Raw genomic sequence first — 144,179 nt, 5'->3', positions numbered from 1 at the left:
AAAACTACTAAACATGGATATCCTATGTCCATAGATTGGAAGACTTACTATTAAGATGTCAACGCTATCCAAAACACACTACAGGTAAAATTCAATTGCTATCATAATCCCAGCTACATTTCTGCAGAAATGGAAAAGATGATCCTCAAATTAAAATAGCCCTTTAAACAGGCAAAACAATCTTGAAAGAAGGCAACATTGGAAAGGTCACACTTCTCAATTACAAAACTAACAGAAAGCTACAGAAATCAAAATAGTATATTATTGGCATAAAGATAGTCTTAGGACTTCCACGAACATGGCACCCATGTAGAATTGCCCATTCTGTGCTCCTGTTGTGAGACCAGAAAATCAAGAGGTAAGGCGGCCAACCTTGGAAAACCGGGTGCTAGAACTAGCATCCCAGCATCTTAGGGTTCATGGTTCAGACCTCTCCCTCCAATTTTCACCCACTTTGTTATTTGAGAGCTTGCCGTGGCACTTTAATCTCATTGCTCCTACCTGCGAGCTTTCCCCATCACTCACCAGGACCAGAGAGATGGCATCTGGTCCCTTCACCCTAGATCTGCGACCCACCAGGGTGGTGGTGTAATATTCCGGGATAGACTGTTTCCCAAGAGCAGGTCATAATCCCATGCTCCACAGAGAGCCCCTGAGAGCCAACCCCAAGAGCTCACCCTGGCGCTCCCCTCTCTGCTTGCTCTCTCCTGCCAGGACCAGACTGATGGCATCAGCCACCATGCACCCACTTCACCCTAGTTCCACGCCAATCTAATGCCCATTCTGCAGAGGACAGCACTGCACAGTACCCATACCAGTACATCCTAAAAGCCCTTTAAAATCTTTTAAAAATGCTGCCACTCTGGGGCTCTTCTTTGTTTGCTTCTTTAACTCCCCTGGATTACTGCCATCACACACTTGGTTCATTAACAAAGTTTTAACATAACAGAGCAGAGAAAAACCACCAGGTTTTAGAAGCAGCAGCTTGTGCTAGAAGCAGGTTTTACAAGGTTAGGCTGGACACAGAGAGATGCTCACAGCCCCCACATATAGCTAGCCAATAAACCAAGTCTTTCACACAAGACACCAGCCCACCGAGTAGGCCATTGCTGTACTCTGCTCTCTCAGGCTACCTAGTTAGGTGACAAAACTAGACTCCATTCCCCTACCCTCACTTGACCATCCCTACCATCCCCAAAGAAAAAAACTCCATCCTCTCTGCCCTTATTCACCAGAGGAACTTTCATTCTCTCAAGATAATTAACTCAAATCAAAAGAATACAGCTCTCTGAGTCATACAAGATACTAAAATCATCCACCTAGTACGAGTCTCATCGCTACTCTGGCACCCTACAAGATCACATGGTAGTCAAACAACATACCACCAAACACTGGCCCCAACTGCACAAGAGATCTATGCTCCAAGCAGTCCTGCCGGCCCCCCACCCCAGCCCCCACCCCAGGACAAGGTGTGGGACTCAGTGGCTCTGTGTCTGGGCAGTATTGTTGCTCTGTATTCTTATACTGCCATACTCCCCTCTCTTTACAAAATTGTACACTATTCTTAAAAGTCATCCTGTACCAGCAACCAAAAGAAAACAGGAGGAGCAATATTAATCTCCAAAAGAGATTTCAAGTCAAACAACATAAGAGATAGAAATTGGCACTACATAATAATAAAGGGAATAGTAGCTCAGGAGCCTATAGCTGTAATAAACATATGAACTCAGTGAAAAACCTCACAACATGTCATTCAAATCCTTACAGAATTTAAAAATGATATCGACACATCAACAGTAATAACAGGGGACTTTACTACATCACTCTCAAGGAAAGACAGAACGTCAAGATAAAAACTTAACAAAGACACAAATAAAGCTCAACACATTCATAAAAATGACCTCATGAACATATTCAGAATGCATCACCCAACAAAACAACAACATATGTTCTTCTCTAACACACATGGAACATTCTAAAGAATATGTTGGTGTACCAAAAAACCCCCCCAAAATCCGCTGATGTGAAGGGGGTAGTGCATTTGGAGTTTGTTCCACCAGGTCAGAATGTTAAATCAAACTTTCTATTTGTAGGTTCTGAAAAGATTGTGTAATAGTGTGTGACAAAAACACCCCCCAAAAACCAAAGGCCTGTTTTGTGGCAGATGGGGGACTGGTTTTGCCACCCTGACAATCTCAGAGCAGCCATCTCAGTGCACCACTTTTTGACAAAATACAGCATGCTTCTCCTTCCCCATGCACCTTACTCACCTGATCTCATTCTGTGTGACTTCTTTTTGTTTCTATGAATGAAGAAGGACTTGAAGGAACAGCAATTTGACAACAAAGAAGATGTGAAGAAAAAGCAAGGGAGGTACTATCAGGCATCCAAACAGATGAGTTTGAAAAATGTTTCCAAGAATGGAATAGCAGATTTGACAAATGTATCATGGGTAATGCAGAGAACTTTGAAGGTGAACCTATTTTGTAAAAAATTTAAATACATAGCTTTGAAAACATTTTTAAATTCTGTTTTTGGAGGGGTACCCTCCATAGGCTACAAATCATGCCTCAACAAATTCAAAAAAATTGAGATTCTGCAGTTAATCATCTCAGACCACAAAGCCATAAAATTAGAAATCAACAATAAAATGACAGAAAGACAAACTCATGGAAGTTGAACAATATAATACTAAAAAACATCTGAGTAATAATGTAAATAAAGGAGGTAAATAAAATGTTTTTGAGACAAATGATAATGATAATATAATATATCACAACTTTGGGTCATAGCAAGAGCAATAATCAGAGATCAATTTATAGCTATCAACACACACATACAAAAAGTGGAGAAAGCTAAAATTAAAACCCTAAAACAATATTTCCAAGAACTGAATTAAAGACAACAACACAATCCCTCCAATAAAGGAAAGAAAGAGATCATAAAGGTCAAAGCAGAAATAAATGATATGGAAAACTAAAATCAATAGAAAAAAATCAATAAGACAAGAAGTCGGTTCTTTGAAAATATTAACAAAATAGAGCACTGGCAAACTTAGCAAAGGGGGAAAGAAAGAAAAGATGCAACTACCCAGAATAAGAGATGAAAACGGTGAAATTACAGCAGATCCAAGTGAAATAAGAATAAATAAGACACTATTTAAAAAATTATTTTATTTGACACTCATACAACTCTTTTTTTTCTTTTTTTACATTTTATTAGGCTCTCATACAACTCTTATCACACTCCATACATATACATACATCAATTGTATAAAGCACATCCGCACATTCCCTGCCCCAATCATTCTCAAAGCATTTGCTCTCCACTTAAGCCCTTTGCATCAGGTCCTCTTTTTTTTCCCCTCCCTACCCGCTCCCCCTCCCTCATGTGCCCTTGGTAATTTATACATTGTTATTTTGTCATATCTTGCCCTATCCGGCGTCTCCCTTCCCTCCCTTCTCTGCCGTCCATCTCCCAGGGAGGAGGTCACATGTGGATCCTTGTAATCAGTTCCCCATTTCCAACCCACTCACTCTCCACTCTTTCAGCATCACCCCTCATACCCTTGGTCCTGAAGGTATCATCCACCCTGAATTCCCTGTGCCTCTAGCCACCATATGCACCAGTGCACAACCTCTGCCCTATCCAGTCCTGCAAGGTAGAATTCGGATCATGGTAGTTGGGGCGAGGAAGCATCCAGGATCTGGGTGAGAGCTGTGTTCTTCATCAGTACTACATCACACCCTGACTGACCCATCTCCTCTCCTAAACCCCTCTATAAGGGAATCTCCAGTGGTTGACACTTGAGCCTTGGGTCTCCACTCTGCTCTTCCCCCTTCATTCAATATGGTATACACACACACACACACACACACACACACACATATATCTTTTTCTTTTTGCATGATGCCTTATACCTGGTCCCTTTGGCACCTTGTGATTGCACTGGCTGGTGTGCTTCTTCCATGTGGGCTTTTTTGCTTCTGAGCTAGATGGCCGCTTGTTCACCTTCAAGCCTTTAAGACCCCAGACACTATCTCTTTTGATAGCTGGACACCATCAGCTTTCTTCGCCACATTTGCTTATGCACCCATTTGTCCTCGGCTATCGTATCATGGAGGTATGTGGCCAATGATATGATTTTTTGTTCTTTGATTTTTGATGACTGATCCCTTCGGGATCACGTGATCACACAGGCTGGTGTGCTTCTTCCATGTGGGCTTTGTTGCTTCTCAGCTAGATGGCCGCTTGTTTATCTTCAAGCCTTTAAGACCCCAGATGCTATATCTTTTGATAGCCAGGAACCATCATTTTTCTTCACCACATTTGTTTATGCACCCACTTTGTCTTCAGCAATCGTGTCGGGAAGGTGAGCATCATGGAATGCCAGGTTAATAGAACAAAGTGTTCTTGTGTTGAGGGAGTACTTGAGTAGAGTCCCAATGTCCATCTGTTACATTAATACTAAGCCTATAAATATATGTACATAGAAATATGTCCCCATAGTCATATATAAATATATTTACATATGTACATGCCTGTATTTAGACCTCTATAAATGCCCTTTGCCTCCTAGTTCTTTTCTCTATTTCCTTTTCCTTTCCTCTCATCCCACTATCATGTTCAGCCTTCATTTGGGTTTCAGTAATTGCTCTCAGCTATATTGCCCTTGATCAAGTCCTACCAGGCCTCCTACACCCTCCTCACCATTTATTTTAGATCACTTGTTGTTCCCCTGTCCCTGGGTTTGTTAAGACCTACTTTCTTTCCCTGCCACCCACTCTCTTATGTCCTCCCAGGAACATTGTTCCCATTATTTTGTCCACTAGATTGTTTATCCCACCTATCTTATCTAGATAGACATGAATAAGGCACTATTATTAAAAACTGTACTCAAACAAATTCAACAATCTAGAAGAAATGGACAGATAGAGAAACACATCAACCACTCAAATTAATGCAAATATTGAAAAACTCAACAGACCCACAACAAAAGAAATAATGGAGCAGGTCATTAAAAAACTGCCAACCAAAAGAGCCCAGGACCAGATGTTTTCACAGGGGAATTCTACTAAACATTTAAGGAAAATCTGACACCAATACTACACAGTCTCTTCCAGAACATAGAAAAAGACAACAAACTTCAAAACTCATTTTTTTGAAGCCAGCATAACACTGATTTTCAAACCAGGCAAAGACCCCCAAAAGACTGAAAAGTGTAGACCAATATTCCTCGTGAGCATAGATGCTAGAATCCTCAGCAAAATCCTGGCCAAGAGAATAGAGCAGAATTTTTAAAAAATCATAGGATTTTTTTCATTCCAGATATGCAGGCATGGTTCAATATTCTAAAAACAATCAATGTAATCTACCACATAAACAAGATAAGAAATAGAAAACACTTGATGATATTATAAATGCAGAAAAGGCAGCTGGCAATATTCAACATCGATTTCTGTTAAAAAAAAACTCAACAGAATGGGAATAGAAGGAACATTCCTCAACATAATAAAAGCGATCTATGAGAAACCAACAGCCAACATCATGCTCAATGGTGAAAAGCTAGAAACATTCCCACTGAAAACAGGAACCAGGCAAGGATATCCCTTATCACCATTCTTATTAAACATCAGGCTGGAAATTTTAGCTAGAGACATCAGACAACTTAAAGAAATCAAGGGAATACAAATAGGCAAAGAAGAAGTGAACTCTCCCTCTTCGCAAATGATATGTTCCTATAAGTATAGAAAACCCAAAAGTCTCCATAAAAAGCCTGCTGGAAACTATCATGGAATTCATTAATGTAGCAGGATACAAAGTTAATAAAGCAAAATCAATTGGATTCCTATGTGCCTGTGAAGAGAACTAAGAAAAAGATATTAAGAGAGCAATACCATTTAGAATAACCACACATAAGATAAAACACTCAGGAATAAACTTAACTAAAAAACAAATGACCTATACAGAGAAAACTACAGAACATTATTATAGGACCTATATAAATGGAAGAATACATCGTGCTCATGGATAGGCAGGTTTAATATCATGAAAATGACAATATTATCTAAAACAGTGGTTCTCAACCTTCCTAAGCCGTGACCCTTTAATACAGTTCATCATGTTGTGGTGACCCCTCAACCATAAAATTATTTTCATTGCTACTTCATAACTGTAATTTTGCTACTGTTATGAATTGGGCGACCTCTGTGAAAGGGTTGTTCAACCCCCAAGGGTATTGTGACCCATGGGTTGAGAACCACTGATCTAAAATAATCTGTAGATACAAGACAATTCCAATTCAAATCCCAAATAAATTCTTTGAAGAAATGGAAAAACTAATGACCAATTTCCTGTGGGCAGGCAAAAGACCCAGGAAAAGGAAAGAGCTTCTTAAAAGAAGAACCAAGTAGGAGACCTAGCATTGCTTGACCTAAAAACCTACAACATAGCCACAGTAGTCAAAAGGGCCTGGTACTGGTAAATGAGAGATACATGACTAATGGACCAGAACAGAAAACCCAAACATAAATGCATCAGCCTATAGACATCCAATCTTTGACAAAGGGTATAGAAATATCCAATAGGAGAAAAACAGCCTCTTCAACAAATGCTGTTGGGCAAACTGGATTTCCATATGCAGAAGAATGAAACAAGACCCGTACCTTTCCCCATGCACAAAAACGAATTCAAGATGAATTAAAGACCTAAACGTAAACCCCCAAATCCACAGGATCATCAGTGAAAAGGCTGGAATAAATGTAATGGCCCTATTGCAGCAATACTCCTACAGGTTATCAAGCAAACTGGAGCACATACTCCTACACAGGTTATCAAGCAAACTGGAGCACATACTCCCACACAGGTTATCAAGCAAAATGGAGGAGGCGAATTCAGCAGAGGACAAGATAGATAATTGGGACACGCTGAAGTAATATCACTTATGCACATCAAAAGACTTCATGAGGAGAGTGAAACAAGAGCCCACAGATTCGGAATTTTTTTTTTTTTTTTACCAATGACGCATCGGACAAAGGGCCAATTACCAAAATAAACAGAAATCTACAACAGCTCAATAAGAAAATACAGGAGACCCAAATAAGAAAAGGGAAAATGACATGAACAGACAGTTTACCAAAAATGAGGTACAAATGGCTAACAACCATTAAAAAAGGCTCACAATCACTAGCTGTCAAGGAGATGTAAATTAAAACCACAATGAGATACTACTTTACATCTACAATGCTAGTCCACATTAAAAAAAACCCAAACAAACCAGAAACAAAAAGTTCTGGAGAAGATATGGAGAGATTCGAACTCGTATACACTGCTGGTGGACTTGTACATACATACAGCCACTGTGGAAAATGGGATGTTGATACTTGAAGCAAATGGAAATTGAAATCCCATATGCTCCAGCAATAGCTCTATTAGGCATAGCATATACCCTGAAGAAATAAGAGGCACAACATGAGTGGCGGTGTGCTCTCCCATGTTCATAGGAGCACAGTTTACAATAATAAGAAACCGGAAGCAGCCCAGAGGCCAACAGTGGAAAAATGGATAAAGAAACCATGGTACATATACACAATAGAATACTATGCATCCCTGAAAAACAGTGATGCCAGCATGAAACATCACATGACATGGAAACCATTATGTTGAGTGAAGTCAGTCAATCACAAAAGGACAAGCATTATATGAGTGCACTACTATAAGAAGAAATACCAACTTAACAAATCTTAGAAACCAGTTCCTGAACAAAAGGACAGAAGGCTACCGACCAGCCATGAATCATACATCATCTCCCTTTTGCCCACTTCACAGGAACTGATGTGAAGGAGAAGATCCTACATTGTCTGGGGTCACTCCTTCAAGATGGGGGATTTGGGAGATGATCACCCACTTGAGGCTCTCCAACATTGAAATAAGGCTGGGGAAAATCACTGGGGTCCCCACAGGAATGAAAGGAAACAATTTCTGGAAATTCAGGCCAAGACCAGGAGAGGGGACAACTACATTGTGGAGAAGATGCTGATATTTCTGTTGGTGAGTATGGTGGGTGATCGGAAGAACTAATCACGTAGCAGGAAGGGATGCTAAACAATGAGTGTAGGGAACCTAGGGGGTCAATGGACCCAATTTTAGTTCCCTGGGTAGATACTACGAATTCATTTCTACTCAACCTTTGGTGTATCACACCATGGACTAAGAACCAAGATGATCACAGAAGCTGACATGGCAGCCAGCAGGACACAATGCAGGGGCTACACCACAGGAACTTAACATACAGGCCCCACGGAATGAAATGAACCTCAAAACTGCCTGCACCCTTGGACAAAGGGTGGGGGTATTTGGATAGGAGAGGAAACAGAGAGTGGCGGACCCAGGATTGTGAAGTGGCAGTCATTGGGAAACCCCGGCTCAGTGGATGTCCAATGGAAAGGGACTCAGGGTCATCATATATGTAGTACCTCAATGCCCACCCTGCAATGATATGACAGGTTGGGATCCGTTGAGCAGGGATCTACCCTTGGAAGAATTGACTCAGGAAGGCCCCCACTGGCATCAATCCCCATAATTAGGGTCAGCAGAGCCCAATCAAACGAGAGATCGAACTGTGTAGGACAAAAGCTCGTGGATTGCAGTTCAAGGTGGAACGTATTTGCATAGACTCCTCACACCGGCAGAGTGTGGAGTGCTGGTTATTGGGAAAATTGATGATGACAATAGTTCAATCAGCTTACATCCCAGGGAGGTGATTGACAATGCTGTTCTTCTTTGTTTATATGGGTTTTCACTTTTCTGCACGCAGCTACGTTTTTCTTTCTTTCTTTCTTTCTTTCTTTCTTTCTTTCTTTCTTTCTTCATCTCTCTCTCTTTTTTTGAGTGTGTGTGTTCTGTTTGTTTGTTGGTTGGTTGAATTATGGCTGCTACTGATGCAGTTGCTATTGATGGAGTTGAGGCTATTGATTGCTACTGATGCAATTGCTATTGATGCAGTTATAGAGTTGTGATGTTGACACATTATGACCGCCAAAGTAAACCTGAGACACGCAAACCCCATGGAAAGCATATGTAGCTTGGGCTCCTACTTTAGAGAACAGATAGTTCTGATAACATGGGCCTGTTCAATGCTCCCCTTCATGAAATGATCACTGAAGGTAAGAGTGCTACAGCAAGGTGTAGTGAGGAAATTAAACAGTGCCCAGTTCTCAATTGGAAGAGTGTTTGGGGTCTTAAAGGTTTGTCTTCAAATAAGCAGCCATCTCAGTAAAGAGTCAACTAAGTCCACACGAAAAAAGCACAACTTGTGTGATCCAAAGAGGACAATTAAAAAATTTGGATATGGTGAAGTGAAAAGTATTAGAGCTAAAATTATGAACATCCAATTTGTAGAAGGCTATAGTGGACAGTGGGCACTCCAAACCCATCTGCAGAGGATCTAGTCCAGTGGTTCTCAACCTGTGGGTCATGACCCCTTTGTGGGGTGTCGAATGACCCTTTCACAGGGGTCACCCAATTCCTAACAGTAGCGAAATTACAGTTATGAAGTAGCAACAAAATTAATTTTATGGTTGGGGGTCATCACAACATAAGGAACTGTATTAAAGGGTCGCGGCATTAGGAAGGTTGAGAACCACTGATCTAATCAATCTGAGTCCCTGGCAGATCTACTCTAGCCTCAGGAAAATCTCAAAGAGTCTTCCTATCAGACAGAGACCCTTGTAGTCTTGCATTTGCTGAATTTGACTTGATACATGGCCAGATGCCCTCCCTATAGATCCGACCTGAGTTGGCTCTTTGTGAAAGTATCTCTGACTTCTTCCATGAAAAAAATTTCTTCTGACTTTTGGAATGTTGATCGAAGTTTTTTCTTTCTTACTCATTATTTGTATTTTGGTCTTTATATTATTATCATTATTTTATCCCTAACATCTTATTTCGATTTTATTTTTTATTGTTTATGTTGGGTTTCCCAGTTTGTAATGCACAGGAGGAGTGGATGCTTAGTGATACTGATACAAAGGTTAATAAGGGTGCAGGGGTAGGGAGTGGGTGATAGGGAGGGAAAGAGGATTTCAGGAATGAAAAATGAAGGCAGAAGGGGGAAGGAAGCCCTAGAGCTGACCGTGATTGCACAACTCATTTAAAGGCAATTTGACAATGGGGAGGGGATGTTCTAAAATTGATATGGTAATGATTCTCCTTGATATGATTGACTTGTATGCTATATACTTTATGCAACAATAAAACAGTTATTTAAAATAAAATAAAATCAGCTAAAACACTGTAAAAGAAAAAATAATAGACATAATTATACCTCAATGGGACATAATTCAGAGTTCAGAAATAAACCACTTCATCTATAGACAGTAGATATTGACATGTATGTCAACCCTGCTCAATGGGGAAAGACTAATCTCTGAAATAAATGTTATTGGGCCAAGTAGAGTTCCACATACGGAAGAGTGGAGTGCTACCTCTACTTCTCATCATATTAAAAAATCAACTCAAATGGACCAACCACTTAAACAGAAGAGCAATATCCAAAACACTTGTAACAGTAAATATGGGTGTACATCTGCAAGACCTTACTTTTGGCAATGGATTTTAGATGTACCCAAACCATGAATCACAAGAAAATAATGGTAAACTGAACTTCATCAAAACGCAAAATTGCTGTGCATCCAAGAACAGTAACAGAAAAATGAAAATGCAACCTACAGAATGGGGGAAATATTTGGAAATCACATTTCTGATAATGTTTTAATATCCAGAATGTATAAAGAAATATTACTCAGGAACAAAAAGACAAACAACCCAATTAAAATGGGCAAAAATTTGATATGTATTTCTCCTAAGAACATATAAAAGTGATTAATTAGCACATTGTGTTAGTGTGGGTAACCTAGGAAATCAAATCCACAGAAACTCACATATGTATAAGAGAGAGTTTTATATAAAGGGTAAATATTCAGAAAGCATCCCAAGCCCATTCACTCCAAGCCCCTAAGTCCAACTTAGCCCATATGTCTGACAAAGTCCTCCTTAACTCACAAAACACACACAATGATGCTGAATGCAGGAGGATCACAGGCTAGTGGGCAGAAAGTCTTTGACTCCAGTAGCAGTGTAAGCATCTCAGCACTGGCAGGGGTCTCCACGTGACTGCTCCAGCACCCGAGCTGCATCAGGGTAGGTCCAACAATACTTGTGTCACGATGACACCTCCTCACAGAAAGTGAGGAGGAATTGAAACACTTGCTGATGAAGATCAAGGATTGCAGTCTTCGGTGTGGATTACTAGGAAGACCAAAATCCTCACAACTGGACCAATAGATATCATCATGATAAGTGGAGAAAAGGTTGACATTGTCAAGGACTTTGTCTTGCTTGAGTCCAAAATCAATGCACGAAATAAAAACAATGTATTGCATTAGGTAAATCTGCTGCCCAAGACCTTTTTAGAGTATTGAAGAGTTAAGGTCATTTTCCAAGCCACAGTATTTTCCATTGCATCATATGCATGTGAAAGTTGGACATTGAATAAGGAAGACTGTAGAAGAATCAATGTATTTGAATCGTGGTGCTGGAGCAGAGTATTGAAAGTACTATGAACTAGAAGGAAAAACTATATGTTTTTGATTCTTCAGGGCCAGAGTGCTCCTTAGCGGCAAAGATGGTGAAACTTCGTCTTACATGCCTTGGGCATACTGTCAGGAGAGACCACTCCCTGGAGAAAGACATCATATTTGATAAAGTGGAGGGGCAGAGAAAAAGAGGATGGTTCTCCATGAGATGAATTTGCCCAGTGGTGGCATCAATGGGCTCAGGCATAGGAACAACTGTGAGGATGGCACACTTGGTTTCATTCTGTTGTGCATAAGATGGTTATGGGTTCAAGCCAAGTCAATAACACTTAATAACAATAACATACATAAAGCTGTGGGCTAGATGCTAGGTAAACATACAGAGCTGGTTCCAGCATTGAAGGAACTTACAATTCATTTAATAACGTAAGTAATAACCTGAATGATATAAATTCTCAAGTAAAACTTTACGAAATCTGGAAAGATGAAATTTCAATAGGTGAAGAATAAGGATATTCTAAGTGGAAGAATAGACATAGAAATATGAAGCCCAAAACTGAACTCTCCTCTGTGGCTCAGTTTTCAGTAAAAAAAATAGGTCTATAAAGGTGAGGTAGTCACATCATCTATTGTCAATTTGAGACTTAAGAGTGGAGGGATGGAGTCTAGCCTGTTAATCAGGTCCCAGCTCGATGACCTCATTTGGAGACACTAAGGAGATAGATAGCTTGCAGGAGGCAGGACACACATTTACTCCCTGTGAGGCTCGCTGGCTGACAAGACACATGGATCTATGCTAGAGATCTGGAGCTGAAGGAACCACGTGGAGACCCCTCCCAGTGCTGAGATGCCTCCACCGCCACTGGGTCTACAAGACTTTCCACCCACTGACATGTGATCTTCCTGTATTCGGTGTCATTGCATGTGTTTTGTGAGTCTGAAGAGGTTATTTATAGATTGTTATCAGACATATGGACTAATAGCAGACTTCTGACTTGATCTAGCCTGCGCTGGGATGTTTTCTCAATATTCAATTGCTCTTGTATATAAAACCCTTTCTTTCTTTTTCTTCTGGTGGTTTTTTAATCATTTTATTGGGGTCACATAAAATTCTCATCACAATCCATACATACATCAATTGTTTAAAGCACATTTGTACATTCATTACTCTCATCATTCTCAAAACATTTGCTCTCTACGTAAGCCCCTGACATCAGCTCATTTCCCCCCCTCCCTGCTCCCCTCTCTCTCATGAACCCTTGATAATTTATAAATTATTATTTAGTCATATCTTACACTGTGAAACATCTCCTTTCACCCACTTTCTGTTGTCCATCCCCCAGGGAGGAGGCTATATGTAGGTCCTTGTAATCGGTTCCCCCTTTCTATCCCACCTTCCCTCCACCCTCTAGGTATCGCCACTCTCACCACTGGTGCTGAAGGGATCATCCGTCCTGGATTCCCTGTGTTTCCAGTTCCTATCTGTACCAGTGTACACCCTCTGGTTTAGCCAGATTTGTAAGGTAGAATTGGGATCATGCTAGTGGGTGGGGAGGAAGCATTTAGGAACTAGAAGAAAGTTGTATATTTCATCGTTGCTACAGTATAAAGCTCTTTCTTATACACATCTGAGTGTCTAAGCATTTGTTTCTCTAGTCTATCCAGAATAACACAAAAAGAACAATAACACTGAGGAGGTACACACTTCTTACAATAATCCACCATCTGAGATCAAAAGGGAAGCAGTTACCCAAGGACTAAGCTCAGATAGGTTAGAAAAGGAGGAGGAACAGAAACAAAATAGCATAGGGAGGAGGTAAGATCAATAATGCAGGGATGACAATCAATGAGATGAATCAAAAAGTGTATAAATTGTTGAAGGGAAAATGGATTTATTTTTCTGTAAACTGCCAGCCAATTCACAACACAAGGAGAGAAAAGAAAAAAAAAGTGTAAACCAAGGCTACATAAAGGGGAAGTAAATTTATTTATATGCAGTGAGACCTGGGAGATAAGAGTAGAAAGAAGACCAGAAAATTGAGTACAGAAGCCCTTGAATGACATGCTAAAATTTATAAGTAAGATAAATTAAGTGTATATATATATATATATATATATTACCCTCATGTAAGAGGGATCCCCACACTTCATATATTTTTTACATTATAAATCTGTTTTATTGTAAATTAGGTGAAGGCTACCAGAGCAGATTATTCAATAACTGATACACATTCTGATTCAAGCTATTAATTGCAATCCTCCTGTGTTGTTTCCTGTGTCCAGTCTTACTTTTTTCCCAATCCCCTCAATTTTGTATTTGGGTAAATGCTGCCCTTTTGATCTTGTAGTTGATTATTCTAACATGGGGCGAGTTCAATTTCAAACTTGAAGGGTAACTAATAGCCAGTCTTGCAGGTTTCTCCAGTCTCTATCCAATCAGTAAGATGGACCTCTAAATAAAAGGAAATATTATAGCTGTACAGTGGAAACATGAAGAAAAACTGAGATAATAATGTGAAAATTTAAAAAAGAAAATCATGGGAGAAACAGAGTCGTCTGCTAAGAAAATGAATATATTTCTAATATAACTCGAGGTATTTTTACATGAAAATTACAAAGAGAATTCTGATTAAAGAATGTACTATGTTTCTTCTTGAGGATAAGCAGGTATTTTTTGGCTCCCAGCAAGTAGGATATAGTCCAAATATCTTTGCAATAAATGAATCTTGATGTATCTAAATTAAAATTACTCAGGAAAGCACCTTAATTTTTATAACACAAATACAACATTTTCTAACAATCAGAGAAATTTCTTGTCACTGATAATTCTTTGATTTTTTATTTCAAAGCTCCCGATAAGGAAGTAATATGGCTAAGGAGAGCTACTGTGGGTTTTTTTTTTTTTTGCTCTTAAAAGTGAGAAACCCAGCTCTCTCCATTAGTCGACTCCTCAGTCTTAATTTTCTATTCCTAGTGATAAACACCTTGGCCAAAAAGCCTCTAAAAGGCAAGCCTGAGAGTCGCTGGAGAACTCCCGTCTGCTACGAGTTGTGTTTGTGAATTGAGGCCGTCCTTAGAGCTCGCTCACGGGTCACACACAGTTTGCTCTGAAGAAACAACTCTCCAAATAGTTAGGGTACTTGGCCTGCTGACAACCATGGTCTTTATTTCAGTTTGCCAAGGATGCCTCTACTTGGGGGAAAGTGTTGAATCTCCATGAGTGAGGCTGATTTTTCTTCCCACGTGATTCAAATGATTACTTGAAAGGCTGGTGGTTCAAGTCTACCTTGAAAAAGAGGCACCTGGCATCTACTTCCGAAACTTCAGTCACAGCAAACCTTGTGGTTACAGTTCTACTCTGAAACACGTGAGGACTCAATGGTGACTAGTTTTGTTTTGTTTTTAAAATCAATTCTCTTGTTGATCAGAACCCAGAGGAATGGGATATTATTTTCAACCTTAAACTATCAAGACTGCTTATGTAATAAAACTGAAGATATCAACTCAATGAAGGAATTCTGGCCCCAGGATTATTTGAAAATCAGAATGGAATGCATAGCACAACCTACCTTGATGCTTGAAGGAAAAATAACTTCATAAAAATGTCAATTTTAATGAAAGTAAGTTAAAAAGGAACAATCATTAACAATTTCCCCAAACTGATACTTACTAGCCTAAAATTTGGTACTAGGCAAGCCACTACCTGATAAAATTGCAATTAAAAGTGATGAAGTTGATTTCTGTGTGTGGTTTTAAATTTATTTAAATGAACTGTACTATACTCTGATATTGGTGAAATAAATATGGTCTATAGAAATATGAAAGCTCCACTTCCTTTTATAACCCAGAGTATGGATTTCTTTAGTTGTGTAAAGGATTTTGGTGGCATAGTTGGTTATGCATTGAGCTGTTATCCACATGGTCAACAGTTTGAAACCACTCCAGGGGAGAAAGATGAGGTTTTGTGGTCCTGTAAAGATTTATAGCCTCAGAAACGGTAGCAAACAGTCTGCCTTGTCCTATGGGACTGCATGGATCATAATTGACTTGATAGCAGTGGGTTGGTTTGGGTTAGCTGTATGATTCCAATTACACAAGGTTGTATAGCATCTGTCCCATGGTAGAGCAGACTGGAACTCTGAAGATGCTGCACGCACATCTGGAGATCAGAATTCTATACTTTGTGTATAAAGGAGCCAGTGTGAACATGGTATGTGTGTGTATGTAAAAGATTGTAAAATCTCACAAGAATGTATAACCCATCTCCAAGACCAAAACATAGAAGGTATGCAAAACTTTTTTCTTATAATTTTTTTTATAAAATTGAAAAAATCAAAAACCCAAAGAAAGCAAAGAGGATGTGGCCTACATGGCTTTTTGAACCCAGATTGAAGCTTTGGTCCACACATTCTGGAAACCCTCATTTTGCTCCTGAGTAAGCTCTGCAGACCACACTCCGTTGGGAACCTTTGGGATACAAGCACGGTTCCCTCTTTGCTTCCCCAGTCCCTGCGCTAGCCTCAACAAACGCCTTATGGAAGCCGTTCACGAAACAGGGTTATGGGAATGTACATATTTTCAGAGAAGTAAACAAATAATTCAAATGTCAGTTAAGACCTTTGTCCAGAACTTATATTTACAAAACAATCCATTCGCTTAAACTGATAGATAAGGCCCAATTCAAGTTCAGAGAAAATTTTCATTCCATGGTATTAACCAAAAATTTAAATAAAAATTAAAACCAATGAATAAAATTTACTTTAAAAAGTTTAGAGTTAGTAAGCAGTAACTCAGAAAGTAAAAAGTTTAAACCTCAAATACTTATTTAAATCTAACTTTTATTCTTTATAGGACTTACAGGAGCCCTGGTGGTACAGTGGGTAACATTTTGGGCTGCTACCCACAAGGTCTGCAGTTTGAACCACTTGCTGCTTTTCAGGAAAAAGTCGAGGCTTCTCCACCCACCACAATTTATAGCTCTGGCGACCCACAGAGGCAATGCTCCTCAGTCCCCTAGGGCCACTATGCGTCAGACTCTACTTAATGACAGAATTTGCTTCCTTTTTAAATATAACTTATATTTTTGGAGGTAGAAATCTTTCTAGCTAACTTAAAACCTAAAGACCAAAAGTAGTTTTAAAGTACAATTTTAAAATTAATACTGCTCTTAATAGTTCCAAAAAATTAATGGAAAGACATGAAAATGATTAATATTAGTCTTATTTTTGGAGAGAGACAAGGAAAAATATTTCCTTTTTTCACATTTTAGTTGTAACAGTGTATTGTCTAGCTATATAAATTAATCAGTGGCTTTGGTATCTAGTCATGAAATCTATTTTTCTTTTTTCCCACCTTAAAACATTCATTTTACATACCATTTGTAATAACTTCATTCAATGTTCCAACTGGAGGACAAGGAATATGTATTGACCTTGGCAGTTCTCGCTCTTCAGTTGGTGGTGCAGTTTCCTTAATTTCATCATTTTCACTATGTTCTTGGAGGATCTGTGGCAAAACAATAAAATCCTTTAGGAAATATATTTCCATACAATTTTATGAATGTACAGATCTCACCATTACTACCAAGATGAGAAATTCTGCACATAAAAGAAAATTCATGCTTTATATTAATTTGGGAATATCATAGGAGCGCATTTAAAAAATCATTTTATTGGGAACTCTTCTCACAATCCATCCATCCATCCATGGTGTCAAGCACATTTGTACATTTGTTGCCCTCATCATTGTCAATCATTTGTTTTCTATTTGAGCCTTTGGTATCAGCTAATTTTATCCCCTTCCCTTCTGGCCCCCCCTCCCTCACAAACCCTTGACAATTTATAAATTATTATTATTATTGTCATGTCTTACACTGTCTGACAGTCTCCCTTCACCCACTGTTCTGTTGTCCGTCCCCCAGGGAAGAGGTTATATGTAGATCCTTATAATCGGTTCCCCCTTCTACTCCACCTTCCCTCCGCCCTCCCAGTATCACTACTCTCAGCACTGGGCCTGAAGGGATCATCTGATCTTGATTCCCTGTGTTTCCAGTTCCTATCTGTACCAGTGTACATCTTGGAGTGCATTTTGATGTACATCTAGTTTATCTTTATAAAGACTTGAGTCTTTTCCATTTTCAATTGCCATTTATGCAAACTTCTTTTTTTAAAAATAATTTTATTGGGGGCTCATACAACTCTTATCACAACCCATACATACATCAATTGTGTAAAGCACATTTGTACATTCATCGCCCTCACCGTTGTCATTATGCAAATTTCTTAAGCAAGTTTAGGGTGGGCAGAATAATTAAAAGTGTCCCTTCTTAGTTTATCTCTCAAAGATAATCCAACAAAACTTCTACAAAATTAAAACTTCGCTAAATTGGAAATGAGGGGAAAATAATTTTTCTTGGACTAATTTCATTTAAAATATTATACAAATGAAAGAAAACTAGAAATTCCAGGATCATGCTTCCATTCATATTTATATGTAAAATGTCTACATAGTTCATGGATATATATCAATCTTCCTGCCCTTTTAATAATAGTCTACAGGAACCCTGATGTGGGCTCTGTGCCAAGGATGGAGACTGCTGTGGCAGTGTGCTACCACAAAGCCCTGGGGAGCAGCCCTACTCTGCCCTCTAAGGCCGCGGTGAGTCAGAGTAGGTTCCACAACAATGGCTATTTTATTTTTTTGGAGTCTAATTAGAGACTTTTGCTTGGGAAGAAAATACATGCTTGCTTTTGGTGATTATGGAATGGATTCCCCTGAGGTAAAACAATGCACCCTCCCAAAAGTGTAAACCTTCAGTTGAGATTACCAAATTTGCCTTCCCGTCCCCATGATGTGTGTGTGTGTGTGTGTGTGTGTGTGTGTGTGTGCGCGCGCACCCGCAGACCAACATTTTGCACGGATCGGTAGTATTTTGAGTGCAGTGAGCAAGAATATCACACTGTCACAGGAACTCATAAAAGGGCTAGAGAGCATGAAGAGATGCAAGACAGGAGAGAGAATCTTTACTAAATAGGGAGCCAGGCAGCACAGCCACCAATGCCTAAAAATTAGTGATGTCACTCTTCCAGACCAAAGTGCTTCAGTCCTGATTACCTGATGGAGTTCTACTGTAGACAACTGATCCGGAACATTGGCCAAGGTCCAAAAGCGCTAAGGTAGCAAGAGAAGGGCAAATTCTGATTGAGGTGCAGGTGAAATAGTATATTTTATTATTTCAGAACTTATATGTTAGCACAGACTAGGATGGCGCTACCACAGGTTAACAACTGTATTAGAATCAATGATGCAAGAAGGGCTTTTGACTGTGAAAGAAAGGTAGAAACATTGATTTTTAAAATAGACAACACTGATAATTTTCATTATAAGTTACTATTGATTAAACCTAGACCAACAGAAAGTATGCTTATGAGACTTTAAATTAGGAAAAAAGAAATATTTGATTTTGGTGAATACTGACTTAATATCTATACTTTAAACCAAGCTAACTGTTATTGGATAGGCTCTGACTCAGGAGGAAACTTTAGGGCAGGATATACAGGCCCCTTGGGTGGCTTTACAGGCGTGGAGAGCCTCAGCATTCACCTGAGAAATAGTTGGTGGGCTTGAACTGCTGACCTTATGTTTAACAATTTAGAACATAGCCGAGTACACCACCAGAGCTCCTGTGCACACACCTATCATAATAGTACTAATGTGAACATTTTGTCTTTCTTTCAAATATGTAACATTTAAATTAACCCAGCTTGTCTTCACCTCTGTTAATTTAGATTATTGAGTTTTTCCTGGACATGGTAAGAAAAAATAAGCCACATTACAAATACCAGGAAAGTCTGCCCTCTTTAGCTACAAAATACTCTAAATTATCTCTTTCCATAAGCTACGGAAGCACCTTGTGTTCATTTCCTAATACCTATTAAAAGTAGCCATCTTACAACGACTGCGTCTCGTTTTAAACTAGACAGATACGAGAAACTTAATAGGTAAACTTTAGAAATAAAATGTAATATAATTTTGATTTTATGGCATCTATTGTAAGACCGCTTTAAGTGTTTTGTTTCTTTTTACCTGAGGTTTGTCTATGTTCTCCTCCAGCTTTTCGTTACTTGATTCTGAGGCGATCATGCTAACAGTGGAAAGAAAAGACAATTTGAAAGAAAAAAACAGGATTATACGTCCATCCATGTAAAGTCCCTCAGTGATGCAAGTGGTTTGTGATTGGCTGCTAACCTGAAGGTTGGTGGTTCAAACCCACGCAGTGGTTTGCAAAAGAAAGGCCTGATCGCCTGTTTTGTAAAGATTATAGCCCCCAAATCCTATAGCACCATTGGACTCTGAAACACATAGGTTTGCTAAGAGTTGGAACCAACTTAATGGTGACAGTATTTTTTTCATAAACATATATTTTCATATATATTCATCTTAATGTAGATATGATTAGGTGAATCTAAGGTCAAAATAATTTTTATCATACTCAAGTCAGAATCATTGATGTCCAGAAAGCTCCAAACTTGAGGTCTACACACTCATTTTAAAATTATGAATCAAAGTCACGTGCACACTTTTATAAAACCACCATGACACAGAAATTTAACACTTCTCAACCACTCATAATGCTGAGTTATCTCTTAGCAGCATGTATCAGAAAATGAAATTCTTTATTTCATTCACTGAGCTGATCTGCTTTAGGTACTATCTCCTGCTAATCTACTCTATTTTCAGACACACTTTTGCATAAGAGACTCTAGGAAATTAAAATTGAAATATGATCACTACATTAATACTTACATCTATAAGTTACTGAGGCATGGTATCTTTTTATACATTTTAAAAGGCCTATGTGTTCCACATTTAAACAATTCTATGAAGTTTTGTTTTCAATGAGAATGAACTAGAACCAGATCAAAAGAAGGATTAGATCTGAAATGTTTTCTTTCAAGATATCTCCTTTCCACTCTTTCTCTACTTGAGTGTAGGGTGAATGCCTTTGCCTGAAAAGTCTCTTTTTCTCAACTCTTGAACTACGTCCAAGAAAAAATTAAAGCAGGTTTCAAGTTTTTAGTAATCTGTAACAACACAACCCCGTAAAGTTTCAAGAATCTTTAATTTTAAGCAAGGCAAGTGCTTTTTCATAAAGGAGTTTTTAAATAAAGAGGAAGGGAGAGGGAACATTATTATTTGAGTAACTACCATACACTAGATGTTTTACACATTTTCTCACATTAACCAATCAAACTTTAGTGAGTACAATTCTTTAAAGGCTCACGACTGATTGCATGACGTCAGTGTAACAGCATGAGGAACTCTGGCTGCATGGTTGTGAGACCTTGGGTTGCAGTCTCCAAAGTCTTCAGCTATAAGTCACCACAGCCTCTCCTCGGGAGGAAGATGGGGCTTTCTACTCCAGTGGAGTTAAAGTCTTGTAAACTCACAGGTGCAATTACACCTTGTCCTACAGGGTTGCTATGAGTCTGCATCCATTAAATGGCACTGAGTTTGGTTTGCTTTGCTTTTGAGTGAGTGTAATAAACAGAGGCTAATATTATTAGAAATCTGATGAAAAATCAGACTTAAAGTTCCTGTAACATAAATTCTATTTTGAATAAAAGGATTCTCAAAATTAATGCTTGCTTTACTATGCTATTAAAGCAACATCGATTCACTGTTAGATCAGGAGATAAATGGTACAAGCTCCAAGAACCAGGAGGTGGATGAGTCCTCTAAGTTGTGCCCAGAGAGTTGGAGCAGTTGAGCTGGCATGCACATGAGTACTGAGTCCCAATGGACAGTTAATTTACTCTCTTAGCAACTCCTTGTCTACCCTTCTATGCTCCGAAGCAACAAAGCAAAACAGGGTATGTGTCTGCTCTCATGGACCTTACATTCTTATTTGGTGAGAAGAAGACAATAGGCAATATGCTAAGATTATGACAAGCAGGAAATGGGAGTGTGACAACCATCAGGGTAACACTGGAACTGTGACCTGCATAAGGAGGTAGATACACTAGATGCCGACAAACAGGACATTAAGAATCATTCAAGTAGAGACCAAGAAACCAGGCAGTGTATTGGAGGAAGTCTGCAACCATGTCACGATCAGGCCAGCAGGACTTGGCATCCTGGTTAGTAGACGATGCATCCGAGCTTGGAGCCTAGGCTAGGAGTCTGAATAATAACTGTATAGGTTAGCAGCTATAAGGGACATTTGATGCTGCACCAAGTAATATTTGTGCCTGGCAATTGCCCAATTCCTTTTATATACACCACATATGCTTGGGTATAAGCTGACCTGAATATCTGTCAAGACACCTAATTTTACCACAAAAACTACATTAAAAATGTGCTGAAGAACTCAGTTTATACTTGAGTATATATGGTATGTGCCAATAGTAAAATTCACAGGTATTATGCATAGTGACTAAAAGTAATAAGTTCGGGAGCTGAGATATAGGCATTTTATTCTCTTCATCATAAAGTTGGTCTAGGAAATGATTCATGTATTTAAGCTTAAGTTTCCTTAATTGTAAAAGAAAGATACCAATAATGCTTACTTCATTAATTATTGTGAGGGTTAAATGATATGTTACATGAACCATATGAAGCATCTAACATGAATAATCTCATCCAATTTTCACCACTCCATGGGAGTGTTACAGTCATTTTCCTCACTGTACAAGGTAGAAACTGAGACTCTAGGAAGGTTAAAGTAATTCCCCAGTGTCAGCTAGCAAGTGGTAGAGCTGGAATTTCAGTGAACTACATTGTATTATTGTGCAAATTAATAATTACAACCTTCTTACTACAGTGCTTAGCGTAGATGCCTTCCACTACATCTAGTGATAGCTAATTTGGTTATCATCTGTCTTGACAAGTGACATCTAGTGATTCTAGTGATAGCTAATTTGGTTATCATCTGTCTTGACATGTGACATCTACTGGTAGCTAATTTGGTTATCATTTGTCTTGACCAGTAGATAGATAAAAGGCTTGTTGTTGTATCAGTGCCTTCAAGTTGACTCCGAGTCAGTGAGCCCACAGAACAGAACAAAACCCTGCCTGCTCTTATCCATCCTCAAAGTATTGCTTTGTTTCACTGTTGAGTGTCATGTTCTTTTTGCTGACCCTCTACTCTACCAAGAATAAAGTTCCCCAAGAATAACTGGTTCCCCTGTTAAAGGCCATTAAGACAGCCTTGAAACGGCTGAGAAGTCTCATGACCTATGTGTCAGTGTTTGCTGATTTCTTCTGTGACTTTACGTTTTGAACACACTGTTGAGGACAAGAAAGTATGCAAGGTCTGGAAAAACAGGTGGTTTAATTTTCTCAAGGATGTCTGGCTTGGCAGAAGATAGGGTTGCTATGTGTATCAAATGTGCTTGCTTAACAATGAGATAATTAACCCCGGGTTGTTTCTGCATGGATATAAGGAGTGTGTAGAATAAACTCGGGTGCTTCAGTCCATCAGACTGTTGCCCTCCCCATACTTTCTGTCTCTCTTTTTCCCCTCAATCCTCACTCCCCCTTTCAGGACTGTTTGACTCGTCGGCTCGCTCTGATAAGGTGGCGCCCGAACAGCGACTCTGAACATGGGGGAAAAAGTGAAGGACACCGTGGATTACAAAGATGTACATGAAGAGATTAGTGTGTGGTGAGTAGCTATTGGGTGAAAAATGGGACAAAGAAATAGCAAACACATTTTTGTAAATATGCTTCAAAATATGTTAAAAGCTAGAGGAGCAAATGTAAGCTACCAAAGGTTAGAGAAGTTTTTAGATTTTGTGGTTAAGGTATGTCCTTGGTTTCCTGAGGATGGTACTGTAAATATTGAAACTTGGCAAAAAGTAGGGCAACGGTTAAAAGATCACTAATGGACTTAGTAAGGTTCCCATAGACATGGTTAGTCTGTGGAATTTAGTTAGGGGTAGCCTGGACCCTAGGCATGAGGGACTCCGGGGTGAGAATAATTAGTTTGCATGCTCAAACAAAAGTGAAAGTAAAGTTCCTTCTGTACCTCAGCACCCTCCCCCTCCGCCGCTGAAGCCACTGAAAGGTAACCTTGGGGGCTTTGAAAGCGAGGACGAGGAACCCCTTGGTGCTGGCGATGTGAAGCAGTTAGAGGACGAGTTGGCACATTATCAGGATGAGGACTTAGGAATTTTTGCCGCCTCTGAAGCGCTTCAACCTGAGAATCATAACCTGCTGCAAGAGACTCAGGAGTCCTGGCAGGATGAAGCAAAGGTGGTAGGCTGGGAGGAAGTTTTTGCATCATTAGCAGCAAAAGTGAGGGAGATGCGAGTCAAGTTAATAGAAAAGCACTCTCCGATGGAGACCCAGGAATGGGTGCCCAAACTTATGGGGCCAAGGTATCGCAGAGGCCTCAGAGTGCACGCAGCAAAAAGAATCCTTTTCTAGACTTGCCAGTTGTAGCACCAGTTGAGTAGGGCTCCAGGAAAGATCTATGCTTAGTACTGCTGTACATGCTGCAGCAGAACGATGAGAGGATGTAGGGGAGTTCAGTATGCTGCTCCCTGTGATTGAGCGACAGGATGCTCAGGGTAATCTGGTTAGAGATCATACTCCAATTCCTTTCAAACAGCTAAAGGAATTTAAGGTTGCCTGTGCCAAATATGGCCCAACTGCTCCTTTTACTCAATATTTATGAGATACACTTTCCACCGTGGTGCTTGCCCCTGCAGAATGGAAACAATTGGCTTTTGAAAATGCAAATACTGTCTGCCAGGCAGTGCTGAGACCTTTTAGGAAAAAGGGCAACCTGTCTGATTATGTCAGACTATGCTCGGACATTGGACCTTCCTTTACTCAGGGGCTTGCTATAGCAGCTGCTTTGCAAGGAAAAACAGTACAGAGGGTTAATGATATTATGCAATTTATGGGAGCCCTGCAGCCTGGGCTCCCTTCCCCCTCTGCTATTTCAGCCAATACATATAAGATCAATTTAGATTTAAAAGATTGTTTTTACACTATCCCGTTGGATCTAAGTGGTTGTAAAAGATTTTCCTTTAGTGTTCCTTCCATCAACTTCAAAGAGCCTATGAAGAGGTATCATTGGCTTCTTTTGCCTCATGGCATGGCCCCGACCCGGTATTAATATGGGGAAAAGGGCATGTTAGTGTTTTTCCACAGGATGCTGATGGAGTGAGGAGGCTGCTGGGATGGTTGGTGCAGTTTGCAAACCATGCAGATGGTAATTTGCCTCGGAGTGCTTCTGGGGACATCCCGGAGTGAGCAGTACTAGGCTTACGTTCCTGATCCACCTAGCTTACATCCTGCTGTCTGGGAAGGTCTGGAAATCACAGTGTGGGTTAAGGACTCACGCCCTTCCTGAACAAGGTGAAGAAAATGTAATCTCATCCACTGCACAGTCTTTTTCTCCTTGTGGTCTAGAGACTCAAAAGAATAATAAAACCATATTGTGGACATCGTGTCTCATGGACAAGCCCATCGGTATAACATCACAAAAGAGAGATATATCATCAATTCATCCGGCAACCAGTATAATACTCAAAAAACAACAACAACCAAAACAAACAAACAAAAAAAACCCAATTGCCAAAGTGGAAAATAGAGGCTGCTTTGGGGCATGTGAAGCTTATGGGCCCCTCCTCCAGACTGCAGGGAAACATTACTACCTGCGTACCATCACCTTATGTACTTTTGGCAGGGAATATTACTATAGATTATGATGATTCTAAACTTAACATGTTTTGTAATAATTGTAATTTGTCTAATTGTTTACCTGGACCCCTGAAGGTATTGTCATCACCATTTTTTATTAACCTTCTTTTGTTATGTTGCCAGTGCATATTACTGGGCCTTGGTATTCAGAAAGAGGGTTACAGGTATTAGAAGAGATTGAAAAAGCATTAACCAGACCTAAGCATTTTGTAGGTTTGCTCATAGCAAGTGTTTTAGCGATATTAAGTTTAGTTGCTACTGCTACTACTGCAACAATTGTACTTTCACAAAGCATACAAACTGCCCACTTTGTAAATGAATTATCCAAAAATGTGACTAATGTGTTGGGTACTCAAGAAGATATAGACAGGAAGTTAGAACAAAAAGTAAATGCTCTTTATGACATGGTCATCTATTTAGGAGATGAGATACAGGGGCTTAAGGTCAGGTCTAGTCTACAGTGCCATGCTGTATTTACATGGATCTGTGTTACACCTAAACAGTACAATAGCAGTCAGCAGAGCTGGAGTAAAGTGAAGACTCATCTTCAAGGTATTTGGCACAATGCTAATGAGTGTTTAGATTTATTACAATGCCATCATGAAATATTAGCCATAAAAGATGCTAAGTCTCTTGAGTTTGATGCCGCTAAGGTGGCTGAGGATGGGCTCCAGCACTTTCCAGATGCTTTCCCGTTGTTAGGAAATCTCGGGGGCCTCCCTCACATGCTTATGTCCATGGTCACGGTAGGAGTATGTGTACTGTTGATCGTATGCATACTCCCTATGATACTGCACAAGGTATGGTTGAATTATTGGCCTTAGGGGCAAAGCTTCATAAAGTGCTCCTGCGCACTTTGCCCCCTCCCCAAACAGGGGTGTAAGGTGGAGGCTGGTTAGTCAGAGATGGGTAAGATCAAGTCTGAGTCTCCCAACCTAAGACAGGTAATAGTCGCCTGGAGGACTGTGACTGATGACGGGTAAGGGCGATTTCAGGACTCGACAATCTAAGACAAGAAAGTCATCTGCTGACATTTTGAGTAAAAATGTCTTCAGTAAATAAAAAAAGGGGGATATGTTGAAGGCCATTAAGATAGCCTTGAAACGGCTGAGAAGTCTCAAGACCTACGTGTCAGTGTTTGCTGATTTCTTCTGTGACTTTACGTTTTGAACAGACTGCCAAGGACAAGAAAGTACGCGAGGTCTGGGAAAAACAGGTGGTTTAATTTTCTCAAGGATGTCTGGCTTGGCAGAAGATAGGGTTGCTATGTGTATCAAATGTGCTTGCTTAACAATGAGATAATTAACCCCGGGTTGTTTCTGCATGGATATAAGGAGTGTGTAGAATAAACTCGGGTGCTTCAGTCCATCAGACTGTTGCCCTCCCAATACTTTCTGTCTCTCTTTTTTCCCTTAATCCTCACTCCCCCTTTCAGGACTGTTCGACTCATCGGCTGGCTCCAACATTCCCCCCCATCATACATCAGAAATTGTGAGATGAAGTTTCACCAGCCTTGCTTTTAAGGACCACACTGGTGTCCTTTCAACACAGGGTTGTTGCTTCTTGGTGGAGTTCATGGAACGTCACTATTATTTGCCAATGCCACAATTCCAAGGTGTCAATTTTTCTTTGGTTGTCCTTATTCATTGTCCATCTTTCTAATGCATATAAGGTGACTGAAAATGCCTTAACTGAGGTCAGGCCTACCTTAGTCCTCAAAGCGACATCCTTGCTATTTATCCCTTTAAAGAGGTCTTGTGCGATAGATTTGACCCATGCATCATTGGATTTCTTGACTGCTCCTTCCATGAGTGCTGATCGTGGCATCAATAAAATTATATCCATGACAATTCTCAATCTTTCCCCTCTTTATCACGATGTTATCTATTGGTCCAATTGTGAGGATTTGTGTTTTCTTTATGCTGAAGTGTAATCCAGACTGAAGGCTGTCGTCTTTGATCTTCACTAATAAGTCCTTCAAGCCCTTTTTGCTTTTAATTAGCAAAGTTTAACAGCATGTTAAAGAGTCTTTCCCTAATCTTGAGGCTGTGTTTTTTCTATCACCTGACTTCTCTGATTAGCATACAGATTGAATGAGTGTGCTGAAAGGATACAACCACATTCATACTTTCCTTGAAGTTAAACCATGCAGCATCCCCTCATTCTGTTTGAAGGGCTACTTCGTTGTCTGTGTACAAAGCTTCCACACGAGCACAATGAAGTGTTCCGGGGTTTCCATTCTGCAATGTCATCCTAGTTTGTTAATAGTCTTATGCCTTTGCAAAGTCAATAAAACACAGGTAAATATCCGCCTTTCATTCTGGTTTTGGCCAAGAGCTATCTGACTTCAGCATGCCCTCTTCCTCTTCTTAACCTGGCTTAAATTTCTGGAAATTCCTTCAAGATGCACTTCTGTGACCATTTAAAAATATTTTCAGCAAACAAATCAGAGGGGCCTAAAACGATTCAAAAGTTGCTTATTGTAAATTTATCTCAAAGGTGTCAGTCCCTGGTCATCATGTGTCTACTGTTATATCACTGCTTCTGAAACAGCCCTACATACCATTCACGTCTCACACTCTTTCAGTGAACCCTAGAAATTTTGCTAGATAATTATCAAACTCATTTATAGTTTCAGTCTCTTTCCAGAGAGTTCTTTTAAACTCCTTGCCCTAAAACCAAACCCTACCCTGATGATACTATTTCCTCTATACTTCTTTTCCAAAATAATTGCTGTAGTTGAGTTGATTGATGAAAACCCTATGTATGTCAGAGTAGATGGTTTACCATAGGAATATTCAATAGCAGATTTTTTGATATTATGGTGTTTCTTCTTCTTCTGAGGTGCTTCTCAGTGTACTTGAACCTCCAACCTTTTAGTTAGCAGCTAAACATGCTAACCATTCACAATATTCAATAGTCCTCTTACATAGTATTTTTTTACTAACACTATTTTGACACTCCTCTGCTATTTCTATACCTTCTTATAAAATATTACTCCTTTGAGAATGATATAATTTGACAATATCACCCCCCTCTTCTAGTCATGGCTATCTGTTGACCTCATGTTGGCCTCTTTCAATTATTCACCAAAGATACTAGCACCTGAACTCCAAATGTGTAACGCTTGTGAGGGTCTTCAATATGCATTTGGATAATTCTTCTAATATAATTTCAACTACTTCCATTCCAATAAAGAAAGACCATATTGATATTTCCATAATCTGAAATTGCCTCTAATTCAAGCACCTGAATATTTTGAATATCTCTTCTTCTTCTTCTTCTTTCAGTTTGATTATTTAACTATACTCACTTCATATCCTCCAAACATTCTTTAACCTTACTATTACATGCACTGTATTGGTGACTTTTTCTCCATCCTTGAGTACTTTCTTCTTTATTCCCTTTTGTATTCAACATCTGAATGCTATTGTTCTCAAAAGATTCTTACCAGGATCCTACACTTCCTTGACATCTGTTTTTTGCTTTGTTGCTGCATCTTTCTAGGAAAACTTTGATCTTGCCCCATTTCTATAGCCCAGATATCCATTTCCTTAACTCTGAATACTGCTATAGGGTAACCTGGCACAACTATAAATTCATACTAATATCCTCACATGGGGCTTTATAATGTACTGATCTTGATTTTCTTCTGCTCAATGGAAGGTTCTCAAAAGAACCCTTTCTTAGGGTTCAATAGAGAAGCAAAGCCAGTTGCACTTAAATAATCTCACTATAAAAATTATCACAAGAAAATGGTTCACACAGTTGTAGATGCAGGCAAGTCCAAGTCATGGCAGGTTCAAAATCTGTGTTAAGGAGTTTTCCTCCTGATTCTTAGAGCGAAGGGGACTGATGAACCCAAGGTCAGTAGGAAGAACACAGGCTGGTGGCTGCAGAGGAAGATGAATCCAAGATCAGCAGGTCAGATGAGAGGCCTCTGATGACTCCTAGGTTTGGCAGGCAATATGGCAGGCTGTTGGCTCAAGTCCAAAGAACGGGAAGCTGATGAGCCTTATGTAGGATCCAGAGAAGCAAAAGGAAAGCAATACCTTTCACCGCATTCTCTTATATTGAAAGCCGACTACACCCATGAGAAAATTTCCTTTTAATTGCCTCAAGGCTATGATCTGAAAAAGGTGTGGCATCACATCCTGTTTGGCTGTTCAAAGCATAGTGCATTATGAAGTTGATTACATTGTGTTGGGTCACATGATGGGGAATAACTAGGTCTTAACTAACAAACAACCGAGACTCCTGGACCAGTCAATTTGACACAAAACCATAACAATCACACTGACACATACATTCTCATTTTCCCTAGTGAACAATCCAAACAGTTTTGGCCTTTCAGAAACCACTCATCATCCATAGAATCCCTTCACTCTCAGTAGGTAACCTTACCTCCAACTTCCATCTACAAAGGCATCCTCCTCCACTCTTACATTAAAGGCAATCAAAGTGTTTGTTTTGGATTATACCCCTTCATGTATTCTGTAGAATTTAATACTCTCAATTATATCTATATCAGATATCCCTGCTGTCCAACTTCCTGTCAAATAAAAACTCAAACTTGTTGCCATTGGGTCAATTCCACCCATGGCAACACTACAGAATAGAGTGGAATGCCCTGTGGAAATACAAGATTGGAACTGTTTACGGGAATAGACAGTCTTATCTTTCCCTGTAGAGCAGTTGGTAGAGTCAAATTGCTGACCTTGTGGTTGACAGTCCAAATAAATCCTCCCCAAATGACATACACATAACCTAATTTTACTAATTTTCCCAGAAACCCATGTCCCAATTAGTTACTGTCCTACTTCTCTGTCTTCACCAGTAAACTTCTTGGAGAGTTGGCGATTCTCAGCCTTTCCCCCCTGCTCCTATGTGAGATTCTCTTCTTGTCACTTCACAAAACATTTCTAGCTATGATCACAAGTCACTTCATGTGACCATATTACTCAATGAAACCTTTTTACATTTTATTGTTCTACTAAAAATATTCTCAACTCCTCCCTACTTTTCATATTCTTTCTCTTACTCTTTTGTAAACTCAGCTGTTAAAAGGTGGAGAGCCTGAAGGTTTGTTACCTAAATCTCCATCAGAGTACTGGTTTGGCACTCTTCATTGGTGTCCCATTGCACTTAGGAAAAAGATAAAAGTATTTAACACAGCCTATAGGATTCTGAACAATTGGTCTTGGGCTCTCCTTAGGTTGTTTTTTTAAAAAAAAATATTTTATTGGGAGCTAGCTCTTACATTTATCATAACGTTCCATCAATCACATAAAACAGTATTATACAATTACTACCACCGTCGGTTTCAAAATGTTTTCTTTTTTTTTTTACATAGATGGCATATAATATTTAAAAATACCATTAAACAATGTACTATTTAAGGTTAAGTATAATATGAGGGGATTTTTTTAAAGTGTAGAAAAAAATGAATTAAAATATAATGGCATCTTCCCACTTTCCCCCACTTCTTTTTTAAATCATTTTCTTAGGGACTCATACACCCCCCATCTCGATCCATACATACATCAATTGCGTAAAGCACATTTGTACATTCGTTGCCCTCATCATTCTCAAAACTTTTGCTCTCTACCCAAGCCCCTGGAATCAGGTCCTCATTTTCCCCCTCCCTCCTCAACACCCCTCCCTCATGAACCCCTGATAATTTATAAATTATTATTTTGTCATATCTGGCTCTGTCCCACCTCTCCCTTCCCCCGCTTTTCTGTTGTATGTGCCCCAGGGAGGAGGTCAAATGCAGGTCCTTGAAATAGGTTCCCCCTTTCCAACCCTCCCCCCCTATCCCCTCCCAGTATCGCCACTCACTCCACTGGCCCTGAGGGGAATCATCCGCCCTGCCTTCCCTGTGTTTCCAGTTCTCATCTTTAGGTTGGTTTTAGTCCATTCCCCACTTCCTTTGAAGCTCCTAGCCACTGGCATCCTTTCAGCTCCTGCAGTTGCCAGGTTCCTTTTCCAAGGCCCTCCTCTTTCCCTTCCCCTTGAGGGAAACACTCTCTTCCCCTAACCTTCCCTTGACTGATTAACTATTTTTTATTTCTTAGTTCAAAGATGATCGTCCTCAGAGAAATATTTACTACACTACCTCTGCTACAATGCTCAAATTTATTTGCTATATGTTTGTATAAAACTTTGATAATTTTTTTCCTTAGATGTAATTACATATTCATTAGAGTGATTATTTGTTTAACGCATCTGACTCCTTAAGCTGTTCACTCTTTATTAGTGTACTACACAGGTCCTTAAGGCTGTGTATTTTAAAATAATTTTCACCTGTTATTCATATGAGATTATTCCTCACTCTTGAAGTTCACTGATACTTTTTTTCATTCATTTTCATGCTGCTCTTAATCCCATCCAGTGAAGTTTTCACTTCAGATAGTATATTTTTCAGTTCCAAAAATTGTTTCTTTTTTAATTCTAGTTTCTTTGCTGTGAGCTATCATTCCCCATTCAATCCAAGCATGCTTACTTTTACCTCACAGCATAGTTATGAGAGCTGCCTTAGTCTTTGCTAAGGAGCCCTGGTGGCACAGTGGGTGATACACTGGGCTGCTGAGTGCAAGGTCAGCAGTTCAAATGCATTGATGCTCTACAAAAAAAAGATGAAGCTGTCTCATCCCATAACAATTTACAGTCTTGGAAACTGTAGAAAGAGTTTCTGTCCTATAGGGTTGCTATGAGTCAGAATTGACTTGATAGCAGTTGGTAACTTATAGTTTATTTTCAACATTTGTGTTTTCTTGACTTAATATCTATTGCTTTTCTTTGTTTTGAGACAATTACTTCCTAGTTTTTAATATTCTCTGTATTTTGGAGTATATTTGTTTAATGTGCAATGAACTTGGCTAGGCACTGCGTACAAGCTTTTGCTTTCAATGGGCAGTAATTCCAATCTCAGTTCACCTTCCAAAGACTTCATTATAATGCTGTGAGTCTGTCTCCAAGTCTGTACCACTCAGCGTTGGTCTGCACTTGGGCAGTAACGTACATTGTAATTCATTTCTCAAAGCTTTGTTATACTGCTTCGGGTTAATCTCATCCTTCTTCAGCTCAAAGTGACCCAAGGTGCTTTATTTGGTTCATACCCAGAATTAAGGAACTCCCTTTTCCTGCTGTTTCCTCTCCTAGCTCCCAACATGCTCTAGATCTCAGAGCCTCTTCTTATGGTTCTTCCTAAAACAATACGGGTTTTCTTTTCGAGAGTTAGTTTCCTGCACCACCAGACATTTAAATATGATGTCTCCTCAGTTCAAAGCTGTGAGGAGATAAAACAAACAAGGAAACAAAGATCCCTCATGTGTTTGGATTACAGCCCATTTTCCTACATCAGAACGCTATAAAAGATTTGTTGTTGTTATTATTGTAGTCTTGGCATCCTGCGCTGGCCTTACACTGCCGTGTGACTGGGACCTGCCTTCAAGTCAAAGCCCCAAGAGAAAGGAATTCTCTCCTGTAGTTTTTATCTTCCTTTCACACGCCGGCCCCTTTTGTTTACCTCTTAGAAGCCACGAATATTTGCTTTATGCATTTTATGTGGAGTCCTTGGTGATAAGCAGTGGAGAATACAAGCTTTGATGAGCCTAGTCTCTCTTTTATGGAACTAAAATTCTGTGAGCTCCTGAGAGGAAGAGCCACATCTGTTTTACCCTTGACCTACATACATAGTGCTGCCATATGGGAGCGAGCAGTGAACATTTGCAGAATAAACACTGAGTGAACCCAACATTTAAGATATTCTAGATGGTTAGAGAGAAAGTCAAAAGAAAAGGAAAGGAAAGGAGGGAGGAAAGAAGATCGTTACAGCTTTGTTTCCATTATGCCAGTTATTCAGAGATGACCTCTAAATATGATGCTGTTACTCTAGCTCAATGGCTCTCAACCTTCCTAATGCTGTGACCCTTCAACACAGTTCCTCATGTTGTGGTGACCCCCAAGCATAACATTATTTTTGTTGTTACTTCATAACTGTAATTTTGCTACTGTGACAAATTGTATGGTAAATATCTGATATGCAGGATGTATATTCATTGTTACAAATGGAACATAAAACATAATTAAAGTATAGTGATTAATCACAAAACAATATGTAAGTATATATTGTGAAATATTTATGTTTTCTGATGGTCTTAGGCGATCCCTGTGAAAGGGTCACTTGACCTCCAAAAGGGTCATGACCTATAGGTTGAGAATCGCTGCTCTAGCTCTTAGATGACTGGGCTACCACAATTACTTCTGAATTATACACATTGACTCTTTCTTACATCACGTTTATTTTACAGTGTTCCACAGATCTATTACTGATAAGTTTCTTTTAAAAGATTGGGTCCTAAGCCTGGACTTAGGTCTTAAGTTACGTAAACAAACAAACAAATGGTAATGTTTATAAATTTATAGACTTTTTATAAGATTATACTAAAGAAATAGAATATTTTCAAGTAGTTAATTTCTTTCTGGTCATATAAAACAGAGAGGCACAGAGGAAGACACAAGTCCAAAGGAAGATCCAGATAAGGAGGAACCTAGAACACAGAAGAAAGGTACAGTATTGAAAAAGAAAGGGATACTGTAGGGACAACTAAGGCCATGAGTCCTATCTGGAGCTCTGCTGGTGCAATGGTTATAGTGCTTGACTGTCAACCTAAAGGTCACTGGTTTGAATACACCAGCCACTCCAATGCCAAAAGATAAGGCAGTTTGCTTTACAGCCCCAGAGACCATATGGGGTAGTTTTGCTGTGAATAAACTCAATGACAGTGAGTTTGATTTGGTTTATCCTACTTCTTATCTGTTCATAACTAATTTTTAAACTCATTTTCCTGTACAGCTTCTTCACTCTAAATTTGAACCAAAAATCTATCTATTTCTATACCATTCTAGGTATTGGTTAAACTTTTTCTAAGTTGGCTTGCTAATTGTCTGACTTTAAGACATGGTCATTTAGGAACTTATTCATTTTTTAATCTGCTTCCAGTAGAATAGAAGGGCGGGTCCTAACATCCCCACTCTCCACATACAGCTATAGCCAATAGCTGGGGTTAAAAGGGCTGATGGGTTTTTAGGTTCTAATCCAACAGATCTGTGAGAAAGAGGCACCTGTCACTTACTCCCTGCTACTCTCCAGGACTGAGGCAAGAGCCCAAGAAAGTGCTATAGGAATGCAGGTCACATATATCCCTGCTGTTCTCCATAGCTGAGGTGAGAATCTGTCCACCTCAGATGGGTAACAGCCAGAGTTTGCCTTTCCTTTTTAAAAATTCATTTCTCACATAATTTGAGAGTCAACTCTCGATATGTAATCCAGCCCCATTGCCCACTCTACCAATCGCATTGCTATAATGTCATGGAGACAGTTATCCCAGTCAACACAACAAAGCAAGAACGTCTGCCCCCAAAGTGACCAACATATTGAAAAATAACTTTCTGATGAATTGGACCTTGGAATTCCCAGAAAAAGGGTTCAGAAGAATTGTACTCAGGTACTTTCAATGAATGGAGAAAAGGATAGAGCTACAGAAAAAATAGATACAAATTTAGAAACAGCAAAAAAAAATAACCAAATCACACACCCCCAACCAAAAACTCCAAATATAAATCCAGAAGGTTAATAGTAACATTGAATTAGACAAAAAGAGTAGAATTGAAGCAATGGGAAGCTGAATTAGTGAACTTGAAGATAAATCTCTTCCTTCCAATCTATAAGAAGAATTTTAAAAAGAAATAAAATATGAAGAAAGCCAGAGATTATGTGGGACACTATCAAGGGGAATAAGTTTTGCCTCACTGGCATCACAGAACAGAGAGAAAATGAAAATCCATAAATAGTCCAAGAATTACTGAAAGAAGACTTCCCCAATACCACGAAAGAGGTAAAGATAGCTACTTAAGCAGAAGGAACCTCAAACAGGATAGATATCCACCCCCAAAATTACCACAGCAAATCACAGTCAAACTTTCCAATGTCAAGCACAAAGAAAGAATACCAAGAGTAGCTTGGGGGGGGGGGATGACAGTCTGCTTTACAGCTCCAGAACCCACAGTTACCTAAAAACAGGAACCAATAAAAATAAACATTGGAGTGTCAGCAGAAAAAAGCAAGCATGAAGGCAATGGAAAACATAAGGAAAACCCTGAAAGGAAAAGGTTTCCAAAAAAGAATTTTATATCCAGAAAAATTATCCACGAAAAAATGAGGGAGACAGAAAGATATTTCCAGATAAGGAGAAATGAAAAGAACTTTTAAAAACAAGATCAATCTTATAAAAATTGCTAAGGGTATTTTTTGGGGAGATAGTTAATAACAACAGCACACATTACTCTGATATCACTGTGCATGAGATCACCATCCAGTATCAACCTACTTAAAGCAGTGGGAAAAATAAAACAATTCGGCAGTGAAGACAGTTGCAAAGAAAACAGTGGGGTAAATGGGGATAACAAAGCATTCTAATGGAGAAGATATCAAGTAGTTCACAAGAGAGAATAAACGGTCTTAAACTTTGGGAGAAAATAATGAATAACAGGGAAAATACAAAGAAAAGGGAAAATTTCATCAAAATAAAAAAGAGAAAGATTACAAAAATTCAACATGTAGTAAAATATTAGTAAAGGAAAAAAAGACAAAGATAACCCATAAACAAATGGAACTCCGCACTGAAATTTATGAGAAGCAAAAAACCTAAAATCACTGTCAAAAACACACGACATAACAGCATTAAATTTACACATATAAAAAATGACACTGAATATAAATGAATTAAGTGCAGCAATTAGGAGACAGAGTATCAGATTGGATAAGAAAACAATAACCAGCAATATGCTGATTACAAGAAACACACCTCAGAAAAGCAAAAGTTGGCTAAAAATCAAAAGATGGAAAATTTATTAAACTAATGACAACTGAAAAAAAGGAGTAGTAGTAATATTACTCTCTGATAAAATGGACTTTAAGGCAAAATCCATCGTGAGAGATAAGTAAGGGCAGTATATATTAATTATTAATTAAAGGGACAATTGAACAAGAAGACATAACCATGATAAACACATATGTACCCAATGTGTGCCTTTTAAATATATTAATCAAATTTTCAAGGAGATAAAGAGACACTGCTACATTAATGGTTGCAAAGTTCACTACACATCTCTTATGGAAGGAAAGAAAATCAATAAATCCACAGAGGAAAAATAACAACAACAACACAAGCAACTTGACCTCATAAACATTTACAGAACAGTCTTCCCAACAACAGCATAATATAATTCTTTCCCTGTACTCATGGAACATTCTCTAGAACAGAACATAGGCAAAGCAAAGTCTTAATAAATTTAAAAACATAGAATACATTTGAAAACTTCACATTTTTACAAACTATTTCTCAGACCACAACGCTAATAAATTAGAAATTAATAACAGAAAGATTAAAAAATAGTAATAAATATAGAAACTGAACAACACTTTGCTTAAGAATGCCTTGGTAATTGAAGAAATAAGGAATTAAATTTTAAATTCTTTTAAACAAATGTAAATTCAACATACCTAAATCTTTGGCACACAGCAAAAGCAGAGTTAATTTATTACAAAAAAAGAGAGAGAGACAGAAAGAGAAAAAATAAAAAGAAAACATCTAAACAGAATAGAAAAACAAAATCAACACCTTCACTCAAAATCTTCAGCAACCAGCACAAGAGCAACAAACTAAACCTTTAGCCACCAGATAAAAACAATGATGAGCTAGAAATAAATATATTAGAAAACAGGAAAATAATTGATAATATATAAACAATATATTAAAATTTATATATAAAACATATATATGAACTGCATGAGCATATAATTGAAAGGAAAAGGCATTCAACAAAATACAACACTCATTCCTGATAAAAACATTAATCAAAATAGTAACAGAAGGGAAATACCTCAACAGTATAAAAGGCAGATGCAAAATCAATGCCTAACATCTCACTAAATAGGGGGGAAAAGGAAGCGTTCCCCTTGTGAACAAGAGCTTGACAATCATGTCCATTGTCACCATTCTTTTTCAATATTAAGCTGGAAATTTTAGCTAGAGTTGTTGGAAAACAAAAAATAATGAAAAACATCCAGATCGGTAAAGATAAATCTCTATTTGCAGATGATATGATTTTACCTGGAGAAAACCCCCAAAACTGAAAGAAAATTGTTGTTGGAAGTAACTGAAAGATTTAGTCGCGCTTTTCACGAAGATGGCGCCGAAGGCAAAGAAGGAAGCTCCTGCCCCTCCCAAAACAGAAGGCAAAGCAAAGGCTTTCAAAGCCAAGAAGGCTGTGCTGAAAGGCGTCCACAGCCACAAAAAAAAAGAAGATCCGCACGTCACCCACCTTCCTGCGGCCCAAGACCTTGAGACTAAGAAGGCAGCCCAAATACCCTCGGAAGAGCGCCCCCAGGAGAAATAAGCTGGACCATTATGCCATCATCAAGTTCCCCTTGACTACAGAGTCTGCCATGAAGAAGATCGAAGATAACAACACACTTGTGTTCATTGTGGATGTCAAAGCCAACAAACACCAGATCAAACAGGCTGTGAAGAAGCTCTATGACATTGACGTAGCCAAGGTCAACACCTTGATCAGGCCTGACGGGGAGAAGAAGGCATATGTTCGACTGGCTGCTGACTATGACGCTTTAGATGTTGCCAACAAAATTGCAATCATTTAAAGTGAGCCCAGCTGGCTAATGCTAAATATAAACTTTTTCAATAAAAAAAAAAGATTTAGTCGCTGGTCAGGGTACAGAACCAACATACAAAAGTCAATTTAATTCCTTAATATGAAGGAAGAGGAATCTGAAAAGTATATCAAGAAAACAATATTATTTCCAAAGCTACACAAAAGATAAAATACTAAGGAATAAACCTAACAAGAGGAACAAAAGAAGAAAGAAAAAAAAGAAAAAAAAAGAGGAACAAAAGAATGGTACAAAGAACTCTATTAAACACTACTACAAGACACCAAAAAAGACCTACAAAAATAGAAAAATGTTCCATGTTCATAGATGAAAGACTTATCATTGTGAAAATGGCAGTACTACCTAAATCAATCTATAAATAAAACAATTCTAATCTAGATCCCTATATTAATCTATAAAGACATGGAGAAACTAACCACCAACTTTATAAGGGGTAACACCCCCACTCCCCCCACCCCCCACAAAGCTGGAATTGAGCTTTCCTAATATGCATTCTCCTGCTAGGTGAGCATAGAGTATCAAGCACTCGCTCTGAGTAAGTGCACCCAGTGGGGTGAGCTCTGAGTTAGTGTACCCAGTGGGGTGAGCTCTAAGTTAGTGCAGTCAGTTGGGTGAGCTCTGAGTTGGTACACCCTGTGGGGTGAGCTCTGAGTTAGTGCACCCAGCGGGGTGAGATCTGAGTTAGTGCACCTAGTGGGGTGAGCTATGAGTTAGTGCACCCAGTGGGGTGAGCTATGAATAAGTGCACCCAGTGGGTGAGCTCTGAGTTAGTGCAGCCAGTGGGGTGAGCTATGAGTTAGTGCACCCAGTGGGGTGAGCTACGAATTAGTGCACCCAGTGGGTGAGCTCTGAGTGCACCCAGTAGGGTGAGCTCTGAGTTGGTACACCTTGTGGGGTGAGCTCTGAGTTAGTGCAGTCAGTGGGGTGAGCTCTGAGTTAATGCACCCAGTGGGGTGAGCTATGAATTAGTGCACCCAGTGGATGAGCTCTGAGTTAGTGCACCCAGTGGGGTGAGCTCTGAGTCAGTGTACCCAGTGGGGTAAGCTCTGAGTTGGTACAGCTTGTGGGGTGAGCTCTGAGTTAGTGCAGCCAGTGGGGTGAGCTCTGAGTTAGTGCACCCAGTGGAGTGAGCTCTGAGTTAGTGCACCCAGTGGGGTGAGCTATGAATTAGTGCACCCAGTGGGTGAGCTCTGAGTTAGTGCACCCAGTGGGGTGAGCTCTGAGTTAGTGCAGCCAGTGGGGTGAGCTATGAGTTAGTGCACCCAGTGGGGTGAGCTATGAATTAGTGCACCCAGTGGGGTGAGCTCTGAGTTGGTACACCTTGTGGGGTGAGCTCTGAGTTAGTGCACCCAGTGGGGTGAGCTCTGAGTTAGTGCAGCCAGTGGGGTGAGCTCTGAGTTAGTGCAGCCAGTGGGGTGAGCTCTGAGTTAGTGCACCCAGTGGGATGAGCTATGAATTAGTGCACCCAGTGGGTGAGCTCTGATTTAGTACACCCAGTGGGGTGAGCTCTGATTTAGTACACCCAGTGGGGTGAGCTATGAGTTAGTGCACCCAGTGGGGTGAGCTATGAATTAGTGCACCCAGTGGGTGAGCTCTGAGTTAGTGCACCCAGTGGGGTGAGCTCTGAGTCAGTGTACCCAGTGGGGTAAGCTCTGAGTTGGTACAGCTTGTGGGGTGAGCTCTGAGTTAGTGCAGCCAGTGGGGTGAGCTCTGAGTTGGTACAGCTTGTGGGGTGAGCTCTGAGTTAGTGCACCCAGTGGGGTGAGCTATGAATTAGTGCACCCAGTGGGTGAGCTCTGAGTTAGTGCACCCAGTGGGGTGAGCTCTGAGTTAGTGCAGCCAGTGGGGTGAGCTATGAGTTAGTGCACCCAGTGGGGTGAGCTATGAATTAGTGCACCCAGTGGGGTGAGCTCTGAGTTGGTACACCTTGTGGGGTGAGCTCTGAGTTAGTGCACCCAGTGGGGTGAGCTCTGAGTTAGTGCAGCCAGTGGGGTGAGCTCTGAGTTAGTGCACCCAGTGGGGTGAGCTCTGAGTTAGTGCACCCAGTGGGATGAGCTATGAATTAGTGCACCCAGTGGGTGAGCTCTGATTTAGTACACCCAGTGGGGTGAGCTCTGATTTAGTACACCCAGTGGGGTGAGCTATGAGTTAGTGCACCCAGTGGGGTGAGCTATGAATTAGTGCACCCAGTGGGTGAGCTCTGAGTTAGTGCACCCAGTGGGGTGAGTTCTGAGTTAGTGCAGCCAGTGGGGTGAGCTATGAGTTAGTGCACCCAGTGGGGTGAGCTATGAATTAGTGTACCCAGTGGGTGAGCTCTGAGTGCACCCAGTAGGGTGAGCTCTGAGTTGGTACACCTTGTGGGGTGAGCTCTGAGTTAGGGCACCCAGTGGGGTGAGCTCTGAGTTAGTGCAGCCAGTGGGTGAGCTCTGAGTTAGTGCACCCAGTGGGGTGAGCTCTGAGTTAGTGTACCCAGTGGGGTGAGCTCTGAGTTGGTACAGCTTGTGGGGTGAGCTCTGAGTTAGTGCACCCAGTGGGGTGAGCTCTGAGTTAGTGCAGCCAGTGGGGTGAGCTCTGAGTTAATGCAGCCAGTGGGGTGAGCTCTGAGTTAGTGCACCCAGTGGGGTGAGCTATGAATTAGTGCACCCAGTGGATGAGCTCTGAGTTAGTGGACCCAGTGGGGTGAGCTATGAATTAGTGCACCCAGTGGATGAGCTGTGAGTTAGTGCACCCAGTGGGGTGAGCTCTGAGTTAGTGCAGCCAGTGGGGTGAGCTATGGATTAGTGCACCCAGTGGGTGAGCGCTGAGTTAGTGCAGCCAGTTGGGTGAGCTCTGAGATGGTACACCCTGTGGGGTGAGCTCTGAGTTAGTGCGCCCAGCGGGGTGAGATCTGAGTTAGTGCACCTAGTGGGGTGAGCTATGAGTTAGTGCACCCAGTGGGGTGAGCTATGAATTAGTGCACCCAGTGGGTGAGCTCTGAGTGCACCCAGTAGGGTGAGCTCTGAGTTGGTACACCTTGTGGGGTGAGCTCTGAGTTAGTGCACCCAGTGGGGTGAGCTCTGAGTTAGTGCAGCCAGTGGGGTGAGCTCTGAGTTAATGCACCCAGTGGGGTGAGCTATGAATTAGTGCACCCAGTGGGTGAGCTCTGAGTTAGTGCACCCAGTGGGGTGAGCTCTGAGTCAGTGTACCCAGTGGGGTGAGCTCTGAGTTGGTACACCTTGTGGGGTGAGCTCTGAGTTAGTGTACCCAGTGGGGTGAGCTATGAGTTAGTGTACCCAGTGGGGTGAGCTCTGAGTTGGTACACCTTGTGGGGTGAGCTCTGAGTTAGTGCACCCAGTGGGTGAGCTCTGAGTTAGTGCACCCAGTGGGGTGAGTTCTGAGTTAGTGCAGCCAGTGGGGTGAGCTATGAGTTAGTGCACCCAGTGGGGTGAGCTATGAATTAGTGCACCCAGTGGGTGAGCTCTGAGTGCACCCAGAGCGGTGAGCTCTGAGTTGGTACACCTTGTGGGGTGAGCTCTGAGTTAGCGCACCCAGTGGGGTGAGCTCTGAGTTAGTACAGCCAGTGGGTGAGCTCTGAGTTAGTGCACCCAGTGGGGTGAGCTCTGAGTTAGTGTACCCAGTGGGGTGAGCTCTGAGTTGGTACAGCTTGTGGGGTGAGCTCTGAGTTAGTGCACCCAGTGGGGTGAGCTCTGAGTTAGTGCAGCCAGTGGGGTGAGCTCTGAGTTAATGCAGCCAGTGGGGTGAGCTCTGAGTTAGTGCACCCAGTGGGGTGAGCTATGAATTAGTGCACCCAGTGGATGAGCTCTGAGTTAGTGGACCCAGTGGGGTGAGCTATGAATTAGTGCACCCAGTGGATGAGCTGTGAGTTAGTGCACCCAGTGGGGTGAGCTCTGAGTTAGTGCAGCCAGTGGGGTGAGCTATGGATTAGTGCAGCCAGTGGGTGAGCTCTGAGTTAGTGCACCCAGTGTGGTGAGCTCTGAGTTAGTGTACCCAGTGGGGTGAGCTCTGAGTTAGTGCAGCCAGTGGGGTGAGCTCTGAATTAGTGCACCCAGTGGGGTGAGTTCTGAGTTAGTGCAGCCAGTGGGGTGAGCTATGAATTAGTGCACCCAGTGGGGTGAGCTCTGAGTTGGTACACCTTGTGGGGTGAACTCTGAGTTACTGCAGCCAGTGGGGTGAGCTCTGAGTTAGTGCACCCAGTGGGGTGAGCTCTGAGTTAGTGCACCCAGTGGGGTGAGCTATGAATTAGTGCACCCAGTGGGTGAGCTCTGAGTTAGTGCACCCAGTGGGGTGAGTTCTGAGTTAGTGCAGCCAGTGGGGTGAGCTATGAGTTAGTGCACCCAGTGGGGTGAGCTATGAATTAGTGCACCCAGTGGGTGAGCTCTGAGTGCACCCAGTGCGGTGAGCTCTGAGTTGGTACACCTTGTGGGGTGAGCTCTGAGTTAGCGCACCCAGTGGGGTGAGCTCTGAGTTAGTACAGCCAGTGGGTGAGCTCTGAGTTAGTGCACCCAGTGGGGTGAGCTCTGAGTTAGTGCACCCAGTGGGGTGAGCTCTGAGTTAGTGCACCCAGTGGGGTGAGCTCTGAGTTAGTGTACCAAGTGGGGTGAGCTATGAGTTAGTGCACCCAGTGGGGTGAGCTATGAATTAGTGCACCCAGTGGGGTAAGCTCTGAGTTAGTGCACCCAGTGGGGTGAGCTCTGAGTTAGTGCAGCCAGTGGGGTGAGCTATGAGTTAGTGCACCCAGTGGGGTGAGCTATGAATTAGTGCACCCAGTGGGTGAGCTCTGAGTGCACCCAGAGCGGTGAGCTCTGAGTTGGTACACCTTGTGGGGTGAGCTCTGAGTTAGCGCACCCAGTGGGGTGAGCTCTGAGTTAGTACAGCCAGTGGGTGAGCTCTGAGTTAGTGCACCCAGTGGGGTGAGCTCTGAGTTAGTGTACCCAGTGGGGTGAGCTCTGAGTTGGTACAGCTTGTGGGGTGAGCTCTGAGTTAGTGCACCCAGTGGGGTGAGCTCTGAGTTAGTGCAGCCAGTGGGGTGAGCTCTGAGTTAATGCAGCCAGTGGGGTGAGCTCTGAGTTAGTGCACCCAGTGGGGTGAGCTATGAATTAGTGCACCCAGTGGATGAGCTCTGAGTTAGTGGACCCAGTGGGGTGAGCTATGAATTAGTGCACCCAGTGGATGAGCTGTGAGTTAGTGCACCCAGTGGGGTGAGCTCTGAGTTAGTGCAGCCAGTGGGGTGAGCTATGGATTAGTGCAGCCAGTGGGTGAGCTCTGAGTTAGTGCACCCAGTGTGGTGAGCTCTGAGTTAGTGTACCCAGTGGGGTGAGCTCTGAGTTAGTGCAGCCAGTGGGGTGAGCTCTGAATTAGTGCACCCAGTGGGGTGAGTTCTGAGTTAGTGCAGCCAGTGGGGTGAGCTATGAATTAGTGCACCCAGTGGGGTGAGCTCTGAGTTGGTACACCTTGTGGGGTGAACTCTGAGTTACTGCAGCCAGTGGGGTGAGCTCTGAGTTAGTGCACCCAGTGGGGTGAGCTCTGAGTTAGTGCACCCAGTGGGGTGAGCTATGAATTAGTGCACCCAGTGGGTGAGCTCTGAGTTAGTGCACCCAGTGGGGTGAGTTCTGAGTTAGTGCAGCCAGTGGGGTGAGCTATGAGTTAGTGCACCCAGTGGGGTGAGCTATGAATTAGTGCACCCAGTGGGTGAGCTCTGAGTGCACCCAGTGCGGTGAGCTCTGAGTTGGTACACCTTGTGGGGTGAGCTCTGAGTTAGCGCACCCAGTGGGGTGAGCTCTGAGTTAGTACAGCCAGTGGGTGAGCTCTGAGTTAGTGCACCCAGTGGGGTGAGCTCTGAGTTAGTGCACCCAGTGGGGTGAGCTCTGAGTTAGTGCACCCAGTGGGGTGAGCTCTGAGTTAGTGTACCAAGTGGGGTGAGCTATGAGTTAGTGCACCCAGTGGGGTGAGCTATGAATTAGTGCACCCAGTGGGGTAAGCTCTGAGTTAGTGCACCCAGTGGGGTGAGCTCTGAGTTAGTGCAGCCAGTGGGGTGAGCTATGAGTTAGTGCACCCAGTGGGGTGAGCTCTGAGTGCACCCAGTGGGGTGAGCTCTGAGTTGGTACACCTTGTGGGGTGAGCTCTGAGTTAGTGCACCCAGTGGGGTGAGCTCTGAGTTAGTGCACCCAGTGGGGTGAGCTATGAGTTAGTGCACCCTGTGGGTGAGCTCTGAGTTAGTGCACCCAGTTGGGTGAGCTCTGAGTTGGTACACCTTGAGGGGTGAGCTCTGAGTTAGTGCATCCAGTGGGGTGAGCTCTGAGTTAGTGCACCCAGTGGGGTGAGCTCTGAGTTAGTGCAGCCAGTGGGGTGAACTCTGAGTTGGTACATCCTGTGGGGTGAGCTCTGAGTTAGTGCACCCAGTGGGGTGAGCTATGAATTGTGCACCCAGTGGGGTGAGCTCTGAGTTAGTGCACCCAGTGGGGTGAGCTCTGAGTTAGTGCACCCAGTGGGGTGAGTTCTGAGTTAGTGCAGCCAGTGGGGTGAGCTATGAGTTAGTGCACCCAGTGGGGTGAGCTATGAATTAGTGCACCCAGTGGGTGAGCTCTGAGTGCACCCAGTGGGGTGAGCTCTGAGTTGGTACACCTTGTGGGGTGAGCTCTGAGTTAGTGCACCCAGTGGGGTGAGCTCTGAGTTAGTGTACCCAGTGGGGTGAGCTATGAGTTAGTGCACCCAGTGGGGTGAGCTCTGAATTAGTGCACCCAGTGGGTGAGCTCTGAGTTAGTGCACCCAGTGGGGTGAGTTCTGAGTTAGTGCAGCCAGTGGGGTGAGCTATGAGTTAGTGCACCCAGTGGGGTGAGCTATGAATTAGTGCACCCAGTGGGTGAGCTCTGAGTGCACCCAGTGGGGTGAGCTCTGAGTTGGTACACCTTGTGGGGTGAGCTCTGAGTTAGCGCACCCAGTGGGGTGAGCTCTGAGTTAGTGCAGCCAGTGGGTGAGCTCTGAGTTAGTGCACCCAGTGGGGTGAGCTCTGAGTTAGTGCACCCAGTGGGGTGAGCTATGAGTTAGTGCACCCAGTGGGGTGAGCTATGAGTTAGTGCACCCAGTGGGGTGAGCTATGAATTAGTGCACCCAGTGGGGTGAGCTCTGAGTTAGTGCACCCAGTGGGGTGAGTTCTTAGTTAGTGCAGCCAGTGGGGTGAGCTCTGAGTTAGTGCACCCAGTGGGGTGAGTTCTCAGTTAGTGCAGCCAGTGGGGTGAGCTCTGAGTTAATGCAGCCACTGGGTTGAGCTCTGAGTTAGTGCACCCAGTGGGGTGAGCTATGAATTAGTTCACCCAGTTGATGAGCTCTGAGTTAGTGCACCCAGTGGGGTGAGCTATGAATTAGTGCACCCAGTGGGGTGAGCTCTGAGTTGGTGCAGCCAGTGGGGTGAGCTATGGATTAGTGCACCCAGTGGGTGAGCTCTGAGTTAGTGCACCCAGTGGGGTGAGCTCTGAGTTAGTGTACCCAGTGGGGTGAGCTATGAGTTAGTGCACCCAGTGGGGTGAGCTCTGAGTTAGTGCAGCCAGTGGGTGAGCTCTGAGTTAATGCAGCCAGTGGGGTGAGCTCTGAGTTAGAGCAGCCAGTGGGGTGAGCTCTGAGTTTGTACTCCTTGTGGGGTGAGCTCTGAGTTAGTGCAGCCAGTGGGGTGGGCTCTGAGTCAGTGCACCCAGTGGGGTGAGCTCTGAGTTAGTGCACCCAGTGGGGTGAGCTCTGAATTAGTGCACCCAGTGGGTGAGCTCTGAGTTAGTGCACCCAGTGGGGTGAGGTCTGAGTTAGTGCAGCCAGTGGGGTGAGCTCTGAGTTAGTGCACCCAGTGGGGTGAGCTATGAATTAGTGCACCCAGTGGGTGATCTCTGAGTTAGTGTACCCAGTGGGGTGAGCTATGGGTTAGTGCAGCCAGTGGGGTGAGCTCTGAGTTGGTACACCTTGTGGGGTGAGCTCTGAGTTAGTGCACCCAGTGGGGTGAGCTCTGAGTTAGTGCACCCAGTGGGGTGAGCTCTGAGTTAGTGCAGCCAGTGGGGTGAGCTCTGAGTTGGTACACCCTGTGGGGTGAGCTCTGAGTTAGTGCACCCAGTCGGGTGAGCTCTGAGTTAGTGCACCCAGTGGGGTGAGCTATGAATTAGTGCAACCAGTGGGTGAGCTCTGAGTTAGTGCACCCAGTGGGGTGAGCTCTGAGTTAGTGCAGCCAGTGGGGTGAGCTCTGAGTTGGTACACCCTGTGGGGTGAGCTCTGAGTTAGTGCACCCAGTCGGGTGAGCTCTGAGTTAGTGCACCCAGTGGGGTGAGCTATGAATTAGTGCAACCAGTGGGTGAGCTCTGAGTTAGTGCACCTAGTGGGGTGAGCTATGTGTTAGTGCAGCCAGTGGGGTTGCCTGGAAAGGTTCTCTGTAGTCACAGTAAAGTTTTTGTAAAATAAGTTTTGCTCAAACCTCTATTTTGTGTGTGTGTGTGTATGTGTGTGTGTGTGTGTGGGTGTGTGTGTGTGATTTAAGAGAATAGCATGTGGCTATGAAATTTTCTTTCTTTGGGAAAAAATGCCACAGAACTATTGTGATGTTGAACAGAGCTTACAAGGACAGCGCTATGAGAAAAACTCAAGTGCATGAGTGGTTTTCTCTCATAAAAGGTGAAATGTTGATTGGTGACAAACCTTGTTCTGGACTTCGGCCAACTTTCTGAACAGATGAAAATGTCAACTCTGTGGTGCATTTGGAATTCGTTCCACTAGGTCAGACTGTTAATCAAGCTTTCTATTTAGAGATTCTGAAAAGAATGCGTACCAGTGTGTGACCAAAAAAAGCCTGCTTTGTGGCACAGGGGAGGACAGGTTTTGCCACCACAACAATACACTTGTTCACACAGCCATCTCAGTGCAGCAGTTTTGGACAAAAACCACCATGCCTCTTGTGCCCCATGCACCTTGCTCCATGTGACTTCTTTTTGCTTCTGTGGATGCAGAGAGACACGAGAGGACAGTGATTTGATGACATAGAAGAGATGAAGAAAAATATGAGACAGGTGCTGTCAGCCATCAAAACAGATGAGTTTGAAATATGTTTCCAAGATTAGAATCACAGATTGACAAATGCATTAAGTGTAATGGAGATTACTTTCAAGATAAGGCTGTTTTGTGAAAATAATTTAAATACATAGCTTTGAAAAAATCTACTTTGCGGGGGAATTTACCCACTTGTATATGTAAATGAGAGACTAAGGAAAAGCAAAGAATGACTTAAGATGAACAAAGAAGGAGGCCTCTAAATCTCTGATCTTAAAACCTACTATAAAGTCATCACAGTCAAAACAGTCTAGCACAGGTACAGTAGAGATACTAAGACCAATGGAACATAATAAAGAACCCAGGGGGAAGGAGGGGGGAATCCATCCACCTGCAGAAAACTAATCTTTGACAAAGGGCTAGAATACATTAAATGGGAAAGAGGTAATCTCTTCAACATAGTGCTGGAAAAATTGGATTTCCATTTGCAGAAGAATGAAACAAGACTCATGATGTTATTGTTGTTAGGTGCCACTGAGTCAATTCCTACCCATAGCGACCCTATAAACAACAGACTGAAACACTGCCCGGTCCTGTGCCAGCCTCACAATTGCACCTATGCTTGAGCTCATTGTTGGAGCGACTGTGTCAGTCCACCACCTTGAAGAGCTTCCTCCTTGGACGATGATCCCAATTACAGGAGCCAGTCCACAGAGAGGACCACATGGCCAGCCCCACTATGAGACATGACATCCCTTACTGACCCATGTCCCTGTGGGTGACAGCATTGAAGACACAGTGTGGGAATTGTGCCCGACCTGATCCCATAACACTGAGGCAAAGCACTGCGGGAGTGCAGCAGAACAGCAAGGGAATGGAGTGGCAAGGTCCCCAGAGAATGCTGAAGGTGGACTTTGGTGCCCCAACAGACTGGACTGGAAAACACTCCTAAAGGCCAACAAACCATCCTTGAACTAACTACAAGCTTTTCTTTCTTGTTGTGTTTTGTTCTTTGTCAGTGGTTTGTTGTTGTTTTGTTGTATATTGTTGCTCGGCTTTGCTCTGTTTTGTTTTTGTGAATGTTATTATCTCCACAGGTCTGTCTAAATAAGATAGGCTGGATGAACTATCTGGAGGAAAAACAATGGGACCGACAGTTCCGGGGGGGAAACGGGACAGGGGGAGGTGGGGGTAAGGAAGTGGTGTTAAGAAACCCAGGGACAGGGAACAACAAGTGATCCAAATTGGTGGTGAGGTGGGTGTGGGAGGCCTGGTAAGGCATGATTAAGGTTAATGTTACGAAGAGGTATTGCTGAAACCCAGGTGGGGATGGAGCATGATAGTGGGACAGGAGGAACATCAAGGGAAATAGAGGAAAGAGCTGGGAGGCAAAGGGAATTTATAGAGGTCTAGACAAAGACATGTACATATGCAAATATACATATGAGGATGGGGAAATAGATCTATGTGTCTATATTTATAGGTTTAGTATTAAGGTGGCAGAAGGACATTGGGCCTCTACTCAAGTACTCCCTCAATGCAAGAATACATTCTTCTATTAAATTGGCATTCTATGATGCTCACCCTCCTGACACAACCACTGAAGACAAAGTGGGTGATTAAGCAAATGTGGTGAAGAAAGCTGATGGTGCCTGGCTATCAAAAGATATAGCATCTGGGGTCTTAAAGGCTTGAAGATAAACAAGTGACCATCTAGCTCAGAAGCAACAAAGCCCATATGAAAGAACACATCAGCCTGTGCAATCACAAGGTGTCGAAGGGATCAGGTATAAGGCATCATCAGAACAAAAAAAAAAATCTTACCATAGTGAATGAAGGGGGAAGTGCAGAGTGGAGACCCAAAGCCCATTTGTCAGCCACTGGAGATCCCCTTGCAGAGGGGTCTAGGGGAGGAGACGAGTCAGTAAGGGTGTGACGTAGCACCAACGAAGAATACAGCTTTCCTCTTGCTCCCAAATGCTCCCCCTGCCCCACTATCATGGTTCAAATTCTACCTTGCAGGTCGGGCTAGACCAGAGGATGTACACTGGTGCAGATAGGAGCAGGAGGCATAGGGAATCCAGGGCAGATGATACGTTCAGGACCAGGGGTGTGAATGGTGATACTGGGAAGATAGAGGGAGAATGGGTTGGAAAGAGGGAACCAGTTACAAGAATCTACATGTGACCTCCTCCCTGGGGGATGGACAACAGAAACAGGGTGAAGGGAGACACCAGACGGCAAGATAAGACAAAATAATAATTCATAAATTATTAAGGGCTCATGAGGGAGGGGGGAACAGGGAGGGAGGGGACAAAAAGAGAACCTGATGCCAAGGGCTTAAGTGGAGAGTAAATGCTTTGAAAATTATGAGGGCAATGAATGTACAGATGTGCTTTACACAATTGATGTATGTACGGATTGTGATAAGAGTTGTATGAGCCCCTAATAAAACGTTTTTAAAAAGTGCTTCCTCCTTTTCACTGCCTCTCTACCAAATATGATACCCTTTTCCAGGGTCTGCTCTCTCCTGACAACATGCTCAAAGTATGTAAGATGAAATCCCTCCATCCTTGCCTCTACGAAGCATTCTCTTCCAAGACATATGGAATCCCCAGAAATAAAATTGACTGTATCTGTGGGAAGAGTCTATAGAGAAGCTCAAAATCATCAGATAAAATGAGGCCAAGGCTGACTGTGAAACAGAGCACCAGTTGCTCATATGTAAGTTCAGAATGAAGCTGAAGAAAATGAAAACTAGTTCCATGAGAGCAAAAATACAATCTTGAGTTTATCCCACCTGATTTTTAAGAACATCTCAAGAACAGATTTGAGTCATTTAACCCTAATGACAGAAGATCTGATGAGCAGTGGGAGGACATCAAGAATATCATTCATGAAGAAAGCAAAAAAAACAACAACAACCCCATTAAAAATATAGGAAAGAAAGAAAGACCAAGGGGTATGTCAGAAGAAGCTGAAACTTGCTCTTACTCATAAAGTTGCTAAGTCAAATGGAAGAAATGATGAAGTCCAAGAGCTGAATAGAAAATTTCAAAGGGCATCTTAAGAAGATGAAGTTAAATATTATAATGAAGAGGGGGGAGCGGGGAGGGAGGGGGGAAAATAAAGAGGACCTGATTCAAAGGGCTTAAGTGGAGAGCAAATGCTTTGAAAATTATGAGGGCAAAGAATGTACAGATGTGCTTTGCACAATTGATGTATGTATCGATTGTGATAAGAGTTGTATGAGTCCCTAATAAAATGTTAAAAAATATTATAATGAACTGTGCAAATACCTAGAATTAGAACACCAAAAAGGAAGAACATGCTCAGGATAACTTAAACCGAGAGAACTCAAGAAAAAAATTCAAGCATGGAAGGTGCAATATTGAATGATTCTATGGAGAAAATATTGAATGATGCAGGAAGCATCGAAAGAAGATGGAAACAATGTGGAGTTGTAGTACCACAAAGAACTTGTCGACATACCATCATTTCAGGAGGTAGCAAATGAGTCAGAAATTGTGCTGAAGGAAGAAGTTCAAACTGCACTGAATACATTATCCCAAACAAGGCTCCAGGCAGCACTGGACGCACTCACTAGTCTCTGCCAGGAAATGTGGAAGACGATTAATTGGTCAACTGACTGGAAGAGATCCATATTTGTACTCATTCCAAGAAAGGTGACCCAATAAAGTGCTCATTTCATTGATAGCAAATGTAAGTACAATTTTGGAGCAGCATGTTTACTAGAGGTTCAGACTGGATTCAGAATAGGACATGGAACAAGGTATATCATTGCTCATGTCAAACGGGTCATAGCTGCAAGCAGAGAATATTAGAAAGTTGTTTACTTGTGTTTTATTGACTGCCACAGCATTCAACAGTGCGGATCATAACAAACTGTGTGTAACCTTGAGAAGAATGGGGATCCAGAGCACTTCACCAGTTTAAAATCTATGATTTCACCAGTTTTAAATCTATGATTTTACTCTTTTAGGGATCTAGTAAGAAATAGGGTGAGAGAAAGTTTCCATGCTGCTTGGGAACTTCACTTCATATATTCTATCATGGGCGCATATTCTTCACAAAAGAAACGCTTTTTCTTTCACTGTGTGTTTCTGCAGCATACAGGACAAATTTTAGGAGAAATGTTGTGGAATAGTGACATCTAGTGACTACAAGAGAGATCATTTAACCAACATTCACGGCCAACATTCAATTCTCTAAATATGGATGATTCACTTTGTGGTTTAGCTAGTACTTTGAAATCACTCCTCACCTCTATCCTCCACAGATCAAAAACATCGGTTACATTTGACAATAGCATTAATAATTTGATACAATAATGAAAACTTCCTCCTTAAAACATAATGCATAAAGAGTGGAGTATGAAATAGTCTAAATGAGACTGTAACTTAATTCCTACCACTATGAGTGGTGAAAGAACTGGGGTGGAACTCGCATGTTTTTTAATTTGTAGTATATGGTTCTGGAAGAAATACAGGGTTTTTTACTTTTGTAAATAGTTACAGTCTCAGAAACTCACAGGGCCATTCTATCCTGTCCTTATTGGGTCGTTCTGAGTTGGCATCAACTTGATGGCACTGAGTTTTAATTGTTTTCAGTCTGTGCTCTTAGCCACTGTGCTCTATTACATCACTGGCCCAAGTAGTTGATGGTTTTGTTAGGTTCTGTCAAATAGGTTTAAACCCAGACTTACAGTGACCCTACTTACAACCATTGCCCAGTCCTGTGCCCGCCTCACAATCATTGCTAAGTTTGAGCTCATTGTTGCAGCCACAGTATCTATAAACCCTTCTGGTTGAGGGCCTTCTTTTCCGCTGAAAAACCAAACATCATGCTTTTCAGGGACTACTCTATTCTGATAAAATGCTCAAAGTAAACATGAGATGAAGTATTACCTCCTCCCATCTGAGGAACATTCTGGCTGTATGTCATTCAAGACAGATTCGTTCATTCCTCTCGCAGTGTATAATATATTCAATATTCGTTGTTAATACAATAATTCAGATGCATCAATTCTTCTTTGGCCTTCCATATTCATTGTCTAGCTTTGCATGCATATGAGATGATTGAAAGACCATGGTTTACTTTATACCATGCTAGAGGTCTTTTACAACAGATTTGCCAACCAAATAGGCACTTGACACATACAAGGGAACTTCAAAAAGGTCATGGAAAAATGGAATTGAAGGATAACTAAAATTTACCATAAGAAGCTCCCTAGTATTATTTATAGAAGAACCCTGGTGGAGTAGTGGTCCTGCATTGGGCTGACCACTAATCACAAGGTCAGCTGTTGCAAATTACCACATACTCAGCAGGAAATCAAGGCTTTCTGCACCTGTGAAGAGTTTATAGACTTGAAAACCCGTACGGGCAGTTCTACCGATTCTATCTGGTTGCTATGAGTCAGAATCTACTCAATGACAGTGCGTTTTGAGAAAGTATTTACTAAATTCCTGCTGTTGTGGTTAGTTGTTGTAGAATCTGTTCCATTTCATGGAGACCCCGTATGCACATAGTAGACCTACTTCATAAGGGGTTCAAGGTTGTTACCTTAGGGCAGCAGACAGCCAGGCCTGTGTTCCACAGCAACTCATGGAGTGCTTGCATTGCCAAGGTTCTTAACCATTTGCTCCAGCCAGGGCCTCTTATATTAATGTTAACATAAGTATATACGCCAACATTTGCTGTTGTGACCACCTATTGCTTTAGAATCTTGGGAAATATTGCTGTCTTTTCAGAGAGACAAAGAACTCATCTTGAGGTTAGGTCAAAGATTATGAAGTAAAAATGACTACCGTCTACCCTTTTGGACAAAGAAATTTGAGCTATAACCACCAAACGAGCACCCTTTCTAAAAAGCACTCAAATAGGATTGAATTTTAAGAAATTATTGACAATGACTAGCTTGAATCATTATTTAACCCAAACTATTGCCACATGCTTTTCCTGTAGAGTAGCTGCTGAGTTCAAATTGCTGACTGTCAACCCCTGGGTTAGCAGCTAAGCACTTCAGTCACATGCCACCAGGGATCCTCGAAACTACTGCTAAGTTTGGATTGACCTTGCCATTATTAAAAGTTCTAGAGTATTTAGGGTTTCCTCTCATTAATCACCAGATTGTTGTATTGTGGTGACTGTGTGTTGTGATGCTGGAAGCTATGTATGGTATTTCAATGGCCAGCAGGGTCACCAAAAGTGAACAGCTTTCTGTAGAGCTTCCAGACTAAGAACAGTCAAGAAAGAAGGATTGGGCTCCCCATTTCAGAGGAAGGAACCCCTGAAAGCTTTATGCATAAATTTGAAACATTGTTGATACTGAAGACCTAATGAATGGAAGCAGAGCATTGCCAGAGATAGTGTTGGAGGATGCGCCCCCTCAGATCTGAGAGCACTTGAAATGCGACTGAGTAAAAGCTTATTTCTCAGAGTGGAGTTGAACATGGTGATGTGAATGGAGTAAAGCCTGTGGGAATGGAGCCTTCATTTACCAATGGGGCATGACTCAAGGAGAAACAGCTGCAAATATCTGCTAGTGATTGGAAATTGGAATGTGTTATGTATGAATCTAGGAAAATTGGAATTTGTGAAAAATGAAATGTAACACATAAAGATCTATATTCTAGGCACCAGTGAGCTGAAAAGGATTAGTATTGGCCATTTTGAATGAGAAAATGATGTGATTTACTATACAGGGAGTAACACAATCAAGAGGAATGGCATGGCATTCATTGTCAAAGAGGACACTGCCAAATCGATTATGATGTACAATGCTGTCAGTCATGGGATTATATCCATTTTCCTTCAAGAAAATCCAATGAATAAAAATGTAATTTAAATTTATGCACGGACCACAAAAACTAGTGATGAAGCAATTGAATAATGCTACCAATGACTTCAGTTGGAAATTAATCAAACATGCAATCAAGTTGTTTTACTAATTATTGGCAATTGGAATGCAAAAGCCGAAACAAAGAGGAAGGAGCAGTATTAGGAAAATATGGTCTCGGTGATAGAAATTAAGCTGGAGATCACGTAATAAAATTTTGCAAGAGCAATGAATTCTTTATCACAAATACCCCTTTTCAACAACACAAAAGGCATGGACTTCTCCAGATGGAATCTACAGAAATCAATTTGACCAAGTTTATGGGAAGAGGCTATAGAGAAGGTCAATATCAGCCATTAAAACCTGACCAGTGCTGACTGTAGAACAGATCCTCAATTGCTCATATGTAAATTAATTTTAAAGCTGAAGACGATGAAAACAAGCCTATGAGAGACATAATATGACCTTGAGTCTACGCTACGTGAATTTTGAGAACAAATCAAGAACAGATTTGATTCATTTATCACTAGAAGACCTGGTGAGCTGTAGGAGGACATAAATACCATCATTAATGAAGAAAGCAAAAAAAAAAAACACATCAAAATGTAATCAAGAAAGAAAAGATCAGAGTGTATGTCAGACGAGCCCCTGAAATTTGCTTTTCACCGTAGAATAGCTAAGCAAATGGAAGAAATGATGAAGACAAACAGTTGAATAGAAAACTTCAAAGAGCAGCTTGAGAAACAAAGAAAAATATAATGAAATGTGCATAGCCCTAGAATCAGAAAACCAAAAATGGAAGAACACTTGCATATCTTAAACAGAAAGAACTCAGGGAAAAAATTCTGTGGCAAAATTTTGAACGATGTGGGAAGCATCAAAAGAAAATGGAAAGAGGACACAGTCATGATACCAAAAAGAACTAGTCAACATTCCATCCTTTCAAGTGGTGGCATATGAGCAGAAACCAACGATACTTGGTTCAAGTATCAAGCCATCTTGAAAGTGCAGTCCTCCAGATATTGATGGAATACTGATTGAAATATTTCAACAAATGATGGAGCACTGGAAGGAGTCACTCATATATGCCAGGAAATTTGGAAGACAGCTACTTAGCCAACTGACTAGAAGCGATCATATGTGTACCCATTCCAAAGAAAGATGACACAACAGAATGTTCAAATTATAGAGCAATATCACTGATATCACATGCAAGTAAAATTTTGCTGAAAATCATCTATCAATGATCGAAGCAGTACATTGACAGGGAACTGCCAGAAGTTTCGGCTGGATGAGGAAGTGGAACAAGGGATATCATTGCTGATGTCAGATGGATCTTGACTCAGAGAAGAGATCATCAGAAAGATGTTTGCCTGAGTTTTATTGACTGTGACAAGGCATTTGACTGTATGGACATACAGACTATGGATAACCTTGAGAAGAATGGAAATTCCAGAGCACTTCACAGTGTTTATGTGGAACCTGCACACGGATCAAGAGAAAGCTATGAGAAGAGCAAAAGGGAATACTGCATGATTTAAAATCAGACAAGGTATGTGACCGGGCTGTATCCTCTCACCGTACTTATTCACTCTGCATGCTGAGCAATCAGCAGCAAAACTGGATTATATGAAGAAGAACATGGCATCAGCCGTGGAGAAAGTGGGTTATGAATTGGGCTGCTAACCTCAAAGTCAGCAGTTTGAAGCTACCATTTGATCCAGGGAGAAAGGCCATGTTTTTTGCTTTCATCAAGAGTTAGTCTCAGCAACCCCCAGAGACAGGTCTACCTTGTCCAATAGGGTTGCTCTGAGTTGGACTTGACTTGATGGCAGTTGAGAGAGGGATTCTCATATCTACCAAAACTATTGTAGTTTCTTGTTTAACTATCTTCATTCTTTTATTTGACAAATGTTTATTGAGAGCCCACTAGGTAACTAGCACAGTATTTTCTTCTGCATATAGAATTTAGTCAAAACAGGATGTTGTGGATGTGGAAATGGGAGCAAGTCCAAGAAACCATTCTAAGGAGCTGACACACCTATTTCCCTTCTAGATTAAATCAGAACCTAAATCATATCATTTCTGAATTGTTTAACACAGCAGATAATTAGTTAATACTATAAAATGTTATATTTTAAACAAACGCAAAAGTTTTTGTATACCGATCGCAATAGACACATCATCACACACCCCTCTCCAGGGGGAAGAACAACAGAAAGCACAGGGGAATAGAGACAGTGGTTGGTATAAGATATAAAAATAATAATAATTTATAATCTATCAAGCAGTTATGAGAGTGGCGGTGGAGGGGGAAGAAGCGGAGCTAATACCAAGGGCTCAATGGAAAGCAAATGTCTAAAAAAGAATGAAGGCAACATATAAAAACAAAAGTTTAAAAAAAGTTTTTTTGTTAGAGGAGGCCTTTAACCAGTCAATATTTTCTACCTGGAAAAGTTGTTATTATCATTTGGGCCATTATGGTTTGTGAAAGACAAAGAGGCAAGGCACTTACGGAAAGAGAAAACCAAGGGACTCAGAGGCCAACACTGGGTCAGTACCTGTGCCACTTTACTAGGAATGAGTCATTGGTCAAGACCCTTAACCTCAGTTAGTTTCACATGGCTTAACTTTCCACATCTGGAAAGGGCGGTTACAAGAATTGAACGAGATAAGAAAAATGAAAGCATAGCACAAGACATAAAACAAAACAAAATGCAACAAATCCCACGCCCTTTAAGTTAAATGTGACGGAAAGTAATACTGAAGGATGGGCAGAACTCCTCCTGAGTCTCCAAGGAGGAACATTTTCATGGGAATGGCTGGTGGGTTCAAACTGTCTCCTTTTCAGTTAGCAGTATTTCAATGCTTAACCCACCATGCCATCCAGCTCCTTACAAGATGTACAGGACTTTTCCAATACTGTCTGTTATTATTAGACTCGATATAAATCAGGTTTCTTTTACTGGCCATTTTAGCTCTATAAAAACCACGAAGTCAATTTGGACATACAGCAACCCTGCAGAGGGTCCCTGAGCCTGTAAGTCTTCTCTGGTCCTGCGTCATCTTTCGCCCACTCCCACAGAGCCGCAGCATCCTCTTTCTCCAATGGGGCTGCTAGTGGGTTGAACCTCCCACTTTGCAGTGAGCCGCCTAATACCTACCCTGCACCTGCTACCCGGACTCCTTTCATAAGGAACCAGGATTCCAAAAATTTACCCTTTATGTTCCCCTTACCACTTTTACACTTGAATAAGTACAATAGAACAATTTTTATTCTTTTACATGTTAGATGGAAATCAATCCAAACCATATCAACACCGTGGAGTCGATTGTGTCTGAAACCCATAGATCGGCAAGGACAGAAAGGTCTGCTAGGGGTTCCGGGATGTAATCTACGGAAGCAGCCTGCAGAGCTGCGGGTGGCTTCCAATGGCAGTCCTTTTGTTCAGCAGCTAAGCATGTAACTAACCTCTGTGCTCCCAGGGCTCCTCAGTCAGACAGGTAAGAGGCACAAAACGTTCTGTTTTGATGTAGTGTTCTCTGTAAAATTGCAACCTGTTGGGTGCTAACTCTTAATAAGCTGCACCCTAAATGAGCTCTTGCTGCTGTGGCAGAAATGCCCTAGTAGGTGACCGTCGCCAACATGAATCGCTTTTCTCAGTGTCAGAGCCTGGAGGTCAGAGTCCAGAGAAGCCTTTTTGTTCCTCCCTCTGTCTCCTGGTTCTAGGAGGTTCCTAGTGCGGAAACTCTGGGTCCCACCGACACACGCAGTTCCTGGCTCTTCTTCCTTGGTGGTCCCTGACTTCTGTGCTTACTTGTTGATCACTTTTATACCTCAAGAGATTCCCTCAAGGTATAACTTAATCCCATAGACTGTATTCTGCCTTGTGAACATACCCACCAGCTCACTGGCCTCTAGATGATGTTAGGATTTATTGCATATAGGATAATACATGAATCCACAAGTGGAGAATAGTTGCACAACACTGAGAATCATGACCCAGCCAAGATGAGATATATGATATTATATATATATGCATAATTCTTTCAGTCACACCTAGGTTCAAGGACTAGTTTCACCACTGTAAGCAGGCCATCCACCTCACCAGCCCTCCGGTCTTTCAGTTCCTTGACTTCCTTGATCCCTATGATCTTACTCGGCACCCTCCCACAACCATCCACTCATATGCCCATAAAGCTCAAGTGGCTACATTCTGGCCCAAATGCATAGCTGTAGTACGATTACCTTCCATGCTTCAAAATGATTGTTATGTTTCTCATCTTCCCTTGAGCCTCCTACCCAGACCTTCCTAACCCTGTCATGCCTGACTAGCCTCACACCTGATAGTTCACTGAGAACAAGATCTTCAGTCTCAGAAACCCGCTCAGCTTCTCACCACTGCGTCTGCCCATGTGTCTGCATCTCTACTCATCCTCACTGCATTTTCTGACCATGGTGAGTTGGTGTAGTAGGGACACATGGGTCACTAACGGAGAGGTCCCTGTTTGAAACCACCAGCCACTCCACCAGAGAAAGATGAGGCTTTCCTTTGTCATAAAGAGCTACCATCTCAGAAACCCACAGGGGAAGTTCCAGGGATGAGTTTGGACAGGTTCAACAGACCAAATATTTGATTTTTTGTTGTTTGGCCAACCAGTTATTAAAATAGCACTTGTATTCAGGGTTCTCTCTAAGGTGGGTGGCTGGGCAGCCACACAATGTGGAAATCACAAATTTACATTCCCCACCTTTTCAACATTCATCTGCCCAACAGTGTATTCTAAACCCTCATAGGAATATTCATTCCATCCATAGGAATAAAAAATTAGGTGGAATTAAGCTAGTAATATTTATTCATTCATTTCATAAAACTCACTATAGTTTTGATGAAATACTATGCTGGTAATATTTATTCATTCATTTCATAAAACTCGCTGTAGTTTTGATGAAATACTACATTTTTATTCCTTTGCATTCGCTACTTCAGACAACAAACATATCAGGTAAAGAGAAAAAAATGCCAAACAGCCAGGAGGTGACACGCTGTCATTGCTTTCTGCTTTGTTGTTATACCCCGAATTCCCACGCGATATTATGACTGACTTACACAAAAACGTGTCCAAAGTCTCAAAATAGTATCAGAACAATTGCTGTAAGTTTAGCAAAGCAGAAAGGGAGTTTTCAAAATGAACATAATATGTTTAGAGAAGTCACTTAGCTGTTTCTAATATATCAAACACAATGACTATTGTCTAATTAGCCTACCTTAAAGGATCCTACTCTTACAGTGAAAAGATGGTTGAGGATAAATCACGCAGGTGATGCTAAGATAAAAGCAAAGAATGTTGCAAGTGAGGTTGCCAATTAAGAAGCAATACGGAGTATCTTAAATAGCAGTTTCATTGTCTTTTTTAGGTATTGTTTAATATTTTCACTATTATTTAAAAATTCTCCCTTAGGCTCTAGTTTTTGAATACCTCTTTTACTGTTCTTATTTAAGTATTAATGGTATGAAATAATAAACTACCATTTTGGTATATCATTTTCTTAATACTTAAAGTGGTCATTAGGGCAGTGAACTGGTTAAATGATGTGAAACCAGCCCCGGGCAGGTCTCGCCTGTCCGATGGAGTAGTTCTGAGTTGGAATCACCTTGATGATGACAGGGAGTTGAAGTTTGAGGCTTTACAGTGAAATGTGAGCGGGAACAGGGTTGTTTTCCTGGGTCTCAAAATTTTTACACCTTTGATAAGGTGTAGTCTTATCACTTTTTTACCACTCTGCTATTTGCATTTTCCTTCTCCGATAGGATAATATATATATCTTGTCTGGGTCACATCTCCTTTCATTTTCTACATGACTTTACTCCTAAAATACACATAACTCTCTCTTTGATTATATCAATATTTTTATTAGAGGGAATTAATGGGCTGGGGATCGTCTGGGTAGAAAGCCACAGGGCAGTGTTCCTTGAGCTGTATGAGAGGGTGATGCTAGAGGACCCTTTCAGACCTTTCTCACCCTGACACTCGCACCTTCTTTGAATCGCAGCTTTACTTGTTTTGGTATTACTGGTTGGGACTCGTCCACCACCCTACACATTTTCCTGAGCTGAAGCCTTTGTCATTTTCACTCTCTTCTGACTCATAACTTCACCACTGAAAACCTTCAAAGTCAACCAGGTTTCAAGGAAAACCAAAATGAAGGCAAAAAATATTGCTAGACAATCCTGTTGTTAGGTGCCATCGCGTAGATTCTGACTGTTCGAGACCCTACACATGTAGAACACCACGCTGCCCCGTCCTGCCCCTGCCTCACAGTTGTGCCAATGCTGGAGCCCATTGTTGCCGCCACTGTGCCCGTCCTTCTCGTCGAGAACCTTCCTCTTTTGTGCCGCCCTCTCCTTTACCAAACATGGTTTTCTTCTCCAGGGATGGGGGGAGGGGGTCACAGAATCTGTATCAACAGAGATTTGATGCTACTGTTCTCCATAATCCCACTTGGTTTGTACTCATTTCTGAAGGATGTGTTTCCATCATGCTAACCCTTCCCTGGAGAATTTTATTCCTTCTTCAAGATCTATCATGTCAAAATGTCCATTTAGGCATCTTTGAGAGACTCCAAATGTGTTCCTTTTCAAAGTTTGTTGAGTTACGGGAACAAAATCAAGTCTGAAGGGGCAAGAACAGGGCTGTGGGATGGATTGAATCAGCTGTCCCAGTGAAATCAACAACATTCTCCACGCTATTCGTGAAGAATGAGCATGTGTACTCTGATGGAAAAAAATCTTAAAAATATCCCACGGCACAAGTTCTGACCTTTTTCTCATCCATGCAGTTATCAATTTTCCTAAACTGTTATAGTCTGCATAGTAAGTCCCCATGATTACTCTGTGTCCAATAAGAAAATATATCAAGATTACCTATTTGGAGCCCCCACCCCCTCACCCCGAAAGTCACCATAACTGTCTGAGCTGCACTCTCTGCTCCGAATTTCATTGGCCCAGCAGAACCCTTTGGGAGCCTCAGTTTTGATTGGACTGCTTTTTTGGAAGGCACCCAAACGACACTAAGCTAAGTGTTATTACGGAGAGAACGTGTCAGCAATCATCTCTGATCTCAGACACATATTTAAGCATGTTTTGTATAGAATAAAAGCATATCTGTTTGAACTGGAGCCCTAATAGCAACACTTATTTACCTACCCTATTACATAGTACATTAGCATGTCCTCTCTTATACTTTTATATTCTCTTTAGTAGACATTCCTATTAGCCCAAAACCACGTGGACGTGTTTTTAATCACGTCTATAAATTATGTGCCTACCCAGATGGCACACGCATGCATGTAATGTGCATACTATGCACAGGAAATGAACTCCAGAGGGGCTGTGTGGTTTGAAAAACACATATGATTGCCAGTCATTTGCATGAGAGGTGATGAGCATCCTTATCTTTCGGAGGCCCACCTTGATGCTCGGCCCATTCCTTAGTTCTCCTTTGTAGTACAGTACCTAGAGGTGTCGCAGTGCAATGACTAGTTGCTTACCTCATTTTTCAACGTGCTTCTCAAGGCATATCACTATTATGTGCCCAATGTTCCCAGCCTTTTTATTTTACGTACCTCTCAGCGAGACTCAGTGCAGTTGGCCATACTCGACAGTCTGCTTGTATGCCGCTGTGGCCATCAGGGTTCGTCCGGCTCCAGTGACTACCTCTTCTCCATTTCCTTTGCTCCTCTGCTTCACCTTTGAACAGCAGAATACCCTCTATGAACACACCTTTCCTAGGTCATTTTCTCCATGTTCGTGGAAAAGTTTTATTAGCTTTTGATTCAATTTTTTCAACAAACTTTTTGAAGGCCCTTCATATACTAACGACTCCCAGCTAAGTGTCTGCGGACCCTTAGCCCTCTGCATAGAACTCAAAGAATCAGAACTTACCTTAGATTCCTAAAACCTACCAAACTTCATGGAAGCACCATCAGCACCCCTCACTCGGGCCCCATTTCTGTCCTAGTCTTTCCCGTTTCATCAATCGTGCAGCCATCTATTCAGGCTCAAGACAAGACCCTTCAATGAGGAGAGACTCCTTTCATTCTCGTTCTTATATTCCAAACATCTGCAATTCTATAGGCTCTGCCTCCAATACATTTTTCATATCCATTCACTTCTCTACCCTTTAGTCCAAACTACCACCATTGCTTCCTGAACTTCCAGAAGGACCTTCTAATTCCTACTAATGTTTCTCTTCAACCCCTATGAGCCACAACAAAATAGGCAGAACAAACATTTAACAATATAAATCAGATCACATGACTCATAAAAAAATTCTATACTGGCAAGTGGGTGACAAGATTGTCAGCAGCAGTGGATGTCAGTCAGTTCCATGGTGTCCCTGACCCTGCTTGAAGACTAAGCATGCTGACCCACCACCAGGATGTGCCAAAATTCCCAGAGCTAATCTCTTTGCTTGATAGATTCCTGGCTTCTACTTTGTATTCTAAAGATATAAAGAACTAAGTCAAGCAGTCTCAGAAGAGTGAAGAAAATCAAAGATTTGTCCAGTGAACTAACAGACCACACAAACACCCATCTCCATAACCCAGAGACCTGAAGAATTAGGTGGTACCCACCTATCACTAGGCAGTGCTCTGAAAGAATAGAGTGGAATAAATATATGGATTAAAATTCAAAATCATGCAAAAGACCAGGTCTACTGGCAAGAGAATCTCGGAGAAAATAGTTCTTAGTTATCCTTCATGCCTGGGATTGAACTCGCCTTATAGCTTAGTTTTCAACCAAACAATACATAGGCCTATAGAGGGAACAACTAGACACTAGACAGGTGCACATACCTTAGACTATTCAATCATTTGAAATTAAAACGGCAGCACTTACCCAAAGATAAAGTGCAGAATGGTTAGGAAAGACGGAGGGATGAAAACAGGAAATAGAACGAGGAAGTGGTCTAAGTTGGACATTGAGAAAGAAGACCAAAGAAGAGTCATTGCATTCTGCTGGAGAAGAATACTGAAAGTGCCATAGATTGCCTAAAGGGTAAACAAATCTGTCTTGGAAGAAATACAGCCAGACTGCTCCTTAGAGCTGTGGATGATGAGACTTGTCTCACATACTTTGCACATCTTGTCAGGATAGACCAGTCCCTGGAGCAGGACATCATGTTTGGTAAAGTTGAGGGGCAGCAAGAAAGAAGAAGGCCCTCAACGGACATGGATTACCACAAGGCCTGCAAAAATGTGCTCAAAAATAGGAACAATTGTGAGGATGGTGTAGGACAAGGAAATGGTTAGTTCTGTGTGCACAGGGTTCCTATGGTAACCAGCTCCGGGCGCTCAACCACAACAACGTACTGTGGGAATAGCAAGGAATGAGTCAAAACAAAATGTGTATGAATTGTTGAATGGAAAACCAATATGTCCTGTAAACTTTCACCCAATTCACATTGGGAACAAAGAACCAAAAAGACCAAGATGGGCACTGGAAGAGATTCTGAAACTTGCTCTTCAAAAAATAAAATAAAACCTATATTACAAACAACAACAACAAAACAAATCCAAAACAAAAACCACTGTAGCTTTCTCATCATCCCCTTTTTAGTAAAGTTCAAGCTTATCTTCAGGGCCCTTTTCAATCTCTCTACAATTTTCCCCAATCAATCTCATGCTTGTGTGTTACTCATTCTACCCAACCTGCTCTGGCTTTACCATGTTGCCCGAGAGCCAAACTCCCTCCTTCTTTGGCACCTTGATATCGGAGTTCTCCATACGTACAGTGTTCTGATCCCCAATATTCCCAGGGTTGGCTTCTTCATATCACAAGAAGCCTCCACATAAGTGACAACTCTTCAGTGGGATCTTCTCTAATCAATCAATCTAATTTATCACTCTCTGTAATTTTTTTCCTTACTTCTTTGCTACATTTGCCATTATCCAAAATTTCCTAGTTTATATACACAGGCTTCAACAACTTCACAGAGAATTTCCATTATCTTTTAATTCCATTTCCACATACTTTTTGAAGCCCCCTTGTATTGTGTATGTTTGATGCCTCTCACTAGAACTGAAGTTCCATAACAGGGCCTTGTCATTCTTTCTCACCTTTGTAGTCAAGACATCTCAAACAATTGGCAAATTTGTAGGTCATCTAAAAATATTTGATGATTGCCTATCCTAAAAACATTTTGAGAAATGCCTTTCACTAAGCGACTCATCCTCTCTCCACTGAATGCACACTGCAAGTTAACAACCACTAGACTTAATTTTGCCTTTAAAGATTACAAATGTGAATAAGGAAAAAAAGTTCCTTGAGAATTGTATTCATTTATCCTGTAAATATTATACTATATTCTAGGTACTCTTCAATCTCAGCATGTAGTTTTCCTTCCTAGTAAAATGTGGCATTGTTAACCAATGCTAACTCATAGAAATGCATAATTAATCAGAATGAGTATGAAGGTAATGCAGAAAATAGGAAGTGCTATAAAGGTGTTACTTCATATAATATTCAGTTCCCAATCCTCTCTCCTTTTGTCTGGGAAGAGTTTATGACACACGCCAACTGGTAAAGCCAGCCTTTTACGTTCTTGTAATCACAGAAAACAGTCTACACGGCTACCGTTTTCAGAGGCACATCTGAGAGAAGTGTTTGGAGGATGAATCTTAACGTTTCATCTCTCTCTCTCTCTCTCTCTCTCTCTCTCTTTCTCTCTCTCTCTTTCTTCTATTTCATTCTATGGAATACGAAGAGTTAGGAGTGAGGTTTAGTCACTCTCCTTCCAGTCCACAGACCCTAGAATGCGAGGCTACACGGATCTGCATAACACACTGATCACGCGCACCGACTGCCCTTCACCCTTCACAAGCACCGACTGTCCACCCGTGTGTTGGCGGGAGAGCGGGAGGCCTTCCCCCGGGCAGGGACTGATCCTGGAACACCTCTGCAAGCACATGCACGGATGGCAAAGTTCCCCTGGGCTGACCCACCTTTTGTACTTTTAGCGTCTCTATCTTGCTTGACACAACATGTCTCTCTTACTGGAGGATACCTGTCAAATGAGATTAAAGAAGCCGAGGGGGAGGGAGGAAGAGACGGACGAGCTACAATAGGACGGGGTGTCAGAGTGGAAGGAAGCGGCCTGCGACGGCCCCTTAGTGCCCTGGACGGAAACGGGAGGAAAGGTGCTGCTGGAGGGTACGACCAGAAGGCCAGCGACCACAGGAGACACGACACCGGTGCGCAGTGGACCGCAAAGAGAAGCGGGGGGCGGGAAGGGAGTGGTCATACCTACAACAATGTCTGTAGCACCCTCTGCTGCCCGTGAACTCAGTCAGCAACTGCCGTGTAGGCCCCGTGCCGGCGTGGGGGTGGGGTGGCCTTCCTGGGGGCTATGCTAATGTGGGCGCGGCTCGTGGAGGTGGGCGCGGCTCGTGGAGGTGGGCGGGGCTCGTGGCCACAGTAGTTTGCAGATGGCGAGGTGGGTGGGATCCGCAGGCTCGCAGAAGTCAAAGGGCCCCGTGCTTTTAGTCTGTTCTCCATTTCCTTTACACGACAGTCTCCTCTGAGTATTGAGCTGTCAGACGACCACGGTAAGGGGCTACGAAGCAGAGCTCCAGGTGCCAGAAGCAATTTGCCCAAACTCAGAGCCTGCGACCTCTGAAGCGAGCGCGGTGCTGGTGAAGGGACTTGGACGCTGGGTGACCTCGGGCGTGCAGAGAATTGCTCCATAGGGTGTTCAGGATCTTTCGGAAACTCGTCATCGGACCCATCTTCTAGCGAGCCCCAGCTCTGAGTGGCTTCCAGTCACCCACCGCGCCGCGCCGTGGAAGGTTGTAGTCTGGTGACAATTCAGGGGTGGGGTGGAGGTGTTGGTGGTGGTGGATGTGTTGGTGGAGGTGGTGGTGGTGTTGTTGTTGGTGGAGGTGGTGGTGGTGATGGTGTTGTTGTTGGTGGAGGTGGTGGTGGTGGTGGATGTGTTGGTGGAGGTGGTGGTGGTGATGGTGTTGTTGGTGGAGGTGGTGGTGGTGGTGGTGGAGGTGGAGGTGGAGGTGGTGGTTGGAGGAGGTGGAGGTGGAGGTGGTGGTGGTGGTGGTGGTGGTGGTGGTGGTGGAGGTGGTGGTGGAGGTGGAGGTGGTGGTTGGAGGAGGTGGAGGTGGAGGTGGTGGTTGGAGGAGGTGGAGGTGGTGGTTGGAGGTGGTGGTGGAGGTGGTGGTGGTGGAGGTGGTGGTGTTGTTGTTGGTGGAGGTGGTGGTGGTGGTGGATGTGTTGGTGGAGGTGGTGGTGGTGGTGGTGGTGGTGGTGGAGGTGTTGGTGGAGGTGGTGGTGGAGGTGGTGGTGGTGGTGGTGGAGGTGGAGGTGGTGGTTGGTGGAGGTGGTGGTGGTGGTGGTGGTGGTGGTGGTGGTGGTGGTGGAGGTAGTGGTGGAGGTGGTGCTGGAGGTGGTGGTGGTGGTGGTGGTGTTGGAGGTGGAGGTGGTGGTTGGAGGAGGTGGTGGAGGTGGTGGTTGGAGGAGGTGGTGGAGGTGGTGGTGGTGGAGGTGGTGGTGGTGGTGGTGGTGGTAGTGGTGGTGGTGTGTGTGTTTAAGGAAATAATTTGTTTCCAAGATGGGAGAGGAAAGCCTGGCGGTTTCATAAGGATACTGGGATGAGGGGTGAACAGTAGAGGTGAGAAGAAGGGTCTCCCTAAGGAGTCTGATGGCCTCCAGGCCACCTGCTGCTCTGTGGACTGCACCAGAGCTAACTGGGTGGAGACGTCAAAGGGAGGTAGAAGGCGGATCCGAAAACAGAATTGTCACCAGATCCGTGGGCGCAGACCAGCTTTAATTCGAGGCATTGTTGTTAGGTGTTATCCAGTCACCTTCAGCCCATGGAGACCTATGCACCACAGAACAAAACACTGCCCAGGCCTGTGCCATCCTCACAATTGCTCCTGTGCTGGAGCCAACTGTTACAATTACTGTGCCAGTCTCTCTCCTTGAGGCCCTTCCTCTTTTTCGTTTCCCCTCTACCAAGCGTCATGTCCTTAGAGGCAGTCAGCTGAAAACTGTGAGGCTTGAATGGCTTGAGGCAATTGCTGCCTGTTGCCATGGTTGAGCACGTGGCATCCATCTCCACTTACAGTGACTGCCTCATTGGGGGTTTGTCTATGCCATAATTTTCACTGGAGTAAGCTCCCAGCTCACTGAGCTGCTGGGTGGATTCCAGTCTCTAACCTTCTTGTCTAACATTTAACAGTTTCACTAGACCTCCTTGGATTCTGACTCAGAGCGACCCTGTAGGACAGAGTAGAACTGTTCCTCTCAGTTACTGAAACTGTAAGTCTTTACTGAATCAGGCAGCGTCCTCTTTCTCCCATGGAGCTGGCTGGTGGTTTTGAACCATCGACTTTGTAGTTAGCAGTCCAACATTTAACCCATTGGGTCACTAGGACTTCTTGTTAACAGAACTACATAAATGACATATAGAAATACAGTTGACCCTTGAATGGCAAAGGTTTGAATTGCGTGGACCCACTTGCATGAGGAATTTTTCCCCTATTGCTATTGCAGCCAACTCAAATGGTTTGCCTATCCATTTAAAACTCGGCATAACCCCAATCATCTCTTACAGATGTAATAACACCACTTGGTGTTTTAAGTGGATGCTCAGAACACTTGAGTTCACCACAATAACAACAGGAAAATAATTTAAGGATAAGGGGCCCACAAGGTTCAAACCAATGTTTTCTAATGGTCTACTATAAATTAAACATGGATTTTAGATTGCTCGGGGAGTCAGTACCTCTAACTCCTTGAGTTGCTCAAGAATTACTTTTGTATACATTCTATAAATACATTTAAAATTCATAGATATATGTTCCAAGACATTTGAAAAACAATGCTCTTCATTTATTTGAGAACAATGTAAAAATTTAACATTTGACACTGTTTTGGTAAAAAAAAAGGATAGAAATTTGAATATAAATTGATTATACTTCCAATAATTTGACAGAAAGCAAGCATCAAGAACAACTTCTCTCATGACAGTGTTTTTTTTACTAAATCTCATACTTTTCAAGTAGTTATAAAAATACTATTTGGTATGATTTAAATACAAATTTTCTTTCCATTCTCATGTCTCACTAATTCTCTTTATCAGCATTAAGTGCTAATTACACTCGGGACTTAATTGTTTATACGCTTTAGTGATAGCAGGGGCCTCACATAGCTGCCTATTCTCTTCACTCCCTAATGTTACCCATGAACCCACTCACTCTTGAAGGCTCAATTCAAATACATCTGTGTTGGACAGGGTTCTCTAGAGAGACAAACCAGATTGCTAGTAATTATATATAAATATATTTATAAAGATAGATATATAATACAAGAAATGAACCGTTAAATTATATACAGATAGATAACATAAGAAATTAAAAGTTAAATTATAAAGCAGTGAGACACTAGCAGTCCTTCAAGTTTTGAGAGCTGCCAGGTGCCAGTCCCCTTCTGTAGAGAGAGGGGGGCTATATATACCCAGGCAGCAAACAGCAAGGCAGGTCCCTAACTGTCATCAACTGTTGGTCCCCAGCTCCAGAGATATTCCAATCGTGTGGGCTTAAAGGGACCTCAACTTACAGCGACACAGTCCACAGGCTAGGCATCCCACAGGTAGTGTACCCCTTTAAACTGAGGCACAGAACAAGCAAGGCAAGGCTTATCGAGCCATTTATCCCTCTGCCCTTCAGTTAATCCTACTTGTGTTTATCAGCCAGGCTGGCACAATAAACTATCGCACCATCCAATAAGAAGTCTTCCTCAATGTACCCATTGTAAAGAATTGTTTATCTCTGTTATAATAAGTACCTGGGTTATTAACTACTTGCAGACAACTCCTACTTGACTTTGAATGTTAAGTTTGGAATTTAGAATATTTTGGAATTTGGAATAATTCTATTATTCCTTAGAGATAATGGAACCAGCTCCGACTTGCAACAAATTCTTCATCCTTTAGGACAGTGACTGTGTATCTTCATTTGATACTGTCTACATTGTTTTGGTTCAGCGCCTTTATTTAATCATTTCTTCCCTTTGTTTTAGCTATTCTACATTAATGAGAAAGTTTCAGAGTTTATTCTGACATTCACTTTGATCTTCTTTCTTGTCTCTTAAATGATGCTTTGGTTCTTCACGCATGTTGTCCTTGATATGCACCCACAGCTCATCAAATCTTCTGCCATTAGTGCTCATTGTGTCAAATATATTACATGTTCTTAAAATGTAATATACTCAAAATATATTCAAAGTCATATTTTGACCCTTGTGAACTTGTTTGAATTTATTTAACATCAACCTTACTTTACATTTGAACAATTGATGCACTGCTTCCTAGTAACTCCTGGCTTCCTTTTGGATAGTGATATTGAAATTATTCAGCATCTCTGCTCATAAATGTAATCAAGTTGACTCCTATATATTCCCTTTGGTGAGATCCACATGTACAGGAAGCATTTATGTTGTTGAAAAGAGGTTTGAAATGAAGAAGTAGTAGATATTTCAAAATTATGTCATATAATCTCCAACTTTGATTTTGTAATCAAGGACATATTTTCCAACTACAGATTCTTCCTCTGTATTTTAATCACCAATAATTGTCCATGCATCTTGATTGCATGTTTGATTAGTTTTAGATGGCAGGATTCTTTAATTTCTTCATTACTAGTTTTAGTGATTGGTGCATAAATTTGAACAATAGTTGTATTAACTAGATTCCTTTTTGGTTTATACATATTATCCTACTATAGATAGGTGTGCACTTCAAGAGAGAGCTTGAAATGTTCTTTTTAATGATAAATGTAATGCTATTCCTCTTGAATTTGTCATTCCTGGCATAGTAAACCATATGATTAACTGGTTCAAAGTGGTGAATACAAGTCCATATCAGCTTGTAAGTTTCATTTAATTTTTGATGACTTCAAAATTTTCTAACTTCATAAATCTGAGTTACTATTATTCATAGATGCTTAACCGATGGTTTTACTCCTTCCATGCCATTATGGTTGACCCTAATTGGAGGAGGTAACTTTTCCTCAGCCATATTTTGAGTGGCTTCCGACTTGAGGGTCTCACCTTCTGGCACTTTATCTGATAATGTTCTACTGCTTTTCGTAAGGATTTCAGTGGCTAGTACCTCGGTGGACAGCCTATTACTTCATCACAGTCTGGAAGTTCAGCTGAAAACTGTTCTACTTGGGTAACACTGCTGGTATGTGAAATGCCAGTGACATAGCGTCAAGCATCACAATAACATGCAAGCTATTGCAATATGACAAATGATTGAGTGAGACTATGTATGTAAATTGCATGTGGTTTACCAAGGGACTGGATAGCTAATTGCTAATGAAGATAGGTGCACTGGACCCACAATGGTTATATGTCAACTTGACTTTGGCTGTGGTTGACTGTGGTTTTGCAGATATGTAATGATATAGTCACTCTTAAGTTTAGTGGTCTTACAAAATATTCCTCCATTTTGTGGGTTGCAGGTTAGTCGGCCTGCTGGACTGGAAAAACATTTACAGAGATTTGTTTACACTGAAAAGGGCAGTTATCCTTTCCTGGTTTTAAGTACCCAAGAGAACACTTCAGAGGAAGCAGCTGATGTGCCAGTTATGCAAGCCTTGCTGGAATAGCTTGATGGTTTTGTTTTATTGTTCTTGTTGCTGTTTTTATTGCTACAAAATAAAAGTGTTTATTAAGCAACACTATCATAATATATAAACCTACTGTTTCTTCTATTTTTAAAATCATTTTATTAGGGGTTCATACAAGTCTTATCACAATCCATACATACATCAATTGTGTAAAGCACATCTGTACATTTATTGCCCTTATCATTCTCAAAAGATTTGCTCTCCACTTAAGCCCCTGTCATCAAGTCCTCATTTTTCCCTCTCGCTCCCCGCATCCCCCCCCCCACGAGCACTTGATAATTTATAAATTATTATTTTGTCATATCTTGCCCTGTCCGACGTCTCCCTTCACCCACTTTTCTGTTGTCTGACCCCAGGGAGGAGGTCACATGTAGATCCTTGTAATTGGTTCCCTCTTTTCAACCCACTCTCTCTCTACCCTCCCAGTATCTACAGTGGCCGACAAATGGGCTTTGGGTCTTCACTATGCACTCCCCCCTTATTCACTATGGTAAGGTTTTTTTGTTCTGATGATGCCTTATACCTGATCCCATCGACACCTCGTGATCAGACAGGCTGGTGTGCTTCTTCCATGTGGGCTTTGTTGCTTCTGAGCTAGATGGCTACTTGTTTACCTTCAAGCCTTTAAGACCCCCAATGCTATACCTTTTGATAGCCGGACACGATCAGTTTTCTTCGCCACATTTGCTTATGTACCCATTTGTCCTCAGCGATCGTATCATGGAGGTGTGCACCCAATAATATGATTTTTTGTTCTTTGATACCTTATAACTGATCCCTTCGGCACCTTGTGATCACACAGGCTGGTGTGTTCTTCCATGTGGGCTTTGTTGCTTCTGAGCTAGATGGCTGCTTGTTTACCCTCAAGCTTTTAAGACCACAGACGCTATATCTTTTGATAGCCAGACACCATCAGCTTTCTTCACCACATTTGCTTTGTCTTTAGCGGTTGTGTCGGGAAAGTGAGCATCATAGAATGCCAATTTAATAGAAGAAAGTATTCTTGCATTGAGAAAGTACTTGAGTGGAGGCCCAATGTACATCTGCTACCTTAATACTAAACCTTTAAATATAGGCACATAGATCTATTTCCCCATCCTCATATATAAATATATTTGCATATGTACATGTCTTTATCTAGACCTCTATAAATGCCCTTTGCCTCCCAGACCTTTCCTCTATTTCCCTTGATGTTCCTCCTGTCCTACTATAATGCTCATTCCCCACCTGGGTTTCAGCAATTCCTCTTTGTTACATTACTCTTGATCATGCCCTACCAGGCCTCCCACACCACCTCACCACCAATTTGGATCACTTGTTGTTCCTTTGTCCCTGGGCTTGCTAACACCACTTCCTTTCCCAACACCTCCCCCTATCCCATGTCCCCCTGGAACTGTCGGTCCCATTGTTTTCTCCTCCAATTGTTCATCCAGCCTGTCTTTTTTAGACAGACATGCAGAGATAAAAACACACACAAAAACAAGACAAAGCAAAACCAAGCAACAATATACAACAAAACAATGACAAACCACTGACAAAGAACAAAACTCAACAAGAAATAAAAGCTTGTAGTTAGTTCAAAGGATCGTTTGTTGGCCTTTAGGAGTGTTTTCCAGTCCAGTCTTTTGGGGCACCATGCCCTGGCTCCAAAGTCCACCTTCAGCATTCCCTGGGGACCCTGCCGCTCCATTCCCTTGCTGTTCCACTACCCTCAGTGCTTTGTCTCGGTGTGGCATCAGATCAGGCTCAATTCCCACACTGTGTGTCCGGTGCTGTCCCCCGCAGGACGATGGATCAGTTAGGGGCGTCATGTCTCACAGTGGGGCTGGCGATGTGGTCCTCCCTGTGGACTGGCTGCCCTAACTGGGGTCATCGTCCCCAAGGACTGGTGGGCCAGGATGTACTTCACTCTCTCCTACTCCCCCTTCATTTGCTCCCGTGTGCTTGATCAGATATGTCCCTGTCCTGGAGCTGCAGATTCAATGCCATCCTTTGAAATAAATTCTTCTGGGGGGAGGGGCAGGCATCCACTTAGTATTTGGTACTGGGGCCAGCCCCCCAAATCTCTCCACTGGTTCCCTACTCCACGCCAGAATGTTGCATTCACACCTTGGGGCATTGGGTTGCAGTCTGGTCCCTCTTTCCCTGTGGAGATAACTCCCCTTGGGTGGGTTAGCGCCCCATGGCCCCACTAACCATTTCTTCCTTATTTTCATCACATATTTTTTCCCTTTCCCCCCATTTCCCAGTTGTCTACCATGTGCATCCCTGCATTTGATCTGATCCCTGCCATACTACATGGTACTCACCCCAAGAATGTTTGTATACAGTAGCTTTTTCCCTATGCCCCTTTTGCATTTTTTTAAAACACTTACCTCAGCGGACTCATGTTGTACTTGTCCTTTTGTGCCTGACTTAATTCGCTTAGCATGATTTCCTCCAGTTCTTCCCATGCCGCTATATGCCTCATACGTTCATCACTGCTTTTTAGTGATGCGTAGTACTCCATTGTATGTATATACCACAGTTTTTTAATCCACTCGTCAGTTGATGGAAATTTGGGTTGCTTCCAACTCCTTGCAATTGTGAACTGTGCCGCAATGAACATTGGAGCAAAGATGTCTGGTCTTAGTTTGTTTCTTGCCTCTTCTGGCTATATGCCCAGTAGGGGGATTGCTGGGTCATATGGTAACTCTATTTCCATCTGTTTTAGGTATCACCAGATTGATTTCCATAGTGGCTGTACGTACTTACAGTCCCACCAGCAGTGGACGAGAGTTCCTGTCTCCCCACAGTCCCTCCAACACTTGTTACTTTCTGAGTTTTTAAATTGGGCTACCTTTGAAGGTGTTAGGTGGTACCTCATTGTTGTTTTAATTTGCATTTCTCTTATGGCTAAAGATCGGGAACATTTTCTCATATGTTTGTTGGCCATTTGGATTTCTGCCCCTGTGAAACTTCTGTTCAGGTCCTTTGCCCACCTCTCAAGTGGGCAATTAGTTTTTTTCTTTTTGGAAGCTAGCAGAGTATTGTAGATTTTAGTAATAAGGCCTTTGTCAGATGTGTCATTGCTAAAGATGTTTTCCCAGTCTGTGAACTCTCTTATTACTCTCTTGGTGAATTCTTTTGATGTACACAAGTGTTTTACCTTCAGTATATCCCATTTGTCAATTTGTGCCTCCTCTGTGTTTGTGTCCTTCCCTATTTCTGATAGTCTATGTATTCCCTGTGTCAAAGTTCTCAAGTTGGTCCCAATTCCCTCATTGATTCCCCTAATAGTTTGGGGTTTAACTTCAAGGTCTGTGATCCACCTTGAGTTTATTCATGTGCATGGAGTGAGATAAGGGTCTTGTTTCATTTTTCTGCAGGTAAATACCCATTTTTTCTAGCACCACTTATTAAAGAGGGCATCTGCTTCCCATTTGATATTTTGGGGGCCCTTATCAAAGATCAGTTGTCTGTATGCTGATGATTTTATTTCTGGGTTTTCAGTTCTTTTCCATTGGTCTGAGTATCTGTCATTGTACCAATACCATGCGGTTTTGACAACTGTGGCTGTATAGTATGTGCTAAAGTCAGGTAAAGTAAGCCCTCCCATGGTGTCCTTCTTCTTGAGGAGTTCTCTGCTAATTCTGGGCTTCTTCCCCCTCCATATGAAGTTGTAATCAGTTTTTCCATTTCTTTGAAGAAAGATGAGGATAATTGTATGTGGATTTCATTAAACTTATGTAGCGCCTTAGGCAGAACTGACATCTTTACTATTTTGAGTCTTCAAATTCATGAACATGGGATATTCTTCCAATTGTTGAAGTTGCTCTTTCTTATAATAGTGTTCTGTAGTTTTCCCGTATAGATCTTTTGTTTTTAAAGTCAGGTATATCCCTAGATATTTCAGTTTGTATTTGGCTATTGTGAAAGGTACCACCTTCTCTCATTCGGGGAATATATGTTTACAATGCTTAGTGGTTCTTTGTCTACCATTCTCTTAAACATTATGTAGTGTCCCTCCTTATCTCTTTTTATGGTTTTCACTTTGAGGTCAATTTTATCCGAGATTATCATTGCAACCCTTTCTCCTTTTGAATTGCAGTTTGCTTGGTATGACTTTCTCCAGCCTTTGATTCTCAGCCTATTTTTGTCTGTAGCCTTGAGATGTGTCTCATGTAGGTAGGAGATTGATAGGTAGTGTTTTCTAAGCCAGTCTGCTAGTCTCAGTCTTTTAATGCCTGAGTTCAGGCCATTGATATTCAGGGTTATTATTTCTATCTTCAGACTCTGTGATGTCATCTTATACCTTTTGTGTTGGGAGTTTTTCTACTTTCCTTTCTCAGTGTGTTGTGCATGTGTGTGTGTGTGTATCATTCTTGACTTCTTTCCATCCTTAAGCCAATGCTATCTTGGGGTCTGTTTTCTTTTTGTTGCCCTCTGGGTGAAGTTGTTCAATGTGGCAGTCTCTTATTTATGCTTAGTGAGTGTTGTTTTTTTGCCCATACTGGGTCGGCAAGGATCTTTTGCAGGGCTGGGTTTCTTTGAGTTTTTCCTTGTCTGGGAAGACTCTTACTTCTCCTTCTATCTTGATCAATAATTTGGCTGGGTAGAGTATTCTGGGGTTTGCGTTGTTTTCCTTCAATTTTTGGAATATGTTACTCTACTCTCTCTTCTTCTTCATAGTTTCTGCTGATGGGTCTGAGCATATTCTTATTTGGGAACCTTTATATGTGATTGCTTGTTTTTCCCTAGCTGCTCTCATGATTTTCTCCTTTTACTCAAAGTTGGATAGCTTAACTATTATGGGTCTTGGTGACTTCTTGGGATTCAGTCTAGTTGGTGTTCTTTCAGCCTCCTGAATGATTGCTTGGTTTTCATTCATTAAGCTGGGGAAGCTTTCCTCCAAGAATTCTCTCACTATTGTTGCAGATGACATCTTTGTTGTGTCTTCCTCTGGTAAGCCAATAATTCTAATGTTGTTCTGCTTCATAGCATCAGACATAGCTGTTAGGTTTTCTTCAGCTTCTCTGATGATCTTATTAGATTTTTGTTGACGTTTGTTAAAGTCTGCTCAGCTGTCCTCCAGGTCACTGATGCTGTTCTCTGATTCCTCCAGTCGATTCTCGAGGTCCATGTTTCTGCTACTGGTTTTTGTTATCTCCTCCCTAAACTCCTGTATTTCCCTTTGGTGTATGGCCTTTATCTCCTCTATCACTTCATCCATTTTCTGTATTGTTTCCCTCATATCCTGTATGACTCCAAGAAGCATTCTGAAAATTTCTTTCTGTGGAAGTTCAATGTCTGATTCTTCTATGTATGTTGTTATGTTCAGGGCATCTTCTGCCATTGCCTTTGTTTCTCCTGTGTTTTCATTGAGTTCGTTGGGGCTGATGGCTGTTTGCGTTGCATTGTTTTAAAGGAGCCAGGTGCCATTTTCCAGGGAATTGAAGAGCACTGGCTCTCTCTGGGAGACTTGTAGAAAAGCTTCTTTGAACTGCCTGCAGCTAATTTTACTACAGGATTAACCTACCACTTTATCCTCCTGTGGCTTCCTTCTCAGGGGTGTGCCCCAGAAGCCTGCTGGGTTGCCTGCTTTGGTGTTGTGGAGGTTTGGCAGAGGTTCCTGCAATAGCTTGGAATATTGATGAGTGTTGCCAAGCTGCCATAATACCCCCAGGTACACAGGCAGGAATTCCCTGGTGAGAAGTTGGGCAGAGTATCCCCTGGAGAGAAAGCAGGGTTTTCCCTAGTCTTGAGCTAGCTACACAGGGTGGAGCTCACCTAGCTGGGTGTGGTTCAGGCATAAATGCCTTAGGCTAAGGGGAGTGGTCTGGAGGTCAGCAGTGGAATGTGAAATAACAGGAAACAGACAAAGAGGAGAAAAGAATGGAAAAGTAAGACCATTTAGACTGTGCGGGAATATAGGGAAGAGAGGGAAACAAAAGTAACTATGTAGCTGAGTCCCACTCCCTGCCCGTGGAGCTGCAAGGGTTTAGTCCCTGCTCTGAGGCAGCATAGCAAACTACATCTGAGCAGAGAAAAAGCTACTGGGCTTCCCTCAAAGACCATGGGGGGGGGGGGGGGTGGGGAACAGAGAGCTGAGATGTAAACAAAAGCAACAATGTAGCTGAACCCTGATCCCTGCCCCTGAAGCTGTGAGGGTTTAGTCCCCACCCAGAGGTGGTGGTGGCAAGCTGTGACTGTGCAGAGAAAAAGCCCCTGTGCAGACCTCCAGGGTTGTGGGGGAACAGAGATGTAAACAGAAGCAACAAAGTAGATGAACCCTGATCCCTTCCCATGGAGCTGCTAGGGTTCTGTGACCCTGCCCTGAGGCAGGCGGGGGCAAACTGTGGCTGTGTTGACACCGTGTCCCCCTACAAGCTCCAAATGTTCCATGCTCTGGCAGAGACACCCTAGCTGGCTTCCACTGAGGTAAGCCAAAAGCCCCCAGCCCCTCAAAACCCCATAGATCTGTGGCTACTTATCTTTATGATGCTCCTCCTGTGTTACAACTGTGTTAAAGTTCCCTCTAAGCAACTCTCCTGGGCTGGATTCTGGGAGTCCCTCTGGTATGTGTCTCTCCATCACCATCTTCCCAGAAGTCAGTTTTATGGTTTTAAATATAGTTATCCAGTGAGTATCCCCTACACAAATCATATTGATAGGACCATCAGTGCAGGCCCCTCTCTATGGACCCCCAAAGTAACCCTGTGAACGCAAAACACAGTAGCGATTGAAGAAGCTTTGCTGGATCATTTGGAACAGCTCCCAGTCTTGTGTCTTTCAGTGGCAGGAACCATAAGGGTGATTCTCAGGAAATAGAGGCAATGGGAAAAAATTTGCATGAACCCAGTAGTGGACTTTGATATAGCAGAAACAAAGATGACCCTATATAGTTTTAGAGCAGTGGTTCCCAACCTTCCTAATGCCATGACCCTTTCTACAGTTCCTCATGTTATAGTGACTCCCTACCATAAAATTATTTTCATTTTACTTTATAACTGTAATTTTGCTACTGCTATGAATTGGGCGACCCCTGTGAAAGGGTTGCTCGACCCCCAAATGGGTAGCAACACACAGGTTGAGAACTGCTGTTTTACAGTCTAACAAAATAGAACATCACCTCAACATACTGTTTGTAGTGTCCTCACCGAGGTACAATTATGCAAGTGTGGTAGTTATATAATCTGGAGTCAATATTCTGGGACTTGAGAGGATTAAGACTGAAGGGGTGGAGTCTACTCTGTCAATCATATCATAACCAATGAGACCTCTGTATGGGCATGCCCTTCTCTGAGAATTCTGGGAACTCAGATATTTCCTCCTTGGAGGCAGGAGACACCTCTCTCTCTGCTCACCCCCTGGGAGACATTGCAGCTGACAAGCCACATGGACTAACCCTGATGCAAACCAGACCTCTAAAGCCAGAGAAGCCACGGAGAGACCCCTGCCAGTCTGAGATGCTTACAACACAACTGGATCCAAAGACTTTCTATCCACTGACCTGTGATCATCCTGCAATCTGTGTCATTGCATGTGTTTTGTGAGTCTGAAGAGGACTTTATAGCTTGGTATTGGACATATGGGATAATATTGGACTTATGGACTTGATCTAGACTGGAAAACATCTGGGATGTTTTCTCAACATTCAATTACCCTCCGTATAAAAAAAATCTCTCTTATACACATATGAGTTTCTATGGATTTGTTTCTCTAGTCTACCTGTACTACCACAGCAAGGAAGTTTGACACATCCATTAGACCCTTGGTTGAAATTAATCCAGTTCCAATCGAGAGCATTAATACCAAGGGGATACAATACCACACACAACACAAAAAGAATATCTGTGAAGGAGAACATTAAGTTATTCAAATTTTGACAAAGGTGAAGCCATGGTAGAAATGGCAACACAATAGTCTAATGAAAAGCAGAGTATAAAGATTTTATACAAATAATCTTGGTAAGATTAGAGTACCCATCTTTCACTCATCTAATATCTACACTTAGGTTGAATTTTGAGTTCTAGGTTGAAGAGATCATATGGGATATAAAAAATACTTCAGGTATAACATTAACTGGTGTGCTGTATTTAAATATGTTTATTCTTGTAACTAGACAGGGGAGGACCTAGAGTGGAGACCTACTAGAGGGGATACACATAATTAGGTCAGTCCTTTTGCAAAAGTGGGATAGGATGTTACCTATGGAAGCAAGATTTTCTGTTAATACTTCTCTGATGGCATGTTAGAAATTTCAGCCACAGAAGCCACTCTGGTGATTTAAGGTCCCCTTTTTAGAGTGTCTTCTAAGACACAAGGCTATATTTCAACGTGATGGTAACATCAAACGCAGTGACTCCCAAACCTGCTCTTCTGTTCCTCCTGGGATTGAGGGGGGTGCCTGGAGTAACGCAGTACTTCTCAACCTTATCATGGTGGATGTGCCTATCACTAATGCAATGTACGAGATTTGCCAACTGCTCCATTACTTCCTTAAAAACCAACTCTTGCCTTGCACTTTCTCTTTTTCTTTTTAGAGACCAGACAAAAAGACTTGGTAGAAACTGAATTTTTTTTTTTTTTTTTTTTAAACATTTTATTAGGGGCTCATACAACACTTATCACAATCCATACATAGACATACATCAATTGTATAAAGCACATCTGTACATATTTTGCCCTAATCATTTTCTTTTTTTTTTTTTTCTTTTACATTTTATTAGGGACTCCAACAACTCTTACCACAATCCATACATATACATACATCAATTGTACAAAGCACACCCATACACTCCCTGTCCCAATCACTCTCAAGGCATTTGCTCTTCACCTAAGCCCCTTGCATCAGGTCCTCCTTTTTTTCCCCCCCTCCCTCCCTTTTCCCCCCTCCCACATATGCCCTTGGTAATTTATACCTCGTTATTTTGTCATATCTTGCCCTATTCGGGGTCTCCCTTCCCCCCTTCTCTGCTGTCCCTCTCCCAGGGAAGAGGTCACATGTGGCTCCTTGTAATCAGTTTCCCCTTTCCAACCCACTCACCCTCCACTCTCCCAGCATCGTCCCTCACTCCCTTGGTCCTGGAGGTATCATCCACCCTGGATTCCCTGTATCTCCAACCCTCCTATGTACCAGTGTACAGCCTCTGTCCTATCCAGCCCTGCAAGGTAGAATTCGGATCATGGTAGTTGGGGGGAGGAAGCATCCAGGATCTGGGGGAAAGCTGTGTTCTTCATCGATACTACCTCACACCCTAATTAACCCATCTCCTCTCCTAAGCCCCTCTATGAGGGGATCTCCATTGGCTGACACTTGGGCCTTGGGTCTCCACTCTGCACTTCCCCCTTCATTTAATATAATATATATATACACATACATATATACATATACACATAAATACACATACATACACACACTTATATTTTTTTTTTTTGCATGATGCCTTATATCTGGTCCCTTGGGCACCTCGTGATCGCACTGGCCGGTGTGCTTCTTCCATGTGGGCTTATTTGTTTCTGAGCGAGATGGCCGCTTGTTCACCTTCAAGCCTTTAAGACCCCAGACACTATCTCTTTTGATAGCCGGGCACCATCAGCTTTCTTCACCACATTTGCTTATGCACCCATTTGTCTTCAGCGATCCTATCATGGAGGTGTGCAGTCAATGATATGATTTTTTGTTCTTTGATGCCTGGTAACTGATCCCTTTGGGACCACTCGATCACACAGGCTGGTGTGTTCTTCCATGTGGACTTTGTTGCTTCTGAGCTAGATGGCCGCTTGTTTATCTTCAAGCCTTTAAGACCCCAGTCACTATCTCTTTTGATAGCCGGGCACCATCAGCTTTCTTCACCACATTTACTTGTTCACCCATGTAGGCTCCAGCTGTTGTGTCGGGAGAGTGAGCATCATAGAGTTCCAATTTAATAAAAGAAGGTATTCATGCATAGAGGGAGTGTTTGAGTAGAGGCCCAAGGTCCTTCCGCCACCTTAATACTTGATCTATAAATATAGACACAAAGATCTATTTCCCCAACCTCCTATATATATTTGCATGTACATGTCTTTGTCTACACCTCCATGAATGCCCTTTGACTCCTAGCTCTTTCCTCCATCTCCCTTGACCTTCCTCCTGCCCTACTACCATGCTTCATTGCCACCTGGGCTAGAGTATACCTCTTCTCTAATCAACCTTACCCTTGATCATTTCCCACCAGGCCTGCCACTCCCCCTTCTCTACCCTTTGGGGTCCCATGTTTTTCCCTTGTCCCTGGGTTTGTTCACACCACTTCCTTACCCCCCCTACCCCCCACCCCAAGTCCCCCCGGAACTGTCGGTCCCGTTGTTTTTCCTCCCGATAGTTCATCCAGCCTGTCCTATTCAGACAGACCTGTGGAGTCACTAACATGCACGAAAACTAGACAGAGGAACACAAAGCAACAGTATATAACCGGACAACAATACAACCAAAACAAACCACTGAAAAAGAACAGAACAAAACAGTTCACAAGAGAACAGCTTGTAGTTAGTTCAGGGATCTTTGCTGGCCCTTAGGAGCGTTTTCCAGTCCAGTCTGTTGGGGCACCACGCCCTGGCCCCAAAGTCCACTTTCAGCATTCCCTGGGGACCTTGCCACTCCATTCCCTTGCTGTTCCGCTGCACTCCCCCAGTGCATTGCCTCGGTGTGGTGGGATCAGGTCAGGTGCAATTCCCACACTGTGTCTCCGGTGCTGTCCCCTGTATCGCCCTTAGTCACTGAGGGGCATCATGTCTCATAGTAGGGCCAGCCATGTTGTTCTCTCTGTGGACTGGCTGCTCTACTCAGGAACATCATCATCACGGCCTGGTGGGCCAGGCTGTGCTCCACTCTCTCCTCCTGCCCCTTCATCTGCTCCCGTGTGCTCTGGTCAAATATGACCATCTCCCATAGCTGCAGGGTCAATGTCGTCCTTTGGAACAAGTTCTTTTCGGGGGAGGGGCAGGAATCCACTTAATTTATGGTGCTGGGGCCTGCCTCCCAGACCTCTCCACCGGTTCCGTCCTCCACGCCGGGATAATGCACTCACACCTTGCGACACTGGGTTGAAGTCTGGTCCCACTTTCCCTGTGGAGATATAAACAATACCCTCCCCTTGGGTGGATTAATGCCCCATTTCTGTCATGCTGATTGTACTTACCTCAGGGGACTCATGTTGTACCTGTCCCTTTGGGACTGGCTTACCTCGCTTAGCATAATTCCTTCCAGTTCTTCCCATGAAATAACGTGTTTCATGTGCTCATCGGTGCTTTTCAATGCTGCATAATACTCCATTGTGTGTATGTGCCAAAGTTTGCTAATCCACTCGTCTATCGATGGAAACTTAGGCTGTTTCCAAGTCTTTGCTATTGTGAATTGTGCCGCAATAAACATTGGAGCGCATATGACTGGTCGTGTTTTATTTGCTGCTTCAACCGGGTATATGCCCAGTAGAGGGATGGCTGGGTCGTAAGGTAGATCGATTTCCATTTTCTTTAGGTATCGCCAGATTGCTTTCCACAGTGTCTGTACAAATCTGCACGACCACCAGCAGTGGAGGAGGGTTCCTATTTCACCACAGCCCCTCCAACACTTGTTGCTCTCTGATTTACTGATCTGGGCTAGCCTCAGGGGTGTTAGGTGGTATCTCATGGTTGTTTTGATTTGCATTTCTCTTATGGCAAGGGACTTCGAGCACTTTCTCATATATTTATTGGCCATATTGATCTCCTCTCTAGTGAAAGTTCTTCTCATTTCTTTTGCCCACTTCCTTAGGGGGTTAACTGTTTTCCTCTTTTTGCAGGTCATGATGGTGTTGTAGATTTTAGTAATGAGCCCTTTGTCTGACGTGTCATTACTAAAAATCTTCTCCCAGTCTGTGGGTTGCCTTGTCACCCTCTTGGCAAAGTCTTTCGAGGTGCACAGGTGTTTTATTCTTATTAGATCCCATTTGTCGATTTCCAGATCACCTGTGTGTGTCCCCTTCCCTGTTGCAGTGAGCCTATGTGCTCCCTGGGCCAGTGCTCTGAGATTAGTCCCAATTCCTTCCTTAATGGTCCTGATGGTTTGGGGTTTGACTTCTAGATCTGTGATCCACCTTGAGTGTATTCTTGTGCATGGGGTGAGGTAGACGTCTTGTTTCAACTTTCTACATGTGGATATCCATTGTTTCCAGCACCACTTATTAAAGAGGGCATCTGCTTCCCACTTGACGTTTTTGGGGCCCTTGTCGAAGATCAGTTGTCTATATGCTGATGATTTTACTCCTGGGCTTTCTATTCTTTTCCACTGGTCTGAGTGTCTATCATTGTGCCAGTACCATGCTGTTTTGACCACTGTAGCTGTGTAGTAGGCATTAAAATCAGGCAGGGCGAGTCCTCCAATTGTGTCCTTCTTCTTGAGGAGTTCTCTGCTAATTCTGGGTTTCTTCCCTCTCCATATGAAGTTGGTGGTCAGTTTTTCCAATTCTTTGAAGAAGGTTGATGGTAATTGGATTGGTATAGCATTGAACTTGTAGAGTGCTTTAGGAAGAACTGTCATCTTTACTATGTTCAGCCTACCTAACCATGAGCAGGGGAGCTTCATCCATTTGTGAAGGTCACTTTTGGTTTCCTGTAATAGGGTTTTATAATTATGCTTATATAGGTCTTTAGTATTTTTTGTTAAGTATATTCCTAGGTATTTCAGTTTGTTCTTGGCTACTGTGAAGGGTACTTCCCTCTTAATCGCCTCTTCCATGGCCCTGTCCGATGTGTATAGAAACCCTACCGACTTCTGTTTATTGATCTTGTATCCTGCTACTCTTCCGTATTCCTCTATTGCTGTAAGTATTCCAACTGTGGAGTTTTGGGGGTCTTCAATGTATAGGATCATGTCATCTGCAAATAACGATAGTTTCACCTCCTCCTCTCCCAACTGGATCCCTTTGATGTCCTTCCGCTGTCTTATGTTGTTAGCCAGAACCTCCAAAACGATATTGAATAGAAGAGGGGACAGGGGGCATCCTTGCCTTGTACCCTTTTTCAGTGGTATTGTTCTTGTCTTTTCTCCATTGACTATGATGTTGGCTGTTGGTCTTTCATAGATAGCTTGTATGAGCTTGAGGAACTTACCTTCCAATCCTATCTTCATGAGTGTTTTGATTAGGAATGGATGCTGGATGTTGTCAAATGCTTTTTCTGCATCTATGGATATTATCATATGGTTTTTATCCTTTTTCTTCTCGATGTGGTGAATGATATTGATGGATTTTCGGATGTTAAACCATCCCTGCATCGCTGGGATGAATCCTACTTGGTCGTGGTGAATGATATGCTTGATGTTCCTTTGTATTCTATTGGCCAATATTTTGTTGAGGATTTTTGCATCTATGTTCATTAGAGATATTGGTCTATAATTCTCTACGCTTGTGGGGTCTTTTCCCTGTTTGGGTATCAAAGTAATGCTGGCTTCGTAAAATGAGTTTGGGAGCTTGCCGTTCTTTTCTATGTTATGGAATACTTTGTGGAGGATCGGTGTCAGCTCTTCCCTGAATGTTTGGTAAAATTCTGCTGTGTAGCCATCTGGCCCTGGGGCCTTTTTCCTTGGTAGGTTTTTGATGACACTCTCTATTTCTTCCTTCGCTATGGGTTTGTTGAGGTTCTTGATCTCTGTCTCAGATAATCTAGGGATAGATTGTTTTTCTAAATATTTATCCATGTCTTCCAGGTTTCTGAATTCATTAGAATACAAACCTTCATAGTACTTTGTGATTATCCTTTTTATCTCATTGGGGTCTGTTGTTATTGCCCCCGATTCATCCCTCATCCTGGCTATTGATGATTGTTCCTTTCTATCTTTGGTAAGCTTTGCCAGGGGAGTGTCAATTTTATTAATTCGTTCATAAAACCAGCTTCTAGTTGCGTTAATCCTTTGCATTGTTCTTTTGTCTTCCCACTGGTTTAACTCCGCCCTGATTTTTATTATTTCTTTTCTCTTGCTATTGGAGGGGTAGTTCTGTTGACTCTGTTCTAGTTGTTGGAGGTTTTGTGTTAACATATCTGTCATACGCCTTTCTTCTTTTTTCATGTATGCATTCAGTGATATCAAGCTACCTCTGATAACTGCCTTTGCAGTGTCCCATAAGTTTTGATATGTTGTATGCTCGTTCTCATTAGTTTCTAGAAATTTCCTGATATCCTCTCTGATCTGGACCTTAACCCATTCATGTCGCAGGAGATCGTTGTTTATTCTCCAATTGGTGGCCCTTGCTTTTCTGGGTGCCCTTCTATTAATCTCCAGCTTTATGGCATGGTGGTCTGAGAAAGACGTCTGGATAATATCTATGTGTTTGAATTTACTCAGGCTGGCCTTGTGCCCCAGCATGTGATCTATTCTTGAGAAAGATCCGTGTGGATTGGAGAAGAATGTGAAACCTTTTGCTTTTGGATGAAAGGCTCTATAGATGTCTATCAGGCCCTGTTGCCTAATTACATTGTTTAGCTCTCTGGCCTCTTTGCTGAGCTTCTTTCCCTGTGACCTGTCTTTCTCTGATAGTGGAGTGTTGAAGTCCCCCACTATTATTGTTGTTTCCGTGATTTCTTCTGTCATTTTTTTAATAGTTTGTTTGACGAAATTTGCCGCACCATTATTAGGTGCGTAAATATTCAGTATGCTTATTGCTTCCTGGTTTACTGAGCCTTTGAGCATTATGTAATGTCCCTCTTTGTCTCTTTTTATGTTTTGGATCTTGAGATCCATTTTGTCGGAGATTAAGATAGCCACTCCTGCCTTCTTGGAGTTACCATTTGCTTGGTAAACTTTCTGCCAGCCCTTTATTCTCAGCATATGCTTGTCTGCTTGCTTAAGGTGTGTCTCTTGCAGGCAGCAGATTGATGGGTTATGTTTTCTAATCCAATCCTCCAGCCTCTTTCTTTTAACATATGAATTGAGCCCATTTGTATTCAAAGTGATTATTACAATCTCTGGCTTCATGGTTGCCATATTCTGTTTTGTGTTTTGGGTCTTTGCCTATCTTCCTTCATATCAGTGTACTGCGTTTGAGTGGAGGGTTTCTATCCTGTCCTCTTTTCCATCTGAGACCGTGTTGTCCTGGTACGTGTTGCTGGCATGTTGGCTTCTAGATGGAGATGGGCTATATGGTGGTCTCCTGGAGGTTCTAGTTGGAGCTTGATCTTCTGGCCATAGTGAGTCAGCCAGTATGTTCTGCAGGGTCGGGTGACTTGCAGTATATTTTTTGAGTTCTTCCTTGTCCTGGAAGACCCTTATCTTACCCTCTATCTTAATGGATAACTTGGCAGGGTATAGGATTCTGGGGGAGGCATTTTTATCTTTCAGAATTTGGAAGATGCTGTTCCATTCTCTCCTCCTCTTCATGGTTTCAGCTGATAAGTCTGAGCATACCCTTACCTGCGCTCCTTTGTATGTGACTGTCTTCCTTTCTCTTGATGCTCGTAGAATTTTCTCTTTTTCCTCTAAGTTGGATAATTTTACAATTATATGCCTTGGCGTGTTCTTCTTGGTGTTTAGCTTAGCCGGCGTCCTCTCTGCTTCCTGTATGAGAGTCGGATTCTCCTTTGTTAGGTTGGGGAAATTTTCTTCCAGGAATTCCTTTGCTATCTTGGCGGTCGATTTGTGTGTTATGTTGTGTTCCGGTAGACCAATTATTCGAATATTTTTCCTCTTCATAGCATCTGTCATTGATCTCAGGCTGTCTTCTGTTTCTTTAATTTTCCTATCTGATTGTTTTTCTCGCTTGCTTCGTTTGTTTTGAGCGTCCTCGAGTTCACTGATACGGTTCTCAGCCTCCTCAAGCCTAGATATAGCTTCTGTGACCTTTTGTGTGGCCTCTGCTACCTCCTCTGTTAGTTTCTGCAGTTCCTTTTGGTGGATAGTATTCATCCCCTCTATTGTGGACTTCATCCCCTCTATTGTGCATTTCATCCCTTCTATCGTTGCATCCTTATTTTGGTTTTCTTCTCTTAGCTCCTGTATTACTGCAAGCAGAGTTCTGAAGATTTCCTTTTGTGGCTGATCTATATCTGTTTCTTCTATGAGTGACGTTAGGTCTGTTAAAGTGCCTCGTTTTTCTGATTTTTTTGTTGGGAGTGATGTGGTCTGTTGATTTTTCCTTGATCCTTTAATAGGCCCCATGCTTCTGGGAGACAGGAGTAACCTTATTGTGTGGAGGCTCAGGCCACTGTGCCGTCTCCTGGGGTGGCTGGGGCGGGCTGCGGCAGGCTTAGGGCTGGCACTGGGGACCCAACAGGGCCCCAGGTGGTGAGAGCTGGCTGGAGCTCACTGAGGGCTCCTCAGGGACTGCAAAGCCTAGACTGCAGGTGGAGTGTTTGATCTGCCCGGGCTGGACACTGCAGGGAACAATGGTGTTCGCTCTCCGCCCTTTTGGCGCGAAACCGCAGGGGGTAATGGCGCCGGCAAAGGAGGCTTGGCGCGAAACCGCAGGGGGCAATGGCGCCCTTCCTCTGCTCAGGCTCAGAGTCGCGGCCGCCGGGGTCCCCGCAGCACCCTGGGGAGGGCACCTACTCTTGTGCCTTGCGCAGGGGGGGGCCCTTGGTGGGCAGACTCAGCAGCGCGGGGCGCGGCGCTCCGCGGAAGCTCAGGGTCCGGGACAGGCGCGGGTTGGGCTATGGCTCCTGTTGGCGGGAAGTGCTCAGCGCAGGGTCCTGGCCAGGAGTGGAGCTGGCGCTAGGCTGCCAGGGGCTGGCGGGGGCGGGCGGGGGTGGGAGGCCAGCGCACGGAGGGCAGGTGGAGAGGTCCGCGGCAGCGGTGCGGGTGGATGGTCCCCCGTGGGGGTCGCCAGACAACCCGCGGGTCCGCTCCCCTGAGCTTGGATGAATGGAGGGAGGGACGTGGGCCCGAGGGCAGATCGCTGCCCTGCGGGGAGAGGGGAACTGCGGGAGAGGAAAGCTTCTCTCCCAGTGGAGATCCGCGTATGGGGAGTGGGGAGTGGGCCGCTGGAGTAGGCAGGGCAGGCAAGTGGCTCTGGGCTGGCGTCCGTTTGGGGATGGAGCCTAAGCCGGTCGCCAGTGAGGTCACGGCAGCTTAGTGGCCAGAGATGTCCCACTAGTCCGGTCCTCATTGACCTAGACCCCTGCTCCGGACAAATACGTGGGGTAGGACTGGGGTGCTGTCCCAGGGGGATATTTCACTCACCAGACTCTTACTATTCAGCTACCTGGTCGCCAATCCCGCTTTGTTTGGAGGAGCTCTCAGAGTATGCGGGTGTCCCTGTCGGCCATCTTCCCCCTCTCTCGGTAGAAACTGAATTTTAACCAATGGCCTAGGGCATGAGTCACATGATATAAGGTCATGGGTCTCTGAAGGAACTCATGAGCACAGCAACCCGGTGAATACATACCAGCCAGCCAGTTTCATCAGGAAAATAAATACATTTTTATTTCCTCTCATGCACTGTTTGTTTTGTCTCTATATTATATATCTTTATCCTAATTAATCTGGCATGAACATTCCATAGATTTAAAGGTTAGCTATCTCTCCTCCAGCGAGCAGGAAGGCCCTGCGTGAAAGGGCATAAGTTCAAAGAAAAATAATGAAAAAGGCTGGACTAGAGCTCCCTGCGGGGAAGGTGGACCTAGATGGGCCATGGAAATGGAGAACTGTTGAGACAGTTATGGTTTATTGTGCCAACCTGGCCGATAAGCACATGTGGGATTAATTGAATGGTGGAGGGATAAATGGCTCAGTGAGCCTCCCCTTTCTAGTTCTTGAGTCTCTTGTTTTATGATGGTTGGACCAGGGTGCCTTAGCCAGGTCCCTGCTCACTTCCTGTGAAACATCCCTGAGAAGAAGCCACATGGACCTACCCCAATGCAGTCCTGGTTGCTGGAGCAGCCATGTGGAGACCCCTGCCAGCTCTTAGATGTTTACATTCACTGACTCAGCTTTCCTCCTACAGTTGGCATCATTACATGTATTTTGTGAGATTGAAGAGGACTTTATAGATCGGTGTCGTACATATGGGCTAACGTTGGACTTATAGGCTTGAGCAGCACTGGGTTGGGATGCTTTCTTAATGTACACTTACCCTTAAATAAAACTCTCATATATATGTATATATATGTGTGTGTGTATATGTATGTATATATATGTATGTATATATTAGTTTTTGTGAATCTGTTTCTCTAGTCTACCCAGACTAACACACCTGGCTACTGAGTTAGGAAAGAGGTCTATGATAAGACCTCTTGAGTCTAGATGTGGAAAAGGAGGGGGAGGGAAGCCCAATATAAATACTTAGGTAATAAAATTTGGTAGAAGTTAATCAATTATACTAATTCTTTATAAAGTGGTATGTAACATAGAAGTGGAGAAGTTGCAGAATAGTAGGAGTACTCACCAAAATCAAACTCTGCCATGGAGAAAATTCTGACGCATAGTGACCCTAGAGGACAGAGCAGAACTGGCCTTGTGGGTTTTAGAGACTATGACTCTGTGGGAGTAGAAAGCCTACTCTTTTCTCTTGCAGAGTGGCTGATGATTCGAACTTCTAACCTTGTAATTATAAGCCCAACACATAAGCTCTTAGCCACCAGGGCTCCTCTAGCAGGAGAACAGTGGGTAGGAATTGATGAGGGACTGCATTATGTTAAAACAAAGGAAAAGGTGTGTGTGTGTGTGTGTGTGTGTGTGTGAGCGGGGGGTGATGATGAGAGACTAAGTGACTGAGTCATGACATTGAGGATAAATTATGGTAAATGGTTGGCTCATTCTTTCCCATGTTAATTTTAAATTGAGGTGGCGCATTAAAGTAGATGTGTTCCTATGAAAGAAGCTAGCAAACTCAGGATTGGAGGTGTAGATGATCACCGCTGTTTGAAAGAAACAGCCACTCTTGTGGTTCTATTGCATTTTAAGTTTAAACATTCCAGACTTCAATTTCCAAAAAAAGTAGTCTCTAGTAGCAGTTTTCTCATGGTTCTATTCAGCATTCTCTCTCTTCACCTCTAAGCATGTATAGAAGTTTCTCCTTGGACTTCATCTTTATTTTGATGTTCAGCTTTCTGGAGAAGCCTTGGGCCCAGCAAACCAATCAGTAGACTTCCAATTGGGGCTGTGATGAGGATGGCTAAAAACGCCACTGTCAATACATCCATTCCATACTCCTCTAGTTGTTTTTCTCCATGGGATCTTGCTGTGTCCAAAGCCACAGATCCTATCGCAGCCTAGAAAAAGTCAAGGAAAGGTGGGAGGTACAGTACAAGAAGCTCACATTAAAGAAGTGAATGAACCATTTGTACACACCCCCCAAACTAAACCCTGATCATTGTGCTTTTCCTGGTTCTTCTGTTTAACAAATAAAGTTCTGTTTCTTTTTCTTTCAAAATGCACTGCAGTTGGTTTTGATTACCTGAAAACTCCTTGCCCTTGCATGACATACTGATGATTCATGTGCACCTATTTGGGTAAGGTAAGCTAAGTAAATATCAAGCAAATGAATTTCACAACACTAGGCAGATACAGACTCACCATCAATGACAAGGTAACAGGAAGTTCTGTATACCAAATTTCTCCTGACTAAAGGTGAATACTACTGGTTGCTTTGTCTTTTTATCTTTAGACACTCAAAAACTAGAGGTAAAAATGTAATGATACTTATTAGAAGATGGGGACATTTTACATTTGGACTGACCTAATTTGAGAACAAAGAGCCATGGTGGTATAGTGGTTATGCATTGGGCTGTTGTCCATGAAGTTGGCAGTTCAAAACCACCAAACTCTCCATGGGAGATTTCTGCTCTTCTAAGAGTGACAGTCTCAGAAACACACAGGGACAATTCTACCCTGTCCGATAGGGTTACTATGAATTGGCTTTGATTCAATGACAATAGGTTTCTGTTTTTGGGGCGTGGGGGGCAGAGTGGTGGGGAATCTAAGCACAATGCGTTCTTATGACGAGTTCTTATGGCAAAGTGGTCCTACTAGATGCTTGTCCTTATGAAGAGATCACTGAAGCTATACATGCTATAACAAATATGGTACCACTGAAGATACGGGTGCTGTGACCAAGATTCTGCCCAGGTATCAGAAAGAATAACATCTGGGAGCCTGGTGATGTGGTGGTGACATCTTCATAGTGGGGTCTTAAAGGTTTGCCACAAATCAAGCAGCCATCTAAGTGAGATTTCAAACAACTACCAGGGATTGTGAATAATAGATCCAAGGCCAGAGAAAGGAACTATATTAGACCTTCTGTTTCCACAAGGCCATGAATGACAGTAAAAACCAAAAATGCATTTGCAGGGTCGCTACATGGATTAAGCCTATGGAAAATCTCCTCTGACCATTAACGAAGGATTTGAATAACCTTGTTATCAGAATTAACTGGAAAGTAGATTAATGCTGATGTAGTTAGGCTGAAATTTAACACCTCATCATCCATTAAGGATCCCTGGTGCTGTAATAGTTACGTGCTGGGTTGCTAACTTCAGTGTCATCATTTCGAATCCACCAGCTGCTCCAAGAGAGAAAGAGGAGGCTTTCTGCTCCCATAAAAAAAATTATACTCTCAGAAACGCACAGGGCTGTTCTTCCCTGCCCTATGGGGTAACCATGAGCCAGAATGGACTCAGTGGCATTGGGTTTGGTTTTTGGTTTATCATTTCTTCTCCCTTTGGACCCATTTCAAATTTGTTCTAGCTTTTTATTATTTTCTGCTTTCTTTTGTATTGAAGTTTTTCTGTGTTTCGTTGTGTTACTGTTGGTTTTGTTTGTTTGTTTTTGTATGTTTTTCTTGATATGAAATCCAGGAGAGTTAAATCTATAGAAACTGTTGGATGTAACAAGAGGGGTTTTCCCCAGGTTATCTCCCCCAAATATATGTCAAACCTAGGACGCTGCTAGCAACACATGGTAAATGACTGTGCACGGTCTCCCTGAGGGTGTTCAGCCACCTAGAGCAAGCAGACACTATTGTCTGTCCCGCCATAGTTGGGGCCCACTCCCTGCTGATAAGGATAGTGCATTGTTTCCCTGAAGGAGAGCCCAGAGACAAGGTCAAGCCCACTCAAGGATGACCAAGGCTAGGCAGCAATCTTGAATCTAGGATCCGCCCATCTTGTCACATGTGTACCCCTAATCCCTCCCCTTCTATTGCGTGTACACCTATAGCTCATTCCCTTCCTGTCATGCATATGCCGATTAGACAGCCCCTTCCTGTTACGTATGTGGTTACCTGGAATCAGTGGGCTTGCATGTCCACTAAGTATATATAAGCTTTGGTTAGAAATATATGTGCTCTCTCTGCACAGATCTGGCTGCTGAGATCATGGCTGTCCCAGAAGTGAGCATGCTACCTGAAACACGTCTGACTCCTTTATTTTGTTTTCTCTCCTGTTCCTCCTATTCTTTTATGACTTTCCTATGATCTTTCTATATCATAGCTGTGCCCTTGCACCTACGGACCCTGCACAGTGTCAGAGGATGGTTTACTTTCACAAAAGACAGTAACAGGCTTGGTAGTTTCTTAGGATGATTTTACATATAACTCAATAAAATGGGGAGCGGAGAATAATGAGCATATGAAGAAAATGTTTTAAAATTGATTGTGGTGATAATTTCACAACCCTTTTTTATAAGTTTAAGTCACTGAATTATGTTATGTGAGCTACATGTAATAAAACTGCAAAAAATTAGGGCTAAGAATGTCAGAGCATATATTCCTTTAGATTTAGAGGCTGAGCTGATTATTAAATGCAATGAAACATGAAAGTGGTCTATCCCTTAAGGAAGTTAAACTTTATCTTATAAGCTACTTGGTAACTTTTTTCTCAAAGGTGGAGAACTGTGTATTTCAAATTTATCTACCGTAAATACTATGAAAATTCTCATTTTCTTTTAGAGGCAAAATACAGTATGTTTATTATCAGTTCATATCGGAAAAAAGTGCATCCACCACACTGGTTATCTGCTTATCCCACCAAAAAAGCCACGAAACACAAAGCCACGAAACACACAAGGAAGTATTGAGTGCCTCAGACCCCATGGTGCAATCTCCAAGTTGCTCACCAATATCTAAATGTCCTTTCTCTGTAAAAGAACTACTGAGCTTTAGCTGGGCATCTAGCTGTCTGAATAGCAAGACACCTCACCCCCAGCCCTCCGTCCCCTGGCCCAGTCTCTGTTGCAATTAAGTGTAGCTATGTATCTACATTTTGGCCTAAATAGGAGGTGTACAGACATGATAAGTGAGCTTTGTAGACTGTGCCCTGGAAAGGAACGAACATGTCTGTCCCTTACGTGTCCCTTGCACCCCATTTCCTGCTGGATGGGGAATTGTAAGAGCTGAAGTTGTCACCTTGGACTCATGGATGAAAGGCACACTTTGAGGACAGCGATCATGCTGCTCGCTCTGAAGCGCCCATGCTGAAGGCCTGGTGATCCTGGGAGCGCTGTCTCATGAGCGCTGGACTGCTAAATGGAGCTTCGCGACTCAAATCTACCAGCTGCTCCTTGGGAGAATGAGGAAGTTGTCTGATCTTATTTTTAAAAAGTACAGCCTTGGAAATCCTGTGTAGAGATGCTGTGAGCGGGAATCGACCTGGTGGCAGTTCATTTGGGTTTTGTTATTGTCATTTGCTCTGTACCCTAACACATTGAACCTTTCATCGAGTTTTGGCAAGAAGAGTACACATATGCATAGATTTTTAGTTCTCTTTTCATGTGTAAGTGCATGTGTATGTTTTGGTATCTGTGTATTGGTGGGTATCATGAACTTAATTGTGTACCCCAGCAATATGTTGCAAATCGTGACCTCTATAGTGGTTATAATCCCACTTGGGAAAGAGTCTTCTTTGTTGTATTGATGATGTAGTATTAGTGTAAGGCGTGTCTTAATCACCTCATTAGAGATCAAAGAAAATGAAAAGAGTAAGCACAGTTGAGGGAAGAGAGATGTCATACCACATGATCCCCAAGGATCAAAAAACTGATGCTGAAGCGAGGCTTTTCCCCAGAGCCAACAGAAAGCGAATACCTGTCCCTATAGTTAGCACTGCCTTTGAAGATCTCCGGTAGGTACTGAAGAGTGAGAAAATAAAGTTAGGCTTCTTAAAGTCACCTACTTACAGTATTTTTGTCATAGTAGCACTAGATAACTATGACAGCTGTATGTAAAATATATTTCTTATAATAGGTCACAGCCACAAAAGTCGGTCACCGGCAAAAATGGAAACGTATGGAAACCTAAGGAAAGATATAAGACAGCCTCATTGTTCTGCGCAGTGGCTAAAGTGACTAAAGGAGAAAAGTACTTTGCTTCACAGAACAAACACTACCCAATATCTTCCAGACACTTTCCTTCTTTTAAAATCTGTCTTCATGTGCCACTTTTCAAGTGCTAGCATTTTATATGTAATAAACTGTTCAAACCCAAGTGACTCGAATCCTCCTTTTGATACAGGCTCCCGAAGGGACCGTAAGTGGGGTGAAAGAAGCGCCCCGAGGGAAAGCTATTCCCTTGTTGGTGCTCCCTTAACCTCACAGTGCACGATCGTTTTGGCTCAGACATCTTTGGAAGTCAGATGGAAAAAGGAGAAACATCCCCGGTAAAAGACACAACATCTGTCATATGATTACAGAGATATGAGGGGAGGGCCAAAATGTCATGGGAGAATAGAACTGCAACTTCGTGGAAATTTCTCCAAATTTCTCGAAGCCTCATCATACATGTTTCCCAAAGCCTCCTAAATTAAGAATGACTAATTTTAAGTTCCATGAAAACAGAAATTTGTATTCTTAAGTAATGGCAGAAGAATATTGGATGGGACAGTTAAATCTTATTTCTCATAATTATCCTTGAAATGCACAATACAGTGAAATCAGGATTATGTGACATGGGGTGCAAATCATAGTCTATAAAATTCTAATTTACGTAGCACTTACAGGTATTCTACCAAATGCATGCGCAATAATTTCAAGCAACTCTCTGTCAGTGCGTTCATAATCATTTTCTCATTATAGAACACTAATTCCAAGTTGAGTGAATGTAACCAATAATCTGGAAAACCAATAAAATATTTTCTGAGTTATGTTAATGAAATCTTTACTACTTAAAAACTGGTCAAGTATAAAACCAATAAAACATTTTCTGAGTTATGTTAATGAAATCTTTACTACTTAAAAACTGGTCTAGTATCCTTGAGCATTAGTCACATTGATACTGAAGTATTTTGAACCACTCAGATGGGTCATGCGATTTCTGTTGCCCACCCTTCTTGGGAGACTGAAATGAAAAGAGCTGACGGCAACTATCTCTCTGGGTTATTTAGACGGAACGATGGGTAAAAATTCAAACCCTGTCTCTTGCCACTACTGCTTTTTAGTAGTTTTGGCGAAGGGAATTTGCTTAATATGGCTCTTCTGCCCCTGGTCTTTATAACTCCTACCCAGTGAAAGGGAGGGCGCCTGTAAGTAAGTTGTAGAGGACCCTAACTTGGGGTTGGTCAGTTTTGCCATCCCAGTATGTAAGAGTGAGCCCCTAAGAAGCAGGCATAGGGATCCCATGACCACCAAGGAGACCGTGTGAGATTCCTGTCTGAAGCGGTGAAGGGAGCAGATTCTGCAGAACCAAAACCACGAGACAGAGCACAGAAGCAGCACCCAGACTCCGAGGTCTGGCCCAGGAACAAGGCAGGAGCCAAGGGAGCACATGGCTGAGATGCTGAGGACCAAAGAGGGACATGTCTACCAGCATGGCTGAGAAGAGGCATTGTGGACAAAAGTATTGTGTCTTTACCATTTGTAACCTGTTAGAATCTCCCAATAAACCCAGTAATTGTGAGCATTGTCTGTGAGTTCTGTTTGGCCGTTGCAAAAAATTATCAAACCCAGCAGAGATGTAGAATGCTGCGGGAGGATGGTTGGTGTCAGAAGAGGGTAGAGAAGAATGGAAGAGCATCTGCCTATGGTGATGAGCCTTGGGCTGGTGTGGAGTTGGATTCTTGTACCACCTTGTGTAGCCAGAGGAGGTCAGATGTGCCCCCAAACCCTGCCATTTCCTCAACAGCATAGGGATTTATTAGATTTTCAGTTGTACTTTGGTGATGTAAAATAAATAAATAAACAAGTCATCCTATTTAAGGAATCAATACATGACAGATAAAACATTTTGAAAAGTAGGTTGATATAAACTATTTTCATAAATCAAATTTCAATCACTTGTTATTCATCAGGCCTGAATTAACCATCTCCGGCAATATTACATGGGATCATGTAGAAAGGGCAGGTAATATGCTAACCCCTTCTATGCATCATTACCTGGACTGTGGCCTTAGGGAGCCATGCAAAGGAAATAAACATCTTTTCCTTGAGGTTAAAACCAGCAAAACACACCATCAGAAACGTAGTCAGGATTCGTATCAATGCTGCAACGCCCAGAGTGGCAACACAAAGACCTGTAAGAAAAAGCCAGTTTTTACAAATAACGAAAAATTGGGGGAGAAATGGTTTCAATGTTATTGATTCAAAATATAGTCACATATCATTTAACCATGATGCGTCTGTGAGATTTGAACATGTTACAGATGGTCCCAGATCAGGAACAAGTTCCCTTCCTAAATCTGTCTTTTAGTCAAAGTTATGTCTAAGTAGGAGCAGTCATAACTGGTTTACAGCTAATGCAAGCTAGTCGAATGTTTGTTTCAGTATGTAGTATACAGTAGTCCTTTCTGTGCACAAAAATATTAAAGAAAGAAATTTGGATCCACTAAGACATCTTTAACACAGTAACAGTCGTAATAATAATGGCCAGAGACATGCTGCTGAGTAGCAAACCATTATTCCGGACAAATCACTTTATGTCCTTCAGATGTATATTTACATATGTAATATGCTTTCTGGAGGTTCACTTCAAGGATGTATGTGCCATCAGACAGTTTTCAAACGCATGTTATGTGATACGTGACTCTACCGTCAACAGAAATAAAGAACACTAAAATATTTAAAATACAAACCTAGTGTGATAGGTAGGTTTATTGTGCCAACCTGACCAATGAACACAAGTGGAATTAATTGAAGGGTGGAGAGATAAATGGTTTGGCGAGCCTCGCCTTTCTTGTCTCTTGCTCTTTGATCTTCGGACCAGTGTGCGGCTGCCTTAGCTGGTTCTCTGCCTCAATTTGCAAGCGACACTACCTGTGGGACACCTAACCTGTGGACTGGGTCACTGTAGTTTAAGGTTCCTTCAAGACCTTCTTTGCCACGCTACTGGAGTATACTTCACATAAGCTGGAGACTGCCGGATCCTGTCATCTGGCTGACTGTTGGTGACCTGTTGCTCTTTGCTGCCTGTGGCTGGATAACCTGAATTGTTCTACGGAGGACTGACTTACCCGGTGGCCCTCAAGACTTGAAGGACTGCCAGTCTCACGGAAGTGAGTTGCACTAAGCCACTTGGACTGCTCTATAGATTAAGTAACTGGTTATTTCTTATGTTTTATATATAGATGTCTATATAAATATATATATATGTATATAAAATCATTATTGTCCTGGTTTTGTTTCTCTTGAGAACCCTATCTAACATAACTAGTTTTTCATTATTTTAAAAAAGCAATATGAAAAACCAACCAATTTGTTTGTTTTCTGGAAATTAAAACTATAAATTCATTGAGCATGCTTTAATTTCTACAGAGGAGATTTCTGTGTTACATGATGTTCTGTAGCCAGAACCACACTTTCATTCATGTGTGTTTAACAAGACTTTCTGAAGTGCTGACCGTGCTCGACAGCCTGTGAATCCAGCAGACACACACGAAGAATGTTCTGCACCTGGGACTGTTCGGCTGATAGTCCTAAGATTTCCGTCTTAATTAAGGACAGCCCATTCCTCCATAATAGTCTGCTATTAGTTGGATGCTTTGCTGAAAGCTGTTCACTTTGGGTGCACCTGCTGGTAGTTTAAACATCAGTGACGTCGCTTCCAGCGTCACATCAACACACACGGCACCCCAATTTGACAAACTTACAGACAGAAAACTGATGTTTTTTTTCTTTACGAAACAGAAAACCCAAATCCTCACAAGTGGACCAATAGGTAACATCTTGATAAATGGGGAAAAGTTTAAAGTTGTCCAGGATTTTGTCCTGTTTGGATCCACAATCAATGTCATGGAAATAGCAGTCAAGCGATCAAAAGACATATGGCATTAAATAAATCTGATGCATGCACATGGACTCTTTTGAGAGTCTTCTTCTTTTCATTGGTGGCACTGTGGGCTGTGTGATGGACTGCTAACTGCAAGGCTGTTGGTTCAAATCCCTTGGCTCCTCCAAGGAGAAAGAGGAAACTGTCTTCTCCCTAAACATCTGCAGTCTGAAACCCTCTACAGGGCAGCTGTGGACCCGAGTGCACTCCGTGGCTTTGGTTTGATTGGGTTTCTACTTTACAAAACATGATGTCCTTCTTTAGGAAGTGGGCTCTCTTAATAACATGGACCATGTATGTAAGATAACGCTTTGTATTCTTTTTAAGGAGCATTCTGGCTGTCCTTAAAGTCTGTGGTATATACAATATATACAATATTCTTTTCTAATATCATAATTCAAAGGCATCAATTCTTCTTTGATCATCTTTATTCACTGTCTAGATTTCAAATGAACATGAGGTGAATGGAATGTACTGCTGGCCTCAGGCACACCTGAGTCTGGAAATGATATTTTTGCTAATTAATACTTTGTGTTAAGTCGGGTTGACTAGAGAAACAAACCTAGTGACACTCATATATATGGATAAGAGAGCTTTATATTAAAAAGTAATTACATGTCAAGAAAACATCCCATTTCAGTCCAGATCAAGTCCCTAAGTCCAATGCTAGTCCATAAGTCTGAAACCAGGCCATACGTCCCTCTTCAGACTCACGCAGCCACATGCAATGATGCAGGATCATCATCAGCTGGTTAGTGCAAAGGCTTGTGGCTCCAATGGTGGTGGTGGCATCACAGGGCTCTGGTAGCTCCCAGTGTGGCTCTTCAACAGAAGGTAAAAGCAGAAAGAGGGGGAGGTCCCAGGACCCTTCTTACAAGAGGAACACACCCACAAGAAGGTACCATCTGGCTGTGACCTGATTGACAGGCTAGATTCCATCCCTTCATTATATTTATCAAATTGACATCAGATTATGTAACCACCACATACTTTAAAGAGGTCATTTGTAACCACATGTTATTTGTCATACATAATTTAATTTCTTGATTGCTGCTTCCAAGGGAGTCAAGTAAAATGAAATCATTGAAAACTTCTGTCTTTTCTCTACTTATCATGATGTTGCTTATGGTCCAGTTGTCAGGACTTTGTTTTCTTTCTTGTGAGATGTAACCCATACTGAAGACTGACTGCTCTTTTTGACCCTCACCAGTAATAAATAAAGTTGTACCTTCTGCATGTTGCAGGTTATTAATGAGTCTTCTTCCAATCTTGATGATACTTTCTCCCTCATATAGTCTGACTTCTCGTATTGCTGCTTTGCACATAGATTGAATAACCATGGTGGAAGGATACAACCTTGACATAGCCCTTTCCTGGTCTTAAACTATGCAGTACTGAACAGTTGTCATGTGCAGGTTCAACAGGAGCACAATTAAGTTTTCTAAAATTCCCATTTTTTCCAATGATACTATGATCTACACATTTGCACAATCCATGAACACAGATAATCATCTTTCTGGTATCTTCTGTTTTCAGCCAAGATCCATTTGACATCAATGACGATATCCCTTATACCATATTTTTTTTTCTGGCTATGGCTTGAATTTCTGGCAGTTCCCTGCAGATGTACATTTGCAACCATTTTTAAAGACAATTTTCTCTGCTTTACTTAGTCATTCTTTTTTAAAATAATCATTTTATTGGGGTCTCATACAACTCTTATCACAATCCATACATCCATTCATTGTGTCAAGCACTTTTGTACATTTATTGCCATCATTTTCAAAACATTTTTTTCTATTTGAGCCCTTGATATCAGTTTCTCATTCCCCCCCACCCTCCCAACCCAGCCTCCCTCATGAACCCTTGATAATTTATAAATGATTATTTTTTTATGTCTTACACTGACTGAAGTCTCACATCACCCACTTTTCTGTTGTCCATCCCCCTGGGAGGGGGTTATATATAGATCATTGTGATTGGTTCCCCCTTTCTACCCCCACAGTCCCCTTCCCCTCCTGGTATGGCTACTCTCAATATTGGTCCTGAGGGGTTTATCTGTCCTGGATTCTCTCTGTTTTCAACTCTTATCTGTATTCGTGTATATGCTCTGGTCTAGCAAGATTTGTAAGGTAGAATTGGGGTCATGATAGTGGGGGAGGAGGAAGCATTAAAGAACTAGAGGAAAGTCATATGTTTCATTGGTGCTATACTGTACCCTGACTGGCTCATCTCCTCCCTGAGACCCTTCTGTGAGGGGATGTCCAGTTGCCTACAGATGGGCTTTGGGTCTCCACTCCACATTCCCCCTCATTCACAATTATATGAGTTTTTGTTCTGGGTCTTTGATGGCTGATACCTGATCCTATCAATACCTCATGACCACACAAACTAGTATGATTCTTCCATGTAGGCTTTGTTGCCTCTCAACTAGATGGCTGCTTGTTTATCTTCAAGACTTTAAGACCCCAGGTGGTATATATTTTGATATATACCATCAACTTTCTTCACCACATTTGCTTATGCACCCACTTTGTCTTCAACGATTGTGTTGGGAAGGTGAGCATCATGGAATGTCAGGTTAATAGAACATAGAACAAAGTGTTCTTGCGTTGAGGGAGCACTTGAGTAGAGGCCCAATGTCAATCTGCTACCTTAATAGTAAACCTATAAATATATGTACATAGATTTATTTCCCAATCATTATATATAAATATATTTACATATGTACATGCCTGTATTTTGAGTTTTATAAAATCCCCTTTGTCTCCTAGTTCTTTCCTCTATTTTCTTTGACTTTCCTCTTGTCCCACTATCATGCTCAGCCTTCATTTGGGTTTCAGTAATTCATCTCGGTTACATTGCCCTTGATCAAGCTCTAGGAGACCTCCTATACCCTCCTCATCACTGATTTTGGATCACTTGTTGTTCCCTTCTCCTTGGGGTTTTTAACACCACTTCCTTTCCCCTGCCTCCCTGTCTCCCATGTCCTCCTCCAGATTGTTCATCCTGCCTATCTTATCTAGATAGACCTGCAGAGATAATAATATGCACAAAAAAGACAGTGCAAACTAAGCAACAACAGAAAACAAGACAAGACAACAAAAAAACCTTTAAAATTAATTTAGCCAAAAAATTATTTTTGTGTGATATTAATTATATTGTCAGATAATTTCTGAATTCTTTGGGTCAACTTTCTTTTGGATTGACACATCCATTAGTGGTAAACATGTCAATTAGTATTTAGTTGATCCCTGAAGTCTTGTTCTTTGCAGCTTGGACATTTTCCTTCAATGTAACAGTTCTTGGTCACGGGTTCCCTCTTAAGATGGTTGGGTGTTGACCAACTATTTTCGGCACTGGGACTCTGTGTATTCCTCATATCCTCTTTTCATGTTTTCTATGTTGTTTAATATTTCGTCCACAGAATCCTTCAATATTGTAACTGGTGGACTGCATTGTTTCTTCAGTTCTTTCTATTGAAGAAAGTTTACTTTGTCTTCTGGAGTCAGCCTATGAAATATATGCATCTTTTTCATATCATCAAAACACATGAATGTTACTACTCAGCCTTCAAGAGAAAGTTTCAGAGTCTCTTCAGACATGCATTTTGTGTTTATTTTTTCCTGTACTTTTAATGACTATTTGCTATACTTCATAAATAATATCTAAGATATCATCTCACAGTTCTCACCAATTCACCTGACCTTCAGTTATTGGTGTTCAGATACATTCTCACTTCAGGTGGGATGTATTCAAAGTCATATTTTGGCTCTTGTAGCCTTATTTTCCTTTTCTTCAGCTTCACCTTGAACTTTCATGGGAGCCACTGCTGTTCTGTTGAAGTCACCAGCTGATTCACGAGAGAGGAGGAGTGGTGTCAGGAACCATTGGGGGCATTTCTGCATTGTCCCATGGATCACTCGCTGAGACAGGATCTGCTCATTGAGAGTGGTTTGGTTAAAAAAAAGTTCTTAGCTTTTTATGCAAGTATGGTAATGGAAACCACTGACAAATACCTGCTAAATATACTATAACTAAATTGAGAAAGAGAAGATGTTAGTTAAAAATTATACTAACCAACAGTCTCTGGTCTGAGAGATGCAATCGATACCTCTGCTCCAATCAGTCCAAAAAGAAGGGGTTGAAAAATGTCCCAGGCAACTGCAATTATTTTTCCAACATCTACCTGAAAGAAAAACAGATAATACACACATATGTGCACACACATACATGATTTATAGTATATGACATTAAAAGTAACAAAATTTTACTAATTTGAGGTTTGAATCAATTTGACCTAAGGTAAGCTTTGCTTTTACTTTTGTGTTAGCTCTAAAATTGAAGTTAGCAACAATAGAGCCAAAAAAATTGCCTGGGACATCTCGTACACAGTTTAAATATTATATGAGGTGCTTTTGCATACTAAGGATTGTTTTGCAAATGGATGCTAATTGTAGAAATTCTTACAACATCATCTTAGGAAGACTACTGTGGAGTATAATATCAGATAACTTACCACGTAAATTTGAAAAACGATCACGCGTTTTTATTTTATCCAGTTTTTATTTTGTAAAAGTCTCTGAATTAGGACAAGTAGGAGCCCAACTATTGTCCTGAAATCAATCACATAATGAAGCAGAAAGTGCCCAAGTTTGGGGGTCAGAAGGCCAGGTGCTAGTTGGAGGTCATCTTTAACAGAATCAGAGAGCCCCCGACTTGCATGTCTTCACTACGGGATCATGTTCTACAAACACTGTGTCCTAACACAGCTCCTCCACTACCGGACAGCTCGCTCTAGTGGCTTGGAAGCTATTAGCTATAGTGAAGCATGAGCTCTTGCTGCAGGGAAATCGGGGCACCATCGGCTCCACCTGAGCCTCATCTGTTCCACCTGACCCTCATCTGTTCCACCTGAGCCTCATCTGTTCCACCTGACCCTCATCTGTTCCACCTGAGCCTCCATCGGCGTGTAAGTGCAGCTATCGAGTTCATCCTAAGACTTCTGTTTCTTTGACTGAACTTTAGAAATTTTTATTACTTTTAATTTACTACAAAACCAAAAAATTCACTGCCATAGAGTTGATGCCGACTCACAGTGGTCATTTAGGACAGGGCAGAACTGTCCCGTCTGTTTCTGAGATTGTAACTCTTTATGGGAGTAGAAAGCCAAATGTAGAAAGCCCTGTCTTTCCCCTGAAGAGTAGCTAGTGGTTTAGAACCAATGACCTTGCAATTAGCAGCCCAATGCTCACCCCACAGCATCACCAAGCATCCTTAAATTTATAGGATAGGAAAAATGTTAGCATCTAAAATTTCATCTTGTCAATGTATGTAATTACTGATATCTCTATCTAACTAAATCAATAGGTAAAACATTCATTAAATCAAGTATAAAAGAGTGACCAGTGGCAAGTCCCTCATTGTTTTCCTATATATTCAGATTTCTCCCCTCCCGCTCCCCCACCCCAACATACAGACACACCAATAGACTGCACTGGTTATTAGAAGATATTATGTAATTAAAAGCAATTATCAAGCATAAAATATATTTGTATACTTATCTACAAAAATAGTAGCATACTCTGTACAACATTCTCTGAGTTTATATTTTTAATTACCATATATACTTGAGTATAAGCCAACCCAAATATCAGCCGAGGCACCTAATTTTACCACAAAAACTGCATTAAAAATGTGTTGAAAAACTCAGCTTATACATGAGTATATATGGTATGTAGGCAATTCTTCCCTCTAATTAAAAGGCTTCCTCATTCATGTTTACAGCTCTGCTGTATTCCCATTAGAGATCCAGTTCGGTTATTAGAAAAGTGGGCATGTTATTGAGAAAATGCAGTCTATCCGGCTTGAGTAGTCAGCAGATTTGGGTTAAGTTCCTAATCATTTTATTTTGCTTACATTCTTACTTGAGGAATGCTTACATAATCTTTACTGAAGCCAATGCCTCTCGGTTTGATATGCATCCTCTCACACAAGTTTATATGTGCTTACACACACATGTACATATAATGCTAAGTATGTTTTGTAGTTTAACATCTTAGAGATCTTATATAATCATTGTTACTAGCTGCTGCATACCCATGATAAACTTATGTATAAGGGGGCTTCAACAAGTTTGTGGGAACATTTGGTTGCTCTTATTTCCATCTTCCCATGACTTTGTTGAAGTCCCTCATATAACAGAGCTGAATAATATTGCACATATATCTGTATGCACCCCATCATTTCTTTACTGATCATCTTTTAGATTGCTTTCAAGTTTATTGACCTTTTCAAAAATAACTGTGAAATAATTTATCTCCAAAAATTCTAAAAAGTAAATTCTATGCATAGCATACTTGACCAAAACCTGCTGCCAGGGAGTCAATCCATTGCATCTCCTAGCCACCACACAGGACAGAGCAGAAGCACGTCTTAGGCTTCCAGGACTGTATATCTGTAGGGACGCTGATTGGCATATATTTCTTCATAGAGAAGCTTCAAGGGGAGATCTTTGGGTCAGCAGCAAATCATTTTAACCACTGTGCCATCAGGGCTCCTTACATGTAAACTCGCTCCATCTAGTTGGTTCCAACTCATTTTGACCCTATGGGACTACCAAGCCTCATCTTTCTTCTGCAGAGAGGCTACTGGTTTTGAACAGCTGGCCTTGCAACTAGTAGTCCAGCACATTACCCACTGTGCCACCAGGGCTCTTCTACCTATACCAGTCCGGTGCTGGTTTTCAATGTACTCTTCCCTTCAAAGAAAAGGGTGGGCAGAGAGGTTGCAACTGTGAGGTCAAACGTAACAACGGTGAGGATGGTATAGGACTTGATTCTGTTGTATAGATGGGGGATCTGGATTGCTCCAACTTCACTGGGCAATTACACAAAAGGATACTTTTTGGCAGCTGGGGAGGAGCCCTGGTGGTTAGTGGTTACCAGGTGTGCAGTGATCTATAAGGTCAGCAGTTCGACACCATCTGCCTCTCTAAGGGAGGAAGATGGGGCTTTCTACGTCCGTAAACAGTCAGTCCTGGAAATTCACAGGGGGCAGCTCCACGTTGTTCTATAGGGTTTCTGTGAGTCAGTATTGACTCGATGACAGTGACTTTGTTTTCTGGTTTGTTGGCTGGTGTGATGTTCAGTGTTGTCACTGATGAGAGGTGTTGCTGTTGACTTTATCAGAACCAAATATGCTACTAATCCTGACTTGTGGTAGCCTGTTGACTCCCCTAATAAGCACCCATAATTGTAAGTATTATCTGTGAGTTCTATGTGGCATTGCGATGAGTAAGAGTAGAATGCTTTTGAGGAATGGTTGGTGTCGGAATAGGCAAAGAAAGATGGAAGTGGCAGCATGTCTGACCTTTGCTCTGTAGCAGCAGGGATGCAGCGGAGGTCAGGCAAGACCTCTGTGCTGTTTACATGCAAAGGCCACAATGTGTTCTTGGACTGTAACTCTTTAGATTTGCTGGACACCAGGCAATAGCTATTTGCTATAAAACAATGAGAAAAGTCACAATGTATCTTGGTTGCCCCCCACCCCCATATGTTTGTGAAGCACAAAAGGAGTAGATGCATAGACATAATGAATTAGGCAATGGTTTATCAGGATGTTGTTGGGGAGGGAGAAGGAATTTGGAGAGAAAACAAGCAAGCCATGATGGGGCAGTCACCATTCCAACTGATTGTGATTATAATTCACTTTAAAAGTGTTTTAATCATGGAGGTATATGAACTGAGAATACTGTATCAAGAAAAGCACTAAAAAAGAGAAAATGTTGACATATCGTGAAAAATATAGCCACTGGCATTGAACAATATATATATATAGAAATTGTTTACTGGGATCCTAATTTGCTATGCAAACTCTCACCAAAATAGATTTTAAAATATTTTTAAAATAAAAATAAACCGTAATGAAAATAAACCAGTTTATAAAGAAAATAGGCTGTTGTGTCAAAAGCCAGCCCAATGTAAAAGTGTTGTTTCCCATGGAAAATCAGGGTGACTTTACCCATCTGCAGAGCTAGGGTAGCATATGTGGGGGGCTATGCCTGCGGCCAGCAGTTCAAAACCACCAACACCACAAAGGCGATGCTTTCTATTCACCTGGAGACTGAGTTCAGAAGTCCACAGGGAGCAGTTGCACTCTGTCCTGCGGGGATGAGACTATGGCAGTGAGTTACATGTCGGGGAGCCCTGGTACCACAGTGAGCTAAGCATTGGGCTGCCACCAAAAGGTCAACAATTCCAACCCAGCAACAACTCTGAGGGGGAAGATGAGGCTGCTGTTCTTGTTGATATTTGCAGCCCCTCAGAAACCAAAGGGGCAGTCCTGTTCTGCCTGCCTATCGGTAGGAATCAACAATGGCAGCAGCTTTGGGCTTTGCACATCTGAGGAGCTCTGATTGCCCAGTGGGCTAAGCTTCGGGTGCCACGTTGGAAGACCAGTGGTCCCAACCCACCAACTGCTGTAAGGGAGAAAGATGAGGCATTCAGCTTTCTTAAAGATTTATGGCCTCAGAACCCCAATGGAGCAGTTCTATCGCCCCTATAGGGTCGCCATCAGTAGGAATTGACTCTGCGGCAGTGGATTTGGTTTAATACATCGGCAGGCACTATTGTGAACCTCCAACAATATAAATCAATTCCAAGAAGGCACAAAGAGAAATGGAGGTGTCCTCATGAATTAAATATCTGTTCCATCTGATATTCTTCTTCTTAGAGAGAATGTTTCAAGATTCTGAAGTTCCGAAGAATATCAAGGGGGGAAAATTCCTATGCACTCAATGGTTAGGTGTTCAGCTGCCCAGAGGGTCTTTGGTTTGAACCCGCAGAAAAGACCTGGAGGTGTGCTCCCCTCTGGCCAAGGACACCCGGTGGAGCAGTTCTCCTCTGTCCCCTGGAGTCACTATTAGGCGCAATCAGCGCGGTGGCACAGAACAACACTGCACTACAGCACTGGGTTTGAAAAGAGATTAAAGAGCCTTCACATTTTCTGTACTCACCAAAGTTGAGGAATACCCAAGTGGCACAAAAGGTTAAGCACTTGAATACTAAACAAAAGGTTGGTGGTTTGAACCTACCCAGGGGCACTTTGGGAAACTGACCTGGAAATTGCTTTCTAAAACTTTCTCGAGGACACACACGGACACACACACACACACACACACACACACACACGCAGTAGCCATGGTAATCTCTAGTGTGCCAGAGCAGAGCTGCCCACCTTATGGCTTCCAAAGCCATGATGTTTTGGAAGCAGATCACCAGAAATTTTTTCCTTGGTGCCTCTGCCAATGTTTTGCTTAGTAGCTGAGCACTTCCCTATTTGAGCCATGGGGGGCTCCGTGACGATTTATGGTCTCTACAAAATGGAAATGCAGCTTCAAAGGTTTTTTGTTTTTTTGGGGAGGAGGAGATTCATGCATTCTCCCTTTAGTGCTTAGTAGAGCATCATAAAGAATGGCAATAACACATTATTAGCACTTTCCCTTCTTTTCCCTGAGGACAGTATAGTGGGTTGGTTGTAAGTTTTAAAGATTTTTTAAGAGGTCACAACAGAAAGCATTTACCTGGAAACTTACTAGCCCAACTTAAATGAAACAAACCCCAAATTTTATATTTTGTAAATTTTAAGCAGTAAAATTATACATTTTCTCAAACAAAGATTTTTTTCCTCTGAACTTTCTACAGTGAACATAAGTGTTTTCCTGCTCAGAAACAGAATAAACTACTAAGATGCTATTTTTAAAGTATTGAAAATGGGCTACCCTTAAGAAGAAGTTAAGGGATAGTTTTTGAAATGGTGATGCCAGACAAACTTCCATCAGACAAAGTGTCACCATGCAAATGCAGTACCATCCCCTCCATCAGGAAGGACTCCCTTTGCCTGGAGTCAAAGAAGTAGGCAAGGGCACTTCAAAGAGCAGAGCGTCTTAGCCCAGGATGGAGGGAAGACAGAGCACCAGGTACAGCAGCAAGGAGGCAGCACTGCACTCTGTCTTCAGCTGAGTTTAGATAGAGGGAGATTGATAAGGAGATGTGTGAACCGACCCAGAACCGACTGCAGACCACAAATACACTGAATCTATGTAAAACCATGTAAAATCAAATATTTTGATAACAAGCATCATGAGAGTTAAGAGATGGCTATATCCAATTTATGCTGGAGCATTCGTTGACCATTTCCTTTGCTTCTGTTAGATGTTTATCAGAATTTCTTTATATAGGCACTATTTTAAGGGGGGGGGCGGAGAGAGAAGAGAGATTATATGAGTCTTATAGTCAAGCCTCCTAACCAAGCAGGAAGTGTTGGTGTTCACAGTGCCTACAGTAGGGTACAAAAGGGACTCTCCACTGTCTCTTGAAGCCTACTCCACCTAAATCAATTTTCCTGTGACCTCAAAATCCTATAAGCACAATGGTTCAGAAGGCCCCTACTAATCCCTCCCTCCAAAATGAAAGGATGCATCATTACACGGGCTGTAGTTTTACAATCATATCTTTGTCTAGTGAACTAGGACATCCGGTTGTAGCGGGTTATGAATTGGGCTGCTGACTGCAAGGTCAGCAGTTCAAAACCACCAGCCATTCTTAGGGAGAATGAGGAGGCTTTCTACTCTTGTAGAAATTTAGTTTCAGAAACCCACAGGGACAATTTTACTTGGTCCTACAGGGTTGTTACAAATTGAAATTGACTGACGGCAGTGTGTTTGGTTTGGAGTTAGGTTTTTGTATAGGGAAATATTTCTACCTGACAGTTAATTACCCATAAAGAAATTCTGTGTTCATTGGATCCCTGTAGAGATTAATTTAATTGGATGATTTTACACCTGATCTCAAGATTCATGACCTTCCCATATGCTTCCACGGGCATTGCTATGCTTCATTATTTTGATCAGTCGTCTTCAAGTTTATAAGATTATTTCAAAGTCATATTAAACCAAAGCAGTACAAAACCTAGCCCACTGTCATCAAGCTCGTTCTGTTTAAGAGTGATCCTGTCTTACAGAGTAGAGTTCTCCTTAGGATTTCTAAGAATAATTCTTTATGGGCGCAGACAGCCTTATCTTTCCCCCTTTAAGCAGGTAGTTTGGTTGATCCGACTTTGTGGTTAGCACCCCCATGCTCAACCCATTACACCACCAAGACTCTTTCACGTCGTATTATTTTTATTTAATTTAGGTCACCAACATCTATAGTCTATATCTCTTCATTTAGCAAAATAACATATAATCCTGACAAGGTCAGGTCTATAAAAACATATCTGGCCATTCAACAAGTGACAACTAGCTAAATAAAAGAGAAAGAAATCTGAGAATCTTTATGATTTAAATAAAGTCAATAAGGAAACCCTAAATAACTCTTAAAAATGGGCAAAGGCCGGCCCCACTATGAGAAATGATGCCCCTCAGTGACTAAGGGTGATACAGGGGACTGCACCGGAGACACAGTGTGGGAATAGCACCTGACCTGATACCACCACACCGAGGCAAATCACTGGGGGCGTGCAGCGGAACAGCAAGGGAATGGAGTGGCAAGGTCCCCAGGGAATGCTGAAAGTGGACTTTGGGGCCAGGGCGGGGTGCCCCAACAGACTGGACTGGAAAATACTCCTAAGGGCCAGCAAACGGTCCTTGAACTAACTACAAGCTTTTCTTTTGTGAAGTGTTTTGTTTTGTTCTTTGTCAGAGGTTTGTTTTTGTTGTTTTGTTGTCTGGTTGTATACTGTTGCTTTGTTTTCCTCTGTCTTGTTTTCGTGCATGTTAGTGTCTCCACAGGTCTGTCTGAATAGGACAGGCTGGATGGACTATCCGGAGGAAAAACAACGGGACCGACAGTTCCGGGGGGACTTGGGGTGCGGGTGGGTAGGGGGATAAGGAAGTGGTGTTAACAAACACAGGGACAAGGGAACAACATGGGACCAAAAACGGTAGTGAGCGGGGAGTGGCAGGCCTGGTGGGAAATGATCAAGGGTAAGGTTGCGTAGAGAAGAGGTATAGCTGTAGCCCAGGTGGGGATGAAGCATGGTAGTGGGGCAGGAGGAAAGTCAAGGGAGATGGAGGAAGGAACTGGGAGTCAAGGGGCATTTATGGATGTCTAGACAAAGACGTGTACATGCAAATATATATATGGGGATGGGGAAATAGATCTATGTGTCTATATTTATAGGTTTAGTATTAAGGTGGCGGAAGGACCTTGGGCCTCTACTCAAGCACTCCCTCAATGCATGAATACTTTCTTTTATTAAATTGGCACTCTATGATGCTCACTCTCCCGACACAACTGCTGAAGCCAAAGTGGGTGAACAAGTAAATGTGGTGAAGAAAGCTGATGGTGCCCGGCTATCAAAAGAGATAGTGACTGGGGTCTTAAAGGCTTGACGATAAACAAGCGGCCATCTAGCTCAGAAGCAACAAAGTCCACATGGAAGAACACACCAGCCTGAGAGAGCGAGTGATCCCAAAGGAATCAGTTATCAGGCATCAAAGAACAAAAAATCATATCATTGGCTGCACAACTCCATGATACGATTGCCGAAGACAAACGGGTGCATAAGCAAATGTGGTGAAGAAAGCTGATGGTGCCCGGCTATCGAAAGAGATAGTGTCTGGGGTCTTAAAGGCTTGAAGGTGAACAAGTGGCCATCTAGCTCAGTAGCAATAAAGCCCACATGGAAGAAGCACACCAGCCGGTGTGATCACGAGGTGCCAAACGGACCAGGTATAAGGCATCATGCAAAAAAAAAAAAGAAAAGAATATATATATGTATGTGTGTGTGTATATATATATATATATATATATATATGTATATATGTATATATACACCATAGTGAATGAAGGGGGAAGTGCAGAGTGGAGACCCGAGGCCCAAGTGTTGACCACTGGAGATCCCCTCATAGAGGGGTTCAGGAGAGGAGATGGGTCAGTCAGGGTGTGATGTAGTACCGATGAAGAACACAGCTCTCACCCAGATCCTGGATGCTTCCTCGCCCCAACTACCATGATTCGAATTCTACCTTGCAGGACTGGATACGGCAGAGGTTGTACACTGGTGCTTATGGGAGCTGGAGGCACAGGGAATCCAGGGTGGGCGATACCTTCAGGAACAGGGGTGTGAGGGGCGATGCTGGGAGAGTAGAGGGTGAATGGGTTGGAAAGGGGGAACTGATTACAAGGATCCACATGTGACCTCCTCCCTGGGAGATGGACTGCAGAGACGGGGGGGGGGGGGGAGGGGGGAGGGGAGGGAGACTCCGGATAGGGAAAGATATGACAAAATAACAATCTGTGGATTATCAAGGGCTCATGAGGGAGGGAGGGGGAAAAAAAAGAGGACCTGATGCAGAGGGCTTAAGTGGAGAGCAAATGCTTTGAGAGTGATTAGGGCAAAGAATGTACGGATGTGCTTTATACAATTGATGTATGTGTATGTGTAGATTGTGATAAGAGTTGTATGAGCCCCTAATAAAATGTAAAAAAAGAAAAGAAAAAGAAAATGATTAGGGCAAAGAATGTACGGATGTACTTTATACAATTGATGTATGTATATGTATGGATTGTGATAAGAGTTGTCTGAGCCCCTAATAAAATGTTCAAAAAAAATGGGCAAAGGTATTTGAACACACTGGCCACAAACTATGAAAATATGATGAACTTCATTCGTAAGGACGTGTAAAGTAGATCAATGATAAGACATATTTGTTCACCTATAAAGTTAACAAAAGCATTGAAGACTGAAAATTCTACCCTGCAGACTGAAAGTTCTACCCTGTCCCACAGAGTGGCTGCGAGTCGCCATCCGTTGGCTGGCAGTAAGCTGTGCCACAGCAGATAAGCAATTGGTTGCCAACCCAAAGATCTGTGTGTGGGGGGTGGGGGGGACCCACTGGCCCATCTGTAGAAAGAGTGGCCGTCTGCTTAGGTAAAGCCTTGGAAACGCTTTGGGGCAGTTCGACTCTGCCCTGCGGGGTCGGTTGCATCTCCATGGACTTGATGGCAGTGGGGCTGGTCGGCTTTCATATTCCAGAAGCTGCCAGGCCTTTCTTCTGTGGAGCTGCTGTAAGGGTTCGAAACACCAAGCTTTTGGTAAGCCTAGTGCTGTCAGGGCAGATGACCAGATTTGAACATTGGTAAAGCAGGACACCATTGATAAACTCATATCCTGGCGAAATAGCCACATGGCAGTCGAAAAACCGTCTGCCCTAGCTTGTCATGCATTCTTTCCAAAAATCGGGACTTTTAAAAAATGCCGCGGGATGCGGGAAAAATTGGGGCTGTCCTGCCAAAAGTGGGACGTCTGGTCACCTGCGATAGTTTATTGTGGCAGCCTGGCCGATAAACATAAGTAGGATTCATTGAAGGGTGGAGGGATAAATGCCTCGCCTGTGGACTGTGTCGCTGCAAGTTGAGGTCCCTTTAATCCCACACGATTGAAATGTTCGTCTCTGGAGCTGGGGACCAACAGTTGGTGACAGTTGGTGGCTTGTCTTGCTGTTTCTGCCTGGATATATAGCCCAGCTCTCTCGACAGAAAGGGACTGGCAACTGGCGGCTCTCAAGCCTTAAAGGACTGCGAGTGTCTTACTGCTTTATAATTTAACTGTTAATTTCTTGTATCATCTATCTGTATATAATTTAACGGTTCATTTCTTGTATTATATATCTATCTTTATAAATATATTTATATATAATTACTAGCAATTTCACCTTACATTCTTACACTGTGAATCACAACTCCATATGGAGTCATGTAACTGAATCTGGGGGATGGGAAAACAATCGGCAACAGTGAAAGATTTCTGAACATGCAATGACTAAAAATTAATTCGAAATCAAGCATGTAATGTTATCCGAGTGCTTCTGGCAGTGCTTGCCGTGTTGCAGATTTCTCAGGCAAAAAGGTGTCATGAGAGGAAATAGTTTAAGAAGCCCGTTGACTAGCCTCTGAATTCGAATCACCTCTACTACAATCAATGCCAACACAGCTATCAAATGCAATATTTTGCAGTCATGAGGAAAAAAACAAAGAAGACATCAGGAAATTATAAATATTAAGTATATATATTATATACTTATCAATATTGAATAAATTACAAATATTAAGTAATATTTAAGGGAGGGAAGGTTATTGGTATACATGCGTGTACAGTGATAGTCTCAGACACTGACAGATCTGCCCTGTCCTCCAGGGTTGCTATGAGTCAGTACTGACTCAATGGCAGAGAGTGTTGAGTACATTGTTCATTGATATGACCACATAAATGGATTTTATAATGAAAACTGTTATTTGATGTTCAAAAAAAGTATCTGGAAAGAAAACATCATAATCTGATCAGAAGGTAGTTGTGAAGAAAACTAAAATGAAACTCACCTTTTTGCTTTTCCATCCGATGCCTGCAAGGAAGGCCATGACCAATGTGCACAGCCCTCCCGATCCAGGGAAACCAACATAGACGCTGCTGAACACAGCCAGCACGGAGAGCCCCAGAACCAGGACTGCTCGCTTCCACGCGAGATTGCCCTTTACGAGGAACAAAGTTAATTCGCCAAGTTATTTCAAATGACAGATTTTTAACGATTTCTTTTTCTGTAATATGAATTTATAAGCCATCAACCCATTGCCATCAAGGCAGCTCCACCTCACAGAGCCCCTAGAGGATGGAGCAGAACCGCTTCCTGGGGACAAAACAGCCTCATCTTCCTGCAGCAGAGCAGCCGGGTGAGTTTGAACAGTGGAACTCTCAGTTAGGACCCCCCACTCAAGCCACTGCCTCCAAGGGCTCTGATGAGAACGCCTGCGTCTGCTGGCCGATGCGCTGACCTGACATTTGTTTTCTTTCTTTAACAAGGGCCAACTGACAGTATGCACGCAGGAAGGCTCCTTTCTGGGGCACCCATTTTCGTTCTTGCATTGCTAAGATGCTTGAATAGGTTTCAGCATGGCTTCCAGATGAAGATGCTTTAGGAAGAAAGACCTGGTGACCTACGTCCAAAGGCGAGTTAATGAAAAGCTGGGCCTGGTTTTGTTCTGCTGAGCGTAGGGGTCAAATTTATATCAGCCAAAACAACAACAACAACCGCTACGATCATATTTCACAGGATTGAGTGGAGTTGTAGAAAAAGTACGATGCTTTTGGATGCAGACAGGCCTAGGTTAAAATTTTAGCTTTTTCAGGGTGCAGGATGTATATATAACGGCTGCATTACTTAAACTTTCCATGTTTGGTTGGTTTCCTCGTTCATGAAACGGATATGTTTATATCAGAGAGGTTTTATGAATATCTCTAATAGCTGCAGGTTTTCCGCTTCCTCTTTCATTTGTTGGTCCTTGGGCTCTCCCTTCTCAATCCTTGACTAGCAAGAAGTTTGAGGAGGCGGAAAACTGAAAGCAGTTTTTAACAAAGTATGTCAGCGTATCGTTCTCTCTCTTTGTTTTCCTCTGTCCAGCAGTTCAGATATCTTGATCTCTTTAGAAAAAATGGTTGGTTTGTTTTCTAAATACTTGATTTGAAGGTATGCAAACCCTGGAGTTAGATAACCTGAGTTCAATTCTAGCGGCACTTTGTTTTAGCCAGGTGATTTTATTCACGTCACTTCTCTCAGTCTCCTCATTAGTAACCAATAGCAACCTTCTCATCAGTTCTTACATGGGCTACAGCAGGCTCACACTGCCCAAATAACTTTTAGAAATGAAGCAACTATTCTGTAAGTATGCTGTCCAACATAGTACCACCACCCACTGTGACAATGCATTTGAACATGCAGCTCAAGAACATAGTTTTTCTTAAAAATATATTGGGAAAGTTCTACAAACACTTTTATTGAAAGTACCCTGGGGTGCTCAAAAAACAAATAATTCTGTCTCGAAGAGATACATTCATTCCAGAATGCTCCTTGGAAGCAAGGGTGGCGAGACCTTGTCTCACATACTTGGAACATGTTATCAGGAGAGACCAGTCCTTGGCAAAGGACATCCTGTTTGTAGGTGGAGGGGCAGGAAAAGAGATGAATGGACCCACTGGCTGCCACAATTGGCTCACACGGGAGCACAGTCATGAGGCTGGAGAAGGACGGGGCATTTCCTGTGCTGTAGCGCACCGAGTTTCATTAAGCTGGGAGCAACGCAACGGCACCTAACAGCAACATTTACACTTAGTGTTAATTGGGTTGCTATGAACTGTAATCCACTCGATGGCAGTGAATTTGGTTCGGTGTTTTAGTATTAAAGAAAAATTTAGAAGAACTTAAAGTTGAGATCAGAAAATATTCACCAGAATCAACATAGTTTAGTTTCATTAATGTTGAACAATTAGCTCTTAGAATAGAATGCTTTCTTTGTTTTCAACAAGAAAAATCGTAATGATAGTTCAATGGGCGGGGATGATGATCCCAGGTGATTCTGAGCGTTAAAAAAAAGTAAAAATAAATAAATAAAAAGATCAATGGGCAAATCTTGAAAAATTAGTTAAATTGTGTGGTAATTTGTATTATTGAGGGGACTTAGAACTTAAGAAGAAAAAAGAACTTAAGACCTGAATTTTTAATTTCATTCATTTAAATCACTGCAGGTGGCTAATGACTAGAGGTTGGACAGTGTAGCATTTGGTGATGACTTTAAAGTACTTACCTCAATGTTTAATAACACAACAGTCAAAGTAAGCTACTTAAGAAATGAAAACGTTATAGAGTTCTGTTCTCTTTATTTAGCTGTATAACTGGAATAATCATTATGTAATAAACATAATCACTGGCTTATTTTATTCATTCATAGCACCTCCTGGGGACAACTTTGGATTTCCTTGGAGAACCAGCACACACAAAATTTTAAGTCATCATCATTCTGAAAGATTTAATTTTCTTAATTAAGATTTGACTTACACTTTCAATGAACTTCATTCAGAATGTATTGAAATCTGAAAATAAAGCCAATTCTTATAGAAAGAAAAACTTTATTTTTATATGTCCCAAGAGAATTAGGAGGATAAAAGGAAGCAATCAAAACATTTGTGCCTCGCTCAGAAATCATTGTGTGCAGTGAAGAATCTTGACCTTGGTAAGCCATGCCGAACTACATTGCCAAGAAATATTACAGCCTATCTAGTTGATAAGTGTTGAAAGCTAAGGTATTTTGGTACTAATAAAAGGGACATCCCCTGCCCTCAAAGAAAAAATATTATTTACTCTCATTTAGTTGAGTAGAATAAAAACAAACAAAAAACGTGTCTATCCTTAGGAGCAAAGATGTCAAGACTCCGGCTCTGGACTTTGGACATGTTATCACGAGGGATTAGGTAGTCTCTGGGAAAGGACTTCCTGCTTGCTAAAGGGGAGGGGCAACAAATAAAAGGAAGGCCCTTTACTAGTTGGATTGGCACAGTGGCTGAGATGATGGATTTAAGCTTCAAAACAATTGTGAGGATGGTGCCGGCCAGGACAACACTTTCACTCTGCGGTGTATAGGGTCACTGTGAGTTGGAAGAGGCTCAGTGGTACCTAACAACAATAACCTACCTACACACACATAAATGATGACATGTGACAAAATATAGGCGGGAGAACAAGGTTTTTGGACAGCTTTAGCTATTTTATACATTTAATTTTCTTGATAAATCTCATGCTGGCACGGACAGAGCAATGAGCACCTTTAAACTAGGCATGGTGATAGAGCTATTTGCTAAACCGCCTCTTTCATATTTGGCTGTGATGGAAGGGTTCCAGGGTTTTCTTAATGCTATTTTGGAACGGGAATTTCCCACAGAGTGTTTCTTTCACCTGGTCACTGCTCGGGAAGTACTGAACAAAAACCCCCAGAAGAGAGCCCGTCGCCGCACCAGCGACCACCTCCAAAATTCCTCGGAGGACATTGAAGATGCTGGAGCCTGGAGAACGGCAAGAGGAAAAACGTCAGGCAGCATTTCGTTACTGCTGAACATTCAAACTGGACTTCTACAACCCGCTTAACAAAACATCTAATTACATGTCAGAAAGTTTACACTCTTAAGTATATGTGGCTTAAGATATTTTAAAAATATTTCGTCCTTGCTTGTGTTTTTATCCTTCAAAAAAGGTATGCACATAATTGGAGACAAAGGTGAAACAGGCTAAGATGCAAATCATGCAGGGTTTTTATGCTTACGTCTATAAAAGTTTAAATAAGGGGCCTATGAAAATGTGAAATGCAAAATTCATAATTCCATGCTGAATGAGTTAGATACATCTACTTAAGCTTTCAAATGATCTTTTAAGAACCTGATTTTGAACAATAAATGTACATTGATTTTAGTATCTGATAAAATTTAGCAACCTAAATTTAGGAAATAAAAATCAAACCCCCCTTTTTTACTCTTACGAGTACAGGGGACTTATTCTTTATGAAATGATATTCTAAAAGTAAGTCTCAAAACAAATTAGCTTTGACATTGCTCCTGAGAGGGCTTTGTTGCTTCATTTCTTTGAAACCTAAAGGCAAGTTTGCTGTTGTTACGCGCTATCTAGTTGACCCTGACTGGTAGCTCTCCCAAGTAGAACAAGGAAACCGCCCGGTCCGGCACCATCCTCCCCGTTGACGCTGTGGTCGAGACCATTGCTAGCATTGAGTTGAGGGGCTGCATCGTTTTTGCTGGCTTTCTACTTTTCCAAACAGGATGTCCTTCTCCAGGGACCGGGTGTTCCTTGTAACATGGCACCAAGCCTCGCCATCCTTGCTTCTAAGAAGCGCTTTGGCTGTCCACGGGAACTTCAAGAAGTTTGTGGAAATTGGAGTTAGAACACAGGGACAATTCCCCAAGGACGTTTGAAGCCTCCTCATACGTCTTCCAAGACAGCTTTGCTTCTAGGTAGAACTTGAATTTCCCCATTGTGTACAGGGTTTAGGAGATCCTAATTAAAGAACCCTTGTAGGACACTGTACAAAAAATTACATTAAAAATACTCAATACATGCAGCCCCTCTGCACACCTGGTCATGGAAAAAGGTACTCAGTGACTAGTTATTGGGGCGTTCATTATTGTAACAATTGTCTGATCTGTTGACTTTTCACATGCCTGGTAGGAGTTGTATTTAGCTAGCAGAGTCTCTGCTCGTTAAGGGCATAACTGTCAAAGAGCATTTGTGCGATTAGCACGGCTCCTGAGCTATTAATAAATGCAGTAACATTTACTCTACATCTTCAGAAAATAACTCTTTATTTTCAGTCCCTGGTATATTAAAGTTTAAAATATTTTTTCAAAAGCCTTTTGGTCCTCTCCCTGGAAATTCCAGTTCAGTAAGTTTGAGCGGGCCTGGGACCCACAGTTCAAAAATGCAGCCCTGCTGTAGTGATCTGCAAGATCGACGGACCGCATGGAAGGGCGCGGGGACGGGGTGGTATTGCATCAGAGTCAGTTATGAAGATTCTCCAAGCGATCAACACTTCTTTTCCCAACTCCCTCCTCATGCTGCCACGACTCTAGATTATAAAGCCCCAACCCTGACCTTCACCACTACCCTCCTTGTCAGCTCCCACCCCACCATTCAGCAAGTACCAGTGCTGTAAAGCAAACATTGAAACCCCACTACACTTGCTTCCATTCCCAAAGTTTCTGACTGAATTGGTCTAAGGAAGTTCCTGGTTGGTGAAAATGGCTAACGGGATTGACTGATAACAAAAATATTGACGTTTCAGGTACATCCAAGAGGTGCTTCCAAAGTAAGCCTGGTGCTCCACTTTTGAAAAATCTGCTGTTGAAAACCCGATGGAACACTATTCCATTGACACACAAAAGGCAGCCATGAGTCGGAATCAACCTGACTATAACTGGTTGGCTAGTTGAAGGTCCCTCTAGGACCATTAAAAAAAATTCCCTAAGTACTTCCAATATGCAGGTAAGGCTAAGAACTATTATTTTAAGTTTGTCAGGGAAGGCAATGGGGAAATACATTGAGAAAGGTATAGTAGAGTTGAGAAATAAAGACAAGAGTGTAGAATTGACCTAACAGGAATCTCCACTGGCTCTTGAAGAAAGAGGAAACATTATAGAAACAAGGTTTCCAGAAGATTAATTTGCCAGGAATACACAGCAGGAACTCACTGGCAGGAAGTGGATACAAGACTGACTGTGGGGCAACGGGAATTGGTATCAATCACATATAATCATGAAGTGGAAAAATAATGACAAGGGTTAGACAGATTTAAAAAATGCATGACTTCCTAGGAAGGTATGTTCCCATATGCCCTGCTGCCTGGTGGCAATTCTGAGTAAGCGTTGGACTGCTAATTGAAAGGTTGATGGTTCAAATCCATCAGGTGCTCTGTAAAAGAAACACGAGGCTATCTGCTCCTGTAGAGATTTACAGCTTTGGAAACCCTGTACAGTATCAATTAGAGTCCAAACTGACTTGATGGCATGATTTTTTTTAATGTTCCACATAATAATTTGATACTAAAGGCTATGATTACATTTTTAAATGAGATAAGGTTGAAAAATCTTCTCTCTCAATTTTAGAAGAAAGGATTAAGAAATGCCAAAGGGTAAGAACTCCCCATTCGGACTCCCATCGATGGTATGTGAGCGAGTAGAACTGCCCCCTGATTCCCGGGGCTGAATCATTGTGCAAGCAGACGGCCACATCTTTTCCCGGGAAACGGCTGGTGGGTTCCAACCTCAGAGTTTTCATGTTAGCAGTTGACTCCTTAGCTACTGCCCCACCAAGGCTGCTTAAAGGACAGCAAGGGTAACAATTATGTGCCCCCAAAAATGCCTTATAGAGTTCTTTTATTATTACATAAAATGTGACATGTCTGTATCACATGGGTCTTTCTTGTTTGTGAGGATCAGAGAAACTCATTGAAACCTTGGACTGCTCTGTGACTTAGGCTTGAAAAACAAACAAAGCAAAAAAACTACTTATGCATCGTGTTAGTGTCCAAGAAAGTCTGACTTTCTCAGAAGCTCTCTCTTCCTTCTTTAAACTCGCTCGCGTGTAGCCCCCTTATTGACACGGTGGCTGCAACACGGGCTCCGACATAACCGTTGGGAGGATGGCGCAGGATCCAGTAGTTCTGGTGAACACGGGCCATTACGAGCAGGAACCAACTCAATGGCACGTAACAACGACAACAGCTCGCATCCCCACTGTTTGATCTGCTTACAGATACTTAAAGAGTCAACATATATATTGAAAAAGGAGCAAAGATAGATACTTTTGTCTTGGATGGTGTTTGGTCTGTTTTTATTTTGCCTTGTCAACTGTCAAGAGAATATAGGGTACTCATCACATGTTAGTCCCTGTCTCCAGTGTGCAAGAGAATGGCGAAGTGCCTGGTTTACCTGTGGAAAATGCCATGCCCAAGCATGTGTTGAAGCCAGTGATGGCTAGAATATCATCAAAGCTGCCAGCAGCCATGAGTAAGGTGGGCACACCTTTGTCAACACCATAGCCTCCTCCCTGCAGGAGGAGCATCGAAGGCACCACGACCGCTGGGGACACGGCACCTAAAACAAAACTAAGCAGGAAATCCTTTGAACATTCACGATAAAAGCAAAGCCAAACTAACTGGTACGGAGGCAATTCTGACTCACAGTGACCCTGTAGGACCGATTAGCAAGCCCCAAATTCATTTGCAGGGTCCCCACGTGGATTAAGCCTCTGATGAATCCCCTCTGACCACTGACCAGGGTGGGAATAGCTTTACTGTCAGAGAGAGATAGCACAGTAGCGTCGATCATGCAGATGCGGTTAGGTTAAAATGTAATAACTTATCATTTGACCTCACTTTTGACCCATTTTAAAGTTCTTTCACTTCTCAATATTTTGTTTCTTTGTTTCCTTTTTATCATTTTATTGGGGGCTCTTACAGCTCTTATAACTTTCCATACATCAGTTGCCTCAAGCACATTTGTACCTATGTTGACATCATCATTTCCAAAACATTTTCTACTTGAGCTCTTGGTATAAGCTCCTCTTTTTCCCCTTCCTCCCCCCTCCCACCTTCGTGAATCCTTGATAAATGAGAAATGATTATTATTTTCACATCTTACCTACTTATTAGCACTAAATAATAAGTATTTTCCTATTTATTTATTTACTTCCACGGTTCTTTATCATGAGAAGTAAGTACTGCCCACAGAGGAAGTGGCAGCACAGAACCAACAAATCCCAATGGTCTGGTAACGAGCAAGGCAGAACACAGTTACCCCAGGTTGGCAAACTGTAGCTCTCGAGCCATCTGTGGCTTTTTCAGTATGTACATGTGGTTCAGAAATAAATATTATTCAGACATGGTGACTTGATTTAAAAAAATATATCATGGTCCTTAAATAATTTTTAACTTGCTGTGGACAGGACTGACTCTTCCGTCTCAAAGCCTGCCAACCCCCAGTCTAGGTGACACTCTTGATACGCTTGTTTTATACACACTCTGTACTGACCCGAAGATGAGAAACTGCCTTGCAGCATAAGCCAGGAACACACGAAAGACCATTATGTCTGCAATCCATTTAAATTCTTATACTCACTGTAAAGGGACCCATGAAAACACAGCCTGTATTTTAAAACTCGAGAATTTAGATTATCCTGACATTTCTACATTGCAGTTTCTGATGTCCTTAAGTTTGTGCCTGTTTCCATATGGACAAAGAAAAGCCATTACCCCAGGATGAATCCCCATTGCCATGGTAAACCCAGGAGGAAGTGCGCAAGAAGAGCAGATGTACTTGCTTCCACGAGACACGGACCCATGGAGAGTCTCACGCAAACACCCTTCAGCTTCTTCAGGGCCTGAAATAGAAAAATAGATACATAAAGTCACCTTCTGCAGACATGCAGTGAAGATATACTTGAGATACAAGATGGTCTTAAACTTTTTCTTCAGCATTCAGCCCATGTATGGGGCAATAGAAATCTTCCAAGTAATGAGTTTTATTTAACAGACACTTCAGTTGTCTACGTGTTTTAGAGTGAATTTTATTTATTTAGGCCATATAGCCACACTATCATAGTCACTCTGTCAGATGAGGAGTTCTATTATTTTCATTTTTGGATGTCCTCTTGCCAAAAGGCTCAAGCTAATTTTCTCAAAATCATGCAAATGGTGAGGGGTAGCCACTGATGCTAAGTCAAGTCCAACCTTATAGGACAAAGTAGAACGGCCTCATCAGGTGTCTGAGACTGTAAATGTGTACAGAAGCAGACTGCGTCACCTTTCTCCCACAAAGGGGCTGGTGGATTTGAGTTGCCGACCTTACAGTTAGAAGCCCGACAAGCAACCCAGTATGCCACCACGTCAGTGCCTAGGGTCTGTGCTTATAATCCTCGTATTAGCTGGTTAATCCTCTCCATACTTGCTTCATTTATAATTTGTGACCCCAGAATGAGGCTAGAGCCACCAAAAAGAAGCTCCATTTCATGACATTCCCCAAGAACATTTATTCTTGCATTTAAAAACATACAGGGGAAAGAAAAACAAAGCAAAAACATGAGCCTAGTGTTTTAGACCAATGCTTGTCTATCAGTTTGTCACAATGTGGCAGTTTGCTGTTTCTGTGGTGATTTGGAAGCTGCGTCATTGGTTTGTCAAAGAGCAGGAGGGTCACCCAAAACGAACAAGTTTCAGTGGAGCTCCAGACTAAGAATACTCTATAATGAACAAAGAGGCTACCCATTCCTGAGGAATCAGCAACTGAAACCCATTTGAATAGAAGTGAAATACTGTCAGATACTGACAACCTCAATAACAGCAGCAGAACTTTATCAGATATAGTGCCAGAAAAATGAATCTCTCAGGTAAGAAGGAATTGAAAAATATGATTGAGGAAAAGCTGCCTTCTCCACGTAAAGTTGACCACAACAACATGGATAGAGTAAAGCCTTTGGAACCTTCATTGGTAGATGAGGCATGGCTCTCTCTGTGGGAAGCTGCTGCAAGCATCTAATAAAAATTGGAACATGGACTGTAGGAAGTATAAATCTAGGGAATTGGAAATCATCAAAAATGAAATGGAACACATCAAGATAGATATCCTGCACATTGGGGAGCTGGTGTTGGCCATTTTGAATTAGAAAAATCATATGGTTTACTATTCTGGGAATGACAAATTCAGGAGGGATGGTTCTGCATTCATTATTAAAGAGGACATTTCAAGATCTATCTTGAAGTACAACTTTCTATGATAGGATTATATCTATATTCATACAAAGAAATCTAGTCAATATAACAGTTACTCAAATATGTACACTGACCACTATGGCTAGTGATGAAGAAATTGAAGAAATTTACCAATGTTTTCAGTCTGCATTTGATCAAACGAGCAGTCAAGATGCTGGAAGTTGTTGGTGACTATTGGTGATGGGAATGTAAAACTTTGAAACAGGGATGACCAAACTATATGCAATTTCTCCAGATGAAATACATAGAAATCAAATTGACCACATCTATAGAAAGAGAAAACATGGAAGCTCAATAATCTGTAGCCCAAACCAGTGGCCAACTGTGGAGGAGACCAACAATTGCTCCTATAAGTTCAGGTTGAAGTGGAAGAAAATGAAAGTAAATCCACTGGAGCCAAAATATGACCTTGAGTATATCCCACCTGAATTTTAAGAACATTTAAAAAACAGATTTGAGGGATTTAATATTAATGACAGAAAGTCTAATGAGGTATGAGAGGACATCAAGAACATCATTCATGAAGAAAGCAAAAGTTCATTTAAAAGACAGGAAAGACTAAAGGATCAAGGTGGATGTCAGAAGAGACTTTCAAACTTGCTCTTAATCATAGACTAGCTAAAGTAAATGGAGGGAAAAGTGGAACAGAAAAATGAAAGTTGAAGAAGCCAAAGTAAGTCTTATAATTAAATGTGCCAAGATCTTGAGGTAGAAAACCAAAAGGAAGAACACTGTATATCTTAAACTGAAGTAAATCAAGTAAAAAAAATCAAAGCTTCAAGTTGAAATTTTGAAAGATTCTATGGCTAAAATATTGACCGGTGAGGGAAGAATCGAAAGAAGATGGAAAAAATACATAGAGTCACTGTGCCGAAAAGTACTGGCGGACATTCAGCCATTTCAGGAGGTAGCCTATGAGAAAGAACCAATGGTAGCGAAGGAAAAAGTCCAAGTTTCACTGAAGGGATTAGCAAAAAACAAGGCTCATGATACCACTTGAAATGTTTCCACAAGTTGATGAAGCACTGGAAGCACTCAATTATCTAGGCCAAGAAATTTGGAACAGAGCTACTGGACCAGTTGACTCGAAAAGATACATATATGTACCCATTCCATAGAAAGGTGATCCAATAGCATGCACACATTACAGAACAATATCACTGATATCACATTCAACTGAATTTTGCTGAAGATCATTCAACAACTATTGTAGCAGTACATTGGAGAACTGATGCATTTGAATTGTGATGCTGGTGAAGAATATTAAAAGTTCTACAAGCTGCTAAAAGAATAAAGAAATTTGTCTTAGGAGAAGTACAACCAGCACAATGCTTCTTACAGGCATGGATGGTGAGACTTTACCTCACATACTTTGGGCATTTTATCAGGAGACCAGTCTCTAGAAAAGGACATCCGTTTTCGTAAAGTGGAGGGACAGTGAAATGGAGGAAGACCCTTGACAACATGGATTTACATAGTAGCTGCATGATGGGGTCAAACATAGCAGCAGGTATGAGGCTGGAGCAGGACCAGGCAGGTAGAACTGATGTGATGGCAGTTAACACCATCACCAACAACCATATGTTTTAGAAAACAGATGGCAAAACTAGGCCCCAAATCAACAAGACAAGAAGTTGGTTCTTTGAAGATTTAACAAAATTGAAAAACTACTGACAAGTCTAACAAAGGAAACAAAGAAGAAAATATTACAAATAAGAAATCAAACGGGCAGCATCACAATAGAACCAAACTAAATAAAGAGGTAATCATACAGCATTGTGAAAAAAATGTAGTCCAACAAATCTGAAAATGGATAAATTTCTAGAAACACACTGCCTACCTAAATTAACATAGGGGGACGTAAAAAGCCCCAACAGGTCAATAACACAAGAAAAAGTAAATCTGATCATTAAAAAACTCCCAACATCAAAAGGTCAAAGACCAGCTGACTTTACCAGAGAATTCTACCGAGCATTTAGAGACGAGTTTCCACTAATCCAGTTTGGACTTTTTCAGAATATAGAAAAGGATAATATACGACTAAATCATCTTATGAAGCAAGTATAACCCTAATACCTAAGCTAGGCAAAAATATCACCAGAATTGAAAATATAGACCAAAAGACTTATTTAAAAACTATAGAACACTTCTGCAGGAAATCAAGCGACTTACACAAATGCAAGAATGTCCTATGCTCAAGAATCAGAAGACTTACTATAGTGAAAATGTCAATGTTACCAAAAGCACCCCATAAATGCAATTCCAATCCAAATTCCAGCACAATTACCATATATACTCATGTATAAGCCAAGTTTTTCAGCATAAAAAAAGTGCTGAAAAATTGGGGTTCGGCTTATACACTGGTCAGTGGCATGAATGGATGTCATCTGGTCAAGCCTGACTAACAAAAGGAGGACATCTCATGAAGCCTGACATAGAGTTCATAGCAAAGTGGGTTCGAGATGCATGGGAAGACATCCCAGAAGACATGGTGCGATGCGCCTTCCAGAAATGTAGTATTAGTAATGCTATGGATGGCAGTGAAGACTGCACTTTGTATGAAAATGACAGCAGGATGGTGATGACGGCGATCTCAGTGAGGACAGCGTCTATGATGACCTCACACCAGCTGAAGCTCTGCATTGGGATACGGATGGTGATGAGAAATCCAGTTTTGAAGGATTTTAACTCTTTACATTTTAGCTTGGTTGCTGATTGAGCTCAGGGAATAGTACTCTTAAGTTATCATTCTTGATACCTTATTGTTTTTGTTGAACCTATTTTCCACTCACTGTGCTGGTTTACTAATTTTAAATGACTTGTTGTCCTTTTATTTATGTTTTTTATTTAAAATAAATATTTAAATACATAACCTCACTGATATCTCAATTTTTAGTAATTTTATTTTCATTTGTTTTGATTATTGAAACTCACCAATAGCTTCTGCATTTTCCACCCTAGGCTTATACTCGAGTCAATCAGATTTTCTGGTTTCCCAGGTAATAATTAGGTACCTCGGCTTATAATCGGGTCGGCTTACATTTGAGTATATACGGTAATCAAAGAAATGGAAAAATCTAATCACCAACTTGTATGGAAGGAATGACATCCAATATAAACAATGCACCATTAAAAAGCAAAAGCAAATGCGACCAAGAACCCCCCCCCCAAAAAAAAACAACAACAACCAAAAGCGAAGTAGAAAACCTTTCACTTCCAGTTTTCAAAACCTGTAATACACTCATATTAGTCAAAGCAGTTTGGTATTGATACAATGACCAACATGTAGACCAAAGGATTAGAGCAGAGAGAGCAGAAATACAGCTAAGCACCCTGTACAGCTGATTTTTGATGAAGGACTAAAGCACCTTAAGTAGGGAAGAGACAGCTTTTTCAGTAAGTGATGTTGGAAAAATTGGATCTCTGCTGGCAAAAGAATGAAACAAGACCCATACCTCTCACCATGCTCAAAAACTCACTCAAGATGATCAATGAAAAAAAATAGGGACGCGCTTAAGGGCTCTAATCCAAGAGATAATTGCACTGTCGAACCACAATGAAAAATATTCACACCGTATGAGACAAAATGGAGGACGAGGGCCATCGCAAACTACGACAGTTATGTCTATAACAAGATTCCATCAAAAGAGTGAAAAGAAAACCCATAGACTGGGAAAATATTTGACAATCATCTATCAGATAAAGGGATAATTTAAAAAATCTATCAAAAACTGCAACATCTTAAGTAAAATACAAATAAACTGATCAAAAATGGGCAGTAACGATGAATAGACAATTTACTAAAGATGACATTCAGGCGGTCAGTAATCATATATAGAAATGCTCACATTCATTAGCCATAGGCTAAATACAATTAAAACAATAATGAGATACCACCACACATTGACACTTTTAACAAAATTCAAGAAAAAAGAAAATAATGCTCTGGAGAGGATATGGAGTGATTGGAATATATGAACATTGTTGGTGGGATTGCAATATGGTACAACCAGTATGGAAAGCCGCATAGCTTTTCCTTAATCAAATACAAATACCATATGATCCTGCAATCCCTCCACCTGGTATATACGCTAAAGAAACAAAAATAACTCACTAACAGACATTTACACACTGATGTTTAGTGCAAACAACTAAAAACCCCATCTGTGGAGCAAGCAAACTATGGTACGTACACACCAGGGGATATTTTTCACCCTGAAAAAACAATGACAAGTCTGTCGAACACCACGACACAGACAAAATTGGAGGGCATTATGCGCAGCAAAATTAGTCAATCTGACAGAGACATATTTTATGACAGCATTATTATAAAGGAAAAAATAAAAATGGTTTTCACACCAAAGGGCAAAATTACAAAAAACGACTACAAGATCAAGGAGTGAGGTTGGTGTGTGTGCGGGGGTCAGGGTGGGGGGCAGTGTCAGGGGGGAAGGAAAGGGGCAGGAAGGTCAGGAAGGGGAGGAGGGAGGGAGGGTGGAAAAGGAAAAACCAAGCCACATACGTAGGGGAGGGCCTGAGTGGGCTACTGCCATTGTTTTGGTGAGATGGGCTCTGGAACTACATGCAATGATTTTCTTTGTTTTCCACTCCACAAACAAAAGGGTAAAAATGAATACAGCAGTAAATACAATTTAAATTTAAGAGAGAGAGAAGGGCCAAAGCCTTAAAAACCCTCTAGAATCCTTAGCCAGCAGACCTCGACAGTGGTCTAAACTAACACTAGTTAGCACAGTAGGAAAAAGAAAGTTTAAACTGGCTTGTAATCTTTTGTGACACACAAGCCCATTTCAAACAAACAACTCTGAAAGCAATAGGAAGCTTCCAGAGCTAGCTAGTGGCTCTGAGCACGCACAAAGGGGCTTGCACGCCAAAGGTAAGATCGCGTCTCCCTCGCTGACCACCATGTGTAAGTATGGATGTATCTCTAGCAGAGAGAAAAGAGGAATTTTTATTCTTGGTGCTGTCCCCACTTCCCCTTTCTCCAAGCAATTCTGACGGCATGTTCTGAAATCTGGTGAAGCAGAGGGGTGAACCTACCCTGCACAACAGACTTGTATGACACAAATGTGCTTCCCTTCATGGAAAGTATGCACACCCATTTCATCAAGCTCAGTGACTTTAAATACTGGAGTATTGCACTATTGGAGGACCAAGATGCCAATTGAATAATTAGAAATCCCACCTCATACCTTTGAATCCAGTCCAAGGCCAGCACGGACCAGTATGATGGACAGGGCTATGCTTCTCAACGAGGAAGACCACCTGTGTTTGATCTGCACATGATCGCTGACGACTGGGCTATTTCTGATGAGAAATCCAGCAAGCAGCATGCCTTGAATGGAGAAGTCAAACCGCTCCAGTTAGTGTCAAAGTACACAAAATATTTCTCAGCGTATTAGAAGTGAGACAACTATAGAACTTTAGGAAATTCACTGTGTTCAGTTGTAGGATAACATTAGTTGAGCTATTAATTTAAGAAATTAAAATAGTAACATAAGTGAGGCTATATAGATTAAAAGATAAATTAGGATAGTTACTATTCTCTAAGTAACTTAATTTAAAATCTAAGAACAGAAGGAAGCATTTGGAAAGAGATTACGATTAAATGTAGAATGCTTTATGACAATATTCATTTCAAGTATTCCTTTGTTTACAAACAGCAACTGTCCCTGAAATCACCAGCTATGGGAGGCTATCTGAAGTATCATCAAATATTTTTTCTTTTCTTTTGCCAGCGCTTGGCTCATTTTACAAATATTATGACATTTATTCCTTTAAAAAATCATTTTATTGGGGGCTTGTACAGCTCTTATCACAATCCACACATACATCCATTCAACAAGTATTTTCATAGGTTCCATTTACTTTCCAGTTACATAACTGAATTTAAAAATAATTCATCTATTTTGCTTCTAAGCAAAGGCTTTCGTGAACTATGTTGGAATGGACATTGTTGCTCTCTCAGGTCAGCTGGTGAGTCTTCTCTATTTCATCAATTTAATATTTAGCAAATGCCTTCAATACTTGAGACACTGTGTCTACTGCTCTCATGGTTCCTGCAGCCATTGCTCTGCTTCTAAGCTCTGCTGCCCAAGTCACCATTTCACTTGGTCTTCAGTGTTGTTGGGTTAGTATCACAGCCCCTGAGCATTATTATGGTGCTTTTATTTGAGTCTAGGAGGTTCTCAGCACAGAGACTTTGAGTCAATTGATGTTCTCCTCTTCAGGTGCTTATTGATCAGAATTAAAATTCACTGCCATCAAGCTCATTTTGATGAACAGTGATCCTAAGGGTGGAATTGTCCCTGTGGGTTTCTGAGTCTGTTAAAAGGAGTAGAAAGCCTCATTTTTATCCTGTGGGTTGACTTTTGGATTCAAACTGCAGCCAGGGGTCCTCCAAAAAACTATGACACTGTACATTTATACAGATAGAGAGGCTCCTTATTAATGTCAAAGTGTGGCTTTCCTAGCAGGATCCTAAACTCACTAATTTATTGGGTGGATGCAAGCCTACCCAATTTCTGCACTCGACTTATGGAGATAGCAACCTGACCAATTCTTAACAAGCTGCGTAGACGGTTAGCAAGCTGACCAATACTTGCAAGCCACTAACATAAATATCAGACAGACCATTCACTTGGCAGAGGGTAGCTTGACCAAATATTTGGAAGAATTGCAAACCAGGGCCATAAAAGCCACATAAAGGCAATCCATTGCACCATAGTTGCAATGTCATAGGAATTATTGTTAATCCAAAACGGTTGGTAAGACAAGACATAGAAAGGATGATCAGACATTATATAACCACAAATCAGTATGAATTAATCTTGAAAGATAAATAGGTAATACTCGAATATATTTGGGGTTTTAAGGAGCATACAAAGATAAACCTTATGATGAAACCTCCACTTCTAACCATGAATTTACATAAAAGGAATAGAGAAACATGTTAACTACCACGTTGGGGATACAATCGGTGAATTTAAGACTCTAAAAGCTTACTTTAAAAACTGTTTTTTTTCCCAATAATGATCTGCTTTACAATACAATACAATGTATTGATAATTTCCCTCCTCTTCTGGAATTCCTATTACATTTAAATTATCTTGCTTTAAGGTGTCCCACACAACTTAGAATTACTCCATCATTTCTTCTAATTGTTCCTTACACACGTTAGTATCAAAGGATTTTTCCTTGATAGTCTAGCATTGGTTTGCAATGAATGTTAGTTGATATTTCTGGCTACGTGGCTGAATAAGATGGAAATGAAGCAAAAAGATACATGCCAGAACCTGTAACTTCTTTGACAGATTAGAAAACAGCACTTGCTGATGAAGGTCAAGAATTGGAGCCTTTAGTAAGGATTACAAGTCCATGTAAAGAAGACCTCACACTGGACCAGTAGGGAACATCGTGATCAATGAAGAAAAGGTTGAAGTTGTCAAGGATTTTGCCTTGCTTGGATCCACAATCAATGCTCATGGAAGCAGCAGTTAAGAGAGCAGAAGGTGCCTAGTATTGGTGAATCTGCTGCACACGACCACTTTACAGTGTTGGAGAGCAAGGATGCTACTTCAAGGACTAAGATGCTTCTGATTCTAGCCATTGTATTTTCAATTGCTTCATACGCATGTGAAGTTGAACATTGAATAAGAAAGACCAAAGAAGAATAGATGAATTTGAATTTTGGTGCTGGAGAAGAATATGGAACATATCACAAACTGCTAAAAGACACACAAAAAATCTGTTTAAAGAAATACGGCCAGAGTGCTCTTTAGAGGCAAGGATGGTGATCAATCATTCATTTAACAGACTTCCCAAATTACTATTTAAAAAAATATGATTTATTCTCAAGAAAATAATTAGCGTTTAGCACTTACCAAGAAGAGGAGGCAGTGGAGGTAACGTAGGGAACGTAATCAGTCCCATCAGTTTGCCCCCGAGGACCGCACAGTAGAACAGGATTATGATTCCAAATAGGTTTCCTCCAGGTAGACATTCACTGCCAGTAATTGACCAGACTACAGCCCACAGAAGGACCACCATGGTAACTGAAAGAAACCCGGAAAGCCAGTTTTCAATCAATAAATTATCATATAAATAATAATACATATTATTTATTTAATAAACATTATTTTCTTGAATAAATAAATCATAGCACACTAGTAGCTATATAAATTATCAACATTTAAGAAAATTGTATGAAAACATTCTTGTCCCTTGCAAAAATCAATTCTTTCAGGCTCATGACACAGGTCTTATTATATTAATTTTAATTTCATGCATTTAACTTACCTCATCACTGGTAAGCCGATCCTGACTCATAGCTACTCTGTAGTACAGTGTAGAACTGCTTTATAGGTTTCAATTTTTCTTCTCTAGTTTCTACTTTATTGCTCTTCAATCAATATAGTCTTTTTAAAATGTGTAAAGCATATTTGTACATTCATTGCCTTCATCATTCTCAAAACATTTGCTCTCCACTTAAGCCCCTGGCATCAGCTCCTCATTTATCCTCCTCCTTCACTGCTCTCCCCTCCCTCATCAAAGCTTGATAATTAATAAACTATTATTTTGTCATATCTTACACTGTCCCACGTCTCCCTTCACCCACTTTTCTGTTGTCCATCCCCCACGGAGGAGGTTATCTGTAGATCCCTGTAATCAGTTCCCCTTTCCACCCCACCCTCCCTCCACAAGTATTCTTCTATGAAGGAAATAAAAATATTATTTTCCAAAATTATAAATGAGAAGTAAATTATTAACTAAATTAAAAGCATTTTAGAAGAAATATATATGTGTGTGTACATATATATTTCTATATATTTAGACTTATGCAGTGTTTTACAGTTCACAAAGAGCTCTCTACAACGTACCTTTAGTAAGCCCTGTGCACATGTAGGGAGCCTTGGTATAGTAGTGGTTACATGATAGGCTGCTAACCTTAAGATCAGCAGTTCAAAACCAGCGGTTGCTCTGTGGCAGAAAGACAGGGCTCTCTGCTCCTGTAAAGAGATGCAGTCTCAGAAACCCACAGAGGTAGTTCTGCTCTGTCCTAAAGGGTCAAGGTGAGTGGGCATCAAATCGATGGCAGTGGTTTTTTATGTATATACATAGAGGTGTCCTGGTGGTCTAGTAGGTTAAGTGCTGGGTTGCTAACCCAAAGGCCAGCAGTTCAAAACTACCAGTTGCTCTGTAGGGGAAAAACCAGGCTTTCTACTCCTATAAAATGTTACAGTCCTGGAGACCACCAGGGGCAGTTCTACTCTGTCCCATAGGGTCGCTCTGAATCAGCATCAACTCAGTGACAGGGAGTTTGAGTTGAGGTGCATGTATATAAATATGTAATTTATGGAAAAATAGCTTACAAACAAAAGTAGAGAAACACATTTTTTGCCTCTGGAAAATGGGCTATGATTTTATTGTTCCTTCTGCTTTCTATATTTTTTCAGTATAGAATTTTAAAAATAATTTCTATAATATTAGAAATGTTTTCATAAATTTTATTTCTTGATTTAAAAGATCTGTTATCTTAAATATTTAATATTATTATCTATTGTGATTTGTGTGCTGCCCAATAAAAATTTATGTAATTAAAATTTTGATAAACAACACATATTTTTATTATTAAAATGTTTAATAATCTAATGTACATATATTAATCTTAGAATTGGTGAAAAACCATTCTTAAGACTATATTGGTGGAGGGAGGATGGGGTAGAAGGGGAAACTGATTACAGGGATCTACATATAACCTCCTCCGTGGGGGATGGACAACAGAAAAGTGGGTGAAGGGAGACGTGGGACAGTGTAAGATATGACAAAATAATAGTTTATTAATTATCAAGGGTTCATGAGGGAGGGGGGAATGGGAAAGATGGGGAAAATGAGGAGCTGATGCCAAGGGCTTAAGTGGAGAGCAAATGTTTTGAGAATGATGAGGGCAATGAATGTATACATTTGCTTTACACAATTGATGTACGTATGGATTGTGATAAGAGACATTGACACACACCAAGCTCATTTTCAGGTAGCCTCACACATCGTGATTACAGAATCGTTATAAAATCTGAGTTCCCTAATCATACAGTTCATTTTCATCCTTGACTTACATCAGTTCTTATTTGTTTTGTTGTCATTGTTTTATCTAGAAACATGGCATGACTTGAATGGTGACAATTTTTTTAAATGGTAACAAGGACAGAGAAGGCATTCAATCGACTACTGCTTTGTTTGTTAGTGTGTATTTGGGAACTTAGTTTTTACTGTGTTCCGATGAACAGTTGAGGTTCTTTTTCCTCTTATGTCAGTTTGAAACCCTGCTTAATTTCATTGAAAACATATTTAGAACCTAAAAAACAGCACATCATCCTTGGTTTTCCAGAGTCTCAGCTGAAAATGGCAAAAATATCTTTCAGGACTAATAAATCAAGTGTAACTATAAAGAAACGAGCCTGATTTTTCAGCAATCCTAATTAACTCCTAAGTCAAATGTATTACATCCTTTAACATGTGTACTTAGGAGGCACACACTAATTCCAATGACTGTCATGCCATAATGTCATTTTGAAATTGGGTTTACATGTTCAAAGACCTTCTTTCCTCTGCTATATCATACATGTGCAGGTACACTTTTTATTTCAGCACAGAAGCATAACTGCACCTGCACATGCATTTTACCCATCACACTGTCATTGGCTTGACCTTTGGAGGCATTGGAAGACCAAATGAAACTCTAACAATGTACAAAATAACACTGAAATAAATTTCCAGAGGAAAAATCCAACAGCTGTCTTAAGTAACAGCAGCTCTAATGGACTCAGATGAACTGAAAATCAAGACATTTACGCATAACATGACAGGGCTCATTCAGAAGGACAAATTGATGTTTACTCAAATATTAGCTGTATTTCTAACAACCAACATGGGTGTAGCATATCTGCGAACAAATGCCTTAACAATCATTTTTCTCTCATGGAATCCTGTGACATTCTTTCCCAGATGAGGCAAAAGAAAATAGATTGCTTTCTGTTCTTTTCCCCTTCCTGATGGCTCGCATGGTGGTGATGAAGAAATCTTGGAATCTCTTGTTGAAGAGGACACAGAGCCTTGCCAGTATGGGTCCCTGAATGACAATGTGACTCAGAGCCACCTAGCAGTGTGGATTGTTCATGTCTCGTTCACATCCACTGCCATCAAGTCGATTCCAACTCAGTGTCCCTATAGGACAGAGTAGAAGTGCCCCACTGGACTTCCAAGATGCTAACTCTTTACAGGAGTAGAAAACTGCCTTTCTACCTCGGAGTGGTTTTGAACAGCTGACCTTGTGGTTAGCAGCCCAATACATAGCCACTACACCACCAGGGTTCCATTGAATTGTTCATGTAGTACTTTAAAAACATATGTTGTTCTCACATTATGATGATTTCATCTTTTAAACCTCCTCAATTCATCTTTATTGTTTACATACCATTTGTTACTATTCTACCCAGCAATCCATGTGGAGGGCAAGCAAATGTCCGCCTCAATCTCTGCAAATGACTGTCTTCAGTTGGTGTTTGTTGTAGGTTTTTTTCATTGCTGTCTAGCAGGTTGCTTCCTTCTGTTGGTTCACTTACATCTGTACTCCTGAGATTCACGTCTGTCTCCTCAGGTGCCTGAGGAAGCAACATGCAATCTTAAAACTGTATATTTGCTATACATTTCTACAGGTTCTGGGTCATTATATCACAAATCAAATTTCCATTGCTTGTATCAAGAATAACACTTTTAGTTGAATACAGTTTTGTTATTAGCGAATCAGCTGATGCTTGGAACAAGAACCATGTTATAAATATCGAGTCACTCCTTGTGGGATCACCAATGCTGGAGTCACATGAAATGTCCTTATGCTGGGTTTAAAAGTCAGCACATGTTAGTTGTGATACCAGGCAACAGGCAGTCAATATACTGAATTTGTTCATCAAAAGATAACTGAAGTAAAAAATCATTAACAGTCATACATTCATTTATCAATTGGAATTTAAACAGCAGAAGGGAAAGGGAAGAAATGAACATCATTCTAGGGTTTACACCAGGAAGACAAGGGTTTTAGAGACTCCCCATTTGCCTAGCTAGTCATACTTGCCCTGGACTGTTATGAGATTGAGGAGTAAGAATGGGGACTTTTCTTAGTCGAACCATAAAGAATGAAGAGAACACAATGCAATAATTCGCTGAAATAGTCTCTTCCTTAAAGAAATGACCAGGGTGTTCTACAGTGAATGAGACTTACCTGCATTTCTTCATGTGTGGAAACGGTGTGATCCACTTTTCTGGATGGTTCTGAATCGTCACATTCACTTGCTTTATCTTCAATCCCCATAGTTTATAATTTTTTTAAAATATGAAAGGGAGTGAACAAGATCTGTTTTGATAGAAACACAGTGACAATTATAATTTGAAAATCTTTGTAACTAAATAATACCTACTAATTTTTCCCCTTAGGAAAAAAATGGAGTCAGACAACTTTAACTCCTAATTGCCAATCTTTTCTCTGATTCTAAAGCATTAATTTCATTCACATCTATCATTTACCCTCTCTTGAACATGCTCTTGCTGAGATCCATTTTCTTTTAGAATTCCAAAAGCCTCCAAGAATAGAAGTGCTAAGTTATCCTCTCTAATGACCCACCTTAACGAAGCAGGAAAGCTCCGGGTACTTTTCTAATGTTGACACGAGGAAAGACTCACCGAAAGTAAACTTACACAGTACATACTTTTCAGGGAAACCGGTCACTAATTTTTGTCAGGTTCTTATTTCTATATTAAAAAAATTAAAGACTAGATATTGATTTAGTAGCTACAAAGTCATAGACATCTGCTAAGGGCGACAGCAGTCACTTTGCCAGGCAATGAAAGTAATTCAAGATACCAAAGACATTCTTTGTCTTCTATGGACTTACAATATTCCAGAAAAGATTAACTTATACCAAATAATCAGAGAACCTGTAAGGGAAATCTACAGATTGGCTCAATCAACACCCACTTTAACCTCTAGAGCAGTGATTCTCAACCAGGGGTTGGTGACCTTTTTGTGGGTAGAACGACCCTTTCACAGGGGTCGCCCGATTCATAACAGTCGCAAAATGACAATGATGAAGTAGCAACGAAAATAATTTTATGGTTGGGGGCTCACCACAACATGAGGAACTCCATGAAAGGGCCGTGGCATTAGGAAGGTTGAGGAACCGAAAGCCACTCCAATAATGAATGCTGGTGGTGCAGCGGGACACCAGTTGGGCTGCTAACCATAAGGACAGCAGTTCAAACTCACCAGCTTGCTCCTCAGGAGAACAATGAGGATATTTCTGCTCCTTTAAAGATTTATAGACTTGAAACTCCACAAGGGATGTTCTACTCTGTCCTATAGTTATAGTGAGCCAGAATTGACTGGACAACACGGAGATGTTTTTGTGGGGTGGGGGTTGTGCTGGTGGGACAACCACTTAAAAATTTTTTTAAAACATTTTATTAGGGGCTCATCCAACTTTCATCACAATCCATACATATACATACATCATTTGTATAAAGAACATCTGTGCATTCTTTGCCCTAATCATTTTCAAAGCATTTGCTCTCCACTTAAGCCCTTTGCATCAGGTCCTCTTTTTCCCCTCCCTCCCCGCTCCCCCTCTCTCATGAGCCCTTTATAATTTATAAATTATTATTTTGTCATATCTTTCCCTGTCCGGCGTCTCCCTTCACCCCCTTTTCTGTTGTCCGTCCCCCAGGGAGGAGGTCACATGTAGATCCTTGTAATTGGTTCCCCCTTTCCAACCCACTCACCCTCTACCTTCCCAGTATCACCACTCACACCCCTGGTCCTGAAGGTATCATCCGCCCTGGATTCCCTGTGCCTCCAGCTCCTATCTTCCCCAGTGTACATCCTCTGCTCTATCCAGACTTGCAAGGTAGAATTCGGATCATGGTAGTGGGGGGTGCGGGGACGGGAAGCATTTAGGAACTGGAGGAAAGCTGTATTCTTCATCGGTGCTACATCGCACCCTGACTGACTCATCTCCTCTCATAGACCCCTCTGTGAGGGGGTCTCCAGTGGCCGACAAATGGGCTTTGGGCTCCACTCTGCACTTCCCCCTTCATTCACTATGGTAAGATTTTTTTTTGATGATGCCTTATTGCAGCTAGAGATGCCCATGTGTCAGTTCTGACCAGTGAGATATAAGTGGAATCGTTGGAGAGGGCGTTCATGATGAATCATAAGGCAAAGCCTCAGAAGATCATGTATTTCCCTCTTAGGTGAAGACAAAGGAGTCGAGTTGGTGCTCCACATTCTACTCACATCAGAACTAGTCTTCGCTTTAAAAAAAAATGTTTAATAAGATTTTTCCCACTTCCCTGCACCCTCCAATATTTGATAAGTTTTAAAGATGCTAAGAAGCAACCTGTCTTGGTGTCAGTTTGCTAATATGGATGCCTGACCTAAATGAGTGCATGATCTCCCTCAGTGCATTTAGATTTTCCATGAGTTTCACAGAAATTCAGTTTTCACTCCTTGATTTCCATCCAGGACTCAGCATTACCAACTTTGTTTACTGTTAAGGATGATCTTATAGTTCTCGTATTTTTCTCTCTTTATCGTTAAGCATCCCTGAAGGGGTAGGCTTTTATCAAAGGATGATACTTTTGTACTCTTTGCTCTCTGGCACTCTGTCCTTACACAATACTTGACAGTTACAAATCCGTCATTCAATCGTAAGAATAAAAGCCCGCTCTCAAGATAGTATATAAATAAGGTAGAAGGCGTCTTGATATCCTTGAGTTGCTGTATCAAAGTAATTGCTTAAACTACTAGTAGTCCAATTTTCTTTGACAAGTAATCAAATTTATTTCTGAAACATGTGCAATGAATATTAGAAAAGATGTAAATTACAATCTTTGGTGTTATCAAGGAGAAATTATATTAGTGAAGGAAACATTTAATTGAACACACATTTGACTGGCTAATATACCCCTTCCTCACTCATCGACACAGTTAAGTTCTAAAGATCAGGTAGGAAGATCTCATCTCCCCAAATACAGCCTTTGGTCATCACCCTTTGTAGAAAGTGGTCCCTAATGTTATGGTAACTGATAGGGTCTCCAGGCTCTGCAGGTAGCCAGCCCTGAGTCTGAAGTTCAGTTCTATTATATACTTAGCCTCTGGATGACTAATTCCTTATCTATAAAATAGGGACAACCTAGTTCCCATTATGTATATAATGGGTGTTCAATAGTGTTGATTATTGTTATTAATACATGTTCTTTCCCTTGAATTATCATAAATCTCTAAGAATTGTTATTATTATTTTTGCTTTTCTACCATGCAGAGCAAGTTCTCTTCCATCTTGAAGCGTATGCTACTTCATCCTATTGATTTTTTGATCATTCTTTTAATTTCTTTCTTTTAAGGCCAACATTTATTTTTTAGTTTATTGCTACATAATTCACTTAGTGTATAATTCAATAGTTCAATCGCATCAAGATGATCTGTAAAATCATCACTACAATTAGCTGCAGAATGTTTTCTTCATTCTTGCACTCATTGCTATTAGCTGCCAGGCCAACTTCTTGATTAGAAGGATGGCGTACTTGATTAAGAGAGTATTTTTTCATATCATGACAAAAATTTTATTAATTATCAAGGGCTCATGAAGGAGGGAGGGTGGGGGAGGGAAGGAACACAAGAGGAGCTGACACCAAGGGCTCAAGTAGAAAGAAAATGTTTTGGGAATGATGATGGCAACATATGTACAAATGTGCTTGACACAATGGATCGATGCATGGATTGTGATAAGAGTTGTATGAGCCCCCAATAAAGTGATTTTTTTTAAAAAGGAGAGTGTCATATGAGACACTCTCATATTTTCACCTTTTTCTTTAGAATTGTTTAAGAAGTTTCCATTCATCTCTATAAGAATTCTCAAAAATCAGCAATTCTGCTATTTAGGAAAAAAAGTGCTTAAAAATAATCAGCAAGGGCAAACTATTGTTTTTGGTACAAAAACTATTGGCTGAAAAAGATACTTGGAGAATTTATTTTACTAATCTTATTCTTGAGCAAACAATCACAGAGGCTGATTAAAAGTAGAACCCAGCATCAGAAGGCTTAGTAATAACCTTCAGTACTCAGCTGACACCTTGTTTGCTGAAAGTGAGAAGGAATTGAGGCACTGGCTGATGAAGCTCAAGAACTGCAGGTTTCAATGTGGGTTACCACTTAATGTAAAGAAGACCAAAAGCCTCGCAGCTGGACCAATAGGTAACATCATGATAAATGGAGATAAGGTTGAAGTTGTCAAGGATTTTTATTTGCTTGGATCCACAGCCAGGGGTCAGGGGAGCAGCGGTCAGGCGATCAAAAGATGAATTGCACTGGGTAAATCTGCTACACAAGATCTCTTTAGAGTATTGAAAAGGAAGTACCGTGGGTTACTTTGGGGATTAAGGTGTGCCTGGCCCAAGTCACAGTGCTTTCAATGGCTCCTTGGCAGGTGAAAGTTGGACATTGACGAAAGAAGACCAACGAAGCATCGATGCACTGGGATTGCGGTGCTGGAGAGGAACACTGAAAAGAGTATGGACCGCCAACAGAACAAGTGGGTCTGCCTTGGAGGAAGTGCTGCCACAATTCTCCTTTGAAACTTCTCCTCACGCCTATTTGGATATGTTATGAGATGCCAATCCTTGGAGAAGGACGTCATGCTCAGTGAAGTAATGGGACATCCAAAAAGAGGAAGATTTTGACAAGATAGATTGACACGGTGGCTGCATCGATGGGATCAGCCATAAGAACAAGTATGCGATGACACCGGACTGGCAGGTGTTTCGTTCTTTTGTACACAGGCTCGCTACGAGTAGGAACTGACTCCATGACAGCTAATGACAACAACATTGATTTGGTCCTTTTTAACTTAAGTAACAAAACTTTGCATTTTGCATGTTATACACTGCTGTAGAGCGTTAGCAAGGAAGAGGAAGACCCTCGATGAGATGGATGAACACAGCCGCTGCACCACGAAGCTCAAATCTAGCTATAATTGTGAGGATACTGCAGGACTGGGCAGTATCCACTCACAGGCACCTAGCAACATGAAGCAACAATATGCTGTCTGGGGGAATTGACATAATTTTCTATTAAGAAAATATTCCCTCTTCTCCTCTAATCTCATCTATGGATGCCGTTGTATTTATTTTATACCTGAGAGGTGCTTTAGAGGGAAATGATATAATATAGTAACAGATATTAATATTTTAATAAATCTGATGACTTCCAATTGGCTAGTGGTTTAGTTTTTGCTATGCTCCTGTTTCTGAAAGAACACTTAGACCGCCTATTTACATTTTCAAACCCAGTTAAATTTAGGAAAATCAAGAAAATTAAATATATGTAAATCAAACAAATTCCAGGCATTTACACTAGGTCATAGTCATTGGGTTTGGTAGTAATATGCCAAAGAAATCAGAATAAAAACAAAAATAATCTTTATTTTTATGTTTTTAAAATCCTTTTATTGGGGGCTCACACAATTCTTATCACAATCCATACATACATACATACATATATCATGTCAAGCACATTTGCACATTTGTTGCCATCATCATTCTCAAAACATTTGCTTTCTACTTGAGCCCTTAATATCAGCTCCTCATTTTCCCCTCTCTCTCCCTGCTCCCCCCTCCCTCATGAACCCTTGATAATTGATAAGTTATTATTATTTTGTCATATCTTACACTGTCCGACATCTCCCTTCACCCACTTTTCTGTTGTCCATCCCCCCCAGGGAGGAAGTTATATGTAGATCCTTGAAATCGGTTCCCCCTTTCCAACCCACCTTCCCTCCACCGTCCAGGTATCGCAACTCTCACCACTGGTCCTGAAGGGATCATCTGTCCTGGATTCCCTGTGTTTCCAGTTCCTATCTGTATCCTCTGGTCTAGCCAGATTTGTAAGGTAAAATTGGGATCATGATATTGGGGGGAGGAAGCATTTAAGAAGTAGAGGAAAGTTGTATGTTTCATCTTTGCTACACTGCACCCTGACCGGCTCATCTCCTCCCCGCCACCCTTCAGAAAGGGGGTGTCCAGTTGCCTACAGATGGGCTTTGGGTCTCCACTCTGTACTCACCCTCAAGGGGCCATAGAAATATCACAGGATTTTTACTTATAGAGAGGCTTTGAGGGCCTTATTCAAAACTCATACCTGTTAGTTTGAAAACAATTCTAAATGACTTTACTAATCTAGTTCCCAAATCCTCAGATGTTGTTGTTGCTGGGTGTCCTTGAGTTGGTTCTGACTCATAGCAGCCCTCCGTCTGGCTGCATGGAACCCTGCCCAGCCCTGCACCACCCTCCCTATCATTGTCATGTTGGAGCTGCCTGTCTCGGCACTATGTCAACCCAGCTTGTCAAGGGCTTGCTCTCATTCATTGTCCCTCCACTTTACCGATTATGATGTCCTTCTTCTGGGACTAGTATCTCCTGATAATTTATTCAAAGTACATGAACTGAAGTCTCACTCCTGTGCTTGCTTCTAAGGACCATTCTGGCTGTACTTCTTCCAAGACAGATTAGTTTGCTCTTTCGGCAGTACATAATTCTATCAATACTCAAGCACCACACTTCAAATGCATCAATTCTTCTTTGGTCTTCCTTATTCAATGTCCAACCTTCACATGTAATATGAAGCAATAAAAAATATCATGGCCTGAGTGAGGCACACCTTAGTCCTCAACATAACATTCTTGTGTTTCAACACTTTAAAGATGTACCCAATGCAATGTGTCCTTTGATCTCTTGACTGCTGCTGGCATAGTGGTTATATGTTGGACTGCTAATTGCAAGGTAGATGTTTGAAACCATCAGTCGATCCATGGGAGAAAGATGAGCCTGTCTGCTCCCATAAACAATTACAGTTTCTGAGACCCACAGGGGCAGTTCTAGCTCAGAAGATAAGATGCTATATGTTAAAATGTAGAAAAGTACTGCTGTTATAAAGGGAAACTAGGAGCAACATGAGTGACAACTACCAATGAAAGAGATGGAAACGTAGAAATCTAAGCTAATAAAATGTGGAGATAAATCTATCTTCCATAAAAAAATCCAGAACTACGAACTGCCAAGCATCTTCCCCCCACTTCTTTTGGTTAACAGTACACTCATTTCATTTTGTGAAATACATCATCCCTTAGACCCCATTCATCTGCTTTAGGCTAGGCTGTCATTCTCATCTCCGCACCCACCAGTGCTCCAGAAGTGAGCCTGGCCAATAAGAGCACTGCTTTCCCTAGTCACGTTGATCATCGCAGATGACATTCCGCCTACCCTGAGTCAGTGTTGGTGTGTTTACTGGAACCAAGGGAAAAAGAGTTCCCTTTTTTGGGGTGTATTTTGGCTTCTACTTAATGGTGACAGTACTGTGATACCCAAAGTCTAGCAAAGACTAAAGTAACCACAGAGTAAAACAGTATCTCAACATGGAAAAATAAAGTTGTCAAATTAATGACCATAATGTTGATATGCACTTATGCTGTAACAGAAATACCACTAGTGAGTGGCCCAAGGAGAACTCCTTCTGTCGGGGTAGTCTTTCGGGTCCCTTGGCATTTTTTCTCCCCTGTATTTCTATGTGTATCTCTGCTCTTTTGAGAAGCAAGAAGTAATTAGATTTAGGCCCCATCCTCCTCTGATATAGAAAAGAAAAATCCCATTTCCAAATAGGGCCATTAAAACAGTCCAGGATTTTAAAATATTTAAAATATTTGAATACATGTGTTCCTTGGGGAGTGGGGATAGGGGAGTATAATTCAATGCATAACAACCTGGAAATAGAGTTTTCAATTTCTGATCAATATAGTACATTATTCAAACTGATACAACAGCTTGTGAATCATATTAGAAAAAAAATTGCCCTCCCTAAAATGCCAAAATGTCATCAAGTTAGTAAATAACCAAAGTTTAATCACAGTCCTATGACTGAAATTCAAAGTTCAATAGAAGAATGAGGTTTCAGCTTTGTATTGGCATAGCACAAAGGTGTGGTGGTTAAGGCCACTGTGACTGCCCACTTTCTTGTAGGTGTGTAGACCAAGTGCTTAAAAAAAATATGCAAAGGCTGGTGGTCGTTCTTGCTTCTTTGTCCCATGACCAGTATCTAGAAATTCTTTCTGGACTTATCTGTAGACTTAGAAACTATCTCAGACTTAGTCTGAGCTTTATTTGTAGTTGTAAGGACATGTATAACCAAAATCACAGAGCTGTCCTCCTGAACTCGGCAGTCTTCTTAATCTTAACTCCAAACTTGAGGAGAGAATTGTACTTAACAGATCCAGGATATGAGCATGTTGGTGCGAAGACATGTACGTGACGTAACCAAACCAGTTGCTTTTGAGTCAAGTTCAGCTCATGGTTTTCAATGACTGAGTTTTCAGAAGAGTGCCAAGACTTGCCTCTAGCGTCAGATCAGATTTGAATTGCAAATCTTTTCATTAGAAACCGAACAAGTTAATACTTTACACCATTCAGGACTCTAATTATAGATAAACATGCACAAGTACATAAATAAATAGGAAAAAATCAACAATAAATAACAACTCTGTTAACAGTTGTTTCAAATGGAATTGAAATAGTTGGGCTTTTAATTTCCCTCTATTTCTTTCTTCCCTTTTTGTATTGCCTTCTCAGGCATCCAAGTTCGATGTGTTTACCCTCTCTTCAGTGGCTTATCCTCCATCAAATACGCTTATGATGGTAAAAACTTTTCTTTGACTTTTTATATATATTTTTCTGTATTGTTACATTTTCATAATAATTTTCCTCATGCAATTTCAAATATTAAAAAAATTATCTTTTTACAACTCTAGAGAAAAAGAAATAACATAACTCTCCTTGGTGATAACATTGTTCAGAGATAAAATCTGGTCATTTGATTTTAGGTAATTTAATCTCATTTGCTATCATTGGAGATAGTTTTTCATTTGTGGATTTCAAAGAACACAAAGAACTGGCCAGACTGGACATATCTGATCAGAGCACACAGGAGCAGATGAAGGGGCAGGAGGAGAGAGTGGAACACAGCCTGGCCCACCAGGCCATGAGGATGATGTTCCTGAGTAGAGCAGCCAGTCCACAGA

General features: G+C 41.6%; 1 protein-coding gene across 2 annotated transcripts; it reads right to left on the bottom strand.

The window, feature by feature from the left end:
• Positions 1 to 89,682: 89,682 nt before the first annotated feature.
• SLC9B2 (solute carrier family 9 member B2) lies at positions 89,683 to 135,373 on the bottom strand. 2 transcript variants are annotated; one of them, XM_075544862.1, is made up of 10 exons: positions 135,284 to 135,373; positions 134,480 to 134,666; positions 130,890 to 131,060; positions 128,199 to 128,341; positions 121,474 to 121,601; positions 120,152 to 120,327; positions 116,616 to 116,722; positions 113,215 to 113,364; positions 101,912 to 102,020; positions 89,683 to 89,852 (listed from the first exon to the last, which is right to left on the bottom strand). In XM_075544862.1, the coding sequence occupies exons 1-10, from the start codon at positions 135,371 to 135,373 to the stop codon at positions 89,683 to 89,685; spliced, it is 1,431 nt and encodes a 476-aa protein (XP_075400977.1). The 2 variants fall into 2 exon arrangements, with proteins under 2 accessions (XP_075400977.1, XP_075400978.1); XM_075544863.1 differs by lacking the exon at positions 130,890 to 131,060.
• Between the last annotated feature and the right edge of the window lie 8,806 nt (positions 135,374 to 144,179).

The sequence above is a fragment of the Tenrec ecaudatus genome, chromosome 3, assembly GCF_050624435.1.
Source record: "Tenrec ecaudatus isolate mTenEca1 chromosome 3, mTenEca1.hap1, whole genome shotgun sequence".
NCBI lineage: Eukaryota > Metazoa > Chordata > Mammalia > Afrosoricida > Tenrecidae > Tenrec > Tenrec ecaudatus.
The sequence above is the reverse complement of the archived record's forward strand: the minus strand, read 5'-3'. Positions and strand labels throughout refer to the sequence as shown.

Coding starts and splice junctions, on each gene's coding strand:
- SLC9B2 (XM_075544862.1), bottom strand. CDS start 135,373: ATGGGGATTGAAGATAAAGCAAGTGAATGTGACGATTCAGAACCATCC. Junction 121,602..128,198: donor GCCTTGGACTGGATTCAAAG/GTATGAGGTGGG, acceptor TTTCTATTTCAG/GCCCTGAAGAAGCTGAAGGG. Junction 120,328..121,473: donor CAATGGGGATTCATCCTGGG/GTAATGGCTTTT, acceptor TTTCCTGCTTAG/TTTTGTTTTAGGTGCCGTGT.